The 124267-nt window shown below is 46.6% G+C and overlaps 9 protein-coding genes across 19 annotated transcripts in view; 4 read left to right on the top strand and 5 right to left on the bottom strand.

Annotated features, from left to right (window-relative positions):
• The first annotated feature begins 3524 nt into the window (after positions 1-3524).
• LOC120671450 (glutaminyl-peptide cyclotransferase-like) lies at positions 3525-14447 on the top strand. 2 transcript variants are annotated; one of them, XM_039951784.1, is made up of 12 exons: positions 3525-3952; positions 4152-4208; positions 4320-4355; positions 4467-4531; positions 11851-11914; positions 12526-12643; positions 12717-12814; positions 13534-13604; positions 13769-13796; positions 13881-13907; positions 13985-14039; positions 14143-14447. In XM_039951784.1, the coding sequence occupies exons 1-12, from the start codon at positions 3650-3652 to the stop codon at positions 14250-14252; spliced, it is 1032 nt and encodes a 343-aa protein (XP_039807718.1). In that variant the 5' UTR covers positions 3525-3649; the 3' UTR covers positions 14253-14447. The 2 variants fall into 2 exon arrangements, with proteins under 2 accessions (XP_039807718.1, XP_039807719.1); XM_039951785.1 differs by lacking the exon at positions 13881-13907 and having other exon boundaries at positions 3650-3952.
• Positions 14448-14516: 69 nt separating this feature from the next.
• On the bottom strand, positions 14517-46672 carry LOC120671446 (glycine--tRNA ligase, chloroplastic/mitochondrial 2-like). Of its 8 annotated transcripts, none has more exons than XM_039951774.1 (36): positions 46347-46672; positions 46193-46243; positions 46044-46111; positions 45651-45732; positions 45489-45552; positions 45255-45310; positions 45039-45116; positions 39287-39361; positions 38959-39029; positions 36231-36347; positions 36036-36137; positions 35464-35584; positions 35238-35324; positions 35001-35087; positions 34421-34522; positions 29027-29090; positions 28524-28579; positions 26168-26239; positions 25140-25222; positions 24987-25035; positions 23435-23497; positions 20122-20211; positions 19941-20027; positions 19724-19798; positions 19585-19643; positions 19294-19387; positions 18997-19215; positions 18812-18906; positions 18537-18627; positions 18367-18471; positions 18141-18179; positions 15905-15994; positions 15628-15729; positions 15384-15465; positions 15218-15303; positions 14517-15124 (listed from the first exon to the last, which is right to left on the bottom strand). In XM_039951774.1, the coding sequence occupies exons 1-36, from the start codon at positions 46611-46613 to the stop codon at positions 15026-15028; spliced, it is 3228 nt and encodes a 1075-aa protein (XP_039807708.1). In that variant the 5' UTR covers positions 46614-46672; the 3' UTR covers positions 14517-15025. The 8 variants fall into 8 exon arrangements, with proteins under 8 accessions (XP_039807708.1, XP_039807710.1, XP_039807709.1 ...); XM_039951776.1 differs by having other exon boundaries at positions 14517-15120; XM_039951775.1 differs by lacking the exon at positions 18141-18179.
• Positions 46673-50207: 3535 nt separating this feature from the next.
• On the top strand, positions 50208-51958 carry LOC120671451 (uncharacterized protein At4g28440-like). Its single transcript, XM_039951786.1, has 2 exons — positions 50208-50616; positions 51394-51958. The coding sequence occupies exons 1-2, from the start codon at positions 50328-50330 to the stop codon at positions 51588-51590; spliced, it is 486 nt and encodes a 161-aa protein (XP_039807720.1). The 5' UTR covers positions 50208-50327; the 3' UTR covers positions 51591-51958.
• A 611-nt stretch (positions 51959-52569) lies between these two features.
• Positions 52570-55764, bottom strand: LOC120671447 (GDSL esterase/lipase At5g45950-like). Its single transcript, XM_039951782.1, has 5 exons — positions 54394-55764; positions 53887-54017; positions 53346-53576; positions 53004-53256; positions 52570-52908 (listed from the first exon to the last, which is right to left on the bottom strand). The coding sequence occupies exons 1-5, from the start codon at positions 55226-55228 to the stop codon at positions 52721-52723; spliced, it is 1638 nt and encodes a 545-aa protein (XP_039807716.1). The 5' UTR covers positions 55229-55764; the 3' UTR covers positions 52570-52720.
• Positions 55765-56087: 323 nt separating this feature from the next.
• Positions 56088-58800, top strand: LOC120671449 (homogentisate 1,2-dioxygenase). Its single transcript, XM_039951783.1, has 8 exons — positions 56088-56407; positions 56481-56714; positions 56808-56887; positions 57197-57364; positions 57436-57611; positions 57730-57799; positions 57907-58061; positions 58158-58800. Exons 1-8 carry the CDS (start codon positions 56223-56225, stop codon positions 58452-58454), a joined length of 1365 nt encoding a protein of 454 aa, XP_039807717.1. The 5' UTR covers positions 56088-56222; the 3' UTR covers positions 58455-58800.
• Positions 58801-63681: 4881 nt separating this feature from the next.
• On the top strand, positions 63682-69046 carry LOC120669018 (protein MEI2-like 2). 3 transcript variants are annotated; one of them, XM_039948849.1, is made up of 13 exons: positions 63682-63902; positions 64405-64460; positions 64539-64691; positions 65006-65472; positions 65622-65780; positions 65909-66025; positions 66119-66270; positions 66714-66808; positions 66896-67796; positions 67888-67972; positions 68066-68134; positions 68274-68453; positions 68548-69046. In XM_039948849.1, the coding sequence occupies exons 2-13, from the start codon at positions 64436-64438 to the stop codon at positions 68674-68676; spliced, it is 2532 nt and encodes an 843-aa protein (XP_039804783.1). In that variant the 5' UTR covers positions 63682-63902; positions 64405-64435; the 3' UTR covers positions 68677-69046. The 3 variants fall into 3 exon arrangements, with proteins under 3 accessions (XP_039804783.1, XP_039804781.1, XP_039804782.1); XM_039948847.1 differs by having other exon boundaries at positions 63704-63902; positions 67888-68134; XM_039948848.1 differs by having other exon boundaries at positions 63705-63902; positions 64405-64691.
• Positions 69047-70878: 1832 nt separating this feature from the next.
• LOC120669019 (uncharacterized acetyltransferase At3g50280-like) lies at positions 70879-72523 on the bottom strand. Its single transcript, XM_039948850.1, has one exon. It carries the CDS (start codon positions 72419-72421, stop codon positions 70994-70996), a length of 1428 nt encoding a protein of 475 aa, XP_039804784.1. The 5' UTR covers positions 72422-72523; the 3' UTR covers positions 70879-70993.
• A 32409-nt stretch (positions 72524-104932) lies between these two features.
• LOC120670318 (zinc finger protein CONSTANS-LIKE 12-like) lies at positions 104933-105825 on the bottom strand. The gene is made up of 2 exons (XM_039950405.1): positions 105218-105825; positions 104933-105104 (listed from the first exon to the last, which is right to left on the bottom strand). The coding sequence occupies exons 1-2, from the start codon at positions 105823-105825 to the stop codon at positions 104933-104935; spliced, it is 780 nt and encodes a 259-aa protein (XP_039806339.1).
• Positions 105826-106168: 343 nt separating this feature from the next.
• The window catches only part of LOC120669770, a 20779-nt gene continuing 2680 nt past the window's right edge, over positions 106169-124267 (bottom strand). Inside the window, exons 6-21 of the mRNA XM_039949616.1 lie at positions 124110-124255; positions 123458-123627; positions 123228-123376; positions 122832-123119; positions 122300-122440; positions 121820-122071; positions 121520-121660; positions 121129-121446; positions 120789-120962; positions 119198-120194; positions 119035-119123; positions 110477-110581; positions 109293-110393; positions 107955-108518; positions 107673-107868; positions 106169-107326 (exon numbers count right to left, since the gene is read on the bottom strand). Coding sequence (XP_039805550.1) covers positions 106530-107326; positions 107673-107868; positions 107955-108518; positions 109293-110393; positions 110477-110581; positions 119035-119123; positions 119198-120194; positions 120789-120962; positions 121129-121446; positions 121520-121660; positions 121820-122071; positions 122300-122440; positions 122832-123119; positions 123228-123376; positions 123458-123627; positions 124110-124255 — 5628 coding nt within the window. The 3' untranslated portion in view covers positions 106169-106529. The remainder of the gene's footprint in view (positions 107327-107672; positions 107869-107954; positions 108519-109292; positions 110394-110476; positions 110582-119034; positions 119124-119197; positions 120195-120788; positions 120963-121128; positions 121447-121519; positions 121661-121819; positions 122072-122299; positions 122441-122831; positions 123120-123227; positions 123377-123457; positions 123628-124109; positions 124256-124267) is intronic.

Here is a 124267-nt window from a genome sequence, read left to right as displayed (position 1 = left end):
TCAAAATTAGACTTTGACCCGGGCGGCCTCTTTTTAATTAATTGTATAAATAATAAGGACGGATAGATGATGGGTATGTACAGAATGACAGCACCACGAGTACACATCAAAGACTATGATATCGCGCGCGTATATATCCTGCTATACACTTCTTCTTTTTTATTAAGAAAAAAAAAGGTTAAATTTAGAGGGACAGATCGACACCGTTGAACGAAGGCATGCTCCTCTGGCAGCACATAGGCATGCATGTTCTCATGTTGCAACATCATATATTATTAACAGTACAGCTAGCAGGCCTTATTAGTTGCAAGAAGCGAGGGTGGCATGCATGACCTCGAGCAAGGCAAGGCGACATTATCCATACGACTACTATTTCAAATAATAGTATCAAGAGCATCTCCAGCAGTCTCTATTTCCCAATAATATTTTACTATTGGGAAAAGAATGTGCTTCAGTAGTTCTCCAATACACCTCTCTTTCCCCAATAACTGTTGGGATGTCTTAATATTTCACCCCATCTCCCCTCAAATAAAGGGAGGATTCATGCTCTCCTAATATATTGTTGTATTGAGACAAGAGTATTGGGAGACTGTACAAATAACTCCTCTAATAATCCTAAAGATGCTATTGAAACATCTACCAATACCAGTTATTGGTAAACGATTATTGAGGAATTACAGGACGGGAGATGCTCTAACTAAGGCCCTGTTTGGTTCCAAACTTTTTTCAGAAGTCCCTATCACATCAAAAGGAATCTTACTATTTTATAGTATTAAATAAAATCTGTTAATAAATGTTTTTTGACAGCTGAGTGCTTTTTCGCGAGACGAATCTAATGAGCCTAATTAATTCATAATTTGCTACAGTGATGCTACAGTAACCATTCGCTAATCATGGATTAAGATACCTCATTAGATTCGTCTCACAGTTTAGCCCCAGGGTTCTGCAGTTAGTTTTATAATTAATATTTATTTAATACTTCTAAATACTAAAAAGTCTCTAGGACTTTTTTTAAGTCCCTATTCCAAAACACCCCCTAAAGTCGTGCTGATTATCTGTTTTTTCAACTTGCACGGATCTTGCATGTACCGCTATTATTAGTTAATACTAATAACGTACAATACAACAATGTCCATCTAATTAAAACCCATCGCTCAGCTGTACGTCATCACGACAGCGACCTTTGATTAATCTCTGACTAGCTTCATCACTGTGCTAAGGTATTAGCTTCCTTTCATTTATTAATTTCTGCGATGAGATATCAAATAGTAATATAATACTATGTATTATTAATTGCATCAGAGATCGAGAACGAACCAAGGATAGATAATGTTATGCACTGCTGGCAACAATAGTATATATACTCTATACTAGAATGCAACGCACCTGATTGTGAAAAGAAAGGGTGTCTATCTGTCATCTATGGTTTAAGGAATCGTTGCATGCAGGTCTCTGTGTCTGTGTGTGTATAAAAAAGATAAGTAAATTTCACCAACGATTCTTAAACTTATCCTAAGTTTCCATCTCGGTCCAGGTACTCTTAAAATGCACATAATAGTCCTTAAACTTGTTCCACGCTCTCATTTCAATCCTTAAACTTGTCCCTAATTCTCAACCCGATCCTCATACTCTCAAAATGCACATAATGGTTCATGAACTTGTCCCACATTCTTATTCTAGTCCTTAAAAAACTAATCCTACACGCTTATCCGGATCCATATGCTTCTAAAATGCTCTATTTATTTAGAAAAAAACTTTTGCGAATTATTTCAAATTTATTTTGGATTTCAAATCAAGTTCAATTCCAACTCCAAGTGATCCAAAATTTATGAATAAACTATCACAAATTGAATGTGAAATATCAAAATCTCTAAATAACCTATATTTGAATTACCTTTTATGATTTTCTCAAAAAAATAGAGCAAAAGATAAATGATTTCAATATTATTTTAATCTCTAAATGTAATAAACTATTAAATAATATATTAAAATAACAACTCTAGAAATCATTGAATATTGTATCCAAGATGATTGGCTTATGAATTTTTTTATCATTCTTGAGTGAGATTAGAACTTGATTCGAAATTCTAAAATTTTGAAATAATTCATATAATTTTTTTATAAATATTGTGGAAGTATATGGATTTGTTTGAGAACGTGGGATAAGTTTATGGACAAGATGTGCATTTTGAGAGTATGAGGATTAGGATGAGAGCTCGGAAGAAGTTTAAGGATCGGGATGGAAGCGTGGGATAAGTTTAAGATCTATTATGTGCATTTTTAGAGTACCAGAATAGAGATAAGAACTTGGGATAAGTCTAAGAACCGCCAGTGAAATTTACTAAAAAAATCTTTGAAGCTGCCGTTCGTTGTCGCAGCAGCTAGCATGCACGCAGTAGTTGATCGAGGCCATATTATTAGATTAGATATCCATGGTGTGAGTGGGGCTCATAATTAATATATAACAATGCTTGTTTATTAGATCCTGTATGATCTCGATCCATCTCGTTCAACTGACACGCATACGACTTGCTCGCCTCGTGTCATTACTATATATATATCATCGTTGAACCAAAAAGTCTAGTCCAAAGATATTAATTAATACTTTTGTTCATCCATATATTTTATTGCTTTGCTATTTTCTATGTTCTAAATTATAAATTATTTTAACATTTATAGAAACATAATTTTTAGATTTTTTGGTGTTTTTACCCTGCTTTGAAGTGCAATGGTAGTTTTGTCCTTATTTTTTGTGGTCTGACAGGTTGCCTGATTTGTTCTGCGTTAAAAGAGGTACATGGTAGGGCAAGTGCATGCATGCTTTATGTGTACATATGTCATCACTTATGGTACCCATGTTATATTTTCTGCATGCGTTTGTCGATACAAATTATGTTTTTTTTTTCTTTCCTCAAGTTAATGAGAGGTACGCATCGATCACTTTAAAACCTTTTGGGTTAATGTGCCGCATATAGTTCTTTGTTATTTCATGTGTTTTTCTATATTTCTTCCTAGCTTAGGTTAGTCGTGTTTTTATTTTTATTTTTTGTTTCTATAATAAGGTAGGTAGGGTGGTTGGTAGATGGGTAGATAGGCGGACACACCAGACCTGACCTGATGGATGGTTAGGCATATATATACCACTACATGATTTCTAAGAGAAGTGATTCTATACTGATTTTTATGAAATAAAATGAAAAACTAGAAGCTAAGAAAGAGTAACTTCTCCTATTCACTTATCATACTGTAACTACTTTTTTATAAAATTAATCTTAGAAAATCATAGAGAACCACTTTCAGCGAATCACATAATTAGAATTAGTTGGAGCTCTACCAAATACACCTTTAATTCTCTCCGCCAACTCCAGTTGCTGATTCCTCTGCTTTCTTTTTTCCAAAAATGGTTGTTGAATGGCGTAAAATTACAACTGTTACAATGTGAATTACCTTTAATTAATTATATATTATATACTCTTTCCTGTATGCACTCTTCTATCTTCCACCTGCGGCGGCTGCCAGCCCCTCGGCGAAAGGGAGACGACGACGAGGAGTATCCATATGCCCTCCCTCTCGTCTGACCTGCCACGGCAAAGAAGCCAGCCAGGCAGCCAGCCTAGCAGTTGACTTTTCTACTGCCCCGCCCACCCCGATGCCCTCCGCCTCCCGACGGAGGCCCCCGCCGCCGCACCGCCGTCGCGCCATGCTCCCCACCTCCTCCACCCTCTCCGTCTCCGCACCCACGCCCCCAAAGCCTCTCTACCTCCGCCGCTCGCTCATTGCCGCCGCCGCCGCCGCTCTGGCCGTGCTTCTCCTCCTCGCCGCCGCCTACGCCCCCTGGAGATCCGACCTCCCACCGCCCGCCCTCCTCAGCCGCCCAGCGGCGCCCACCGCCAGGTTCTACTCCTTCGACCTCGTCCGCGAGTACCCCCACGACCCGGACGCCTTCACCCAGGTATTATAATTATATATATTTCTTCTTCCTGAGATCTCACCTCGCCACTCACCACTGGGGAATTTTGCTTGTCTATCTTCATCTGAGAATGTCCCTTCTAGTCCAAAGGAACAGCATTTTCTCAATTCGGTGACCATCCAGCGTTCAGGACGATGCCTTCTTATACTCTGTTGCATTACCATCTGTGTGCTTCATGCAGGGTCTCTTGTACGGGGGAAATGACACTCTTTTCGAGTCCACTGGCCTTTACCACAGGGTAATTATGTCCATTCTTCCTACCTTGTCCAACAATCATCTACTCTACTCATCGTATGGTTATATCCACGGTATCACTAAATAAAAGTCTCTACTTTTGGTTTCTCAACAGTCTTCAGTCCGAAAGGTTGAGCTTCCAACTGGAAAAGTATGCTACTTACTCATATTGATCCTTTGCATATTATCTCATGCTTGCAGCACTCTCCCTAACTTTATTCATCACATGGTTAATGATGTTCATCACATCACAATTTGTTAGGTTCTGGTTCACCATGAAATGGACGGGTATATGTTTGGAGAAGGTCTAACTCTTCTAGGCGACAGGTGCATAATGTTATATTCTAGTCTTCCCTTTTTCTGTACAAGGATCACATCTAGTGTACGAATCGAGTCTAGGGGTACACATTCTGAGTAGATAATCAAGAGTTCATGGCCCTAGACTAATACAAAGGAAAAGAGGGAGAGAGGAGGACGCAGACCGTCGGTCGGCGTCGGGGCGGACGAGCTGTTGCCGGCGGGCGCCATCGCGTCGATGGAGTCGAGGATGGAGGCGAGGAAGTCCGGCTCGTCGAGGCACTGATCCGGCGGCGACGGTGGGGGGCGAGGGTACCGGTACCGGCGGCGACGGTGGGGGGCGAGGGTACCGGTACCCTTCGGGCCTGTACCGGCACTGGCCGGGAACGGCGGCGGCGGTGGGGAACGTCGTGGCGTCGCTGGGGTGCTTCCCGTCGGCCTCGCGCTCCCCCAGATCGGTAGGGTTTGTGGGAGAGGGGTTTGGCAGCGGTCAACTTGGGTATCCGTACCCCGGCCCCTCTCCTATTCTATATAGCGCAGGCGACGGGGGCCCACCAGCCATAATGATTGGGCGCCCCTAATCAAGGCGCGATCAAAGGGGATTTGGCCCGATCTTTGGATCGGGCCTGGAGATCACATCCAACATTCTCCCCCTTGACCTCTCATTTTCTTATTCTTGTTCTTTATCTGAGTTTGGTCCATCCCATCGCAGATCAGTGTATAGGGCGTGCCTCGTCATGACAGTTATTACCGTCAGATTAACAGCCACAATTATTTTTCGGGTCTGGAACAGAATCTTATTTTAGGGCCCTCTTTGTCCAGAAATCATAGACTTTCCCTTAAACCCATGCCGGCTAAGTGTTCTCTGAACACAGGTGGTAGGCTTTTTGAAAGCGGATCCGCTAATATCTTGTTCGTTCTGATATGTTCTAGACAAATAATTTGATCCTGGACTTGCTCCTTAACAACATAAAACTTGATGTCGATGTGTTTGGTAGCACCACTCGACTTGTTATGAACATAGAATACTGCTAGCTCGTTGTCGCAGTATAATTTCAGTGGTTTTTCTATGCTGTCGACCACTTTCAATCCGGGTACGAATTTCTTTAGCCATGTGACCTGCCCCGAGGCCTCATAACATGCTACAAATTCAGCATACATCGTGGAGGATGCTGTAACTGACTGTTTGGAGTTTTTCCACGATATTGCTCCTTTTGCAAGAGTGAAGATGTATCCAGATGTGGACTTTCTATCATCTGCATCTCCTGCAAAATCTGAATCTGAATACCCTTTTATTTCTAAAGTTTCTGATTTTCTATATGTTAGCATGAGGCCAGTTGTGCCCCTCACATAGCGCAAAGCTTTCTTTACCATTTTCCAGTGCTCTATGCCTGGATTACTCTGGTATCTGCCAAGTACCCCGGTAACAAAATTTAAGTCAGGGCGTGTGCACATTTGTGCATACTGTAAGCTTCCGACAGTTGAAGTATAAGGCACTGCTTTCATTTGCTCGAGCTCATACTGGTTCTAGGGACACTGGTGTTTTCCGAAACTGTCGCCCTTGACTATTGGAGCAGGTGTGGGCTTGTTCGCATGCATACCGTATTTCTTTAATATCTTTTCTAAGTATGCTTTCTGTGATAATCCTAAAACCCCTTTTTTTCTATCTCGGTGAATCTCAATTCCTAAAACGAACGAAGCTTCACCAAGATCTTTCATATCAAATTTCGAGGACAAGAATTTCTTTGTCTCCAGTAGTAGATTAACTTCACTGCTAGCTAGCAGAATGTCATCCACATACAGGATGAGGAAAATGAATTTCCTGTTCTTGAACTTCGCATAAATGCAATTGTCCTCTTCATTTTCTTTAAATCCAAACTTTCTAATCGTTTTATCAAATTTCAAGTACCACTGCCTCGAGGCTTGTTTCAAGCCATAAATCGATTTTCTCAAGCGGCATCCTAAATTTTCTTTGCCTTCTATGACAAAACCTTTGGGCTGTGCCATGTAGACATCTTCATACAAATCCCCATTTAGAAATGCCGTCTTCACATCCATCTGATGCAATTCTAAATCATAATGTGTCACTAATGCCATTATTATTCTGAAAGAGTCTTTACATGAGACCAGAGAGAAGGTCTCATTGTAATCTATTCCTTCTCTTTGCGTGAAGCCTTTTGCCACGAGCCGCACTTTATATCTTTCTATGTTCCCTTTGGAGTCACATTTCGTTTTGTAGACCCACTTGCAGCCTACTGTTTTGGCTTCTTTGGAAATTTCTTCTAAGTCCCAAACTTTATTGAATTAAGTGTTGCAGAAATGCGCATGTTGCGTTGGATTTGTGGGCATACAAGGATGGATCGAGTTCGAAATGATGATATACGGGATAGGCTAGGGATAGCACCAATTGAAGAAAAGCTTATCCAACACCGGCTGAGATGGTTTGGACATGTCCAACGGAGACCGCCAGAAACACCAGTGCATAGTGGTATCCTAAAGCACGATGGTAATATGAGGAGAGGCAGGGGCCGGTCGAAGTTGACATGGGAAGAAACAATTAGAAGAGACTTGAAAGACTGGAGTATACCTAGAGATTTGTCCTTGGATAGGAGTGCTTGGAAAGCCGCGATTCACGTGCCAGAACCATGAATAATGGTCTTTGTTGGGTTTCAACTCTAGCCTACCCCAACTTGCTTGGGATTAAAAGGCTTTGTTGATGTTGCTGTTGTTGATGGATCTCATTTCATCTTCCATGGCCGCAAACCATTTGGATGAATTAGCGCTTTTCATGGCTTCTTCAAAAGAGGTGGGATCACCCTCATTATGTATTTCTTCACTATGATAGACTTCATAGTCTTTAGAAATAGCTGGTTTTCTAGTTCTTTGTGACCTTCTCGGGGCCACTGCGACTGGTATTTTTTGCACAGGAGGCTGTTGTTGCTCTCCCTCATCCATGGCAACGGGTTCTATTTGGTTCTGAGGAACAGGGCTCTCATTTCCATTTGATGCCACACTAGAAGGACCAACAATAGGTGGTGGCACCGCAGTTTCCTGCACTGCAACGTCAGGTGAACTGACAACAGGTGTTGGCACTGCAGTTTCCTGCTCTATCGGTGCCACAACCACAGATAACGAGAAATAAGGCTCTTGAATCATCGGAGTGAGAACGTATACCTGCTTCTCCTCAAGGTCGATTTTTCTGGCTACCATGCTATCCCTGATCATCTGATCTTCTAAGAAGTCAGCGTGTCTTGTTTCTACAAACTTCGTGTGTCTGTTGGGACAATAAAAGCGATATCCCTTAGACTTTTCTGGATAGCCAATAAAATGGCAACTGACTGTCTTGGGATCTCGCTTCCCAATGTTCGGATTAAACACTTTGGCCTCAGCTGGACAGCCCCATACGCGAGAATGATTAAGCGAGGGTTCTCTTCCTGTCCATAGTTCATACGGTGTTTTCGACACCGATTTACTTGGCACCCGATTAAGAATGTAAATGGCGGTTTTTAACGCCTCCATCCACAAGTTAATCGGTAGCGTGGAGTAGCTCATCGTACTTCTGACCATATCCATCAGGGTACGGTTTCTTCTTTCTGCTACTCCGTTCTGCTGAGGCTCGCCCGGTGTAGAATACTGGGCAACTATGTCATTTTCCATAAGGAACCTTACAAAAGGTCCTGGAACTTGGCCATAGGGGGTGTGTCGACCGTAGTACTCTCCCCCACGGTCGGATCTGACTATCTTAATCTTTAAATCATGTTGGTTTTCTACTTCTGCTTTGAATATCTTGAATTTATCCAACGCTTCTGATCGTTCTTTGATTAGATAAATGTAGCCATAACGCGAGTAATCGTCTATAAACATTATGAAAGAAACATAACCGTCTACAGTAGTGACAGGGAATGGTCCACATATATCTGTGTGGATTATTTCTAGAATTCCCGCACTTCGTTTGGCACCTTTTTTATGTTCTTAACGAATTTTCCTTTAATGCAATCAATACATTGTTTTAAATTTGGAAATTCTAACGGTGGAAGAATTGATGCTTTGACTAAGCGCTCTATTCTCCCCCTCGAAATATGGCCTAAACGACAGTGCCATGATTTCGACGAGATTGCATCAATTCGTTTGCGTTTCTTAGTAATATTCTCATATGAGGAGGCATTCTTATTCTTAGAACATACAACATTCACATTCTCAGATAATGAAAGCAAATATAATTTGTCTTGTCGGAAGGCAAGACCAACGCATTCTGAATTAACTTGTATCTTACACTTGCCATCACCAAAATGACAAGCAATAGCATCATCATCTAATTTAGACACACTTATTAAGTTTCGTTGCAAAGACGGTACATAAAGAACATCTATCAGACAAAGTACAAAGCCACTATGTAATTCTAAGTGAAATTCTGCAATGGCTTCGACTTCAGCTTCTACACCGTTTGTAACTTTAATTTTTCTTGCGCCTCTTGGCAGGGTCCTCCTCATACTTGATCCCTGTAAATTATTAGCAACATGAGTAGTTGTACTAGAATCAATCCACCAAGTGAATTTGTCATAACTTAAATACAGGGATTCATCTACAAAAGTAATGGTGTCCTCACCCTTTCTTAACAACTCTTTCAGGAACTCGGGGCAGTCCCTCTTGTAGTGCCCTCTCTTTTTACACTTCAGGCACTGGTGTTGGTCAACTAGAAAATTTTTCTAGTTTTTATGGAGGTTCTGTGGAGGTGGTCTGGAAGGGCCACTCTCATGCTGATTCTTGCTTGGTGGGAAATGTCTCTTGTTATGCTGGAAGTTCTTATTCTGAAAGTTTTTTTTTCTTGTGCTGAACTTGAAAAGCAAGCTCACCACCATTGGAGTTCTTAAGCCGATCTTCTTCTTGAACGCACATGCCAATCAGTTTGTCAATACCCCAATCTTCTGGAAAAGCGTTATAGTTGGCATGAAATGCCTCAAACGCCTTTGGTAGGGACTTGAAGACCAGCTGAACAATGAACTTTTCTGGCAAAGGCATGTCTATTGTCTTGAGCTTGTTATCCTTGTGGCTCATTTCTAAGATATGTTCTCTGATGCCACCGCCAGTGTATTTCTTGGTGATAAGCTGCTCAGCAAGAATGGCAGCATAAGCCTTGGAAGAACCAGTAAACTGACTCTTCACCTTTGCTAAATATTCTGAAGCGGTGTCACAATCTAGGATCGCCATTTTGATGGTATCTGAAGTGGAACCCTTCATGACCATAAGACACTTGCGGTTGGATTCATTCCAACGTGTCTTGTCAGCATCATATCTGGTCATAGCAGAGTCATAATTCTTCTCTCGGATAGCCCAAAGCCCCAAACAACAGCTTCTTCATTCTGTGCCCTTACGGGCTTTTCTGGTTCTTGTGGAGCTGGCGTTGTGATGGCCAAATCTATATTGGCCATCGCCAGAGCTATCTCCAATTTCTGGTACCATTTTCCATAGTTGCCATCTAGTTCAGAAATGGCATTCACATAAGTCATAGCATTAGAGCCTGAAATTTGAATTCAAAATTTGTGAGGACAACAATAAATGCATGTATCAATTTAACGTTGGTCAAAATTTAAACATGCGATAATCTGTGCATTAATTCATAATCACCGTTGGGCAGAAGAAGAAATAATGCATAAAGATTTCTGGACAAAATTATAATATTGCAATAACAACTTTGGTTAGAAATTACAATATCATAATTCATAATATATAAAAATTTCCGAGAAATAAATTCTATAAGCCTCTATATTAATTATCTCGTTGGTTCAAATTAACATAGAGACAAAAATAATTCTATGCAGGAGAAACATGTAAAATTCTAAATATTCAGAAGCGAAGTTCTGCAATTTTCGGTTCTAAAAAATATACACGTTGGTGCATATTTACAGAGATTCTAATTCTAAACAAAATCATCTAAATACATATTCAAAAGGTGCTTCTGAATAAAAGGATAATGGAGATTCTAAATTTTCTTCGCGGCCCAAAACGGAAAACGGCCCGCGGCCCAGTCGGCGCGCAGCGCCCTTCCGCGCGCCCAGGCCGCAACCTGGGCCTGGGCCGCGCATTCGGCCTGGCGCGCGCACCGCCGAGCGCCCTCTTGGGCCTAATCTGGCCCGTTCAGCCTGCCGGCCGCTGCAGACCGTCGGATCGAATCCGACGGCTGCCCGGCGATGGCGGCGGATCAAAATCGCGCCCGGGCGGGATCACGGGAAAACCCTAGCCCATTCTTTCCTCCCCTCCCGGCTTTCACGCGTCGCCTCTGAGCGGCGGCGGCGGCGGCGCCGGCCGGCACCAGGGAAGGCGGCGGCGCTGCCGCGGCTGCCTCGCCGGCGCGCGCGCTCGCCTGAGGGTGAATGTGCAGCCGTCGAGGTAGCCGCGGGCGGCACCCCGTTCTGTGTGGCGGCCGCGGTCCCGCGCGCGAGGAGGCGCGACGGCGAGCGGCGGCGCCATTTTTGCGTCGCACGCCGGCGAGCCGACGGCGGCCGAGGAGGTAAGTCCCCCCCCCCTAGTCGGGTTCTTGGTTCTGCGGATGTTCTAGGGTTAGGGTTTTGTTTCTGATTTTTCTTTTCGATCCGAGATCGAGTCATGATTCTTTCACCTCCTTCTAAATTCTGAACATAGATCTGAGCAAAAACGACCCCAAGAACATCGATCTATATCTAGATCGGCGAATGATACCAATGTTATATTCTAGTCTTCCCTTTTTCTGTACAAGGATCACATCTAGTGTACGAATCGAGTCTAGGGGTACACATTCTGAGTAGATAATCAATAGTTCATGGCCCTAGACTAATACAAAGGAAAAGAGGGAGAGAGGAGGACGCAGACCGTCGGTCGGCGTCGGGGCGGACGAGCTGTTGCCGGCGGGCGCCATCGCGTCGATGGAGTCGAGGATGGAGGCGAGGAAGTCCGGCTCGTCGAGGCGCTGATCCGGCAGCGATGGTGGGGGCGAGGGTACCGGTACACTTCGGGCCTATACCGGCACTGGCCGGGAACGGCGGCGGCGGTGGGGAACGTCATGGCGGCGCTGGGGTGCTTCCCGTCGGCCTCGCGCTCCCCCAGATCGGTAGGGTTTGTGGGAGAGGGGTTTGGCAGCGGTCAACTTGGGTATCCGTGCCCCGGCCCCTCTCCTATTCTATACAGCGCAGGCGACGGGGGCCCACCAGCCATAATGACTGGGCGCCCCCGATCAGGGCGCGATCAAAGGGGATTTGGCCCGATCTTTGGATCGGGCCTGGAGATCACATCCAACAGATAAACCTCAAGCGCATCTTATATCCAGTTACTTCTCTGCCAGACCTCATTTCCTTTTCCTTTATTTCATCCTGTAGATTGTTTCAAGTCACCTGGTTGAAGAACGATGGATTTATATATGATCGACATAACTTCACCAAAGTATGTTACTGCCCCTCCTCCCGTATTTACCCCAGTTACAGATGACGCAGACCTTTTGCTTTTAAACCTTGGTCAATAATCCTAATATCCCACTTAATTTGGATATCAGCTTTTCTTTTCGTTTCTTTTGTTTTGAGACACTAATCATCTTGTTAATTCTGGACATACAATTTCTTTACGCTTTGCTCATATCTCTTGAGCTATTATTGGCCAGCTGATTTACTTTCAAACAGATTTACAGTTATTCTTTCTAGGTTTGTACCTAAGCCACTCTATAGGCTTCTCACAGCATACATGTCTTACTGCTATGGCATATACGAATGCACAAGTTGGACACATGTTATTTTGTTTTGTGTTATATCTTCAATCCTCCTCCTATCCACCCTTTATAGTATCATCAGAAGATATCCCTAATGCTTTTATTGTTCATTGTGCTTGGTTTCCAGTAAAAGATGATAATAGACACAAAGTTATTAATAAAGGCTTCCAGCATATATTATCAATGGTTTTGATTGCTGCAAATATTTAGCTATTTCATAATTACCTGTCTATCATATTTTCTGGATAATGCTTTAGGTGGCATGTTAATGTGCTATCTGCCGAATATGCAGCGCAAGAGTTTTACCCACAAAATGCGAGATGGTTGGGGTCTGGCGACTGATGGAAAAGTTCTTTTTGGTAGTGATGGTACTTCAAAGTTATATCAGATGGATCCAAAGTCATTTGAAGGTTATTATTCTTGTGCTTGATATTCTAATATCCTAGAGTCTTCTTTTTTGGTTTAATATGTATTTTCATACAGTCATGAAAATGGTGACTGTCAAGTATCAGGATAATGAAGTCCCCTTTATTAACGAGCTGGAATATATAGATGGTGAAGTATGGGCAAATGTCTGGCAGGTTAGCTGTCTACTTCCTCCTGACTGGCAATCTCTTATTATGAAGTATCTTATCTTAGTGTAACTATATAACGACATTAGCCAAAGACCACTGTATCTTCATTAATATCTTAGTGTGACCAGGTTGTTGCTTATTTCTCATCCATGAATGTCTAATCTAGACCAAATATAATGATATTTAAAAGTTTCACAGCCTATTATTTGTTCTGTGCACCTCAGCTTTCCTCAGAACAACCAAGTTTTATCGAGTTGGTCCTTGTCTGAACCATTGATACCAAATAGGTGTCTGAGTTGTGTGAGTGTAACACAGTGCACCCACTCAAATTGTTCACAATAACTAGCCATCTTAGGTGTTATATATGCATGATCAGTCTGGATTATCTCAGGCTTTCTTTTGTCAAGCGTCTCATCATCATCGGTGTAGTAGCTGATTAAATGGCTGACTAAAAGCTCTCGCAAGTCATAATGCAACACGATACTATCAAACCAGTTGCTTTCTTTGTACAAACTGTGTTAGCTGATCAATTTGAATTGCTTTCAAATTCAGCAGTAAGGATGGTGGAATTTCTTATCTTTCTGTCCACCTGTGGTTAAGTGGCTATTTCCATGTAATTTTGCTGCATCCTATTAATTTATAACCTATCAATGTATTGAGAGATACCTGTTAATTTTCTATAATGTTTTGAACTGGACCTCGGTTTTGAAAGCTATAATATGTAGACAGACTGCATAGCTAGAGTCTCCCCTGAAGATGGCCAAGTGCTGAGCTGGATCTTTCTTCATGAGCTGAGGTATTTTTTAAAAAGGAAATAATAATACTGATATTATTGACTCATGTTTGGTTTCTTCTCTATCCTATGCTAATTCACTTAGGCCTAAAAGGCCTTGTCGTCATCGTGTGCATGTAGCGTTCCCACTTAAGAGTAATGATGTTTACGTTGTTGTCATCTTGCAGGCGGAACTTGTGGAATTCTGGTAACACGGTAGGTAGTTTATAGTCTCTATACTCTCAGTTGTTGATGGTTGATTCTGGAATTAGCTTCATTTTTTTCAATACTACATGGTAGGTTTGTCAGGGTAACAGGATTGAACAAGTACGTAGTTGCATCAGTATATATATATATATATAAATGGCATGATGTCTTCAATGGAATCTGCTTTTATGTTCCAGAATATCGATGTCCTAAACGGAATAGCTTGGGATGAAGGAAATCACAGATTATTTGGTGAGTTCTATGCAGTTGTCCATTTTTGTCCTAGATGCACCTCATAATAAGTGGCCTTGGAATTTAAAAGATGTGATGAGCCTTTTTGGTGCTGAATTTGCAGTGACAGGAAAGTTGTGGCCAAAGCTTTATGAGATCAAGCTACGGCCAGTGGATGGTCCAGCTGATGGATCTGTAGAAAAGCTTTGCCCAAAAGCTAGCTTTTATCGCTGAGGGAGTGTCCACTCAAGTATGAGCAATTGCTAGAGGCTGGTATAGCTGTAGCTTTTATAGTAGTAAGATGTTGTAACCTGTATGGTTGTGTTACTCTTGTTCAGAAGAGTACCATGTTTTGCTGTGATATGATGCACCATCACGTATTTGAATTTGAAATGAAAGGAAATGAAATATTTTGTTGCCTAAAGCCTAGCGCACATTGCGTTATGTGTTGGTGTTATCTGAGAGGCTAACGCAAATTCCAAAAGCTTTGGCCATCCATTTGCTTTCCATTGCTAACATGCTGTATTAATTCCTTGCCTCATTTGATTGCTCCACAATATTGCTTGCCTTAGTATATCAGTTGTGTCACAGACATAATGAATAATCCTGCTTTCCTTTTACAAATCAAATCAACTCAAATCTCACTTCCTACCTACGTGTGGTCTCAACTCCTGTTTCTTCATTCAGTCCGAAAGGCCCAACTGAAAACAGGAAGAGTAGGTGCTCATCAACCGATCTCAACTATTGTTGCTGCTCTCCGTTGAGAAGCCAATTCTTTACCAAGCATTGCGGAGGTTTAAATAAACTTGCTTCTAAAACGTTGCTTTGCTGGACAATATTGTTACAAAATTAGTGAGCAGGCAGTGAATATAAGGAAAATCTGCTCGGGCAGAAATCCCAGCACCAGCAGAAGTTGCCCTTCTCTTTTAGACTGGCTCTGCAGTACGCTCATAACCGAGGAACAGCGGTGAAAGTGGTACCTACAGGCAACCATGCAGGCTCCCCGGCTAAAACCCAGGCAAAACTGACAGCTCTGCAATTCCCTTGGGCAAACTCTCAATCTTTCTCAGCAGCGCCAGACGGTTGTTGCGAATTCTCTCGTCTTCCTATGCATGACATGCACCATATCAGTAAGAAACCCAGCAAGGATCAGCAACAGCACCAGAAACAAAGGTTATTGAAGGGCATCTCAAACTCACCGCCATGACAAGAACATTATTGAAGAAATCTTCTAGAGGTTGTATCAGGAGCAGAGAAGCATCCACGAAGGTATTAATATCAACACCTACAGATACAGTACAGGTAAACGGAGAGAATGCAGAGAAGCAAACCATCATGATAATAGTGAAAATGAAAAATGTGTACCTGGATGGATCTTATCAGCAACCTCCAAGTACGTGCACCACAAAACTTTTTCTTCATCTTTCTCAAATACACTTGGGTCCACCTAAACATAAATTCAGTCAGGAAGAAAACTACTGCACCAATGACCGATTCAACTAGTTACTCAAGACTGGTTATGGCCTTATGGGCTGCTTGCCGAGTCAAAAACTTAAACCATAACTTGACATGTAATCGCATTTTATGATGGACATGTTTAAGCCAGTACCTCCAAAGCAGATTCAATTTCTTTTCCACGTATGATTCTTGTTGGCCTTGAATAGGCTTCAACAATTTTTGGAAAAGTTTCCGTCATTGAAAATGCTTCCATCTGCAAGTGTCCATATAACAAAAAGTCATAATTGGTTAACCACAAACCCAGAGCCCTTCATACAATTCATTAAAGTACTATACATTTGAAAGCCATATCCAGTTCAGGACTTCATAGAATACTTAGAACTTAAGAATCTTTGGGGAGGATGTCAGAGAGGAACATAACATCTTACATCAGTTGCTGTTTGTGCTGCAAGATAAGGGCAGTTTGCACGCTCCATAAGCACTGAGCGGACTATCTCGCAGTTAATTCCCTCATCCACCTGATAAAGGTGACAAGAATATATGCCATTTTCAAAAAGCTAATGGATTTCATCCCCCAAAGTTTTGATGAGATGGAGCAAGATGAGTTTTACGTGAAATGCAGATATATTAGTCAATGTTAATCCTAAATCAAAGAAAGGATCAGCACAGGACTAGAAGAAGCTGTATTAAAATTGTCACATGGTGGTATGCATACATATGAATTATTAAACTTTGAGAAGAAAAAACATAATGCTGAAACTAATCTGTACATCCAAAAAGAACTTCTAAATCCATGGTAGATATAACCATGTATCTCTATCCTTAGTAGACACCAACACCACCAACAACAACAACAGCAGCAAAGCCTTTTGTCCCAAGCGAGTTGGGGTAGGCACAGATGAAACCCAAAAGACACAAAGGTCATGGTTCAGGCACGTTGATAGCTAGTTTCCAAGCGCTCCTATCTAAAGCTAGCTCCTCAGAGATATCCCAATCTTTAAGGTCTCTCTTAACCGACTCGTCCCAAGTCAGCTTAGGTCTACCTCTACCCCTCTTTACCTTATCAACACGCTTTAGCACCCCACTACGCACCGGCGCTTCCGGAGGCCTCCGTTGGACATGTCCAAACCATCTCAACTGATGTTGGATAAGTTTCTCAATTGGTGCCACCTCCTACCCTTTCTCGAATAGCTTCGTTCCTGACTCTATCCCTCCTTGTGTGTCCGCAAAACCACCGTAACATCCGCATCTCTGCTACACTCAATTGCTGGACATGTCGCCTTTTTGTAGGCTAACATTCAGCACCGTATAACATCGCCGGGCGAATCGCTGTCCTATAGAACTTATTTTTTAGCTTTTGTGGCACCCTCCTGTCACAGAGGACACCAGAAGCTTGATGCCATTTCAACCAACCAACAGAGATTTTATGCCTAACATCTTCATCAATATCGCCATCCTTTTGTAGCATCGAACCTAAATACCGAAAAGTGTCCTTATGGGCCACCACTTGCCCATCGAGACTAACGTCACCACCCTCATGCCTAGATGCGCTGAAATCGCACATCATGTACTCGGTCTTGGTCCTACTAAGTCTGAACCCTTTTGACTCTAACGTGCGTCTCCACAGCTCTAACTTCCTATTTACCCATGCTCTACTCTCATCCACTAGCACCACATCATCAGCAAAGAGCATACACCAAGGGATATCACTTTGTATGTCCCTTGTGACCTCATCCATCACCAAAGCAAATAAATAAGGGCTCAATGCCGACCCCTGATGAAGGCCTATGTTAATAGAAAAGTCAGTGGTGTCGCCACCACACGTCCGGACAAACGTCATCGCATTCTTGTACATATCCTTGATAAGGGTAATGTATTTAGTTGGGACTTTGTGCTTCTCCAAGGCCCACCACATGACATTTCTCGGTACTTTGTCATACGACTTCTCGAGGTCAATAAAGACCATGTGCAAATCCTTCTTCTACTCCCTATATCTCTCCATCAATTGTCGTATTAGGAAAATCGCCTCCATGGTCGACGTTCCAGGCATGAACCCAAACTGATTTTGGGTCACACTTGTCACTCTTCTTAGGCGGTGCTCGATAACCCTTTCCCAGAGCTTTATCGTATGGCTCATCAGCTTAATCCCACGGTAGTTAGTACAACTCTGAACATCTCCCTTGTTTTTGAAGATCGGTACTAATATACTTCTTCTCCATTCTTCAGGCATCTTGTTTGACCGAAAAATAAGGTTAAAAAGCTTAGTTAACCATACTATCGCTCTGTCACCTAGGCATCTCCACACCTCAATGGGGATACCATCAGGGCCCATCGCTTTACCGCCCTTCATCCTCTTCAAAGCCTCTCTAATCTCTGCCTCCTGAAATCTCCTCACAAAACGTCTGTTGGTATCGTCAAAAGAGTCATCTAGCTCAAAGGTAGTGCCCTCATTCTCCCCATTAAACAGCTTGTCGAAATACTCTCTTCATCTGCCCTTGATCTCGTCATCCTTCACTAGAAATCGATCCGTCCCTTCCTTGATGCATTTGATTTGGTTGATGTGACGTGTCTTCCGCTCGCGGATCCTAGCCATCCTTAGTAGACACCCAAAATGAAAAATCATAATATGTGTATAACTATCATAAAGATCAAGATGATATGTACCAGAAGCTGTTCCAGTCTCCTCGTGATGAATTGTACTGCCTAAAAATGATTTTGACAATAAAAGCCATCAGGAATCATACAATAAATGCACATAGATCCTCTGCCGTGGTCACTGACTACAGGCCGACCACCTCTCAGTGACCATGTTACATGACGTTAAGTCAGAGGAACTGCTTTCATACTAAATGACAATAGTACATAAACATAAACTGAAATGCATTCTGACCTCATCTATAACATCACTCTGTATTTTTATGGGTTGCACCTCTGCCATTAAGGTGAGGGCCCGTCTGAGGTCAAAGCTCTTCTTGTTCTCAACCAATATTTGGACCTAGGTAAAATAAATATAAGGAAGTTTTATTTGATGACATTTGGACCTTTTTAAAATTCCCTTACCAGTCCATAAGAGACCCTTCGAAGTCCAAATGGATCGTTCGTCGAACTTGGCTGACATCCAGCTCCAAACAAACCAACTAGGCTATCCAATCTGTGAAACAAATGATTAAAGGGTGGCGACCTCTATAACTTGTATACATTCTTGGGCAAACGAAATGCAATAGTAGATCTAAAAAGTTCCCGCAAAATTTGTGTGTGCTAACAAAATTAGCAAATGCAGCATGCAAGTTATTGTCTCAACGTCAGGAATGGGATAATTCTGTATGCACAGGTACCTATCAGCAACCGCAAGGACTATGCCAGCATCTGTTCTTGGAAACATATCACCCGAAAACCGAGGAAGTGTTATCTCAAATAGTGCTTCTGCAATCTTTGACATGAGTATTTACTCAGCCAAAATGGAAAAACTTCTAAGACAAGTTGGTACCAAATTTACCACATTAAAAGAAGAACCAGCAACCTCTTCAGGAATGCCATCTCTCAAAGCATAATGCCGCGCCATAATTCCAGCAAGTGAAGTAAATTCTGTCACAATAGAAGTGGCAAGATCTGACATAGCCAATGCAGCCGCATCTTTGATAATTGGGATCCTTGCCTCATTTATTCCAAGAATAAGGGTCAATTCAGCAACGATATTCTCAATACGTGTCATTTTATCGAGCATTGTGCCAAGTTTTTCCTATTCAATAAGATGTAAATATTATATAAGGCAAGCATTATAGAGCAATAGTATAAGAATTCAGGACAGTATACTTACGTGAAAAAGAATGCCACTAAGCTGGCCACGGAATTCAGAAAATTTCTTTTGTGTATCCATCTTATAAAAGAATTTGGCATCCTCATACCTTGCCCTGCATTCTACACCCATTTAGAATCTGAAGTTGACTTAAGTCTCTCATGAAACGAAAATTTCAGAGGGCACGGAAAGAAAACTTCAAACATAATGCTGTTTAGTTGACTATGGTGATTTGTTGTTCATGCAAATAACTTGAAATTAAAATGCACGCCACAAATAGTTTATAAAATTATCATAGTGCCTTTGCACAACCTGAGAACAGCTTCATTCCCTCTGCGGACTTCTTCCTCTTTAATGGCACCATTGGCAACCTAAAAGAAAAGTGAGTTAAACTAAGGGGCAAAATGCATTACTCAATTGTCAAGTATAAGACAGGCAAAGATCCTCTCACAGCGATAAAATAGGGTAGCAGATTGCCTGTGGACTTGGCAGTTACAGCGAAATACTTCTGGTGTTTCTGCATAACCTGCACTTGCAAAAAATGAAGCACATTACAAATATTACCAAACAAGGTTACAGGTTAGCAAGCTTATCATTTTGGTCAGCAAATCGTCAGAATAAAAAAACTGGGCAGCTAATAGGCATCAACATTCAAAAGCTGAACATACCGTAATCAGTACATCTTTCGGAAGTTCTAAGAAGGAATCATCATATTGACCAAGGATGGGCACAGGCGCTTCCACAAGATTGACAACCTGCATCAGTGGTTTGCAATATTTGGGATAGGTCACACTTTCTGACAGTAGAAATTAAGATAAAAAGTCAAACATTGAAAAAAGGAATATCTACCTCCTTTAGCAAGCTGTCAGGTGCAATGAAATCTCCACCGACATCTTTAGCCAATATACTAGAGTCACGTAACACTTTTTCCTTGCGCTCCTGCAATGGAGTGTTTTAAGAAACTTAACTAAAGTAAGACCAGGAATGTTGAGCCATTGAAAATTATTAATGAGTCCATTTTATTAGATGTACATAGCTGTATTTGACTTGTATAAGTCTTGTAACTGACTTTACTTGTACTCCAAGCCTATACGACCTATATTACAAGAGGTCACCCCCCTTCCTAGGGTGTGTGGTCTTTACCCCAATCATACCTCTCTACATGGTATCACGAGTCCGGGCCTTTTCCTAGCCTGCCGTGCGCCCCCCTTCCCTCTGCTTCCGCTGCCCTAACCCTAGCCCGCACGTGGGACTTCCCCCACGCGCGGCCACCTCCTGCAGGCGCCGACCTTCCCCACCACCCCCGGCGCCACCTTCCCTGGGCTGCGCCTCCTCAACATATCCAATCTGTTGATGTCCTCTGAAGTCACCAGCGCCTCCTCCGCTGCTGCTTCTCCTGCCATGGGCGACGTCGTGATCAGCCCCTTCGCCACCATCAACGTGACGTCTCACGTCCCCATGACTCTGGAACTCCGTTCCTCCAACTACACCAAGTGGAGCTCCTTCCATGCCATGTGCGGCAAGTTTGGGCTGCTCAAGCACATCGACGGGACCCTGCTCCCAATCCTACTGATGCGGCTTGGGCCCAAAACGACTATTGCGTCCGCACATGGCTGTATGGCTCCGTCTCCGAGTTCATCCTCAACTTTGCCATGGCGCCCGATCAGACGGCACGCCAACTTTGGGTCGTCAACGAAAATCACTTTCAGGCGAACAAGGCTCCCCGCTCCATCTACCTGAGTCATGAATTCCACTCGATGACTTAGGGCGATCTGTCTGTTGAAGACTACAGCAAGAAGATGAAGATCGCCGCCGACGCGCTTCGCGACGTCGGTCATCCCGTTTCAGAGGCTAACCTCGTCGTCAACTTGCTACATGGCATCAACCCTCGGTTCAGCACCACTGCCGACTTGATCGCTAGCCAGAAGGACATGACATTCACCACAGCTCGCTGATCAAGAGCTACGCCTGGCGAGTGAAGATAAGGTCGTCGCTGCCACTGCCCTCGTCACCTCCTCTCCCTCCGCTGGCTGTGGCTCCGCCTGCCGCTCCTCGACGCCGTCCAATGCCCAGCAGTAGCCTCGGCGCTCCAAGAAGAAGAGGCGCAACGGCGGTGGCAACGACAGCAGCAGCAGCGTCCAACAGCAGGTCCGCCCTCCTTCCCTTGCGGGCCCATGGATCTGCTTCAACCCGTGGGCCGCTCAAGGAGGCTGGCCCGCCAGCAACCAGGGTGCTCCTTCACGCGCCGGGTCCTCTGGTATGGGTGGCTGGGGCGGACAAGGACTGCTCGGTCTTGCTCCGCAGGCCCACACCGCCTTTGCCCCTCTCCAGTACTCCTAGAACTCGGCGCCATCTTGGGATCAAGTAGGGCTGATTGCTGTGCTTCAATAAATGTCTGTCCTGGGCTCATCTCCATGGGTCTTGGACACTGGTGCCTCCACCCATATGCACTCCTCATAAGGTATACTGCTCTTCCATACCCCTTCAACGGATTCCTTTATTGTTGTAGGCAATGGCACTCATATTCCTGTCACGTCTCGTGGTCAGTCGTTTCTTCCTACCACAGCATCAAAATTTGTTTTGAACAATGTCCTTGTCGTTCCTTCTATAGTTCGCAATCTTCTATCCGTTCAACAATGCACTCGCGACAATAGTTGTTCCATAGAATTTGATGCCTTTGGTTTTTCTGTGAAGGACCTCAGGATGCGACGCATGATTCTTTGCTGCAATAGTGATGGCGATTGGTACACCATCACTGCTGCGGCGCCCGCCACTGCCCACGCCCTCCTTGCTGCCTCTACCTCCTTGTGGCATCAGCGTCTTGGTCATCCTGCTCCAGCCGTCATTGCCTCTCTTCACCAGAACCCAGAATAAACACTTCACTTGTACTAAAGCATGCCATACAAAACGGATCCTTGTGTCATGCCTGTCAGCTAGGTAAACACACGCGTCTCCCCTTTAGTACCTCTACCTCTCGGACATCTTCCCCTTTTGAGTTAGTGCACTGTGATGTTTGGACATCTCCTGTTCCTAGTGTTTCAGGCTACAGATATTATTTAGTAATGCTGGATGATTTTACTCATTATTGTTGGACCTTTCCTCTTATCATAAGCCTGATGTTTATGAGCATATCATTTAGTTTATTTCATATGCGCAAACTCAGTTCAGCCTTCCTGTTAAGTGCTTCCAGACTGATAACAACAAAGAATCTATTAATACTCCTACCACTACCTACCTAGCGTCTCGTGGTATTTTATTTCGTCATTCTTGACCTTATACGTCTCCTCAAAATGGCAAAGCTGAGCGTGTCCTTCGAACCCTTAATAACTCTGTGCACACCCTGCTGATGCATGCCTCCATGCCACCCTCCTATTGGGCCGAGGCATTATCTGCAGCTACTATCTTTTGAACAGGCACCCCTCCACCGCTGTCACTGGCGAGATCCCATACGTGCGCCTTCATGGCAGTCCTCCCACCTATGATCACTTGCGGGTTTTGGGGTGTCTTTGTTACCCCAACCTCCAGGTGACCTCCCCTCATACACTAGCTCCCCGGTCTACTGCATGTGTGTTTTTGGGCTACCCTTCGGCACATAAAGGCTATCGTTGTCTTGACCTTTCGACTCGTTGTGTTATCATCTCTTGCCATGTTGTTTTTGATGAGTTCTCATTTCCCTTTGCCCGCGACGACCCTGTCCCGTCTTCTTTTGATTTTCTACGAGACGACGATTTGGATATATCTGTGCCTTGCTCTACTAACAATGCAGCAGTTCAGGCGTAGGTCGCTCCATCTTCGGATGTTGAGCAGCTGCCTTCTCCATCGACTTCTGGTGTTGCTGGTGCTGGTAGGTGCGGTTCTGTACCCCCACCAGCCTCTTCTTCGGGCGCCACTGGTACTGGTGGGAGCGGTTCAGTATCCCCACCAGACTCTTACCCCAATCATACCTCTCTACACATTTAACCTTTTCCCTGCTTCATGCAGGCTACAAAAGCCAACCAACATTAAATGTTCAAATCAAAATTCTCACAACAAATATTACATGAAATTGCAATTTTCTGCAAGAAAACCTCCAAAATAAACATGACTTATCAACTAACAAGAATAAAAATGAGTTTGTGGGTCATATATGTGTGTATGAAGAACCTATATGTGCTCATCTCACCTGCATATCAATCAAGAGCCCAGCTTTCCCCACAGTAGATAAATATGATTCTGCAGTTTCCACCTGAAAATTGGAGAAAGTTTTAGATTACTTAATAGACATGATTAGCTGGATTTCAACAAGACAGTAACAAATGCCTCCGAGCCCTAGCATCACCATACTGGATGCAGAAAATTGAAGGGAGGTACTTCGCCAGAAGCTTTGTTCACAATCGTCTACTAGACAATAATAGGTTCTATTATGATGAGTCGCAACCTTCCCAGAATGAATTAGTGCAAGTACTAGTTATTAGCTGGATGTATCCATCATGTCTTTGTATAATCTATGTTACACGGATACTGGTACGGGTATCGGATACGATACGTATCGGATACGCGGATACGCACTTTCCCAAAAAAACACTGATACGGAGATACGGCTAGGATAATTAATAATTATATATAAATATCACATAGATATTCAGCAAGTGAGATTTTACTCTTGAGTAACTTCCCCTATACTCAGATGTGCAATACTTGCATGTCCATATAATATTACCTCTATAACTAGCCTTCTCTAAAGGCACAACTGAATCCACAAGGGGTTCTTCAGTTGCTGCTCATCTAGTTCTATTGCAGCAAGTTCATCATTTTGTATCATCTATTCATCTCTTACTACCAAAACAGTATTTGGGTGGACTGATTACTGCTTTGGGCTGTATCCCATCTGGCCCAAAAGTATCGGATATGCGTATCCAAGCAAATACGTATCCGTTTTTTCAGGATACGGCTAGAAACGTATCGGATACGGATACGCCACCTCCTAGGAGTATCCGCGTAACAGAGTGTATAATTGTATCATGCAGCAACTAGGCAACTTACATCAGATGGTACCAGGTAATGTGCATTAATTAATCTTTTAAAATAGAGAGGGATCAATTTTAGCAAGGACAGAAAAATTGGCAACTATTCTCCAGGCAAAGGCACATGAGCGTGTAGCTCAATGGTAGAGCGCCAAGAGAGGTGTCACTGGCCCAGGCGGTCTCGAACCCTGGGTGCTGCAACATTTGTGCCCACCTCCCTGCACAACGGATGCAGATGGGCCCCATAGTGCCAAAGCAACAACACAGGTGAGGTTCTTATTGGGGCCAGGCTTAGGTGGGGCCCTTCTAAAAGCTAAGTCACATCCTTTGCCCTGATCGAGTTTTTTTTTTAATTCACCAGGCAAAGGGGCATGTATGGCTGTCAGCCTGTCAATCGACAACAAGTGAAATACCTCTAAACTAATACGACCACAGTTTTTCTAATTGAGTCAGGATACAAGATAAGGTTGTATAACTGTAGTTCATTGAGCTACAGAAATTACATCAATAGAATTAGTTGGTAATATGCTGCTTTAGTTATTTTAAGTTTTGTATGATACAAGAGCAAGGGCAGATGTCAAAAAGAACTTAAATGATATAAATATCATAATTTTTAGTTTATGCAGCAAGATTCTTACTCAAGACTAACATCAAACAGAAGTAACGAAAGAAATAAGATAGATGAAATATACAAGGAAGCCCAATTAGCACCTTAAAATTAGCCACAGAAGAATTACGAAGGCCACATGATGAATTCCCACTGCCATTGCAACTCGTGTTAATTATAATTCATAGGAATAATAATGCTCAGAATTCATAACAAAAAATGGTCCAGAACTAATACAATTATACAAAATGTATTACCTTGAGATGCCAGCAAAAGAAAATGGCACAACAAAATCCCCATGAAGTGCCAAGATCCAGCGTATTGGACGACTAAAAACAATCTGTAAGTGAAATAATCCAGAGTAAGCTGCATGCAAATTTGCATTAAACTTGTAATGAGATATGTAAAGCTAATTGACATGATTGCAGATTATCTTCCAGGTTGGAAAGCTTCACTTATGAACCATGTTGGCAGATTGGTCATGGTTCGAGTAGCTCTCTCTGCTGCCCCTGTCTACCTATCTTATGATTGCTATGGATCTGCCTAAATGGGCTCTTGAGGGGATTGACAAAATTAAGCAGAATTTTCTTTGGAAGGAGCGTCAGAAAGCTAAAGGTGGTATTTGTCTAGTATCCTGGGCAAGAATAAGTCAACCAAAATCCAATATGAAGGCCTCGGTGTTCATGACCTTCAGAAGGCTCGGCTCTGCGGTTACTGTGGCTGTGGTTCCAGAAACCGATCTATAGCATCCTTGGCGCGGCCTAAATACACAGGTGCACCTAATCTTGGCTACAGCAGGGCGATGTTCCATGTAGCAGTAGAAACAATAATGGGTGATGAAACAACAACCAAGTTTTGGACAGATCGCTGGTTACATGGTCCAACAGATGAAGATCTTGCTCCTAATCTTGTCACACTGGTGCCTAAAGAAGTGCTAAATCATTGAACCACGCAAAAAACATTTAGTGATCGCAAGTGCGTTATGATATCTGAGGAGAACTGTCAGTCTAGGTCATCTAGGTGTGTCTCCAGGCCCTGATAAAGGGTTGCAAGCTGTGCACAACAAAGGATCACTGTGATGTGCAGAAGGGGCGAGGGACCTCCAGTCAGCGGTTTTAGGTTGTTGGATTGTCTCTCGATCAGTAAGTGACGTGCGTGGTAATCATAATGCAGTGAGGGCCTGTATCATAACAACTTTCTTCTTTCAATGAAATGATAAGCATATCTCCTGTGTGTTAGAGAAATAATAACATTGTAGCATCAATGGCTTTCAGGGTACACGTACATTGGAGTTCCACCGCATCGACTTGGGAAACAAAATACCAGAAACAATAGTAGGAATATCTTCAGTTAGGACCTGCAATTCACATGCTACAGTTAATGAACAGAGACAGAATATGCCCAATCACGCATGTTGAGCTAGGCACCGGAAGACCCATGATCCCGAACACAGAACCTATTAAATTATCAATGGCCCATTACAGGTTCTCATCTTATTAACTCTTAGTACAAAGAAACATAGCACCTAAGTCCAGTACAAATTGTGGAGGTTGACTAATCGCAAATAGGACGGAGCACCCAATCTGCTTAACGTGAAAAATTGCCATGCGGCACCAATAATTCCAAAATTTGAATCCAGTATACTAGTTTGTTGATCAGGATACAAGTAAAGTGCCACAAGAAAGCCTAGCCAATGCGCAAATGTTTATCACTCCCATTCCAGTGCCAAAAATTTCACTCTATAAACATTATTGTAGGAAAGTAGGATGCGTATAATGTGGTCGATTGTATTGCAATGAGTCCCTTGGGCGGTATATATAGGAGTACAAGGCTTGGAGGGTAAGGCACCTCCCCTAGAGATAAGGAAGGATATCACGGGATTACATCAATCCTAAACTACCATATCTGGAGTTGCCTAATATACTCTAACATCCCCCCGCAGTCGTAGCAGTAGCAACACGAATGGTCAGACCGGAGAACAATGGAGACATATCCCCCCTGCAGTCGGAACGCCGGTGCGAAAGCTTTGACTGGAGACTCATGCAGATGATAGCCCTTTAGTGCCGTAGTAGCCGAAGTCGAGGTGGACGTGGTCGAAGCCGTGGAGGGGGCGCGGGTCGAAGCGTCGTCGAGGTGCTCGAGTACGCAAACTCAGCAGCTTCTTGCCGAAGACAGCAGTAGGACGGTGCGGCGGATGACGATGGTAGACGGCGCGGTTTGCGACTTAGGTCACGCTCAGGACAGGGGTGGCGACGGCGCAGGTTGCAGCAAGTGTCGCGCTCAGATCAGGGGTGGCGACGACGTCTTCAGGAACATCGGCGGCGATGTCCGCCCGAGAACGGCTGGAGGCGCGAAGGCGGATCGAGCGCCTGCTTGACGAAGACCGGCGGCGAGTGGCGCCACCGCCTGAAAAGGCGACGACACCGGTAGGGTGGCTTGATCACGAACGTCGTTGCTGCAGCCTGGAGGGCGCAGCAACAACCTCGTCCTTCGGGAGTGTCGACGATGAACGGCGACGAACGGCAGGGCAACGCAAACCCGATAACGAATCGGGAAAAACCTAAGAAATCACAGCAGCAGGGGACCCGCGGGTACAATCTTGAGTGCACGTAGCAATTGCCCGCCAATCCTTCACCTTACCTCTTCCCGTCGGTCAAAACAGAGAGACAGGGGGAAACAGATCGGGGGCGGAGTGCGCCCAAGCAGCGCTCCACTCTGGCGCCCGCGACGGGCAGAGAGGAGAGCCGGTGGCGCTCCGACGGCGCGGCGGCCCGCCACACAAGGTGGAGAGATGGCGCGGCGAAGCAGGGCTAGGCGGGGCGCCGCAGCCCGACGATGACGACAGCAGTCAGCGAGCTCGGGCCGCCACCCAAGCAAGTACAGCAGCGGCCGCGGGCGGCGCAGCTGGACCGGCGAGGGAGGGGCGGTGTGCGGCCGCCGGACGTGCCCCAATGGTGCAGCGACATGGCGCCCCTTGATCTCCTCCGCAGCCGCGGGTTCGCGCGCAGGGGCAGCGACGACGCTGGAGGAGTAGATGGGGGCACATTGCCAGATGCGCTGGCAAGGGCGACGAGGACGGCGGTGCTTGCGGTGGATCCTGGCGACGACCGGCGAGGTGAGTCCCTTTGCTGCTGGTTGACGACGACGGCGGCGCGGATCAGAGCGATCCGCGGCGCATCCTAGGAGGGCGCTGCCCCCGGAAAAGATCAATCTCGATCTCCCCGAGGGCGTGCGGGTGCAGCGGAAGCAGCGGCGCGGCTAGGGTTAGGATCTCGTAATCTAGGCATCTGATGCCATGTAGGAAAGTAGGATGCGTATAATGTGGTCGATTGTATTGCAATGAGTCCCTTCCCCCCGCAGTCGTAGCGGTAGCAACACGAACAGTCAGACTGGAGAACAATGGAGACGTATATATTGCAATGAGTCCTTTGGGTGGTATATATAGGAGTATAAGGTTTGGAGGGCAAGGCACCTCCCCTAGAGATAAGGAAGGCTATCACGGGATTACATCAATCCTAAACTACCATATCTGGAGTTGCCTAATATACTCTACCAATTATAAATATACAAAGAACCAAACTTCCTACATCAGTTACCCAATACAATCATCTGTCGAGCAAATATAAAGGATAAGAAAGAACCTCATCAGCAAAACGAGCAGACTCTCTGACTCGAGCATAGATATATTCTGTTTTACCTGTAAAGTAAAAAAATTTCATGAAACTTAGGCTTCTTTGGACAACAAGAAGAAGGGATATTCAAGCTAAAAAGGGGAAAGTAGGATCGAACAATTGACATTTTACATATGTTCCTTGTATGAACCTTATCCATTAATTTGAGTATAAGGCCTCAACACGGCCATCGAGTAATCAGATATAGGAGGCAGATATTAATATGATTCTGTGAACTATATTGAGCTGCACAGATAATCAGTTCTACTATAAATTCCATGCAATCAATTCCATATGGCGATTCAGACAGCAAGCAGGAACAAGAAGTGGGGATAAAAGTAGGCAAGCAATCATAATGAGCAATATAAATGGTGCCATGATGAAGATAAAAACAAGCACTAGAAACATATATTGGCAACTCTGAAAGGAAGTGGAATTTCAATATTAAGGATGGAAGAGCTTGTTTTGCATACCATATGTTCTTCTATATAAACAATCTACAGAGATATTATTCTTTCGACAAAATCCCTCAGCAGCCTGGATAAGAATAAAGAAAATTATTCTGTAAGAAACCCTCAACAAAATAAAATATGAAACTATTCTAAGAGAAAACGCCCCTTAGTAGCAATGGTACAAAACACAGTGTTGGTGTATATTGAGCCCATGTATAGGAACTATATATCCCACCATTCTAGGGTTTGGAGGAATACAAGCCACTATTCTCTCCTATCCTCTCTCTTACATGGTATCAGCCTAGCTCCATGGCCGCCGCCGCCGCCACCTCCATGGCCGGCCGGCCGCCGGCCCCCTCCTTCCCTCCCATCTCCCTCCTTCCCCCCTGCTTCAGCCCCTGGCGTTGCGCCGGCCTGGCGCGGCCCGGCCGCTGCCCTAGCCATGCTTGAGCCAGTGGCCGCCGCCGCCTCGGGTCCCCTGCAGGGCGCCGCCGGCGCCGCCGCCGCGGGCCCCTTGCACTCCTCTGCTCTAGCCGCGGGTGCGTGGCCTCGCCCGGCACGATCTACCACCGCCGCGGGCGGATCCTCTGCTGCTGCCGCCCTAGGCGCGGCGGGATCCACCGCAGGGGGCGCGCAGCCGCCGCCATGGCCGCTCCCCCCTCGCCCGGCCCGACCTGGCGCTGCTGCGGGCGGATCCCCTGCTGCTGCCGTCCTGGGCGCCGCGGGATCCCCCGCAGGGGGCGCGCCGCTGCCGCCAAGGACGCCTCCTCCAGGGTTGGCCGCCCCGTGGGACTCCGCCCCCTGGGTCGCTGCTGCCGCCGTCCCTGCTACCGCCGCGCGCCGAGGACGCCGCGGACGCCGCCGCCGCCATGGGCGCGGGCGCCGCGGCCGTGGGCGCGCCCAGCGCTGCCGCCGCCGCTGCCTACGGCGCGGGGGCTGTGGGCGCGAGCGCACCAGCCGCCGCCGCCCGCCTCACGGCCGCCCTGGCCGACCTTGAGGCCAAGCTGCACGGGCTCACGCCGTACAGGCCGCCGTCGCGCCCCACACCGCGCTGGCCGTGCGGGCGCACTCCGCGCAGGTCATCGCGCCCGCCGTGCAGGCTGCAGTCCCGCCCGCCGCGCAGGCCGCGCGTGGGCCGCCACCTCCCTCGCCACCGCGCACGCCGCAGGCCGTCGCGCCCAGGGAGCCCGCGCGGGCCGTTGCCTCCCTCGCCGCCGCCCCGGCCGCCGGATCCGACACCCTCCTTGGTGCTCCTCTCACCGGCCAGACCGGGGGTGGGAGAGGCCGAGGGCATCGTCGGCGGAGGGGACGTGGTGGTGGTGCTCGGGGCACTCCGGACCCGACTCCGGCTCCCACTCCTGCTCCTGGCCCTGGTGGTACGCCCTAGACATCCTTCAGCGCCCTATGGCGAGGGCGCATCCCAATGTGGTCTTTTTAGGGTCAGGGGAGGCCATCGTCCTCAGCCCCAGCCGGCGGCCTTGCTCGCCGCTGCTGCTCCCCTGTTCGCGCCGTCCTGGACCCCGCCCCTTCCACCCAGCCAGCAACCGACCTGGCCTGGGGGGTGGGACCAGTCCGCACTGGCGCAGTCCTTCAGCGCCATGGGGCGGACACCGCCGGTCCGCACCGAGTGGATCGCCGACTCGGGTTCCTCCTTCCACACCACCCCAGATGCCAGTATCCTCTCTTCTGTTCGACCCCCACACCCCTCTTGTCCCTCTTCCATCATGGTTAGTGACGGGTCTTGCCTTCCTGTCACCGCCGTGGATTCTGCTCCTGGTTCTTTTCTTCTTCCCAATGTCCATGTTGCTTCTCAGATGGTTCATAACCTTCTTTCCATTCGTCAGCTTACAGCTGACAATTCTTGTTCCATCGAGTTTGATTCTTCTGGCCTGACTGTAAAGGATTCGGCCTCCCGGCGTCCGCTACTCCGGTGTGAAAGCACGGCGCCCCTTTACACCCTTCGCCTTCCTTCTTCCGGTGCACCACTTTCGCCTTCTTCTTCGTCTGCCGCTTTTGCCGCGACGCCGTCTTCCACCACCTGGCACTGCCGTCTTGGTCACCCCGGCCGCGACGTTTTGGCTCAGCTCAATCGTAGTACAGATGTTCCTTATACCACGGCTCCTGCTGAGCACCTCTGCCATGCGTGCCAGCTTGGTCGTCATGTTCGACTTCCCTTTTCTTCTTCTTCTTCGCATGCTGCGCATACATTTGATCTTGTTCACTGTGACCTGTGGACCTCTCCTGTTCTCAGCCTTTCTGGCTACAAATACTATCTGGTGGTGGTCGATGATTTCTCGCACTACTCTTGGACGTTTCCTTTGCATGCCAAGTCCGAGACCTTACCCACCTTCCACTTCTTCGCCTGGGTGTCCACTCAGTTCGGCCTCACCATTAAGGCCGTCCAGTGCGACAACGGGCGGGAGTTCGATAACTCCACCTCCCGTTCCTTCTTCCTCTCTCGGGGTGTTCAGCTGCGTATGTCTTGTCCGTATACCTCTCCTCAGAACGGCAAGGCTGAGCGGATGATTCGCACGACGAACGACCGTGCGCACCCTTCTGATCCAGGCCTCTCTCCTCCGCGCTTCTGGGCTGAGAGCCTCCACACTGCCACCTACTTGCTTAACCGCCTTCCATCCACTGCTTCTCCTGCTCCCACTCCACACCACGCTCTTTTCGGTACCCCTCCTCGCTACGACCACCTTCGGGTCTTCGGGTGTGCGTGTTACCCTAACACCTCCGCCACTGCTCCTCACAAGCTAGCGCCCCGCTCGACTCTGTGTGTTCCTTGGTTACTCCCCTGACCACAAGGGGTACCGATGCTTTGATCTCACCTCTCGCCGCGTCCTGATCTCCAGACACGTCTTTGACGAGTCGGACTTCCCCTACTCCACCTCCTCCACACCTTCTCCTGACCCCGAGCTGGGTTCCCTCTTTCCGACTGACCCGGTGGTTCAACCACTTTTTCCTGTCTGTCCTTTCCCTGCAGGTTTTCCTGGCACACCGGCACCGCTTCCGGTGATCCCTGCTGCGCCACGCGGGGCCCTGGTGCCCGCGGTCGCGCCATGCGCGGCCCCCGGACCTCCGGTCGTGCCGCGCGCGGACCCGGTGTCTCCTGCGGCGCCACGCGCGGCCCCGGTGCCTCCCCCTACACCTGCGCGGTACGCTCAGGCGGTGCAGGTGTACCGGCGTCGTCCGGCGCCGACTCCGGCGCCGCCGCGATACGCTCAGCCGGTGCAGGTGTACCGGCGTCGTTCGGCGCCGACTCTGGCTCCGGAGGCTCCTCCGACACCTACACTGAAGCCGTCGCCGCCTCCGCCGACTCGCTCTCGAGTCGAGCCGGAGGTGTACCACCCGCCAGTCGTCCACCGGGATCCTCGGCATATCCATCCCATGGTGACTCGGCAGATGGCGTCTCAAGCCGCGACTCTCTCCGCCACCGAGGGAGAGCCACGGGTCTCTCCGGTACCCTCCTCTGTCCGCGACGCCCTGGCGAATCCTCACTGGCGTCGCGCGATGGAAGAGGAGTACGCGGCTCTCCTTGCCAACCAGACGTGGGACCTCTTGCCGCGTCCGTCTGGTTGCAATGTGGTGACCGGCAAGTGGATCTGGACGCACAAGCGTCGGGCTGACGGCACACTGGAGCGCTACAAGGCTCGCTGGGTTCTCTGGGAGTTCACCCAGCGGCCTGGTGTGGACTACGATGAGACCTTCAGTCCAGTGGTTAAGCCCGCTACGGTGCGCACGGTCCTCTCGCTCGCACTCTCACTCCTGGCATGTGCACCATTTGGATGTGAATAATGCATTTCTTCACGGCACTCTGTCAGAGACAGTGTACTGCTCAGCCAGCGGGATTTGTAGACTCGAGTCGTCCGGACATGGTATGCCGGCTCAACAAGTCCCTCTATGGTTTGAAGCAGACTCCTCGGGCTTGGTACTATCGGTTCGCCGCGTTCTTGCTCACTTTGGGATTCACCGAGGCCAAAGCTGACACTTCTCTGTTCATCTACCGCCGTGGGGATGAGACTAGCTATCTGCTGCTCTATGTTGATGACATTGTGCTCACCGCCTCCAGTCAGCAGTTGCTTGAGCGCGTCATCTTCTCTCTGCAGCAGGAGTTTGCTATGAAGGATCTTGGTCAGCTCCACCACTTCTTGGGCGTTACTGTTGAGACTCGCCCATCTGGCTTGTTCCTTCACCAGCGGCAGTATGCACTCGACATTCTGGAGCGGGCTGGGATGACTAATTGCAAGCCATGCTCCACTCCTGTCGACACTCAGGCGAAGCTGTCTGCTGATCTGGGTGCTCCCGTGGCTGATCCTATCGCCTACCGGAGCCTTGCCGGTGCCTTGCAGTACCTGACCTTCACCCGGCCGGATCTCACCTATGCCGTTCAGCAGGTATGTCTTCACATGCATGATCCCCGAGAGTCTCACCTTGCTGCGCTGAAGCGTCTCCTCCGCTACGTTCGTGGCACTGTTGGCTTCGGCTTGGTTCTTCACCGCTCTCCCACCTCTGAGCTGGTGGTCTACACCGACGCTGACTAGGCTGGCTGCTCGGACACTCGCCGTTCCACTTCCGGCTATGCCGTCTTCCTGGGCGGCAACCTGGTCTCCTTGTCGTCCAAGCGGCAGCCGGTTGTCTCCCGCTCCAATACTGAGGCAGAGTACCGGGCTGTCGCTAACGGTGTGGCGGAGGCGTCCTGGCTCCGACAGCTCTTGGCGGAGCTCCACAGCCCGCTCGCCAAGAGCACGCTCATCTACTGCGACAACGTCAGCGCCGTGTATCTCTCCACCAACCCCGTTCAGCATCAGCGGACGAAACACGTAGAGATTGACTTGCACTTCGTGCGCGACAGGGTCGCAATCGGCGATGTTCGGGTACTCCATGTCCCGACCACCTCCCAGTTTGCTGACATCTTCACCAATGGACTACTCTCCTCGACCTTCTCGGAATTTCGCTCCAGCCTCAACGTAGCAGGTGGCTAGTTGTGGCTGCAGGGGTATTTGCTCTTTGTACTTTCTTCTTGTCCAGTCTTGAACACCGCTGCGTCGGTAGTTCAGACTGCGGGGGGTGTTAGCTTTCTTGTTATCCAGTCTTGAACACCGCTGCGCCGGTAGTTCAGACTGCGGGGGGGAGGGGGTGTTGGTGTATATTGAGCCCATGTATAGAGGCCCATGTATAGGAACTATATATCCCACTCTTCTAGGATTTGGAGGAATACAAGCCACTATTCTCTCCTATCCTCTCTCTTACACACAGCTTTTGTAAACAATTTCACTTCTAACTAAGAACCAAAATAAATTCCCTCAAAAGAAAACGAACCAAAATAATTTTTCCACGTGCAAATACTCATGCACCAGGCTACAGAAGAGACCCAAGAATAGTAACAAGAGTATAGCCAATTGGATAGCCAACCTTAGTGGTGTTTCCTTCTTGGTCAAATGCCTTCGCAACTGGTGGACCACGTACTTCAACCTCTACCTCTGTTTGCTTCATACTAAGATTTTCAACAACAATCTGCAAAGCAAAGCTGGACTTCTTATAGCTACAGATTGGAGAAGTAATAATGTGAAAAGAAAAACAATGGTCCAATATGTCGACGACTTCTCATAAAACAAACATAACTAAAAGATGCTACCATGAAATCACTTCTTTCAAAAAAATGTTCTCTTGTTCATCCACACCATTTTTTGTTGTTTCCATGTGATTAAAAACACAAAACATCCCTAACATGCAAATCAAATGCAGAGCAGCCTAATGAGTAGGAAAAAAAGTCTCCACCATAAAATTGGCCAAGTCATCAGGTTATCACATTCATTTCAACCTGAAATCACACCAAATTGACTGTCTTTACTCACAGAAAGAACACTTTGTATTAGATACTCAAGTGACTACAATTTCTGACAAAGCTTGTCAAGAGATGTGATGGTGTAAAAAATACATCAAGAGAGCTTGTCAGAAACTAAATGTAAGATAAGAATGGTCAACATGATACCGCTAATCTCCTTGGTGTCCCATAAGAGTGCACTTTTCCATGGCTCAATCTACGTTTCTCCAATGTGTTAACTAGAGATTTCTCAAGCTGAAGAAGATCAGCAGACAATAAATTGCAGGTCATTCACTATGAAATGAAGTCAGAAAATTCTATCTAGAAAAGAAAAATTTGTGACGGAAGGATCATCATGCGGATCAAAATTTGTCTTGTAAGGTGCAGGAAGAACTTTGGTTTTACTTGTTTGGTTGCTTCTACAACATCACGGGGTGGCAACTCTTCTGTTCCTATCTCAAGAACAAACGCCCGTGGCTTCCCTTGCACTTCCTAAAGGACAGAAAAAAAAGGCCTAAGTTAAACAGCGTTGTTTTGTTTTGTATAGTATGCAACATCGTACATGCACAATCTTGTATATCTTTCTTTCCTCAAAAACACTCAGTGGTTCAAAGTCATGTAAATGGAATACCTCTCTACTAGGCTTTTCAGAGACATGAGGATAGATAAGGTTAGCCTCTTCATAAGCACCCAATGGATGCCCAAGTTTTTCTCGAGTTTCCACCCAAAGCTGAGCACACTGACGAGCAAGGCTGCAAAACATTCAGGAAGATAGTAATTTTACTTTTGACTTCAATGCCTAAGCTGGAAGAAAGAAGAGTACTTGAACGAATATCAAATAATATAGCAAACTAATGGATGGTTAAACACCAAATCAGTTCATTGAAAAAATATAGTGTAACATGAGGCAGCCAACTAAGAATTCTATGCCCATAGCAATGAGGTAGGAAAACAATAAAAAAGTAGTGAGAAATATTAAAACTAAAAATAAAATGCAGGATGTTACACCTCTGCAAAGACATTTGTAATTTGTTAAATGGAAATAACTGAATCAGTTCAATACAGCTATATGGTATCCCCTAATTACTGGAAATGATAAGCACAGAAGTGCTCTTTCTCAACTAGGAACAAAGAGGCAACTGATAGTTTCCAGGATAACAAGTGAGGAAAAACACAGAGAAAACAAGGGTAATGGTTCCACACCTTCGCATGCGACCAAAATATCTTGCACGCTCAGTTACACCAACAAAACCTCTAGAGTCTAAAATATTGAAAGCGTGAGAGGCCTTCAGAACCTGATCGTACCTAGCTCATTGCAAATCAAGGTCCAACTTATCAATTTATCACTTAATTGCTTTCAGTCCAAAAGAATTTGGTACAAAAATCATTCAAACATACGCCGGAATTGGCAGACCCAATGATAATAAAGAGCGAGCCTCTTCTTCAAAATCATCGAAGTTCTTTCGAATGTGATTGACATCCGCATGCTCTAAATAATACGCACTCATCTCCTTCCTGAAGTCAAGAAACCAGAAACAAGGTATTAGAGTATATTTGGTAGTTGTAGATATACGTATCGTAGACTGCCATATGTATCCCAGGGAGCCTTGCCCCCCAAGTCTTGTACTCTTATATATACCGGCCGAGGCCTCAATGCAATACATCCACATCATTATACGCATCTCTATTCTCTCCTACATGGTATCACGAGATTAGGGTTACAACAACCTGACCTAAACCTTCCGCTGCCTCGCCCCTGCCTCTTGCGCCGTCGGCCGTCTCCCACGGCGCTCATCCAGGGCGTCCCCTCGACGGCCTCCTAGCGCGCCCCCGGGGAGGTCGTCCATGACCTCCGCCGGGGGCAGCGCCCTCCTCCGTGGCGGACCCATCTAGTCCGCCGCCGTACCGCGTCAAGCAGCAGCAGATCGAGCGTACCTCGCCATCGCCATGGAAGCCGTCGCCGACGGCCCCGTCCTGCGCTGCCGTGGTGGCAGTCGCGGTCTCCCTGCGTTCTTCCCTGTGCTGCCATGGTGGTAGCGGGGACTCCCGCATGGTGCTTCGCCCATCGATGATTCGCTCCTTGGCGGAACCTCTGCTTCACCTCGTCGACCTCATCACTTGGATCCCGCGTCGCGCAGCCCACCACGGCGGGATTCGTCGCCGGCGGGTTGCGTGGCGGCGTCACCGCTCCGCTCTCCCCTCCATCGCCGCCCGCCCTGGCGGGATCCGCCGTTGGCCGCCGCCTCCTCTGGGCGGGATCCGCCGCCGCTCCATGGATCCAGGCGGGGATCCGCCCGATCCGGTAGGATCCGCGTCTGGCTGGGGGATCCGCTTGTGGCAGCCCTCCACCATCGCCGGTCCGAGCTCGCCGCTCGATCCGGTGGGATCTGCGGCTCCGCCCCCCTCCCATCCACGCCGCCGCCGGATTGCTCCCTCGCCCCTCTGTTTTTTCTCTCGCTTGTGCTCTGCTACGGGTTGCGGGCAGAGGACAGAGAGATAAGGGTGAGGGCGCCCCTTCCTTCTACAGGCACCCCAGAGGTCCTACCAGAGAAGCTGTTGCACTGTTTTTCTTTTGCTCGATCACTGATCGAGATTGCATCGCCCACCGCCCGTCGACCTCGCGCCTTTACTTCGACGTCGGCGTCGACTTCACCGGCCTCTTCTTCCTCTCCGACCCTGCGGCATGGCGAGATGGCCGGCACCCTAGGGGGCACTCGTTTGCGCCGCCTACATCGCCGCCTCGTCCGCACGTCGACCTTCGCCGGCTCGTCGTCGCCTTCACCGATCGGGACGCCTTCACCGACTTCGCCCACCGTCGTCTCGCCTCACGCTACTTGGTTTGATCAGCCGATGTGCGTGATCCACCCGGCTCCCGTGACGTCCGTCCTCGTCGAGCACGCCCTTCACCGAGCACGGAGGGCTGTCGCTGCGTCGCCTCTTCGGACAGCAGTGGCGTCACCCCGTGGTCTTCTCCGCCGTTGCTTCCTCACCGCCGTCGACCACGTCTCCGACCTCATCGTCGACTCGTCGCTGCGCGCCCCGCGCATGGTCTTAGTCAAGCTGTACGAGTTCTTCGCCGTCTCTTTCGAGCGCAGCCGCCACGTCATCCAGATCATTCGGCCTTGTGCTAAAAAACTCTGGGTTCCCCTCCTCGCTTCGTCTAGCACAACCACGCCGCCAGCGTCGCCATCTCGTCCCCGACTACTTCGTCTACTCCAGCAACAGCAGGCGTTGGCATCTTCTACCTCGCCTTCTTATGCGCCTATGACCGCCATGGAGGCCTTCTCTGCTGGTCCCCCTCGGCGACAGCGTCTGGTTGTGCATCCTCCCTTGCACGTTCGGTATTGGCAACACCGGTACGTGCCTATCGTCCCCGATGCGTTCCCGAGCCTGTCAAACTCGGGCATGTGTCGCACGATGGCCTGACTGCATCGACTTCGGCATCGCTCCCTCTACGACTGCCTCGACGCATCGCTATCTTCGTCTCCGGCGTCTTCTCCATTACGCCACCACCATGGCGCCTCCTCGTGCGCCCACGGCTTCATGTGCGGCTACCTTGTCTTCGGCAACCTCGACAGCTCTACGTCGACCACGGCTATCCTATGCACAACATCTTCGACCATGGCTCCTCGCCCTCCAGCTCGGCTACCTCGACATCGGCACAAAGGGCTACCATCCGCATGAGTTACTCGCCGGTTCTCTCCAGTCGCAGCATCCGCACCACACCGACGTTATGACTGCGGGGGGGGGGGGGGGGGGTCAGTCAGTTGGCTACTGCTTTGGCTTCTTCTCCAGTCTCACCGTTTGCGGTGCTCCCGCTGTGACTGCGGGGGAGTATTAGAGTATATTTGGTAGTTGTAGATATACGTATCGTAGACTGTCATATGTATCCCAGGGAGCCTTGCCCCCCAAGTCTTGTACTCTCATATATACAGGCCGAGGCCTCAATGTAATACATCCACATCATTATACGCATCTCTATTCTCTCCTACACAAGGTCCTAAGCTTAAGCACAGTTAAAATTGCTATGCATGATATATAGTAGGAGGAGGAGGAAATGCAGGGATAATGCTAAAGAAAAAGAAAATATAAGCATATCATCCAAAACAGTCAAGAAGAAACATACTCATTCTCAAGAAATAGCTCTCCATATGTAATTCCTTCGGTGTATTGTATATTCTTGAAATGGTCAACTCCCTGTCACAACATCTAAACTAAAGTAAGGTCAGCTCTTTCAAAGGTCATACTACCGAGCACAGAAAGGTGGAAATAATCTCAACGGAAAAGTTAGTACCACAATTGTTATGCTACAAACAAACAGGAGTCAAGGATCAATAATCAACAAAACCAAGAGGAGTAATGTTTATCATTCTATACAGGAAAAAAATAGAAATAAAGAACACTGTATATGCATGATTCGTACAAGGGAAGTATACGAACATTACTGGACTGACCTGAAGTGACATGAGGATACGCTCAAGTCCATATGTTATTTCAACAGAAACTGGCTGCAATGGAAGGCTTCCTGACTACAATAATTGATATACAAAAAAAGTACAGAGTTTAGACAGGAATAGCAAATGAAAAGTTCTGAATAAACGATTTGATGATGCAAAATCACCCAGTTCCTCCTAGGATATCTAGTTTTGAATAAATAAAGTCTCTACTTTGGGCGCTATTTTATTCCTGATGCAAACTGATAGTGCGAATGTGGATTGTATTCAACTGAATCACAGGAATTACAATATATAGAGACCTCTACCTAGGATCACCCCCTACCTGATTTATAGGAGTAGGATCAGGGAGGAGATCAGGGAGACCTGGCGCACAAGGAAAGGTCACGGGAAACACTCAACCGTGGCCTCCTAAATCAGGGGAAGGGATAGACTCTAATAGAGGAGATAAACTTTCTAACACCCCTCCGCGGTCGGAACGTCGATGGAGCAGATGTTCAGACTGGAGCAAAACTCAGAAAAAACTGAAGTCGGAAGCCCTTTGGTGAAGATGTCTGCGAACTGGGATGTCGTCGGGACATGAAGAACACAGACATCTCCAATAGCAACACGCTCGCGGACAAAGTGGAGATCGATCTCGACATGCTTCGTGCGCTGGTGTTGGACTGGATTGGTTGACAGGTAGACGGCACTGACATTATCACAGTAGACCAATGTGCTGGTCGTCAGGGGATTGTGTAGCTCCTGCAACAACTGACGAAGCCAGCAAGCCTCGGCCACGCCATTGGCCACAGCACGGTACTCTGCCTCTGCACTGGACCGACTGACAGTGGGTTGCCGCTTGGAGGACCAGGACACTAGGTTGTCGCCAAGGAACACAGCGTAGCAGGGAGTAGACTTGCGAGTGTCCGGGAAACTAGCCCAATCAGCATCCGTGTAGACAACGAGAGCCGAGGTCGAAGACGGGCGCAGAAGAAGACCATGACCCAGCGTCCCTCGCAGGTAGTGCAGGATGCGCTTAACCGCGGAGAGATGGCCATCCCAAGGATCATGCATGTAGAGGCACACCTGCTGAACTGCATACGATATGTCGGGTCTGGTGAAGGTGAGATACTGCAGAGCACCAACCAGACTGCGGTACTGAGTCGGGTCGCTGACAGGTGCACCATCCGTGGAGGAGACCTTAGCATGAGTGTCGACAGGGGTGCTGCACGGCTTGCAGCCAGTCATACCAGCTCGCTCAAGCACATCCAGGGTGTACTGCCGCTGCGAAAGAACGAGGCCCTCAGAACACTGCTGTACTGCCACACCCAGGAAGTGATGGAGGACACCAAGATCCTTCATGGAGAATTCCTTCTAGAGAGCAGAGATGATGCGACGAAGAAAGTCCAGACTGGAGGCAGTGAGAACAATATCATCGACATACAGCAGTAAGTAGGCTGTGTCATTCCCGCGGCGATACACGAACAGAGAGGTGTCTGACTTGGCCTTAGTGAATCCCAAAGACAGCAAATGTGCAGCGAAACGACTGTACCATGCACGGGGTGCCTGCTTCAGAGCATATAATGATTTGTTGAGACGACAGACAGCATGAGGCTGGGTGGGATCAACAAAACCTGTGGGCTGGGAGCAGTAGACTGTCTCGCTGAGGGTGCCATTCAAGAAAGCATTCTTGACGTCGAGCTGATGCACCGGCCAGTTCTAAGAGAGGGCTAGAGACAGAACAGTGCGAACAGTTGCAGGCTTGACGACTGGGCTGAAGGTCTCATCATAATCAACACCAGGGCGCTGTGTGAAGCCACGTAGTACCCAGCGAGCCTTGTATCTGTCGAGAGAGCCGTCAGCATGAAACTTGTGACGAAAAATCCACTTGCCGGTGACGACGTTGGCGCCGAGGGGACGTGGAACAAGGTCCCACGTGTTGTTGGAGAGCAGGGCACCATACTCCTCTTCCATCGCAGCGCGCCAATTGGGATCGGCGAGGGCGCTGCGATAGGACTTCGGAACCGGCGAGAGGACTGTGGCGGTGTACGCGGCCGGCTGACGGAAGCCGGACTTGCCACGGGTAGCCATCCCATGCTGGTTAACCACCGGTGCAATGGGGACAGCACCAGGTAGTAACCGAGCTGGGACAGTGGCGGCAGGTGGTGAAGAAGGCGCCGGCGGTGCTGGCACAGCGGCCGGACGAGGTCAGCGGCTGTACACCAGTAGAGGCAGAGCCGCGCATGGCGCGGGCGCTGACGACGACGACGACACCGCGCGTGGCGCGGGCGCTAGTGACGAGGCCGCACAAGGCGCTGGCGACGGGGCCGCGCGTGGCGCGGGCGATGACGAAGGAGCCGAGGCCGCGCGTGGCGCGGAGTGTAGGAGCGGCACCAGGAGCTGCGGGCCTGGTGCGGGCCTGGGGCGTCAGCGGCCGGAGCGGGTGCGACGTTGGTCGCAGCGACCGCAGCGGGCGAGGCGCCAACGAGGCGTGGTGAGGAGCACCTGCAGGGGAGGGCCCGATCGGGAAGACCGAGACCTCAAACTTAGACAAAAAATCAAGATCAGTGGATGATGTTCGAGAGCCAGCGAGTGGAAAGGAGGCCTCATCGAACACCACATGGCGAGAAGTGAGGATTCTGTTGGATGAGAGATCCAAACAGCGGTAACCCTTGTGATTGCTAGAGTAGCCAAGAAAAACACAGAGGGTTGACCGAGGCGCGAGCTTGTTCGGTGCTGTTGCGGACATGTTAGGGTAACATGCGCAGCCAAACACGCGAAGGTGGGCATAGGTGGGGTGCGAACCGAACAAGGAGAAGTGGGGAGTACCGAAAGCCAAGGGTTTGGTAGGGAGGCGGTTCAGGAGGTATGTGGCGGTGTGGAGGCCCTCGACCCAATACGAGGGTGGGAGGGAGGCCTGAAAAAGCATGGAGCGAATAATGTTATTAATGGAACGAATCATACGCTCGGCTTTACCATTTTGAGAAGACGTGTACGGGCACGACATCCGGAGCAGGACGCCAGTGGTGAGGAAAAAGGTGCGTGTCGAGGAGTTATCGAACTCGCGACCATTGTCACATTGAATGCTCTTGATGGTGCAACCAAACGTGTCTTCACATAAGAGAAAAAGTTAGCCAATGTGGGAAAGGTTTCGGATTTAAGCCGAAGTGGGAACGTCCATAGAAAGTGCGAGCAGTCATCAAGAATAATAGGATAATATTTGTAACCGGACACACTAGTGATAGGCGAGGTCCACAGGTCACAATGAACTAAATCGGAGTTCTTAAGAGCCCGCGACGAGGAGGTTCCAAACGGCAATCTAATATGGCGGCCAACTTGGCATGCATGACAGAGAGAATCACTAGCAATTTTATTACAACTGATGGCAGAGGTGCTAGCTAATTTGGACAGAGCCTCGTGCCCAGGATGCCCAAGACGACGATGCCAGGTGACGGAGGGAGCTGCAGCAACAAGAGAGCAGGGCACCGAGGTAGGGGCGGCGAAGGTGTAGAGAGGCCCGGAGCTATTGCACCTGGCGATCACGCTCCAGGAATTGAGATCCTTCACAGAGAGGCCAAAAGGGTCAAATTCGACAGAACAATTATTATCAATTGTAAACTGACGAACTGAAATGAGATTCTTAATTATATCAGGAGCAACTAGGATATCATTAAGAATAAAAAAGGTCCCGGTAGAACAGATTGGCCTGATGCTGTGATAGGTAAGGTGGATCCATTGCCGACAACAATGGATGAGGAGCGTGGGGGCGGAACAAAGAGATGTTACCAGAATCTGGAGTCATGTGACTGGAGGCACCAGAGTCCATGACCCAATCAGTGACGGCGGGAGGGTTGAAGCTCACTGTGATGAAGTTGCTAACAAGGGACTGCTGATCCCAGGAGCTAGTCCACGGCGTCCATGGTTGCGCCTGCTGAACAGGTTGCTGAGGCGCACCAGGTTGTTGCTGCAGTGCCGGCACGTACGGGAGAAACGGCCCAGGAGCAGCCTGCACGAAGTGGGCCGGAGGAGGCGTGAAGTGGGCCGGTGGGGCGGCCACCATGGCCTGCTGCGGAGACGTGGCCTGGGGCGACGGCGCGCGCGGCGCTGGGCCGCCATGGTGCTGCGGCCCACCTGTGGGACCGGGCCACAAGGTGATCTGCCCGGTCCACGGGTTATAGAACGAAGGCCACGGGGCGGACTGGGTCTTGCCGCCGCCACCGTTGCCGTAGCCTGTGCCTCCTCCGTTGCCGCGGCGGCGCCGGCGTCCCCCGCCGGAGTTGCCGTCGGTGCTGGTGGAGGGCGGACGGCCAGAGCCGCCCTGGGGCGCCGCGGAGCTACCAGAGGGAGCGCTGGAGGGAGCAGGCCGCGGTGGAGCTGCGACGAGGGCGGTCGGCGGTCGCCGGCGACCGTGTGGGCGCGCTGGAGTCGATCTCCTCGAGGATGAGGTCGTTGCGGACCTCGTCGAAGGAGGGGAACGGCTTGGTGCACTTGAAGTGGGCCTTCATGTGGGCGAACTTCTCGTTCAGGCCGCGCAGCACATTGAGGACGAGGGTGCGGTCGTGGATGGCCTCGCCAAGGTCGCCGAGAGCGTCGGCCATCCCCTTCATCTTGCGGCAGTAGTCTCTGATGGAAAGATCGCCCTGCACGAAGACACGGAACTCGGCGTCGAGGCGGAGGGCGCGGGCTTCACGATTGACGAGGAATTGCTCCTCGACGGTGATCCAAGCGCGGCGAGCCGTGCCCTGGCGGTTGCGGACGGACTCCATCAGCACGGGGGAGAGGGTGCCCAGCACCCATGAGAGGACGACGGCGTCCATGCGCCGCCACGACGGCACGGCGGGAAGGGCGGTGTCTGAGAGGACGTGGTCGGCGAGGGCATACCGCTCGAGGGTGAGGACGACGAGGTCGCGCCAGCGGTTGTAGTGGGAGGAGAGGGTGTCCAGAACCACGGGCACGAGGGCGCGGATGTTCTGGACGCCCGCCGCTTGCGCGTGGAGATTGGCGATGACGGCGGCCTCGTAGTCGGTGGTGTCGAGGTCGTCGGCGGCGCCGTCGTCGTCGCCACCAGCAGAAGGAGGGAAGGCGGCATCGCGGGCGGCGGCGGCGGCCTGGCGCTCCTGGGCAAGGGCGTCCTGGGCGGCGCGGACCCGCTCCTGAGAGGCAGCGGTGGCCTTGGCAGCCTCGGCGGCGGCGTCGATGAGGACCTTGCGAGCCTTCTCCTGAGCGGCGGCGTCCTCAGCGGGGTCCGGCGGAGACTCGCCAGCCATGGCGGCGCAAGCACCAGGGAGGCGGCGCCGGCGGGCAGGGAGAGTTAGCGGAAGCGATTTGGCACAGGATCGTGATGATCTCTTGATACCTCATGTGCGAATGTGGATTGTATTCAACTGAATCACAGGAATTACAATATATAGAGACCTCTACCTAGGATCACCCTCTACCTGATTTATAGGAGTAGGATCAGGGAGGAGATCAGGGAGACCTGGCGCACAAGGAAAGGTCACGGGAAACACTCAACCGTGACCTCCTAAATCAGGGGAAGGGATAGACTCCAATAGAGGAGATAAACTCTCTAACACAAACAACCTAGTTCCACCTGGATGGTCTAGTTTTCTTTTTCTGTTTCTGAAAGAAAAAGTTTAACGAATGAGTGTGTATTGGTCTAGTTTGCATTCTTGGCACATCCAAGATATGTACACCAAACAGCCGTGTGGTCCCCGTGTGATTTGGAGCGGAAATCATGAAATAATGCATACTCTTTTGTTAGATCTACCTGCTGAAAATATGTGAACTGTGTGATTTCCATGCCATCCATCCAAACCTCCCAGCCCAGTCCCCAAGCACCAAGAACCTGTCATCAATAAGAAGAAACATCAACATGATAATATACGAGACTAATCAAGTGCAAAAACAGTTATACTTCAACCAGGACAAGGGCCGGCATTAAACAAAAAACAAAAAAAAACACCCGAAGGAGGTAGAAATTCACCGGACTCTCCCAGTTGTCTTCAACAAAACGAATGTCATGTTCACGAACATTGATACCTGTGAGACAAACAATTAAACCAATCACTGAATTCATTTATGTTCATAAAAATGTGCAAGAGGGAACATTAGAACATTGTCATGCATCCTTTGAGCCTTCCATTAATAAAAAAAACTATTCTTCCTTCTTGTTGCAAAGTTTGTAATAGAACTGAAGCTAGATCATATTTAGTAATACCTATCGCTGAAAGGCTATACAGAAAGAGATCTTGTGAATTTCCAGGATCAGGCTTCAAAATTACCTATTGGCATGAATGATTAAATACCTGAAATCAGCTAACGGATATGGTTTGGTCAATTCAAAAAAAGAAGATATGGAGTATCTGAAACTTGAGTCAACCTGAAACTGAGTATGGCGTTGAAGCCTATTGGGATTGTCCCCGTAGCGACTATCGTCTGGTCTTATACTTGGCTCCACGTACCTTGAAGAAAACATTTGCGATAGAAATTGGAGCAGGATGTGACCAGATAATAACTGATATGAAGTGCATCTATATCAGTTTCATTAGGGCCTAGTATTAGCCTTATATATAATACTGTCATAGAGAGAGTACGTGGTCTGAATACTTTGAGATTGCGAGAATTAGTTATAGGGAGATTATTTTGAGCCAGTCATGTATATCCATTGATAATTTATAGAGCGCAATGAGGAGGAATTTAAACAAAAAAAGGGGGGGTGAGTTGAGTTGCTTTACACATTTTAATATGATGAGGGATGGGAAGGCGAACTTACGCAACGTTCCATGGCTCAGGACCTAAGACCCTAAGAAATGTCAAAGGATTCATTGTGCCCGCTCCAACCTGGAGTTTAGTGGTCGATGAAAGCAATGCAATCCAATCCAAGGGGGTGACAATGCGGAAGAATAGAACAAGGTAGGTTACCTCGGTGTTGCTGCACTGCATGACAGCGCATCCTACGGAGGCCCAATAGTCCTGGGGGCAGAGAAGATGAGTAGGTGTGGTGTGGTGTAGTGTGGTTTGTCAAGTTAATTAATTAGCGGGAAGGGGGAGCGTTGATCAAGGACTTGAACTGAACCTGGAGGCGCTGGATGGCCTGCTGGAAGGTGAGGACGGAGGAAGCGGGAGGTCCCCGTTGGTTGGCGGAGGACACGGCGGAGGAGGAGGCGTCACCGTCTGCGGCGGCAGGAGCAGAAGAGAGGGGGAGGCGAGGGCGTCGGCGGTGGCGGTGGCAGTGGCGGTGGCGAGGAGAGAAGAGGGCGGGGCTTGGAGGAGGAAAAGCGGCGGAGGGAGTCAGTAGCGCCTGGGGCCGGCAAGCGGCGATGGGGGAAGGCGGAGGAGCCATGGTGAAGGAATGAGCATGCAAGGAGGATAAGGGAGGGAGGGGGGAGATAGATAATTGAGGATAGAGAGCGAGCAAGCAGGAAGAGGAAGACGATGACAGGCAAGCAGGCAGGCGGAGGCGGCCGCAGGACTCACTACGTGTTCCTGCACTGAAGACGTACTTCCGCTTCATCTTTCCCAGGTGCGCGTTCAGCTGGAGGTTACATATACATACGGTAATAAACAAACAACAGGCAATAGTTTCGACAGATACAAAGTTCTTTGATTCTATTGCTTTTATGCACTTGAGCAATGAACGTAGTCATATATGACTTGCGTACCTAAACATAAGGCAATGAATTATCACTAGTTCACAACAACACGCATACAGAATGCCTCTTTCCTGGCTTATTTCACTCATTCACTTCAGCGCAATATATGTAGATCTATATCGCTGGAAGTTTTCCAAAACTGCGTCGATCTTGCATCCGGCACCTGTCATGTCATGCCTTGTGTCGATATTGCGGTTTTTTTTTGACGCGGTGTGAAACTGACATTACCCAGGGTCATCCTTAATGTGTGTGTCTGACGCGGTGAAAAATATAAACGATGGCAGCTGTCGTCCTTCACTCCCAAAAAAAATGGAGCGCTGCTCAGTGCTCGCCGCGTGCCCACACTCACAACATCCGCCGGCCGGCACCAACTCCTTGTGCGCTTCTCTCGGCAGCCAGCCAGCCACTCTGCTCCATTGCGGTTGCAGCCAGTTTACCGGCTAGTGCGCCTATTCGTGCATGGGCAAAAGGCACCTGCAATAGCTTCCCAAATGGTACATTCGTCAAGCTGCCATTCCGAAGCTCGCATACTAGTGCGACTGTGCCACCGTGGGGATGGCCTTCTATGCGCCCTCCGGCGCTTCCTCTGTGTCGACCCCCACGCTTGCCAGGCCAAGTACAAGGACATGATACTACTCTACCAGTAAGAATTTGCTTGTACACACTAATACAGCACAGGAGTGCGTATGGATGCAAAAATCAATTAGTCCTAAATCTAAATACTCCCTCATTCCCCATTTGTAGGGCGCACGAGCAAATAACACAGGTGCCAAAGATTTGCATTGATACTGTGAAGAGCAAACGGCATCGCTTTGATCTTAGAGTTGTTGCATGGAAATGGAATTCTGCATGGCGGCATGTAAATGTTCTCCCGTCGCGCGAAATTCTGCAAGCGCTTATTTTTTCCCTCGCCAAATCTAAATCCCTTTCCTTCAAGCGCTTATTTTTTTCCCGTCGCCAAAAACTTTCCCGTTCTCGCGCTCATCCCTCTCAGGAGACGTCAGTTCCCACCGAAATTTTGAATTGCATCTAAAATTTTCAATCCGCGCCAAAGCAAATGGAATTCATGTGCACAGATAGGCCTGCCCAGCTATCCTGTTCCCATCGCCACTCCTTTCCTTCAGCTCCACTTAGCCATGTCAGATCCACACCCTGTTCATGGAATTGATCTCAATGTTCCAGCGTCAGAACGGACGATCTCGCTGCCGTCGTCGGAAAGGACCTCGTTGCCGTTGGAGCGGACGATCTCGCAGCCGTCGTCGGTGAGGACGACCTCTTTGCCGTCGGAGAGGACGACCTCGCCGTCGTCGTCGGAGAGGACGACCAAGTTGCCGTCAGCGCGGGCGATCTCGCCGCCACCATTGGAGCGGACGACCTCGTTGCCGTCAGCGCGGGCGCCATCACCATCGGAGCGGACGACCTCGCCGCAGCCGTCGTCAGAGAGGACGACCTTGTTGCCGGCGGCGGGAGCGCTAGCCATGGGAAGAAAACAGAAAGGATCAGGATGGAATGGATGGAGAAAATACAGAGATCGGTCCATTTTTATTCCCGTCGCTGGGCTGCTCAGCTTCTGTGAGTTAATTGCTTCCGTGAGTTAATTCATAGTAACAAATACTAAGGCTGCACGTCTTATATTGGGAGAAAACCTGAAAATGATCATGCGCCCTACAAATACTAAGGCTGCACGTCTTATAGAAGCAAATATGATCATTTTATCTTTTTATTAATTTGTTCTAAAATTTCTAAGATGGCTTATTAATTTGTTCCATAGATTCTAAGATGATTTGTTTTTTAAGACAGAAGGAGTATATATATACTAGCAACTATATATGTATACTGCTATGAAAAGCTATATAAATATATTGATTAGCGTATTTTCAGAATGTCTGTCGCACAATATAGCTACGATCCAAACAAATAGGATAGATAGACAAAATAATAGAGGCATTCATCTATACTTTTGAGCCAAGCAAAGAAAGCGATTTAGAGCATCTCTAAGAGTGCCCAAAAAATACTCCTAATAATAACTTTTGGGTAAAAAACTGAAAATCAAAACTCCAACAGTGGCCCAATCCTCTACCCAATATTTTGGCTCGCCCAAAACAAGCACTCTCCGGACCCAAATATTCAATGGCGCTCGGTCGCTCCCAATCCCGAAATTCATCGCCGATGCCCGCCGTTTCTCGCTTCCCGCACGCCTCCCCCGCGCGTTTTCCCTCCTAGTCGCGCCATTTTCCTTCGTCATCCTACCAGTTTAGCCGCCGCCGCGCTCCATCCCACCTTCCAGAGCCGCCTGCCATCCTTCGACACCGCCCCACCCGTGCCCTTCCTTCCCTGCCGCACCTCAGCCTGCCACCTTGCTCCCAATTCCCTTCCGCGTCCCCCGTCCGTGCGATGAGGACCAGCCGCGATGGTGCGCCCCACACGGTCCCATCCTGTCCATCCGCCGCCAGATCCACTCCTATGAATCACCGATACTTCACTAACCCAGCCGTACCCGTATCCGATACTTGCGTATCCGATACTTCGATACTCCGATACTCTCTCTATACTACCACTATGTCGTTTTTTAAACTCACGTATCGCCGTATCGCCGTACCCGTATTGCGTATCGGTGATACATAGATCCACTCCATCGACGGCGGCGGCTCCTCTCCGCCAAGAAGAGTGCCGGATGTACGCAGGAGCGGAGCCAGGAATTTGTTTTTTTTCATTATTATGGGAGTCCAACCATGCTAATTTATATAAAAATTTAATCAAAATTCAAGTTTTCAATGTAAATTTAGGACCCAGGGACCCCTGTCTACGCCCCTGGATGTACGGGCAGGAGCTTGCTGCAGGCCAAGAAAAGTACGTTCCCATGCGTTTCTCGCTCATTTTCCATCCCTCAACGCGTGATTGATTCGAGTCAAGGTGCCTGGGGGTGAGGTAGGAGGGGCTCGATCTTTTTTTTGGGAAAGTAATTTTGGAAACTGTTGGAGGAGTTGCTTTTTTTTACTCCCAATATTTTTTGACAAGATTTCATAACCAGAATTTTTGGACTCTAATTTTTTAGCACTCTTGGAGATGCATGTGTTCTTTTCTGGTGGAGCGAATTGACTGTCACCTTGGCCCGTGTGGTGTGAATTCATCAACAAATAATGGAGACGGACGGGCGGCCCACGCTTCAGATGCAGCCCAACTAGTCTCTGGTTTCGGCCCAGCCCACCATGCCACGCATGTCAGGCGTCGAATCGCCTTCCGCTGCTGGTGGCGTGGCGTCTTGTAGTACCCCCACCCCATCCCACCCCACCTGGCAGTTGCCGAGACCCCCGACAGCAGCAAGTTGTCTTCTCGTATCCGCCGCCACCAACTGCAACCCCGCCGCCGCCGCCGCTAGGGTTTAGGAGGGAGGATCACCGCCGATGTCGACGCCTGCGAGGCGCGGCTCCTTCCGCCGCGGGCCCCCACCCCCCGGCACCGGCTACGTGCGCCGCGGCCCCCCCGCCGCGCCGGTGCCCCTGCGCAAGCCCGTCTTCACCACCATCGACCAGCTGCGCCCCCAGACGCACGGCCACACCCTCACCGCCCGCGTCCTCTCCGCCCGCACCGTCCTCGAGAAGCACTCCCCGCACCTCGGACGCACCCGCGTCGCCGAGTGCCTCGTCGGAGACCACACCGGCACCATCCTCGTCACAGCGCGCAACGACCAGAGTACGTACCGCCCCCGCACCTCCTCCTCGTCTATTACTATTCCTTGGCCCTTGATCACCAGTCGTGCCGTCGACCCATCTGCAACCGGATCCGTTAACTGCTTTGTCTTGGCTCTACTGGGATTCGATCTGGTACCATTGCAGATCTGTGCACCACTGCATTGCATAGATCTCTGTGTGTGTGTGTGTGTGTGTGCGCGCGCGCGCGCGCGCTTCTTATCACGCCGTTGTAATATGCCGCTCCTGTTACATGACCCGTTAGGTGTAGTTCGCACTCCAAGCTTTTAAGTACTCTATAATAGGCTATGTAGCCTATATATAGCCTCTGCTACTTGTTCACCCATACATAGCCCCCGCTACTTGTTCACTCTATATATTTGCATAGGACTGGCGTTTCACACACAGCAATTTTTGTTATGTTGATTGATCTCGTACATGCTTTAGGCTTCATTGTGTTCAATTGTGGATGACTACTAACACATGTCGGCGCTAATGACATAGGTGTACGCTTTAGTGGCCATGCAGAAACAACCGGCCCACCAAACATGCTATTTGGCTTTTTTTTTATATACCAACATTATCCGTTATACCTTGCTAGCTGAAGTCCGCGTAATACTTGCGTCATTTCAATTCATTAGTTTGGTATATACCATGATGAAACCTTATGTAAATGTGTTACGCAAGTAGTTTTGTGATATTCATCACTGTTGGTGTAATGTGCACAATGTGACTTGCGACTGACCTAGCCTTGCTTTATTTCCTTTTCTTGGGGGGACAGTTGACCTTCTGAAGCCGGATACGACAGTGATCTTCCGCAATGCCAAGATTGACATGTTCAAGGGGACCATGCGGCTGGCAGTGGACAAGTGGGGGAGGATTGATGTGACTGATGCTGCTGACTTCAAGGTGAAGGAAGACAACAACATGTCTCTGGTGGAGTACGAACTGGTGGACGTGGCGGAGGAAGATGATTGAGTAGAGTCATATGACCCTCTGTTGAATGAATTCAGGCTGTGGACATAGATTTCAGTAAGGCGACCGTAGCAGTAGGCTCCTTTTAGTTATCCTGGCGATCGGAACTTGTTAGCTTTAAGATATGTTGAAGAAGCAGGATAATTATGTACAGCAGCAGCGGCAAGCACAGCTGCAGCAAGTGGTCTGTCTGGCTGTTGCTTTCCGAGGCGAGGCCTGGTCTATCTTAATGCTATTCTCTCATTGGGTGTTTATGAATCAGTTTCTGTTTTGACGTCTGCTTCAAAGCCTTTGTAACATGGTGATGGTGATGGGTGATGATAATGGATATTGTGATGTTTTGATATGTTGAGGTGTTGATCTTACTAGCATCGATAAACTGCATGTGCGTTGCAAAGCTAATTTGCCTTGTTTTCCGGCTTGTTTGTTATTGTTTGGTTGCCCTAATGTTGTCCTTGCAGAGAGGACTGTAGGGAGCATTGATTGCATGATCCTGATGAACACCTGCCTGTGTGATGCCAACACGAGCAGAGGGAATGATCTGCAATCCATGCATCATCTTATAGCACTACTACATCTACTTGGCTTGGTTTGCTTAGACTGATCTCTCTACACAGATTCTTTGGAGTGACAAGGAAGGAACTGCCAGAGGCTGCCAAGACGTGTCCTGCCTGCCCACTTCCAGCTGGCCGCCTCAGCAAACCATCTCTCTGTTCCGGACTCCGGCAGATCCCGTACCTCTCCCTGGCGGAAACCAAAGGATATAGCCATGGTAACTGCCCTCGCCTTAATCGCTATTCCTCTCGCCTACTACACTGGGGAGCTCGTTTCAGGGCCTACTACAGTGGGGAGCTAGTTTCAGGAAAACAAGATATGGCTTTCTGGTGTGATTCCATACATAGCGATGCACATTTCTAATAAGATATCACTAATCCTATCTATTCCATCATCATCAGCATCACAATACGGTTTGTCACTTTGTGATACAAATGGCCATAAGGGCCATTCAAATTCAGCTATATATTAACTCTAGTACATTTGGATACACATGACTCCGATAAAAACTAGCCGCCCCTTCATGTCTGAGTCTGGTGAAGCTGTGACTCCAAATCACGGCCCTCTCTTCACTCAGTCTAGCTATAGAGTTCTCTAATAGAATCCATCATCACGTTCGCGAAATGCTGGTTTGTCCTCTCTGTTGGATGGACAGCATCCCAGTATAAGTACCTGCTGGGGTCTCCACATGTTCTTCGCCCTCGGCATGTTTGCCCTACTTCAATTACCCCTGATCCGCAGCACCCTCTTGATACTTCTGTTAGGTCTACCATTCCAAAAACACAAGCAATCAGATAGCTAGGTCATAAAAAGATTACTTCGATCTTGTGCCTGCTAGAAATTAAGGGAAATGATGCGTACCGAAGGTCTTAGGATCCACTGTTGCGGCATGTATGGTTGTATACGTATCTATGTATGAGGTTCTAATTTGGCGCTGATAATTTATGAAACTCAACAGTTGAACTAGCTTCGAGTTGAATGAAGCTGCAAGCTGATTTAATGTCTCATCACATCTGTCCGATCCTGTGCCGACCAAAGTTCGGGCAATTGGCAAGCAACCCATTGGGGGCAGTCCAACAAAAACAAATCTCCTTCCTCCAAGCATTATCATAGCCTGAGATATATGGTAAATATGCGCTACAAATTATAACGGAGAAGGAGAACATATATACCAGATGCTTGTTCGAAAAGGGAGATGCGTACCTGGGTGTAATTTGCAACACGTGTTATCAGGTGATTCTCGTACATTTCCATACTAATCGCATTCGATCGATTTGATGCAAGATAGACAGAAAGCATATCATTTGTACCAGAGCTTATCACAAAGGTAGCCCTGTTAATAAGTCGCTCTGCTCTTCTTGGTCCAAGCAATGTTCGGATGAGTAGCTTGTAACGGAAAAGATTGCGCAGTTGTGCAGAGAATGACACCACATTCTGTAAGTAGGAAGCTTAGCTGGTTAGTAGTTCAGAACCTCAAAGTAACCTTGCTCACAGCACTATGTATAACATGAAGATCAAAGAAAATCTGCTCTATTGCCTCATCTACTGTATCTATGGTACTGTAATAAGTAATAACATTTGAATAATCTGATTTGATTTTGATCTTCATCAAGTCTATCATAGCTTTATCAGTGAAAAGAATGAATCAATAATTTTTGTTTTAATCATGTGACACACTTGGTTGGAATTTACAAATCTGTTAAGGTGGATCTTACTGCATTTGCATTGTATTATGATCACTTACTATTCTGTTGGCAGTGCTGTCGTCGTATCCAGAGCCTCCCGATGCAAAGCTTACACCCCTCCTGAGCTGGGCCAGCCTCAGGCTTGGGTCAAAGAAGCCTGGAATAGTTCTCCCTATACCTAGCTTCTCCGCTGCATGACATCAAAGCTCTCAGTTAAGTATTCTTAAAAGTAGGCGCCATGGAACTAGGACAATACGTTTCTTTTCCTGTATTCTTCTTTGTTCAGGCAGAACATATATATCCCCTGAGCATCGTATATCAACTATCCAGAGGAGGGATATGTTTGCATGATTTTGTAGAATTACTGTTCATAGTTTGCTTCCTTTATCCTAGAGGTTGTAGCTAGCTGTTTCCTTGCTGCATATATTTACTGATGAAAAGAGCCTACTGCATGCGCTTAATTTTGTTGTACCGCTATGCATATCTACTCCAGTCCATGTTGTGAATCAAAGAAATAGTACGTATCATAGGCAAGAGCAGATGCAGAGAATATGCATTTTTTTTACCTAACATATCTGTGGCTAACCGGCCATTGGTGAATCGGCCAGTGGGCCTGCGCCCGTAGAAGTTCAAGCCGTAGGGCAAGAAATTTGCCCTGGCTGTGGTGGGCAGGTGGTTGTTGTTTCCAGGGTCCACGGTTGAGTCCCCAAGTACAAGGAGAGTGGTGCAACCCGTAGTGTGGTTGATCATTCCGGGTGTTGCCGGCGCAGGAGAGTCCTCTGGTGGCACAACCAGCCGCGGCGGTGCTGGTTCCGGTTCCGGTTCCGGTTCCGGTTCCTGCTTCGGTGGTGCTGGATCCTGCGTAGGTGGTGCTGTTGGTCGTCGATGTGGGGATCCCCGTTGGCGTGGCGACGGAGGCGATGGCCCCGGCGCCTGTGGTGGGGTTTGCTGATCTGCTGGTGGTGGCTCGGGAGATTGTGGTGATGTTGCTGGGGCGTCTGCTGGTGGTGCTGATGCTGTTCTTGCGCAGTGCAACTCCCCAATAAGCAAGGCCACTAGGACCAGAAGTTGAAAACCCCTCATGGCTTGCATTGGATTTTGTGGGAGGGAGGTGAATCCAGCAGGCTTGTGCAGCAGTAGCTCTAAGCAAAATCCCATGTATATATGCAAAGCGAACGAGAAAAATGCGGTGCCCTGTGAAAGCCATGAGGTGTGACAACTAAAGGTGATTTGGTGCCTGTTAGGTGGGAGCTGGTTGCTCTGGGCTACTTTGTGTGAGCTTGCATTGGCTGCTAGCTTAGCTGTGTTCCTTGGCCTTGAGGCTTGAGCTGAAAAGGAAAAATAGAAATGCAAATCTTCTGGACGGAGAAACTGTGAAGTAAATAGGCTAAATTTGTCCATCTGTATATATACTAGTGACGAACGAGTCAGCTTTGTGGTGGGAGTTGGTCTTGCAAGTTTTTGGTTCTCAGACTGAAGTTCAAATCAAGTTGCCAACGAAGCCACTGCACTTTGGAGTGTACAGACTAGCCATGGGGATGGGGCTAGCTAGTAGCTTGAGCCTAGCTCATTAGGTTGGTATCTTGTTATGTTTGCTGTAAATGTAGCGAGTGTTTTCAGTATGGTATTTCAACTGCGATAGATGTAACTGTACCTAACTGGTGAATGGGAATGCTGTTTGTTTTGGAAGGAACATAATGCTAAGGTTTTTCTGATAAGTCTGTATCTTCTCGCAAAATTCCAAACCATTTAATAATAATGATAATCTAATTTAATGTGGTGAAAATGGAAGGAATACTGGAGAAGCAACAGCCCAATCGATCTATGAGGATGAGGATAGACATGTACTTCCAGCAAGCAAGCAGTCAAGACTGAACTGAAGACTGAGGCTCTGTTTAGTCCCCACCCCGTAAACACAAAAAACGCAAAATTTTGCGAATGAATTTTATTAATTTGAAGTACTAAATTAAGTCTATTTACAAATTTTTTTTGCATGGATGGGCCGTAAATCACTAGACGAATCCAATGAACCTACTTAATCTATGATTTGGAACAGTGATGCTACAGTAACCATCCGCTAATTATTGCTTAATCATGGATTAATTAGCATCATTAGATTCGTCTCGCGATTTACAATCCATCTGTGCAAAAAGTTTTGTAAATAGATTTTATTTAGTACTTCAAATTGGTAAGATTTCTTCGAAAAAAATTTGTGCATGAAAAAGAACTAAACAGGGCCTGAAGAGAGTCCATGTATGTATTACAGTACAGGAAGGAAGCTGCTGCTGCTGCTGGTGGCTTGGCCGTGGCTGCGTGGCAGTTGCAGCAGCCAGCACAGACAGCAGTCAGCAGGACAGGAGCCTTGCCCCGCTCGTCTCCTCCTCCGCAATCTGCCATGGCCGCGCAGGAGGAGGAGCAGCTGCGCTACCTCTCCGGACTGGGCAACACCTTCTCGTCGGAGGCGGTGCCGGGGTCGCTCCCCGTCGGCCAGAACAGCCCGCTGGTGTGCCCGCGGGGCCTCTACGCCGAGCAGCTCTCCGGCACCTCCTTCACCACCCCACGGGCCCAGAACCTGCGCACGTACGCCCTCTGCTGCTTCTGCAACCGCTCCATCATCCATCAGATTCAGATTCAGCTTCTTCTTCCGCTGCAGGTGGCTGTACCGGATCAAGCCATCGGTGACCCACGAGCCCTTCCACCCCCGCCCAACCGCCCACGGCCGCCTCGTCGGGGAGTTCGACCGCTCCACAGCCGCCGCCACGCCCACGCAGCTGCGCTGGAGGCCGCCCGAGGTGCCCCTGGACCCGCCCCTCGACTTCATCGACGGCCTCTACACCGTCTGCGGCGCCGGGAGCTCCTTCCTCCGACATGGATACGCCATCCACATGTTTGTTTTGTTCTACTACACTGGCGAATTGCCCCCACACTTAATTTTGAGAGATTTCACTCCTCATATCATGTAGTACTTGCTCTAATCTAGGTACGCTGCTAACAAGTCCATGGACGGATGCGCCTTCTGCAATGCGGATGGTGATTTCCTCATTGTTCCCCAGCAAGGAAGTAAGTCATCGTCTCTGATTACCTTCCTTCAGAATCTCTTCTCTGCTCTCTCTGATAGGCTCACCTATAACAGCTTAATAACTTTGTTGTTTTCAAAATTCATTCGCATATTCTTTTGTCATCATCAGACCCAACAGCACCATAGCAGTAACCATCACATGCTTCTGTTGTTCCCTCAAATTGAAACAAACCAAAACAAATGATGTTTGTATTTTCGGTGCAATCTCTATTGATGACGCACACGCATGCCTTCTCTTTGGAATGGATACACAACACATGCTCACTCTCTTCTTTTGCTATCAAGCCCAGGGTTGTTGATCACAACCGAATGTGGAAAGGTGCTAGTTTCACCTGGCGAAATTGTTGTGATTCCTCAAGGCTTCCGCTTTGCCATTGACTTGCCTGATGGCCCCTCACGTGGCTACGCTTCTGAGATTTTCGGCACCCACTTTCAGCTCCCTGATCTTGGCCCAATCGGTAGTACTACCTCATGCGGCTTCCCTTTTCCAATTGTTTTGGAATCAGAATCTAATTATGTCTGTCTGCAGGTGCCAATGGTTTGGCTTCACCAAGGGATTTCCTTTCCCCCACAGCATGGTTTGAGCAGGTCCACCGCCCTGGGTACACAATAGTGCACAAGTACGGTGGTGAACTATTCACTGCCACGCAGGATTTTTCTCCGTTCAATGTGGTTGCATGGCATGGGAATTATGTCCCATATAAGGTAGCCAATTGTAGCAGTGCTGGTGCCTCTTAAGTCCTTTTTCTTTCACTTGTTATATATAATAAACTGTCTCTTTTTTTTTACAGCGACTTTTTCTTTTCTTTTCTGTTCCTTTCAGTATGATTTGAGTAGGTTCTGCCCATTTAATACGGTCCTATTTGATCATGGTGACCCTTCAGTAAACACAGGTAACTGAATTTCTTCCCTAAGTTAAATTGCATAATTCATTCCTGGCTGCATCTTGAGGCCTACTACTAACCATGTGTGAGGGTCTGCTTGTTCATTTGATTTGCAGTCCTTACTGCGCCAACTGATAAGCCTGGTGTCGCATTACTTGATTTTGTAATATTCCCACCTAGGTGGTTGGTTGCTGAAAATACATTCCGCCCTCCATACTACCATCGCAACTGCATGAGTGAGTTCATGGGCCTGATTTATGGGATATACGAGGTAACATGCATCTGGATCAATATTGGACTCTCAACCAGCTGTTATGTTATGCTCAAGGATGATACACAATGCAATGAGCTGGTCTTATATATGCAGGCTAAGGCTGATGGTTTTCTCCCCGGAGGTGCTAGCCTGCACAGCTGCATGACACCACATGGACCAGACACCAAGACATACGAGGCAACGATCAGCCGTGCTGATGCCAATGAGCCATTCAGGCTCAGTGGTACGCTGGCGTTCATGTTCGAGTCTTCGCTCATCCCTCGTGTGTGCCGGTGGGCTCTTGATTCGCCGTATCGAGATCTTGATTACTACCAATGTTGGATTGGATTGAAGTCCCACTTCTCACATGACAGTGGAGCCACAGCCAGCGAGCCTGCTGCAAGTCCATAGCCGTCGTGTTGTGTAAAAGCAAGGCAGAATAATAGAGACCCCAGCTAGGGGGGTGGTCATAATCTGTATGTAATAATAAGCTGCAGTCTGTAGTATAGAATATAACAGATGCAAGCAAGCAAGCAGTTAGCATCTGCGGGTAGATAGATTGCACATATGAAGGATCCGATGTTTTATGTCTGAAACAAGCAAGCAAGCATTGGCTGGCTCCTGAGGTGTTTTAATTTGTGGTGCCATGTTGATCGAGAAAAGGGGGTTCCGAGGCAACGTAGAGTGCGACTTGCATTGTGAGAGGAAAAGTTGTGGCATGGATGGAATATATGTGATATTTTAGCTGTCGGTTTCACAAGCTTTGTGCAGGCAATGCTAGTAGCTTATCTAGGAGTAGTAGGGAGGGTAGGTGTATTGATTGATTGATTATCTGCTGATTGCTGATTGACAACCTCTGCTAAGCTCTGCTCTAACAAACCTTTCAAGTGTATATACTACAGTATATATTGCTGTAAGCAACACGCACGATCCTATATTGTGTTGACTCGTTAGTGTTGCAAGTTGTGAAGCAAGATAAGAGTTTACGATTTCAACAGGCTGACCATGTTTAGCGTTCTGCATCAGGGACTGATTGGGTTGGATATGATTGGACTGCAGTGCATTGAACTGCGTCAGAGTTACGTTGGTGAGTCAGCTAAGCAATCTATCTTACCATATATCGTCCTTGAAATGCAACCCGACTATAGATAGCATAGCAACGGGTACAAAATATCCTCGTACCTGCGTATACCAAACCCGATGGACGCGAATATGGGTCTGAGTTTGTACCTGCGGGTATAAGCGCGGTACAACTCTAAACCTAATAGATATTTTCTAATGTGTTTCAAAAATTGATACCGGATCCGTAAACCTGCGAACAATAACTTTGTGATGTATCATATATGAGATTAGTTCATTTATTTGCTCAGATTTATTTGTTTCCTTAAATAAATAGTGTTGATATGTTGTTTGTTGGGCTATAATTTCTTAGTGCGTAGATATAGAGCCGCATTCATTGATATATTAATATTTACATACTATTAAAATTTGTTTACGTACTTGATTTTCTAAAACTTGCTGGTACACGGCATTCCAGCAGTGGATATCTGTAGATAGCGGGTACGAGCGTCGTTTCCTATCCGTAGCGGGTTTCGGATGCGGGTGCGGTACATATTTTAGCATGAGGGTACAGATTTATGAAGTTTATATCCACTCGAATTTTACCCGTTGTCATCATTAAATGCAACTAGGTACAAGCTGTGGCATCTTTTGCTGCTGATACATGTATAAATGAATGGATACCTGATGAAGAGATAGATCTGGAGACATAGCATTGGCATGGAATCCAACCACCTGATCTGAATTTGTCGAAGGGAGTTTTTTTTAAAATAAAATAATCCAACAGCATAATTTTTTTTGCATATCTAACATTTTTTGGTCTCGCCGGTTGGCCTGGCCACGTACATTGGCGTGATATGGAGCCGCCTTTTTGCTTTTTGGCCTTTTTTGTGAAAGATTTTTTACATTCAGACCTCTTGAGAAATGTTTTGCATTTTTTAACCTACGGGGTCGGCGCCACGAGTCGCGGCACCGAGATAACACGTCTTGGCACCATGAGTCATGGCACCAAGGTAATACGTCTCGGCGCCATGAGTCATGACACCGATGTCATGGCCTTGCGTCACGTGGCAATCCGAGGTGGCGCTGATGTGGCGCGGCTCGGCGCTGTGGATCTTGGCACCAAGCTCGGCATCATGTATCTTGGCACCGAAATTGGCGTCATAGAGGCCACGCCACCCCTTCTCGCTTAGTCCCTCGTCGTTCGACCCGCTTCGTCTAACATGTCCCTGACCTCGCGCCGCCACCTCCGCTCGCCTTCCCCAGCAGTGCGCCGGCTGTCGACCCTGCCTCTTGCTCCCCCGCTTCGCCCTGGTGGGTCATACTCGTAGTTCTCAAACATGAAGAATCTCATGCCGAAATAATCGCCTAATACCTTCGACTCCACAAGCTTGCGCAACGCAGAAGCACACTGGGACATGGATTCCTTGAGGTATGGTGGCTTTCATCTTACTCCATGGGATGTATGTCAGATCCTGAGGGAAGACATGGTGGCTTGTGCGGTACGCCTAATTACATACATACGCAGCAATAATACACATAATATAGACCAAATAGTGCATAAAAATTGAGGAGGGGAGAGAGGATACCTTGCTTTTGAAGATCTATGGATTGATTCAAACTTGCCAAGATCAAATTTTTGGTTAGATGAGTTTGGGCGAGCGGGGGAGAGACGAAAAGTGACGAGGGGTAGAACAGATGGATGGAGCCTTGGTCAAGAAGAAAAAGGGGGCGCTAGGATATGGCAGCCACCTCGGCGCCAAGATTTGTGGCGCCGACATCTAGCCACGTCGTGCCACGCAGTCACCAGTTCTGTTGCGGGCCTCGGCGCCATGATCGATGGCGTCGAGATGTGTTACCTCGGCGTCACGCGTCATGGTGCCGATCTCCTAGGTCCAAGAATGCAAAACATTTGTCTAGGGGTCTACATGTGAAAATCTTTCAGAAAAATCCAAAGAGCAAAAAAGGTGGAAGCCAAGTATCAAGCTTGTCACACCATCCCCGGCAGCGTGACAATTCTAACCTTAGAAACTTTATAGCTTTTTCATATGAACTCTTGATTTTTTGTATGAAACTTTTTAGTTTCCAATTTTTTCACTTGAAGTCACTAAAATATTTAAATAATTGATTTAAGCTTTTGATAGTATACTTAGCACTTGTGCCTCTATCGTTCGTCTCCAACTTGCCATGTTTACCATGGTTCCACCAATTAAGTTCTATATAATAAACATTTGATATATGAAACAGCATTGACTAAATAAAATAATTTGATAAAAATAATACTCTCAGACCCAGGGCAGCGGGATCGCTCAAAGACGTCGAGAATAAGAGATAGCACATGACATGTATCTTATCTTATTGTAACTATCCGTATAGGAGTAGAACTAGTTGAATAATGAAACTACCCGATAGACATTGGGTATGACTTCTCAAGTAGTGTTCGGCTAGGATTTTCATGTAACCATGTCCCTCTAGACTATATAAGGACGTACATGGACCCTCTCATAACATAAACTCATTTACTTAAAAACATAGCCTTATCTAAGAAAATACAAACAACCATACAAATAACCAACAGGACCTAGGGTATTACGCATATCGCAGTCTGAACATGTTTAAAGTTTTGTGTTCCTTGCACTATCGGTTCAAGACTTCAGCGAAACTCTACCTATAAACCTACCACCTTGGTGTATCTCTAGGTGAGCTTGGCGGCTAAATACCGACATATACATAGAGAAATCAAACTATATAATAGCTTATGGAATATAATGTTTAGTCTTTCTGATCGACTCGAATATTACAAGACTTATATTTTAAACTCTTGGAATCTAAATAGCCCTCAAGAGCATCTGCAAGAGCTTTTCTAAAATCTACTCTTTAAATCATCATTTTGAGAGTCATTCGAGTAAAAATCGTTTTCCACATCTTTGTATTTTCCAACAGCTTTTCTATAACTTTTGTGTAGTCTAGAGAGCCATTCTTGCTCTTCATATTTGGCTAGCATGAAATACCGAATAGAGGATATCTATATTTGAATATTCAATTGAAGAGGCTGTTGAGCATAAATTTTCATCAGAATCTCTATTTCTATAAATTAGAGAAGATATAAATAGTCTCTTGGAGATACTCTAAGAGTGTCTCAAAAGACTAGGTAAACTGAGTTGGTTCTGTAAAAATAGAAAAATTAGGTTCAAATTCAGATCCAATAGCCTCTCCAAACTTCTTGGATTGGTATCTGGTTAGCAATCCAACCCCCTCTGCTATCTTTCTCTTGAGAGGCACTCGGCTCGGTATTGATCTCCTTCCATGCGTTCGCCGTCCCCTCTGCGCGTCCTTCGTCCCCTCCGCCATGCCGCCCTCTACCCCCCTGCCACCCCCTCCACCGGCTCCTTCGCTGCGTCGCCACTAGAGAAAGGTTTTAGCTTCGAGCGCCTTCACTCCGTCACGATTGGAGAGAACTCAGAGCTCCGAGGAGATTCGCCACCCCGTGCTGCCCGTGCTCTATCGCTTGCCGGCGACCGTTGTCGTTGGGAGGCCAGCTCCGGCTAGACCTCCAGTGTACAACCTGGTTTCTTCCTAGAGGATCCTAGAAAGCAATTTGACCGCTAATTAGGAGCATTAAACAAAGTCAGTTTATAAAACCAACTCCAGAACTCATACGCCATGAACCCTGAAGAATCTAATGAGTCATTTGACCACATGATTAGAGGATAGTTACTGTAGCATCATTGTAGCCAATCATCAATTAATTACCGTCATTAGATTCGTAAGTTACTTTTATTTATGAAAAAATTTGCAAATAGACTTCATTTAGTAATCCATGCATGCAAGATTTCCTCATAAAAATTCTAAACCAAACAGAGCCAGAGCCGCCGCTGCATGGAAAAGAGTGGGCCTGGATCTACGTGTATCTCATTTGAAATATATATACCAAAGATTTGTCTATTTTCTCTAGTATCTTGAAAGTTCTCTATTTATTATAGGGCTGGTAAAATTTCAAAGCTAGTTATAATTTTTTAAAATATTTTTAGCTAGAAAAATAGCTATTCATCTAAAAGAGGGCAGAGCGCTAATCACCACTGATGCAGGCTAGTAATAACCAAGTAAGCCTCCAGTGGGTAGGGGACCCACATGTCATCGGGGGAAGAGATGAGGACGGATGATGGACCCGCCCCCCAATCATCATGGCTGTCGCTGTCCCTCCCCCCTCACCAAAAATATTTTATATATTTATTTATTATAAATGATGATGACAGGGATAATAAATAAATCAACAGATTTAATAATCTATAGGATTTCTTCTCAACTCAAATACCAAGGCCCTGTTTAGTTGCGTCTAAAATTCCAAAACTTTACAAGATTCTCCGTCACATCAAATTTTTTAACACATGCATAAAGTATTAAATCTACGCGAAATAAAAAACTAATTGCATAGTTTGCTTGTAAATCACGAGACGAATCTAATGAGCTTAATTAATCTATAACAGAATAATAATTACCAAATACAAACAAAAGTACTACGGTATTTTACACCGTAAAATTTTTGCAACTAAACACGGCGCAACTCAATGGATGGATGGATGGATGGCTTGTTGATTGAGGAGTAACTTGCGCCGCCGCCGCCTCCTCTTCTTCTAAAAATATATAAATCTATATAAATAAAAAGGGGAAGGAGGAGCAGGAAGACGAGGGAGGAGAGAAGAGACTGCAAGATTTCGCCCGCCTCTCCAAGTCCAAGTCTCCCAGCCCCCCACAGCATCCGAGGAGGAGGCCCCGTTAGGGTTTCCAACCGCACCGGAGGTGAGTTGCTCTCCCTTCTCCTTGTGTTTTGATTTGATTTCATCTACCATGCCACCGTGATCGTACCGTACGACTGGGGCCGGGGGTGGGTGGGCACGGGCGGCGCGAGCGACTGTTCAGTGACTCATGGGAACAAGAGGACTAGTGGAGGGACCCGCCCGATTCGCCGCGCAGCCCGCCGGAGAAGCGAGGATCATGGGCCTGGAGGCCAAGCGCCGCCGCTCCATGCGTGCCACGGCGCCCGGGGACGAGGTCGCCTTCCTGCTCACGCGGCTCACGGAGGAGCAACATGGGGAACGGGGATTTGACGATCGCTGTGGTTGGATAGTCAAAGCCGCCTTGTTTCGCCAAGCCAGTTGTTCGGATAAGATGCCTCCTCACTCCACCGGACCAACTTCTCCGTCCTATTAGATTGCAAAAAACTGTGGTTTCTACTCACTGCTCAACTTCGTGGTCATAACTCAATTGCTGCTTATTACCTCCCTCTGTTTTTTCTCTGCAGGTACCCTTCCGATCCGCACAATGCTGCTGTGATGGACCATCCTTTCAACACGCCAGGTCGTTGCATTCCGCAAAATATCATATCCTTCCCGCGCCTGTCTTCTGCTAATCGACCACATATTTTTTTTCTATCAGGTCCTGCCGTGCCCCCTGCCTCCAAGCCGAGGCAGATGGCAGCAAGTAACAACCCTTGGAGGATCCCTCAACCACAGCTGCTCAACACACGCGCTGGCTTGGGCGATGCAAGCCTCTTCTCATCCTCGCTGCCGCTTCTTCCTCATGAGAAATGTATGTGTGCCGTTTCCCATCTTCTTAATGCACTTGCACACTACATGCTCATATGCTTTACTTTCTGATGGCTGTTGAAATTTAGTAGCCTTCCTGTCTGAACATATGTGTCGGGATGTCCTAGACATAATAATAACACAAAGGGGTAAGAGGGTCCAAATGATTGTTGCAGAGTACAAATGTCAAATATGCAGGCTCATGCTGCCCCCATTTGTTGTGATGCGTCAGAAACCTAATAAATCTAACCTTTTAATTAATGCCTATATGTTTTTTCCCCATGTCCTGACCATGTCTCCTGCCCTTTTTCCTTTCAGTGAACTTTCCTGATTCTGCACATGGTACCCCGTCAATAGATGACACTTCTGCCAAAATCAAAGTGCTTGATGATGACCCAGAAGAGAAGGACTACCCGTTTGATTTTGATCTTCGCCAGATAGATGACTTGCTGCCTGACGAAGATGAGTTTTTCGCTGGGATAACAGATGAGATCGAACCAGTTGGGAAGACAAATAACACGGAAGAATTGGAAGAGTTTGATGTATTTGGCAGCGGAGGGGGCATGGAGCTGGACTTGGATCCTCTGGAGAGCGTCACAGCTAGTTTCGCGAATTCAAGTATTGCTGATGGGGCTAGAGGCAATGGGGTCAGCCCTTTTGGTGTCCCAAGCGCTGTCGGGACTGTGGCTGGGGAGCATCCATATGGAGAACACCCTTCCAGAACATTGTTTGTAAGGAACATCAATAGCAATGTCGAGGACTCTGAACTGCGCACTTTGTTTGAGGTATTAAAATACCTCAATGGTTCTAGATGCTCCATGATTTATGTTGTATATGCTAACCCCGTGGCCTTTCTCATTCATGCCATGTCTCCCATACTGAATCTTCACAATTATGTTGTATGGGCCTGATGATGTTTATATTGCCATTTCAGCAATATGGGGATATCAGAACCCTCTACACTGCAACAAAGCACAGGGGTTTTGTAATGATATCTTATTTTGATATCCGGTCGGCACGCAACGCAATGCGTGCGTTGCAGAACAAGCCTCTGAGGAGGAGAAAGCTGGACATCCATTTTTCCATCCCAAAGGTACTTCTTGGAATGATTGTTTTTTATTTTGCAAAACCACCATCAAAAGGACCTGTTGGCATGATTGTTTTTGTTTTGCAATACCACTAACAAAAGTACTTGGAATGATTGTTGTGTTGATTTTGCAGGAGAATCCATCTGACAAAGATTTAAACCAGGGAACTCTTGTTATATTTAACTTGGACCCGTCAGTTTCTAATGAAGAGGTTCGCCAGATTTTCGGGGCATATGGGGAAGTAAAAGAGGTTAGGATGACATTCAAAGTGTTATTTCCCTTCATTCTGCTTCCAATCTTCTTTCTGTATTCAAGTCAATGGTGTTCTGGTTTCTGTTTGCAGATAAGAGAGACACCAAACAAAAAGCATCATAAGTTTATAGAGTTCTATGATGTAAGAGCAGCAGAGGCTGCTCTTCGGTCACTTAATAAAAGTGAGATAGCTGGAAAGAGAATCAAGTTGGAACCAAGTCGTCCTGGTGGAACACGTAGAAAGTATGATTTTGAGTTACTTTTCCATTTGTTTATATGTCTCTTCAGTTATTGCCCATATTTCTGAATAATATTGTTTTTTTTAGAATTGTCTATTGTCTTAATTTTCTGTGTTTCTTGAAACCACATACTCGTGATGATACTTTGGAGGTTTACAATTACTTCCGATAATTTTATGACTCAGGTCTCATGTTCAATTTATTTGAGTAATTCACTTTCAATTTGACAGTTTCTGCAATTCTTTCCACTGAGTCATTTTTATACCGAATGGTACATTCTGTAAACTGCAGATATACATGTCTCTCTCAAAGAGACCTTCGTTGAGTTTTAGGCAGCCTATGTTTGTACTTATTTTTCATACATGTGGTACTCATTACTTAATTCACGGAATGTTTCTGGTGTACTCTACTGATCCAATGAGATTTTCTTGTTATCTTCTGATTTAGCTTGATGCAGCAGCTTGGTCATGATTTGGACCAAGAGGAGCCCAGAAGCTATAGACATCCTCATGTTGGTTCACCAATTGCTAACTCTCCTCCAGGTACCTCTGTTGGAGCTTGCCATTTCATGTATTTTGCAATCACTCGCTTGTTTATAAAAGTTAATTTTCTTTATCCTTGTGTGGCAGGGGTATGGGCTCACTATAGTAGTCCAACAGACAACAATATGTTGCAGGCTTTCAACAGGTCTCCAACTGGAAATGGAATGAGTCCCATCGGAATGCCTTCGCTAATGTCAAATGCTGTAAAGATTGCACCTATTGGGAAGGATAGCAATCGGTCTAAATATGATCAAGTATTCTCAAATGGTAACCAGTCCCTGGGAACTGCATTCCAGCACTCCCACTCATACCAGGATCGCAACAGTGAACATTTGAATTCTAGTCCTGGGACTTTATCTGGCCCCCAATTTCTCTGGGGTAGTCCGAAGCCCTATTCAGAAACCTCTCAATCCCCTGTTTGGCGTCCACCAGCAATTGGGTCTGCATTGCCATCCAGTAGCCGCTCTCAGGGGCAAGGCTTCTTGCACAGCAGCCGTCAGGCTTCGTTATTTGGGTCTTCAGATCAGCACCACCACCATCATGTTGGTTCTGCCCCTTCAGGTGCTCGATTTGAGAGCCATTTTGGCTTCTTACCTGAATCGCCAGAGACATCTTTTATGAAACAAGTCAGGTTCGGGAACATGGGAAATATTGGTACTGGCAGAAACGGGGCTGGCCTGATGCTGAACTTGGCTGGCCGTCCTTCTTTGAGTCCTGTTTCTTCTCTGAGTGGAAGTCTGACAGATAATAGTTCTAGTAACTTCAGACCGATGCTGTCACCGAGATTGGGACATGCATTCTACAGTAACCCCACATACCAAGGTCCTGGCTCTTTCGGACTTGACAGCTCGATTGACCGGCGTAACCGCCGAGTTGACAGCAGTGCGCTCCAAGTCGATAGCAAGAGGCAGTACCAGCTTGATTTGGAGAAGATTAGCAAAGGCGATGATACTAGGACGACATTGATGATTAAAAACATTCCAAACAAGTATGCAGTTTCGAATCACATTTTCATTTGGAATATGTGCTAGTTGGTTGTGTTATTCAGGGTTTTTTTTTTTAACTCCTGAATCCAACAGATATACATCTAAGATGCTTTTGGCTGCGATTGATGAACTTCACAAAGGGACTTATGACTTCTTCTACCTGCCGATTGATTTTAAGGTACTGGACTTCATGTTCATTTGCGCTGCTGTTTTTCACGGGTATATTTTGATAGCCAGCAACTATTTTTTAAATTATGTGTTGCCTATGCAGAACAAATGCAATGTTGGATATGCATTCATTAACATGATATCACCAACACACATTATATCATTCTACCAGGTGTGCCTTGTTTCTCGGCCCTTCTCCTCTGTTTATGAATGTTAATACCAGAGTTAAGATATTGTTCCATTTTGTAGCTTAGTGAATCCAGATTACCAGTAGAGTGGATCTTGAAAGATATCTTGCCTTTAATCTGCAGGCATTTAATGGGAAGAAATGGGAGAAGTTCAACAGTGAGAAAGTAGCCTCCTTGGCTTATGCTAGAATCCAAGGACGGACCGCGCTGATATCACATTTTCAGAATTCAAGCTTGATGAATGAGGATAAGAGGTGCCGGCCGATTCTTTTCCATCCCAATGGTCTGGAATCTGGAAATCAGGTAAACAGCCAGCTCCTGGCATGCTGTTGTTGAAGATAATTTGCATGATGCTGAGAGTAGATCTAGTGTTATTAATACCACGAATGAAACCCAGGAAGCGTTTCCTATCAATGGCATATGCATCCACATGCCTGTGGAAGATGGGACAGGTGATTCACTTGACGATGAAGACGACGTGAAGGCAGGAGGAGAGAGCTCCATGCATATGGCCGGGAGCTTGTGATGATGACGACCATAAATATAAATCTAACTGTCTAGAGTGAAGGTATCGACCCCCAAATTGTATAAAGAAAGAGGTGGATTTTGTGCCGTGGTGTGGCATGGGATATCTAGTGGTTTTTGTGGCAACTGATGTCGAAAGCCTGGAAGCGAGCTTGCAGTTGGAGCTGGGAGCTTGCTAGTGCTTATTAGGCCGGCCCGCCCGCACCCCTGTGTACAGATAGATGTGATTGGATCCATGCTTGCTCGCTTGCTTTTGGTTGTCATGCTGTAAGGAGACATTTGGACAAACTGTACAGTGAAAACTTTGTGTTGATCGATTCTGCAAGAATTCTTTCTGATCCAGCAACTACTGCTATGTATGCAGTAGTATTTATGTTGGCACCTCGTATGCGACCGACCATGCTTTGTTGGTGCATTTGATGATCAGAGAGGAATTTGAGTGCATTTCGGAATCCGGAGAGTGCTACTTTCCTTCTTTGCTGGGATGGTTCACGATACATCATCGTACAACATTGCTAAATTCTAAATAGAGAGACCTCTCCATTTAGTCTTGGAGAGAGTTCTTGAACTTCTTAAAATGGAAATTCTGATCCCACCATATTTTTCAAAAAGAAAAGTTATCATATTCTTAAAAATATTTTTACAGACAAGTGTTTATGTACTCCGTGAAAATTTTAAAAAATCAACTTGCATTAATATTAGAAAAAGTAACATTTTGTCGATCTGTGTCTTTATCTACTTAGTGAAAGTTAAGAAAAAAAACAATTTAGTATATAACTTGCCATAATATATGGTATGAAGTAACTTGTGACTAATTTGTATGGTAGCAGAAGTAGGATTTGTGTTTGAAAAGGTAACTCCACCACTTTGATGAGAACATACTAAAGTAAAGTTAGATCTTGTGTTTGATAGTGAACCTAATGGCAAATTTTGATTCGATGGTATATTGTAGAATTATGGGTCCTCTTCCTCTAGCCAGCCAGGTCTCACTACATTTGACCGATGTTTCCTTCTGTTTATTTATTTATATTCCTTTAATTAAGGAAACGAAACACTATTATATATGGCAACAAATAAAAATGGGTTTTTTTATCCACACCATTACAATTTTCGAAGTTTGGAGAAACACCATTACTATTCGTCTATTTCGAAACATACTATTACAATTTTTCGCTCCTCACAAAAATGCCACAGAATACGTATGGAGACAACATACGCATAGTTGCAAGTGTATACGAATACCTATATTGCATTGAAGGCCCTCTCTCCTACCACTGACTCGCGGGCCCCACATGTCATCTTCTTCCTCCTCCTCTCGCAATCTTCCCATTGCTGAGCCGCATCCGCCATCGTCGATGGGGAGCAACAGCAGTAGCACGTGGCCAGGCGGGCGAGCAGCAGCACGTCGAGCTCCGCGCCAGCCACGTCCGCCGCCGGCCCCTTGCTCCGTGTTGCGCGCTCCGCCCGCGCGCTCCGCGTCGCGAGCTCCGCCCGCTGCCACATCCGCCGCCGGCCCCTTACTCCGCGTCGTGAGCTCCGCCCGCTCGCTCAGCCTGGAGGAGCAGGGGAAGCTGACGGCCGACGAGGTGGACATCGCGAACTTGGACCCGCGCGAGGGCCGGGAGCTCATAGAGCGCATGTTCAAGGCTGTCGAGGTCTCGAGGACGACAACGAGCGCCTGCTCCACCGCTTCCGGGACCGCCTCGACCTTCGAGTTGCCCCAAATTGCAGCCGTGCCCTGCTGCTGCAGTGTTTTGGAATTGGAATTCGATCGCTCGGTCGAGATAGAAGCTAATTGAATCGGTGTGCTTGCAGGGTGGGCATCGAGCTCCCCCAGATCGAGGTGCGCTGCAGCACCTGTCCGCCCGCTCGCTCAGCCTCCCTCTCCCTCCCTGGCTTGGCCTCACGCAGATCCGGTGGTTGGCGGCAGCGCGCTCCCGGCGGCGGGCGGGGGACCCGGCGCAGGCTCATCGCGTCGACCACTCGCCGCCGCCGCCGAGCCACCCGAGCTCCGTGCCTTCGCATTGACAGCCATGGATGGTGCTCACCAAGAAGAGAGAAGAGGAGGAAGAAGATGACACGTAGGACCCGCGAGTCAGTGATAGGAGAGGGCTTTCAATGCAATATACGTATTTGTGTACACCTGCAGCTGGGTCCAGATTGTCTTCATACGTATTCAGTGGTATTTTTGTGAGAAACGAAAAATTATAATGGTATATTTCGAAATAGACAAATAGTAATGCGTTTTTCCAAACTTCGAAAATTGTAATGGTGTGGATAAAAAAAACCCAATAAAAATCCAAGCCAGCAGACGTCGGTCAATCAATTCTTCCCCTTGCATTGGCCGCCGCCGCCGCCGCCGCCGGAGGAGGACACGGCTTGTCCGGCGTCACGGCCGCCCAGAACTCTTTGTCCTGCTCCAGCCGCGCCATGTTCTCCGGCGTCAGCACGAGCTCCGCGTCGATGCTGCCGCCGCCCTCCCTCCCCGGGTACAGCGACGCCTTGCCGTCGGACTTGTTGGCCCTGCCACTGCGCGCCGCCAGCGCCATCCCCCACCCGAAGTCGCAGCCGTACATGTCGAACCGCGGCGAGCTCCCCATCATCACGCCGCTGGGGTCGAAGTAGCGCAGCGTGTAGAGGACGGGCTTGGCCGTCCACGCCGCCACGCGCGCCCGGATGTCCGCGTCCGTGTGCGCCGCCACCGCGCGCCCCACGGCCGCCGCCGCCCACCCGTGGCCGCGCTCCAGCAGCTCCCCCGCGCGCACCGCCTCCGTCGAGATGGCGTAGATGGTGTTGCCGAAGTACTCGGGCGGCAGCTGCGGTCGGAGCCGCGCGCGGTTGTTGATGGCGGCGCGGCACACGGTGGGCTGCTCCGGCGCCAGGCGCCGCGCCCGGGTCACGCAGCGCCACACCAGCGAGCTCAGCGCCTGGAACCTGGTGACGGCGGCCGCGCCGGCCGCGTCCCCGGCCGCCAGGAGCTCCTGCCGCGCCCGCTCCTTGAGCGCCGCCAGGGACTCGGCGGAGAAGTGGAGCATGCGCTCGCGCAGCGGCGGCGGGGACAGCCTCTCGATGAGCCCCGTGAGGTCGGGGTACGGGAGCACGACGGCTCGGGAGGACGGCAGGCCGTCGGGCGACCAGCGCTCCAGCAGCGGGGGCGGAAGCTGGCTCTGCTTCTCGCCGGTCAGGCGGGCGCGCGAGATCCCCGCCCAGACGTTGAGGAAGTCCCAGAAGGCGGTGCCGTCGGAGAGCGCGTGGTTGTAGGCGAAGGCGACGAAGACGCCGTCGGCGAGGTCGGTGACCTGGACGACGAAGAGGGGCAGGTGGTGGCCGTCGTGGTTGACGGCGCCGTCGAGGGGGAACAAGGACTGGACGAGGCGCAGGACGTCGGCGTCGGGAGGGATGACGTCGGCGACGGCGACGCCGTCGGCTACTGCGTGGATGATGTCCACGCCCTGGCCGTGGCAATCGATGTAGACGGAGCAGGCGCCGCCGCTGGGGTGCTGCTCCGTGGCGAAGCGGCCGGCGACGGGGTAGTAGGCGACGAGCGCGTCGGCGAGCGCGGCCTGGAGGTGGTCGACGAGGCGGGCGGTGGAGAAGGGCGGCGGCGCGTAGAGGAGGCCCTTCTGGATGTAGTCGGCGGAGAGCATGGAGATGTCCCAGGTGGTGAGGGGGATGCGCTCGCGCGGGCCGGCCGGTGGCTTGACGGTGCGACGGGACACCACGCGCACCAAGGTTGCCGACGCCATTGCTTGCTTGCTTTCTTGTTGCCTTGGTTGCCGCCTGATTTATAGCAGGAGGAGGAGACGACGACGAGTCGACGACGAGGGTGGTGGTGGCGGTTGGTGGTGGCGGCCTTGTCTATCTAGGAGAGTAGTCAGTCAGTCAGTTACTCAGTCGCCGGCGACTAGTCAGATCTGAGATAATTTTTTTGTACCAGCAGTAAATAATTCACCGCCTAATCCTCCATCATCCTTACCTCAAAAAAAAAATTCCTCCATCATCCTTGAGACAGGAAATCAATATATTTGAAATTGGGACCAAATTAATATAATACTCCAGCTAGCTAAGAATTCGGTAAGCAGCAGTCAAAAGGTGGTGGTAATAATCTTTACTACCTTCCCAAACTACAATTCGATTACAATTCATTTTGACTTTTTTAGATACCTATATTTTACTATACATCTAGATATACAATATGTTTAGATATATCAAAAACTATATATTATTTTAAAACGAATTGTAATTTGGGATAGGGAAGTAGAAAGCAAAGTTACAATCTCAACTTGATCAATTCAAAACATAGAATTCAATGGTAGAAAAAAATTAAAAATGAGAGGAAAAAAGTATGGATTGACTAAGTTTAGCACAAACTTTAGAACCAGGCGAGCGCTCAACCCAATTTCATTGAGAGTTTTCAATTTTTTAATTAAATAAAGGGCATCATACATATCAGATTTTTTTATCTAGTTAAATGAAAAGAGAGGAGATATTGCTTGAGAAAATTATATTTGAGATTATCAATTTACATGATATTTTTTACTTATTGGTTTTCAAAACTAGAAAGGTTTGTTTGGTGACTATTGAATCTTCATTTTTGACTCTTTATTTGATTCTCATTTTGCCCCTCCACAAAGATTTCACTCCGTATTGCCCATCTCATTTCAACATAGTCTCCTTTCTCACACTCCAAATTCTAACAACTACATTCAGGCCGCGTTTAGTTGGCAAGAAAGTTTGCGCAGTATCCATCACATTGAATTTTCGGACACATGTATGAAGCATTAAATGCAGTTGAAAAAAATAACTAATTACACAGTTCAACTAATTAGAATGAGATGAATCTTTTAAATCTAATTAATTCATGATTGAATATTAATTATTAAATAACAACGAAAAACATGCTATAATATTCAAATCCAAACTTTTTCACCAACTAAACACCCCCATAATACTCTCCATCTGCGTGTGGGCTCCATACTTGGCTAGCCAATTAGACTAGCTGGACTGGGTAACCAAGTTTGGCTAGCGACTGGGTCAATTTTGGAGAGCCCGCTGAGTTGGATAGCTAGTCTGTTAGAGAGTTATTATGGTGTTTGAGTAGCTAAAATTTAGCTAGCTGAGCCATTCAACCTTACATGTTCAAATTTTGACTCGTCAATTCGATTGCCCCCCTCCCCGCCTCTTTATGTCCATCCACACACGCGACATCATGCCTAAAGTACGGTATAGAATATGTCAGTTTAGACACATCACGTAACAAAAAAATAAACCTGAGGCAAAAAGGAAGGAGTAGAAACCTTCAGAAGCCATTTCCTACCGGACTCATCACATCAAATTTTCGGACACATGCATGAATCATTAAATACAGTTGAAAAAATAACAAATTACATAGTCTAACTGATTAGCATGAAATAAATCTTTTAAATTAAATTAGTCTATAATTAAATATTATTTATTAAATAACAATAAAATATGCTACGGTAACAAACAATTTTTTCAACAACTAAACGCACCCTAACTTATAACGAACAAAATACCACCCAAAACACTTGCACTCCATATACATGGATCCCTTCCTAGAATGCTCCGACTTCAAGAAATTCTAGGCAGCTTCACGCGCCTACAATAGGACAAACGTTTTGCACACAACATATTTACGCAGAAGAAGGTATAAAACTTTTTGTAGTGTACCCAAAAGCTCATAATCCATGATAAGGAGTTAGTCATATCATCACTCATTCTATACATATACCTTTTGGGCATGTGGTATATTTTTTTTTGGTATGTATCTTTTTTTTATTTTCGACATGCCTTTTGAGTACGTGGCATATCTTCTTTGGATATGCATTTTTTCTATTTTGGACATACCTTTCGATAACTTTCTATTATCAAAAGTTATGAGTATACATATTTACGCTCAGATTCTGATGAGGACATCACTCCTTTGGATACAAACAACATTCAAGGTCCAATCACTAGAGCTCGAGCACGACAATTGAATCTAGAGGTGAGCTCGTTCCTAAACACCTCTTTGTATGCTTATAAGGATAGATTGCTACCTAATGATTATATCGTGATTAGGAACCATGGAGAAGGTGAAGGAATGATTGGAGATGGGCTTGGAGGCGTGCAGGACCAGCTAGGGTGACCAAGTCAAGAGGGAGGCCCAAAACAAGTTGGCCTCGGGCCTGTTTCGAGGTCCAGGAGCAGTCTGCACTAAAATGGCCGCCCAGGTCACATATGGACTCAGATTGGGGAGATCTTTATATGGATGGAAAGCTAAGAAGATAACCTTTCAAATGGCACTGGTGCCAGGTCCAAACTCCTCCGGAGTCGACGGGAAAATGGTCTACAATTTGGCGTCCAGAATCTGTCTCAGTGCTATGCCACTGCCTTTTGGTCTTCTGGACCGTGTATTTTGCTTAGGCCCATTAGGGTTGCGCTCAGGGGGTCTTGGCCGCCCCTGAGACTACTTATCCAGCCGCCACCCCCTCCTCTAGGGTTTGGGTTTTGCTTAGTTCATTTCTGTCAAGAACAGGACGTCGTTCTTCGGTTGTGGAACCCCAATCGTGAGTTGAATCATTTGTTTTCTGTGAATTGGTTGCTTCTCCGTGCACTTGCTTGTGTTCTTCGATTCGCAGGCAAGAGTAAGCCTTCTTGGCAAGGTCAATCGAGCAGTAGCTAGGTTGATAACCAGAGGATTCGTGGTGCTAAGGTTGCGGGATCCATTTCTTTGGATTTGAAGCCGGATCGGTGTGTCTCGAATCCGCCAAATTGATAGTTATCTTGAACCTTTCGGAAGATCGGGAACCCAAGTCATATTATGTGGTAATCAGAGCAAAGGTATACCGTTAGGTTCATATTTATCCCCTTTATTGAGTGTTTGTCTTCGTCCTATAATCCACAGCCATATTTCGTTTTCCCCTTCCTAGAACCTTACCGCGCTCCATAGCCTTTGCATATTTCAGTTTTAGAGTTCGTAGTGTTGAGTTTGTGTCTAGGTGAAGGTCTTGTTGCTGGTTTAGATCGTGTTTTTGTCTCACTTGTGTTGATCCCCCACCCGCTGCCATATCAAATCTCCATTGTTTGTATCCTGTGTCAAAAAAAAAACAAAAACAAATCCTGATTTGGGCTGTTCGTCTTGAAACAGTCATAACTTTTGCATCCAAACTCAGAACTGGGCAAATTTTATATCTACGGAGAACACCAGAAAATTTTAGATCTATTTCATCCTAGCAAGCCTAGGTTTGTAGAAATTAGTTTTATGAAATTCGACCAGGAAAATCGAGTTTCAGGGCCCACAAGTTTGGGTATGCTTTTCAATGCACAATCCTAATTTTTGCATAGGCCACATCTTTTATCCTTTTGAGCCAAATCTTGTGGTTTTGTTCTCGTGTGTTCCTTGCTGATAAAAAGAAGTATCAAAAAAAGGAAAAAGCAAAAAAAAAAAAAGAAGGAAGAAAGAAGAAAAGAAAAGAGGAGCACATAAGAAACTTTCAGCTACTCTGTTTTGTGGTGTCTTTTGCCTTATTCAAGTTTGTTGCTCCCTATCATACTTGTTTCCTTCCACACCTGTGTCACTCACTTGTTTATCACAATTGGTGTTAGGAACACGTATAGGCCAGCAACGAGAACAAGTACATTGGGTTATTATTCAACATTGCTGTCTATTACTGATTTATGTACCACATATAATTATCTCCTTGTTTGCCTTCCCAAGATACACATGTTCTGCACTGGATGAAGGGGAATTCAATGAGGACAGAGGCAGTAGCAACCGACGAAGAAGGTGATGACGATGTCAAAGGATGATTGGAAGGCTGTGTATGCAAAAGATGATGATTTGAAGTTGACCAAAGCTGGAAGCAACAAGATTAGAAGAACCACAACAACACCTATCTTCTCAAGTGGGATGCTCGATATACTTCTAATTGAGTGATGCTATCAAGGAAGGAGACCGTTCAGATCATCAACACGAAGCACAAGAGCATCTTCCAATCCCGACACCTTGGGTAGAGCAGGAACAATGGAGAAGACACATCATTGAAGCCGTGATATGCTGGTAATCAATGATGATGACCTTGAAGCCTAGGGACGCACGACACTATGCTCCAAAGACCACATGATCGAGATCATTGATATCTGCGGATGAATTCACAAGAAGATATTGTTCTCATCAATGTCCAGCTCGACCTCAGAAGCAAATAGCAGCATATTTTTGGATATTCAAAAGTTCCACGAAGTTCCCATTCCAACGAATCAAGAACCAAGTCAATCAGAGATTCCTACAAGCGGGTATGGCCAAAACATTGAAGGTTGTGCACTCTGAAAATTTCTGGACAGCACGCAGCGCCAAAAGTGAAACGGGCATAACTCCCTCGTTTGGACGCGGTTTAAGATGAATGACCAATCGTTGGAAAGGTAATTTCATAAACATTTCAATATATCTATATTTTGGTATATGTTCTGTTGAGTATACATGAGAGATTCCACAAAGAAGAGGCAGGAGCAACGCGATGAGAACAAGATAGAGAAGATGACAATGACAACAATGAAGGGGAGCCTGGGCGATGCTTTCATCAAGCGTAAATGATAAAATTCAAAGGCTTGGAGCAGAGTAAGAACCCCAATGACATTGGCAAATGAAGGCACAAGCGGCCGACCTTCGACAAACGAAGATGTTGCAAACAAACCACGACGGATTACAAGAGCGCAACATTCAATATATAGAGACGTGAGAAGCAAACCACGATGGACCACGAAGAATGCATCAAGATGACATCTCGCACAAAGCACCACGACTCCAATGAGTATGAAAAAGCTCCGAGGCTAAGGTATAAATTGAATTCTCAAGCTTCTATTGGTTTTGTTGATAATCTTTAAAAATCTCATGCTCGAACTGATAGTCGGAATGAAAGTTTAAATTCTATGCCTTGTTCTTTTCATGATGATAGGCTAGAGTTTCTTGAGAATGTTGATTTCATTCTTAAAGAACCTCTGCCTAATAATGAGCTCCGCGCTATGCAAGAAACACATGCTGCATTTAATTACACCATGCCTTGTTGATGAAATTTAATTGAGGATGTGATTATGTTGCATATGTTTACAAATAATTGCAAATCTAGATCTTGCTTTGCGCTTGGTCAAGCTCATGACCCTAAAAGAGCACATGTCGGGAGAAGCCCCGAATTTCACTAACCATGCAGGACATGAAACTCAAATGATGAGGAGGAAAACCGTGCCCAAAATTTTGAACACCATCATCAACATCTTCAAGTTTCAAGAACGGACGTCGCTAAACCTCATCAATTTTGTGCACAAGTCCAGAGATTTACAATGCAAGAAAGTTGAATATTCAGGATCTCCATCAAGTTCTCAGTTCAACGCATCCATGATCGATACAATTGATGACCCACGGGAGGAGCTATGTCTCAAACATCGGAGATGCACGTGCTGAAATCAGCACGGGGCAGATTGCAGTGACGGGAAAAAGGGGCATAACTCCCTCAATTGGAATGCGTTTTGGGCAAATGAAGACTTGTTGGAAAGAAGATTTCGTGCACCTTGCATTGGATCAATTGGTTGGCGTAACTCCCATTCTGGACAGAGAGGAAAATCCGTGAAAAGAAAGGTAGCGACGAAGGACAACAAAGAAGGAGGTGACGATGATGTGAGAGACGATTGGACAAGTTTTCCATTAAGCGTGATTGATCATGTCCAACATGGGAAGTGGAATAAGAGCTGCATGGAACACCTTCACCTCTTGCATGAAGGACCATGGCTTCGCATCAATTTGAAGGTAAGAAAGTCGAGCTCTATGACTTTAAATGAAGCGTTTTGCGGGAGGCAACCCGATCTTTTATTTTATATATATTAATATGACCGTCTACATTGTACTCTTTAATCGGAATATCAAGTAACATCGTACCTTTGCTCTAACAAAAACCACAACTTCATGTTGTTCATTCTAAATGTTATTGAGGGAGCACTTTGTTATTTGATCTTGGGAAACTTGTAGACCTTTTTGTGTGCCTATTAGTGTTTAGAGTCTTTTTATTTGTGTCCTTTTAGAGGGAAATATGAAGTGTTGCACCACCCTTTGATTCTAAACTTGTGGCTAGTTAACTTAGGCTAACTTTTTATTTTGTTTTAGACCACCTCATCATGTCATATCATTTTGTTCACCCACCTCGTGTTGCATTACATACCATGTTGTTCGTCTCACCCTTGCTTTGCATTTAAAAAAAAACTTTTTCTAAAAATATTGACTAGCCTCGCTTTTGAGGTCCTAAAACCCTTAGGAAAACCACTCATAGAGCAATCCTAAAACCATAGGTTATGTTTTTCATTCAAAAAAAATCTAACTTTTGTTTCTCTCTAGTTTTTTAAAAAACCACCTTAGATAGAATTTCTATACCCAACACTCTCTCTTCAAAATTTTTGTTTTAAACCAAAAAAATATAGGAAACCCATAAACCTACTTCTAAAACCTTGTTAGCTCGGTTGCTTGGTCCTTTTCGATAAATAACCTTTTCATTGACAAAAGCCTCACTTCTTATGAAGTGTCGCGAAGGCTTTTTGTCACTCTTAGCAATTGTTTTTGAATAAGCTAGTTGCGGAACAACATCGAAAGGTCCTTTCAACCTTGCTAACACTTGTTTTTGCTAACTTTGCATTTGCACTTTGCATCTATTCCATTGTTCATGCCACAAGTTGAGTCTAGGGATGCCATTTTGTGGACAAGGAAGAAAGATCTCATGGAGTAAGATAATCACAGTTGCCACAAGATGCTCATGATTCTTCTTCCATGCTTAGCACAATGCTTAAGTATGGGGGAGGCCACGCTACACTTCATTACGAGCATCGAGAAGGACGGTAATTCTTCCTCAACTCTCTCTTTTTCTAAATGCTTGTATATATATGCCTTCAACCATAGATGCAACCTTTGTATATCTCTCCCTATAATAACATGGCTACTAGGAGTACAACCTAGATTTGTTTTTATTTTCAATGAATGATAACCACCATCACTTTGTGCTCACCACATTGATATATTTTGGCAATGCCTTATGCTTATGGAAAAATGATGAAAGTTGCTACTTTGTTTTACCTACGCTATGTTGTATATGACTTGACCATTTACTCTCAATTAAATGGAATTAAAATAATTAAATACCGGCTCTTTTATTTGTGGAGGTTAAATGACTAAATTCTAGACCCACATATTCTATGTTGCTCTTGGATTTAAGTCTACCGATGACCTTACACCTTGTGTTGTTTAATTTGAAAACTTAATTCCTATGCTATCTACATTTGTGAATCTCTTGCAAAGTTCTACCTACCAAAACCTATACATACATATTCTTTCATGATGAAACCTTTAGATTGCAAACTTATATTTTGATGAGTTGGATTAAGATTGATTTCTTTGGTATGAGACTAAGAAGCTGGTCATTCCATTTTTTTTGTGTGTAACATTCTTTCTGCTAGCCTATTTATCCATGCATTGTGAGTTTCTACTTCGGGAATTTTACAAACCTCGCTGGATATCCACCCTAAACCAAAAATATATTTTTGTGATTACCTCCTTGACCACAACCCAATTTGAGTATGGATTATCATTTCGACGGAATCAAAGAATCAAGGGCACCATATAAAGAAAAATTTTGGGAGACAAGGCTCCCCGGAGATTCAAGAGGTTCTATGAAGAAGAAGGTGAATTTGAGATACTTACCCTAGCTAGTTGGTTTTCCCACTATTCATACTCGAGGACGAGCATTCGTTCAAGCATGGGGGGATGGCTGGGTAAGTATTCTATGTTATCAAAAGTTCTAAGGAGCAAAAAGAAAGAAAAAAAAGAAAGAAAGAGAAAAATGAAAAAAAGGAGAAAAGAAAAGAAAAATGAAAGAAAAAACGAGAAGTATAAAATGCTCCTTAGCTCTTTTTGGCTTCATTAATTTTCCAAGTTACTTTGAAGAATTATTCCATACTCAAATCTTCCAACCATGTGCAATCCGATAACGAGAACTTCATTTGTGTCTCGGGATCATCCATTTGCCACTTGCACATGTCCACCTATCTAAATGTGTGTGTTTCATCTTTCTCCCTCTCCAACATTATTCTCCAATGGCCTTTTTGACTAGTCTCGGTAATTCCATTAGATCTCTCTCTTAGTTTGATAATATTTCAAGTATAATGTTTTGCTAGAATTGTTTTTACCTACCAAGCTCCACATAAGCCTTCCACTTTTATATATGAGTAGAATAGGTTGAAGACAATCTAATGTAGGCTTGAGCGACTTGATGAGATGAGTGTTTCCATGATCTTTTGCAAGAGAACCTCACTTACGTTTGATATGCATTCTTTTGAAAACTCTTCATGATAAAACAAGGTAAAGGTTTGAAGTTCGCTTAAGTTTGAGAGCATTGCATTTATTTATTATTGTGGCTTGCTCTTTAATTGCTAGTCTATCTTCTATAATGAAAAAGTAGCCGGTCACAACATGAACTTAAATGCTAAATACTTGAGAGAGCAATATGTCTTGTTATGTATGACTATGTGCAAAGAGGACATTGAGGGGCAACGCTGATTTCTTTATAAGCAAATCTCATGGACTTACTCGAGGACGAGCAAGGTTTAAACATGGGGGGAATGTTGGCGCTCCTTGAGTACCCCTTTTATCCCTTTATTATCCTTGATAATGGCATTAATTTAATATCAAAATCACTAACCATCCTAACCCCAGCCTAATTATTGGTCATTTTCACACTTGCACATATATTTTGGAGGAACTTCGTTTTTGCAGGTTTTTGGCCTATTTTGGAGCATGAAATGATGAGGCCCGTGATCGAGCGCTAACACGGAGAAAGACGAAGGCCAAAGCCCAAAGGAAGGACCAAAGCCCATGTTGATTCGAAACCCATTCATGCACATCCATCCTACAAGAGAGCCCAAAGGACCAAGCCCACGAAGATGAGATCAAGATACTTCGGGATTAAGCAAAGCAAATGAAGATTTAAGGAAGGATTATCTATCCTGTCCTTTTCTCAAAGATATCTCCAAGATAACGATGTCCAAAGGGGTGCAATCGTGAAGGACATAAACTCTAGAAGATGCGAGGAGTCTACACGCGAAAGATGAGACCGAGGCGAGCCCGAAAGAGGGTAGGCCGGCCGGCCTAGGCCCATGGGGCCGGCGGGCCTAGCCTGTTTCCGAGGCGGTTCGGCCTCCCCTTCGACCGGTGGCTTCCTTGGCTTATAAATAGCTCACATCTTATTCAACTCGCAGCATCCATCCACCCAGAACTCGACGAAAACCTAGGGCCAAGACCGGAGGGAGACGACGGCCGCCTCAAGTCTTCGAAGTTGTCTAGGAGATGGCTTAGGCCGCCCCTAGCCGCCATGGCCTCCCTGCGTGGTTGTGCCATGGTGGAGTTCATGAGCTAGTTGGAGTCGTCAATGGTATGTACTCAGTGGTGACGATCCAAACGAATCTATTATGTGAGTAATGATAATCATGTCTTCCGAATCTTTTAGCGACCATGTTCTCTCTTTCGATTTCGTTCTTTTCTTTGTGTTTGCTTCATCCTAGATCTATTATCGAGATAGATCGCTTAGCATGATCTTGTAGTCATGGTGGCTAGAGGTTCATGGCGGAACTACCAAAGGGGGTTCGACTTGCTTCAGGGTGCTTTCGTCCAAAGGGGGGCGTCGTGACAGGGCGTTGCTTTAAGTAGATGGGGTATCGAAGGATCGGATTGGAGATTTTGGGTTTAAAGATGCCATTGATTGAGATGCATGATTTATTTGCTCGTTAGCTTGAACTACAATTAGATGACAATAGGCCTAGTCATGTCTTTGGTTTTGCTATGGTTACGCCTATGTTCATGGATGAGATCAACCTTTACACAACACTCATATCTATTAAATGTTACTCTATATGTGCAATTCATGCTTCATGTTAGGATAGATCTGTTAGATTAGATGGAAAACCTTGGGTAGTTCTTTGTCGATCCACGGATTGATAAACCTTGGGGGAATACTCTAAGGGAAAAGCTACACGATCCCGTGCGCTTGCGGTATATAAATTGGGGCGCTAAGGTGCGTCATCAGGAAGATATGGGAGGAAACAACATTGATGAAGATGCTATTTTTGATGAGGATGGAAACATAGTTGCTGCCGCCACCCGAGAAGAGAGGCTACGACGTCGTCTACGCGAGAATATAAGAGGTATGGGAGGTCCTCGACATCAAGGTAATAACCATCATGTTTCTGATGATCCTTATGCTAAGGTCAAGTTTACAATTCCACCTTTTTCGGGTCATTATGATGCTGAGGGGTATCTTGATTGGGAGATGACAGTAGAACAAAAATTTAGTGCCCACCTTGTTCATGAAAGGCATAGAGTTCGACAAGCCTCTAGTGAGTTCAAGGATTTTGCAATCATTTGGTGGAGTGGATTAGTTGCAGAGAATGCTTTACCGACCACATAGAAACAACTTAAGGTAGCTATGCGTGATCGTTTTGTTCCCCCTTCCTACCATAGAGATTTGCATAAGAAATTGATGTGCTTAGAGCAAGGAGAGAAATCTATCCAAGATTACTATGGGGAGCTCCAAAAGGGCTTGATGCGTTGTGGTGTTGGAGGGACCTGAGGATTCTATTTGTCGTTTTTATTCGGGTCTAAGGCGTGAGATTCAGGACATTGTTGATTATAAGGAATTTAACACTGTCAACCAATTGTTTTATTTTGCTATGCTTGTAGAGAAGGAATTGCAGGGACGTGAGCAGCAAGGCAAGGGCAAGTCCACCACCTCCTACACGCCACGTACAACGACATCAACGGGGCTGAACAAGTCCGCAACTTTCCGGATGCCACCACCACCAGCTAGCAAGCGACCAGCAGCTTCGGGAGTTGCTGCAGTGCCTACACGGTCCTCCGATTCAGGTAAAAATTCTGCGCAGGTACCCGCAAAGAGTTCATCATCCGTTGCATCAACGGGGCGCACCTCTGGTATCCAATGCCACCGTTGCCATGGGATTGGCCATGTGCAGAAGGACTGCCCAAGTCAGCGGGCATATATTGCTACAGAGGATGGCTACATCAGCACCTCTGACATTGAAGATGAAGAAGAGAAAGAAAATGATGACGGTGAAGAAGAGATCCTTGGCGGAGAGGATACAGTGACCTATAGGAGCGCCATTGTTCAGCGGGTGCTCAACACACAAGTGCAACAACCCGACCAGCTGCAACGTCACAATCTATTTCAGATTTTCTTCATCATTAACAACCGACATGTGCGAGTCATTATTGATGGAGGTATGAAAGACCAGATCGGGTGCTCTAGCCTAAGAGGGGGAGGGGGTGAATTAGGCAAGTTAAAATCTAGACCTATGGCTCCAACTTAATTGCACAATATTAAACTAAAACATGCTATCTATATGTGCAACTAAGATTGTTCTAGTTTGAAACTCCTATCCCAAAAGAGTTTAGCAACCTATAGCCTTTCCTAACAAGAGACTACTCTATGAAAGTAAAGGCACACAAGAATTGCTAGTATGAAATGCGGAAATGTAAACAGCGAGATAGGAGGAAGTAAACTCTTGACGTGGGTGTTTATCTCATGGTTCGGTTAGCCACAAAGGCACACTTACATCCATGTTGTTGATGCACTCACTAAGAGTATTGCTTCTCGGTAATCAAGTCTCTTCCGCGGACTCAACCACGGTCACCTTGATCCCGATTTCCACTAAGGAGCATCTCCACAAAGGATGGGGGTCTCCATGTCTCCCGCACAAGATCGTCCATGCCGCTCCACACCAAGTCGGAGGGTCGTTGACGTTGCCGGCGAGCCACAAAGCTCCAAGGGGCCGGTGCTCCAAAATATCTTCTTTGGTTCACAAGAGAACCATAGCACAAAGGCACAAAGCCTTGCTTGTTCACTCTCTAAAGAGCTAACCTAGCACTAACACTCTCAAATGTGTGCTAAGGACTAAAGATATGATCAATAAGCACTTGGATGGCTTGGAGATGTTCTTGGGTGTGTTTGAGGCTTGTAGCAACTCCAGCAAATTTCAAATGACCGGGGGAACCCATATATATAGGCCTCCAAGACCATAGAGCCATTAAGAGCCGTTGGGCCTTTTCTGCGTAGGGCACCGGATAGACCGGTGAGGGGGCACCGGTGTATACAGTCACTCACGGCTTCTGTACTAGCCGTTGGCCTTCTGTCAGCTGACGTGACTATCACCGGTTAGATCGGTGCCTTGTCTCCGGTTTAACCGGTGTTGCTTCTCTTCCTTGCAGCTGACGTGGTATTGCACCAGTGCGTGCTCCGGTGCACCGTTGGTTTAACCGGTGTTGAAGATTTTCGTCCTGGCCACTTAACATGCTCTCTGGTGCATGGCATGGTGCTTGCACCAGTGCTTCAGCTTTGCACCACTGGTGCATCCGGTGCCACTTGACTTTCTAGCACCAGCACTGCTCATTGCTCCGGTGATATATCACCGGTGCATCCGATGACAATCGGTTAGACCAGTGCAGCATCACCAGTGTATCCAGTGCAACTAAAATCTGTAGAACTCATCCATTTCTTCGTTTCTTTGAGTTCTTTCTTCGTGTTTTGCTTTGCTTGGCCTTTTGCTTCATACCTGGGATCTATAATTGTTCACTTGATAAACTCATTAGTCCCATTGATTGCGTTGTTACTCAATCACCAAAATCACAAAACAATGGCCTAATGGGACCATTTTCCTTACAAGGTAGCTGCAACAATTTGGTAAGTTCTAAGTTGGTCAAGAAGCTTGGCTTGACCACACGGCCACACCAACATCCATACCATATTCAGTGGCTAAATGATTCGGGAAAGGCTAAGGTAACACAAACTTGCAGAGTTCTTTTTCCATTGGGTCATATTCAGATTCGGTTGATTGTGATGTGGTACCAATGCAAGCTTGTTCACTTTTGTTGGGTAGACCTTGGGAACATGATAATGATGCAACACACCATGGTAGAAGTAACAAATACACCTTTGTGCATAAAGGAAAGAAATATACTTTGCTACCTTTGACCCCTGCTGAAATTGTACAAGCTGAGAAAGAACGAGCTGCAAGTTTCAATGACACACAATATGAAAATCAGCAAGTAGCAAAATCTGTTTTTCCACCAAAAAAGGGTAAACCTGCACCTAATTCTAAGGCCGAGGGCATTAAATTGAAGTGTGGAGTCATGCTTGCAACAAAATGTGACCTTCCTGAAATTTCTGAAGAAGAAATCTGCTATGCCTTGCTTTGCAAACAAGCCTTGTTTTCACTTGATGATATTGCTAGCTCGATACCTCCTGTTGTCACTAACATTTTGCAAGAGTACGTGGATGTTTTTCCAGCTGAGATACCACCGGGGCTGCCACATGTGAGAGGGATAGAGCATCAAATCGACTTGATTCCAGGAGCAACTTTGCCCAACCGAGCAGCCTACCGAACCAACCCCGATGAGACTAAGGAAATTCAGCGACAAGTCCAAGAACTTTTGGACTGCGGGTATGTACGTGAGAGCCTTAATCCTTGTGCTGTACCTATGCTTTTGGTTCCAAAGAAAGATGGTACTTGGCGTATGTGTGTTGATTGTAGAGCCATCAATAACATTACCATTCGATACTGTCATCCTATTCCTAGGCTTGATGATATGCTTGATGAGTTGTGTGGTTCTATAATTTTCACAAAGATTGACTTGTGAAGTGGCTACCACCAGATTAGAATGCAACTTGGAGATGAATGGAAAACAACTTTTAAAACAAAATTTGGGTTGTATGAGTGGTTAGTAATGCTTTTTGGTCTGACTAATGCACCTAGCACTTTCATGCGCTTGATGAATGAGGTTTTGAGGGTTTTCATTGGACGATTTGCGGTAGTTTACTTTGATGATATCTTGATTTATAGCAAGTCTTTGGAAGAACATATGGATCATTTGCGTGCTGTTTTTGATGCTTTACGTGATGCACGTTTGTTTGGTAACCTTGAGAAGTGCATCTTTTGCACGGATCGAGTATCTTTTCTTGGCTATGTTGTTACTTCACAGGGAATTGAGGTGGATGAAACAAAGATTGATGCCATAAAGAGCTGGCCGGTTCCCCAAACAATCACACAGGTGAGGAGTTTTCTTGGTCTTGCAGGTTTCTACCGTCGCTTTGTCAAAGATTTCAGCACCATTGCGGCCCCATTGCATGAGTCAACAAAGAAGGGGGTGGTGTTACTTTGATGCCTTGAAGGACAAGCTTACACATGCACCATTGCTGCAACTTCCGAACTTTGGTAAGACTTTTGAGCTTGAATGTGATGCTAGTGGAGTTGACATTGGGGTTGTTCTAATGCAAGATGGTAAACCCGTTGCATACTTTTGCGAAAAACTGCATGGCCCTATTTTAAATTACTCCATGTATGATAAGGAATTGTATGCTCTTGTACGTTCTTTAGAGATGTGGCGTCATTATTTGTGGCCTAAGGAGTTTGTTATCCATTCTGATCATGAATCGCTTAAGTATCTTCCCTCTCAAAATAATCTGAACCGTCGACATGCTAAGTGGGTAGAGTTGATTGAATCTTTTCCTTATGTTATCAAGCACAAGAAAGAGAAGGATAATGTGATTGCGGATGCTTTGTCTAGGCGATATACCTTGCTGTCCCAACTTGATTGTCGCATTTTTGGACTTGAATCTATTAAAGAACAATATGTGCTTGATCCTGATTTTAAAGATGTGTTGCTGAATTGTAGAGAGGGATGTACATGGAACAAGTTTGTGGTCAATGATGGGTTATTGTTTAGAGCTAACCGCCTATGCATTCTAGTTGGTTCAGTTCGTCTCTTGTTGTTGTAGGAAGTGCATGGAGGAGGGTTGATGGGACATTTTGGTGCTAAGAAGATGGAGGATGTTTTGGCCTCACATTTCTTTTGGCCAAAGATGAGAAGATATGTTGAGTGTTTCATGGCGCGTTGCACCACATGTCAAAAGCTAAGTCACGCTTGAATCCACATGGTTTATACATGTGTTGGCGCTCCTTAAGTATCCATTTTATCCCCTATTTATCTTTAATAATGGCATGGATTTAATATCAAAATCACTAACCATTCTAACCTCGGCCCAATTATTGGTCGTTTTCACATTTGCACATATATTTTGGAGGTACTTCATTTTTGCAGGTTTTTGGCTAATTTTGGAGCATGAAATGACGAGGCCCATGATCATGCGGTAACACGAAGAAAGACGAAGGCCAAAGCCCAAACAAAGGACTAAAGGCCATGATGACTAGAAGCCCGTTCATGCACATCCACCCTCCAATGAAGCCCAAAGGACAAAGCCCACAAGATGAGATCAAGATACTTCGAGGCTAAGCAAAGAAAATAGAGATTTAAGGAAGGATTCTCCGTCCTATCCTTTCCCACAAAGATATCTCGAAGATAACGACGTCCAACGGGTGCAATCGTGAAAGGGATAAACTCCAGAAGACTCGAGAAGACTTGGGGAGAAAGGAGAACGCGAGGCGGTGAAAGAATGGGCTAGGCCGGCCTAGGGCCTTTCCAGGGCGCCTCGGCCTCCCCTTCGACCTAGGGTTTCTTGGGGCGATTTAAAGCCTCCTCCCCGAGGCTCATGCATCAAGTCATTCGGGAGACGACGCCAAGGAGCCGAGAAGATAGAGAAACACCTTTCGGAGAGCCGAGGGTCGTGCTAGTTGTCTAGGGGCTTCCCTAGCCGATGTGGGAACCTTGCAAGGAAGACCACGTCGGAGTTCTGGAGCTAGGATCATCAAGATCAAGGAAAGGCCCCGGTTGTGATCTTGTGATGTACAATCATTCATGGTGAAGTTACCTGTGATTTCGAATCTTTAGCGACCATGTTCTCTCTTTCGATTTCGTTCTTTTCTTTGGGTTTGCTTCATCCTAGATCTATTATCGAGATAGATCGCTTCGCACGATCTTGTAGTCGTGGTGGCTAGAGGTTCATGGCGGAACTACCAAAGGGTTTCGACTTGTTTATCATGCTTCGGGGTAGCTTAGTCCAAAAGGGGGCGTCGTGACAGGGCGTTGCTTCAGTAAGACGGGTTATCGAAGGATTGGATTGGAGATTTTGGTTTAAAGATGATTTTCATTGAGATTCACATCTATCTTGCTTCACTACATTTAGCTTTGAACTACAACATATGCATGATCTAGGTGATCTAGATTGGTTATCTCTAACTTTCTCTTGCTACCTTCGGTGTTTGCCAATTTTAGTAGATTAGATTCGTTTTACACCATCTCAACACAAAGGATTCTCTATGTTAGTAGATTGTTTCTAGTATCTTTGGTTCCGTGGATTGATAAACCTTGGGGGAATACTCTAAGGGAAAAGCTACACGATCTATGTGCTTGCGGTATACAAATTGGGGCGCTAAGGAGCGTCAACAACATGCCTCTTCCCATTCCTTCTATTCCTTGGACAGACATTTCGATGGACTTTGTTTTGGGGTTGCCTCGGACTAAGAGAGGGAGGGATAGCATTTTTGTGGTGGTGGATCGTTTTTCTAAGATGGCACACTTCATACCATATCATAAGAGTGATGATATTGTTCATATTGCTGACTTCTTTTTCAAAGAGATTGTTCGTTTGCATGGTATGCCTTCAACTATTGTTTCAGATCGCGATGCTAAATTCTTGAGTCACTTTTGGTGCACTCTGTGGAACAAGTTGGGGGCAAAGCTGTTGTTCTCTACAACATGTCACCCACAAACCGATGGACAAACAGAGGTAGTGAACCGCACCTTGGGCACCATGTTGAGGGCTGTTTTGAAGAAAAATTTGAAGGCGTGGGAAGAATGTTTGCCTCATGTGGAGTTTGCATACAATCGGGCAACACATTCCACCACCAACGTAAGTCCTTTTCAGGTAGTGTATGGTTTCAACCCCCTTGCTTCAATTGATATATTGCCTTTACCTACAAGTGAGATGATTCATAGTGATGCAAAGAAACGTGCTGATTTTATTTTGCAAATGCATGAGACAACTAAGCACAACATTGAGAAGATGAATGAAAAGTATAGTCATTGGTAGTAGAGGCAAACAAGATATTAAACTTCAACCAGGAGATTTAGTTTGGCTACACCTTAGAAAGGATAGATTCCCAGAATTGAGAAAGTCTAAGTTGATGCCTAGGGCTGATGGACCTTTCAAAATAATTGAGAAAATAAATGACAATGTATATAAGCTTGAGTTGCCTCCCGAGTTGGGGGTTAGTCCCACCTTTAACATTTCAGATTTGAAGCCATACTTGGGGGAAGAAGATGAGCTTGATTCAAGAATAACTCCAATTCAAGAAGGGGAGGATGATGTGGACATCACTCCTTTGGATACAAACAACATTCAAGGTCCAATCACTAGAGCTCGAGCACGACAATTGAATCTAGAGGTGAGCTCGTTCCTAAACACCTCTTTGTATGATTATAAGGATAGATTGCTACCTAATGATTATATTGTGATTAGGAACCATGGAGGAGGTGAAGGAATGCTTGGAGATGGGCTTGGAGGCGTGCAGGACCAGCTAGGGTGACCAAGTCAAGAGGGAGGCCCAAAACAAGTTGGCCTCTGGTCTGTTTCGAGGTCCAGGAGCAGTCTGCACTAAAATGGCCGCCCAGGTCACATATGGACTCGGATTGGGGAGATCTTTATATGGATGGAAAGCTAAGAAGGTAACCTTTCAAATGGAGCTGGTTCCAGGCCCAAACTCTTCCGGAGTCGACGGGAAAATGGTCTACAATTTGGCATCCAGAATCTGTCTCAGTGCTGAGCCACTACCTTTTGGTCTTCTAGACCGTGTATCTTGCTTAGGCCCATTAGGGTTGCGCCCAGGGGGTCTTGGCCACCCCTGAGACTACTTGTCCAGCCGCCACCCCCTCCTCTAGGGTTTGGGTTTTGCTTAGTTCATTTCTGTCAAGAACAGGACGCCGTTCTTCGGTTGTGGAACCCCAATCGTGAGTTGAATCAATTGTTTTCTGTGATTTGGTTGCTTCTCCGTGCACTTGCTTGTGTTCTTTGATTCGCAGGCAAGAGTAAGCCTTCTTGGCAAGGTCAATCGAGCAGTAGCTAGATTGATAACCAGAGGATTCGTGGTGCTAAGGTTGCGGGATTCATTTCTTTGGATTTGAAGCTGGATCGGTGTGTCTCGAATCTACCAAATCGATAGTTATCTTGAACCTTTTGGAAGATCGGGAACCCAAGTCATATCAGATTCAACTACGGTGGCCTGATGAGATCGTTGCTGTGTCTGCGCTGGTGCGGTAGCCGAGCGCTCCGGCCATGGCGTTCTTCCAGACTGACTGCACTGGGTCCATTAAACCATACGGTACGCCATTTTCCAGTGCCAATTTAGAGGAAAATCCTCTGCAGCGGGTATTGCATCATGGTCCGCTATTGTTGCGAACGAGCAGCTATCCGGGATTCCCAGGGGAGAAGCGAGGCGTCCGGTATCGTCTCCCAAGGCCGGTAGCCCCAACCAACCCAGCTCTCCCGCCATCCTCGGAACCGCCTCCGCGCCACCGTTGCTGGACCACCGCCTCCCCTCCGCCCAGCCGTGGCACCACCTGGAGCTCGAGCATAGCAAGGACGCCGCCGCAGGAGGAGCCGCCGGAGCTGTTACTGCCGCGCGTGTGCCCCACCCAGGCCAGATCCAACCGAGGTCGGCGCGACGGAGCTCGAGGTCGGCGAGCTCGACGCCGCCGAGCTCGCAGCGGAGGCGGAGGCGTACACAAGCCGGCCGGCCGAGCGAGGAGGCGTGGCAAGGAGGCGGCAGAGAGGGAGGTAGGAGGTGGGGGGGGGGGAGGGAGGAAAGACAGGCGCCGGCTTACCGAGCTCGAGGTCCCTGGCGCGCCATGGCCTCCACCGCCGCCGCCGTCCAACCCAACCCCGCGGAGGAGGAGCCGCTCGGGCAGATCAAGGCCGGGGTCATGCAGATCGAGGCGCCTCTACCCGGCCGCCTCTGAAGAGGAGGGAGGCGAGGCGGATCGGGGAGGGGAGGAGCAGCGGCGAGGAAGCGCAGGGCACGCGCGTGGACTCGCCGGCGGCGAGGGGTGCGGAGGTAGCGTGGGGACTCGCCGGCGGCGAGGAGGCACGGAGGCGGAGGTGTGGTACAGGGACTCGCCATGCAGGCCAGGAAAAGGGAGGACGGGCCACAACCACCGCCCGCCATGACCGCCGCCATGGCCGCACCCCATGGTGGCCCGCCTCGCCATGGTGTGGGGAGCTCAGGCACCGTGGAGTCCCGGCGCGAGGCAGGAGGCCTGCCGTCTGGGAGGAGGAAGGCCCGCGCGGGAAGGTTGCCGGGGAGGGAGGCCGGAGGTGGCCCGCCGCCGGATTGGAGCGAGAGAGGAGGGAGACAAAGGGAGGAGGCAACGGAGTGGGTGGGTGGATGGATGGATGGGGGTAAAATTTAAAATATGTGTATGACATGTGGGTCCCGCATATAGGTTGTTGCTATAGAGGATGAATTATAGAGTATGATGAGTGCGGAAGAACTGAATATAGAGTAGAGAATATCGATAATTAGGACAGAATATTCCTTTTAAAAGATGAGTTTAGAGTATGATGAGTGCGGATAGCCTTACCGCGGTCTCGAGGCTGCGATCCTAAACGTGACATCATGCCTGCCTGCTCGCAGCTTCCCTTGGAAAATTTCATGCGCCTTTGTTAGCCTAGTACGTCTTACTTTCGTTTCTCCTATCAAGGAATGATACATTATTCACGTCTTCCTGGTGTCTGGTGACAAGTTAAATTGTATTTTTATCTGCTATTATCTGCGCCTTTAGATCTCCATCATCAAGGGACATAGTATACTATTATCTGCTCTGCTTCAGAAATTAATTAACTTCCTAATTTTATCTCTTCACTCCAAATCAATCGCTAAGCCTCTCTTTGCTTTATTTACATCTCCATCTTCTCTAGAATGTAAACTATTTTCATTTTGTTGCAGCGAAACTTTTTAAATTTGACTATAAGTTCACATAAAAGTGCACAGACATCTAAAAATTAAATTAGATTCTTTGAAGCCACCATGCATACAATAAGTTTTGGTAGCCCATTTATTTGTTATTGTACTCATTTAGTCCTAAAATGTTAATATAATTAATTACTTTTCAGACAAATTATTCTATAAACATGGACTGCCATAGCGATAATATTTTTTGCTGTTACTGGCTCTCGGCTCCTCATTATCAGTTGGTTGCCAGTGAAGAATTGAACTGCTTGAGATATGTAACAGTATCCATTTGGGTTTGTGGGATAGTGGAAACTGGCAATGCATTTAAACATTTCATCCGTGATATTTTCCACTTGTGAATGAAGGGTGGTCATTTATGTATGCTTTTTTACAATTTCAAACAAGGAGCAAGAGTTCCAATGTAGAAGAAGAAACTAATCATTATTGGTCTCAAACCTGCAAATATTATTTATAGACAAGGACCTTGCCTTTATTTGTTAACATAAATTCGGCAAGAAAGATGCCGCTGACATTTATTTGTCTAGATCTTTTTCGTAGCGCACTACTAGAAAACGGGCCAAAGGACCTGGCCAAAGGTACCAGTTGCTTTTGCAACCGGTACTGATGCCACGCATCAGTACCGGTTGCAAAAGCAACTGGTACCTTTGGCCAGCGGCGATCAAAGTTAAGGGGTTTGGTACCGGGTTAAAGCATTACCCGGTACCAAAACCCCAGTATAGGCACCGGTTAGTGCCACCAACCGGTACCAAAAGAACAAGAAGGTATAGGTACCGGTTGGTGGCACCAACCGGTGCCTAAAGGGCGGACAATGGCACCGGGTTTTGCCATGACCCGGTGCCGCCACGTGCCCACAACAAAGGCACCGGTTGGTAACTTCAACCGGTGCCTATGCCTATTATTTGGCACCGGTTGTTGAGCACCAACCGGTGCCTTTGAGCCACGCCTATAAATACCCCAACCCCTCCCCCCTCCAAGCTACCGTGAACTCACTGTTCATGGCAGCTGAGTGAGGGAAGGGGAGGCAAATTTTTGTTTTTTTAAAAAAAAGGTTAGTTATTTTTCTCCATAACTTAGCAATTGGTTTTTAGAAGCAGTTATCACTTAATTTAGTTTATACATGTGATAATTATTTTTAGTTGTAGCATTTTATTGTAGTTATATGCGTTATCAATTTATTTGATATGTGAATACTATCAAATTATTGTATTTATATGTTGTATCAATTTATTTGATAAGTGAATAGTATCTATTTATTATAGTTATATGCATTATCAATTATATATTTGAATTCAAATTTTGTATGGAAATATTATCAATTACATATGCAAGGGTGCTTTATTTAGTTCCCTTCAAAATTCCAAAACTTTACAAGATTCCACATTCGAGATGCATGCTGCGCCAATTCGAGACCCGCAGCTCAGCTAGGCCAGAAGGCCACATGCGTCGTTTCTTGTAGAGAAACAAAGTTTTTACACAGTCATGCAGTCAGAAGGCCATATGCATCGTTATAATTTTGTAGTTCAGTTTTATTAATAGCGTATTCAATATTAGTTATAAATTGGTAGTATGAATGAACTATTTGTACACTACAATGATGTATATAAATGTATTGTGGACCCAGATGAGTCGGCAATGGATGTACATGGCCGACCGGCGTTCAAAGGAGTTCATTGATGGCGTGCATGAATTCACAAAAGCGGCCGAGAAACACAAGTATGGCGGTTTCGTTCGTTGTCCATGCAAATTCTGTAAGAATGAGAAGGATTACTCATCATCAAGAACTATCCATAATCACTTGTTCAATAGTGGTTTCATGCCGAACTACTATGTTTGGACCAAGCATGGCGAAAGAGGAATTATGCTGGATAATAATGTAGAAGAAGAGGACAGGATTTCTGACTTTGCAGCCAATTATAATGCCTTTTTCAATGACACTGCAATGGGTGAGCCTGAAGAAGATACTGAAGGATACGTTATAGAAGATGATCTTGGTCAGATGCTGCACGAAGCTGAGGAAGGTTGCGAAACATAAAAGGAATCGAGAGATCTGAAGCGTATGTGGAGGACTACAGAACATTGTTGTACCCTAATTGCAAACAAGACCAAAAGATGTTGGGTACGACATTGGAATTGTTGCAATGGAAGGCATCAAATGATTTGTCTGATAAGGGATACGAGGAGTTGCTGAAACTTATAAAAAACTTACTCCCTGAGGGTAACACCTTGCCGGCGACAACATACGAGGCAAAAAAAGTTGTTTGTCCTTTAGGATTAGAGGCACAGAAGATACACGCTTGTCCTAATGACTGCATCCTATATCGAGGTGAGTATGAAAATTTGGATTTATACCCTGTATGCAACGCTCGAGGTGATCCAGGTGACGTTGAGGGGATGTGTGTCAAGAAGAGGGTGCCTGCCAAGGTGATGTGGTATTTCCCTCTAATACCACGTCTGAAACATTTGTTCATGAACAAAATAAATGCTAAATTGATGCGATGGCACAAAGAAGAATGTAAGCAAGACAATATGTTGAGACACCCCGCTGATGGGTCGCAGTGGAGAAAAGTGGACAGAACATTCCCAACATTTGTAAATGATGCGAGGAATATAAGGTTCGGCTTAAGTACGGATGGCATGAATCCTTTCGGTGAGCAGAGCAGTGGCCATAGTACCTGGCCTATGACACTTTGTATATACAACCTTCATCCCTGGTTGTGTATGAAGCGGAAATTCATTATGATGCCAGTGCTTATCCCCGGCCCGAAGCAACCCGGTAACGATATAGATGTGTATCTGAAACCACTGATTGAGGATCTTCTATTATTGTGGAAAGAGGAGGGTGTTCATATGTGGGATGCACACGCAGAGGATCATTTTAATCTTCGTGCATTACTTTTCGTAACCACCAACGATTGGCCAGCACTAAGTAACCTCTCCGGACAATCCAATAAGGGTTATAGGGCATGGACCCATTGTTTAGAAGAAACCGACAGCACGTACCTCAAGCACTGTAGGAAGATCGTGTATATGGGTCATCGTCGATTTCTTCCGATCAAGCACCCATTAAGGAGGAGGCATGCTCACTACAATGGAAAGGCAGATCATCGTACCAAGCCTAGACATCGTTGTGGGAAAATAGTGTTTGAAATGGTCAAAGATATAAAAGTAGTATTCAAAAAAGGACCCGGCAGCAGATCAGTGCAGAGTGATGATGGACGTGCACCTATGTGGAAGAAGAAGAGTATTTTTGGGAGTTACCTTATTGGGAAGTTTTAGACGTCCGCCACGCAATTGATGTGATGCACCTAACAAAAAATCTTTGTGTGAACCTTCTAGGCTTCCTTGGTGTCTACGGTAAGCCAAAGGATACATTGGAAGTGCAGCAAGATCTTCAACGTATGAAACAACGGGCCGCCCTACATCCAGAAAAAAGAGATAAAGGACATCATTATCTAGGTCCTGCGTGCTACACTCTTAGTAAGGAAGAGAAGGAAAGTATGTTCGACTATTTGAACAGTATCAAGGTCCCATCAGGCTAGTCTTCGAATATAAAGAGGCTACTGAACTTTAAAGAGAAGAAATTCGCACACGTAAAGTCCCATGACTGTCACGTGTTGATGACGCAATTGATTCTAGTTGCACTTAGAGGTATTCTACCAGCTAATGTTCGAGCAACAATTATAAAGCTATGCGCCTTTCTCAACACAATTTCTCAGAAGGCAATCGATCCATTGAGTTTAAGCAGGCTACAAGAGGATGTTGTCCAAAGTTTAGTCAGTCTTGAAATGATATTTCCTCCATCATTCTTCAATATTATGACGCATCTTCTAGTTCACCTGGTCAAAGAGATTGGTATTCTCGGTCCTGTTTTCCTTCATAATATGTTCCCTTTTGAATGATACTTTGCAGTCCTAAAGAAATACGTTCGTAATCGGGCTCGTCCAGAAGGAAGCATTGTGAAGGGTTACGTCACAGAGGAGGTCATTGATTTTTGTGTTGACTATGTGGAAGAACTCTGCCCAATTGGGATTCCAGTATCACGTCATGAGGGGTGGCTGATCGGAAAGGGCACACTTGGAAGAAAATCAGTAAATGCCACAGATCATGCCACGATGAGCAAAGCACATCTCACAGTTCTGCAACAATTAGTCTTGGTGGCTCCATACATGGAGGAGCACATGCAAATTGTGCGAAGCATATACCCTTTGAAGTCTGAGACATGGATTACAAAACATCATAACGAAACATTCGCCACCTGGTTGCAGAAGGAAGTCATGGCCAACGATCAAATTCATGAGCAGCTAGCTTGGCTGGCCAGGGGTCCGGCAAATTCAATCCTGATGTACCAAGGATATGAAATTAATGGTTACACATTTTATACAAGAGCCCAAGATAACAAGCGCACCAATCAAAATAGTGGTGTCCGTATAGATGCCACCGACTCTAGTGGCCAAACGAACTCATATTTTGGTTACATTGAAGAGATCTGGGAACTCGACTATGGGCCGTTGAAGATACCTCTATTTCATTGTCAATGGGTTAAACTCACAGAAAAAGGTGTCGATATCGACGAGTACGGAATGTCAACGGTAGACCTCAAAGAGCTTGGCTATCGAGACGAACCATTCGTCCAAGCTAAAGATGTCACTCAAGTTTTCTATGTGCAGGACATGTCTAGCAAACCGAGAAAGGACAAGTCCAGGAATAAATCAAGTTTTGTAGGTGCCGGAGATGAGCCAAAGCGCCATATTGTTCTGGCAGGAAAAAGAAAAATTGTGGGAGTCGACGATGTCACAGATGAAGAAGAATACAATAAGGTTGAAGATATGACAACGTTCGCAGTGGAGGTTGACACAAGTATTCTTTTAGCCGAAGAGGAGGCTCCGTACGCACGTCATGATCATAATGAAGGGACGATTGTAAAGCGAACCATCGTTAATATTCCCATAGTTGAATGATTATGTCTTGTAATATTTTCTGTGAACATTATCAGATTTCTTATGCAATGAATTGATTTATTGGGCAACTAAATGATTTATTATGCAATTATTTGATTTATTATGATTTATGCAATTAAAATGATTAGTTACGCACCTAAATGATTTATCATGTAGTAATTAGAATTATTGTGCATTTAAATGATTTAAATGATTTATTTGGCAATTATTTGATTTATTATGATTTATTATGCAATTAAAATGATTAGTTATGCTCCTAAATGATTTATCATGTAGTAATTAGAATTATTGTGCATTTAAATAATTTATTATGCAATTATTTGATTTATTATGCAATTAAAATAATTAGTTATGCACATAAATGATTTATCATGTAGTGATTAGAATTATTGTGCATTTAAATGATTTATTATGTAATTATTTGATTTATTATGCAATTAAAATAATTAGTTATGCACCTAAATGAATTATCATGTAGTAATTAGAATTATTGTGCATTTAAATGATTTATTATGCAATTATTTAATTTATTATGCAATTAAAATAATTAGTTATGCACCTAAATGATTTATCATGTAGTAATTAGAATTATTGTGCATTTAAATAATTTATTATGCAATTATTTGATTTATTATGCCATTAAAATAATTAGTTATGCACCTAAATGATTTATTATGTAGTAATTAAAAGAAAGCCTTAGGTACCGGTTAGAATTGTCAACCGGTACCTAAGGCTGGCAATTCGAAAAAAAAGGGTTGGGCGGGGGTTCGAACAGTGGCCGCGGCGCACAAATTACACAGAGTTACCATTGAGCTATCGAGGGATTTCAAATCTCATCCCGCCAGAAATCTACAAAAGTAAATTTCAAAGACCCTAAGGCACCGGTTTTCGTTACCCACCCGGTGCCAAAGGGGAATTTCAGTTCCCGCCCGTTGGGCACCTAAGGCACCGGGTGGGAGGTCACCCGGTACCTAAGCATTCCTTAGGCACCGGTTGGATACCCAACCGGTACCTAAGGCTGCCTTAGGTACCGGGTGACTTTATCACCCGGTGCCAAAGGCTTCCACCATATAAGCGCCGTGCCTCCACTCCCTACCGCCCTCCGATCCGCCGCCTCGACCTCAGCCGCCGCCGCCCCACGTTGACGCTCCTCGCTCTGCAGCTCTGCGCCACCGAGCACCGCTCCCGTGCGCCGCCGCCGTCGACTCTCCTTGCTCTGCAGCTCTGCGCCGCCGCCACCGAGCACCGCCGCCGTCGATCCGCCGCCCCGCCGTGCCTCTTCGGCGCCTGTTCGTCACCGGAGCTAGGTGAGGTGGTGAGGAAGCCCCATACCCCCTTTCCCCTCTCTCTCTGTCGCTCTATCTCGTCGGCGATTCCTCGCCGAAGCCGCGGCTCCGGCCCCTCGCCGCAGAGCGGCCACCTCCGGCCACCGCCGCATCTCCTGGACCCCTTAGCCGCGTTCCCCGTCACCCCCTCTCCCTCCCCGGCCTAACCCCGCCACGAACCGAGCCCCGGAGCACCGTTTTCGGTGTACTCCGGCGGTCTGCCGCCGCCCGCCCGAGCCGCCCGCTCCGCCTAGCGCCAAGCCGCGCCGTCGCCAGAGCCACTAGCCAAGCCGCCGTCCGCCTGAGCCGTCGCCCGAGCAGAGCCGAGCCGCAGCTGAGCCAGCAGTCGCGTCTCAAGCCGCCCCCACCCTGTTTCAGCCATTAGATCGAGATCCAACGGATCGGATCTGTTAGATCCGAGCCGAACCAGAGCCGCCCCGACGCTTTTGCTAAAGAGACCCTGAGTTTCTTACAAATTAACCCGCAGTCCTTCCTAGTTCAAAAGAAATTCCAGAGAGGCCCTTTCTAGATTTTTCTTGCAAATAAGCCCCTAGAATCTTGTTTTAGCCATATCTTTCACATTTTGACTCCGATTTTAGCGATTCTTGCGCTCATGCGATCCTTGCATCGTGCTCTACATGTTTTTAAACTTTTCCAATACATCTTTGTACCGTGCCTCTATTATTATTCTTATGTATAGTTTACAATGTTTTCATTATATATAGTGTATAATTTAGTTATAGAATTTAGTTATTAGAGAGACTTTATTTAATCATGTATTTAAATAGAGAGTGAATAATGCTTGTATTTATGTATTTATCATGTATTTCTGTAACTCATGTATTTATCATGTAACTCATGTATTTATCATGTAACTCGTGTATTTCTGTAACTCATGCATGTATTTATGTATTATGAATTCTTCATTCTTAATTATGAAATCAAACACGACGCTCTCTCCTTAACGACTTGTTAACGGCGATCGGTCTCTCGCTAACTCTCGTTGTCTCCTTGTCCCCGACGCTCTCTCGCTGTCTCCCCACCGACGCTCTCTCGCTGTCTCCTCACCGATGCTCGGTCTCTCTCTCTCTCTCTCTCTCTCTCTCACACACACACACACACACACTCACTCACACACACTCACACTGACTCACTCACACACTAACTCTCTCTCTCTTTCTCTGTCCCACTAACACACAAACACACACACACATACACTGACTCACACACACACACTCACTAACTCTCTCTCTTTCTCTGTCCCACTAACACACAAACACACACACACACACACACACACACACTCTCCCTCTAACATACATACACTCTCTCTCTCTCTTTCAAACACGCATATTCATTCAAAGAATTGAATTCTCCTGCTTCATTTAAGGATGGACACATACTCTAACACATTTTTACGATTTCAGTTAAGGATGGACCCCTTCGGTGATGACGAGGTCGCCAAGCAATACATGTTGGATGCAATAAACGAAGATACGAGGGCCAACACCACCCATCCAATTGCTGAAGAAGAAGCTCGGACAGCTGATTCGTTCTTGAATATGTCTGGAGATGCCAATGAAGAAGATGATGACTTTGCGCCGCCGCCCAATCAACAGCAGCATGTTCCAGTACGAATCTTAAAACTATATGCATGGTGACTTCAGTAGATTAGTTTTGCGATTAACATATCTTTTTTGTAATTTAGTCGACCTCCGCATCGACTTCGTTGAGCCAGTCAAAAGGGAGATGCCGGCCAACCAAGAAAATGGAGGGAAGACAGGTCGTCACAGAAGTGGACGCAGAGGGCTGTCCAAGTGCTCCAGAGGTTGCTAGCACAAAATTTGCCAACCAATGTGGGGTTATTGTTCGGGCAAGAATTCCGATCACCACAAGACTATGGAAAACGAGCAAACTTGAAGAACAACAACACGCCGTGCCTGCACATCAGAAGGAAATGCTATGGGCAGAACACAAGGATATGTTCACTCTTCCTGAAGGAGTTGACCAAGAACTTGTGAAGAAATGTGCCTTGAAAAAGATGGCCCTTGCCTTTGCAACTTTCAAGAAGAATTTGTATATCAATTACATCAAGAAGAATAAGGAGCCGAACTGGGACGATCTTCCTCAGGTTAAACCATACTGGGAGGAGTTCAAACAACACAAACTATCAGAGGAAGCCCAAGAAAAATCCTAACAGGCCAAGGTGAATGCAGCAAATAAGAAGTCCAACCACCACCTTGGGGCTGCCGAGTACAAGAAGTCAATAAAAAAATGGCAGAAGATGGAGCAGGACCTTATGGATAGAGGCATCAGGCTGACGACTTGGGATTGGCCGGATAGATCCAAGTGGTGGTTATTTGCTAATGGCGTGACACTAAACCAGTTGGATGAAAATTTGGTCGTGCCCGAGCATATGCAAGAAGTGTCCCGCGATCTAGTCGCTGCAATAGATGAGACCCAACAAGGAACATTCCAGCCTCAAAGGGAGAATGATGAGCTGACAAGGGCATTAAAGAATCCGGAACACCCTGGACGAGCCCGCGGCATCGGCGTGGTCCCATGGAAAGTTGCTTGGGCCGGAGATTCCTCTTACAAGACTCACCGAAAGAGCAAAGCCGAATAGGAAGATAAACTTCGTGCCATGCAAGAAGAGATGATAAGGAAGGTTGCGTCCTTGGAATCTCAGATGGACGCTAGGGTCAATAAGGCAGTGCAGCTAGCTCTGAGCCAAAGGGGCACTGCTGGGTCGCACCTGGATGTTGTGATAAGTCAGGTCTCTCAGTGACACAGCAGCTGTGCATCCATAGCCGCGCCCGACGTACAAGCGGAACAGCAACCCCAGATTGAGCCAACGACGGTAGATGACCAGAGGTATCCAGTGGACGATGTCACCATGCCAACACCGTGCGAGCTTCATGTGCGAGCAAGAAATATATCCATTCATGTCGCATACGGGTCAGCCCCTGCCCCTGAATCCTTCTACTACAATTCATGGAAGGCCGATACCCTCTGGCTGCACCTCCGTCACAGTCGAGCAGATAGTTGGAAACAATGAGGATCTTGAGCTCGACTTCGTTGGAGGGGATGGAGAGAAGACATTGGGAGACGCACTGCACGGGGTCGTTCTATGGCGTAAGGCCGACATCAAACTTACTGCAAGCACAACGGCTCCCGTGCAGACCGATCGCCCATCTCCGCGGTCTCCCTCACTGCCGTCCCCACAACCACCTCCTTCACCACCGTCTCCGCCGGCCCAAAGGGCCACGAGTACTCCAACTCCTCCTGACCCAGAAAAAGGAAAGAAAAAGACAACATCCCTCCCAGCGGCTGGACCCTCAAAGAAGAAGCAGAAAATGGTCGAAAGAAAATTAACCTATGAGAAAAACGCTGAGGAGTGGGAAGAAGAGACTACTCGATATATAAAAGAACAATTGAAGCCTAAAGTCCCCCCGCCGAGGGAAAAGGTACCTCTAGAACTAGGGAAAAAGCTTCTCGCAAATCTAGACAACCCACCAAAACCGAAAAGCTTACCCTCGGACTATGATCGTACTCTGACAAAAGCACACAAGGTGAGAAATCTGAAGAAAAAATGTGGCAAGACCATTCCTCAGCTTGGCACACAACAAAAAGGACTCGAGCCCCTCCGGGTACCAGGGTTGCCACTCCTACACCCGATGGACGTACAACTCCAGACGGACCTACATACCGCGATATTTCTTTCTGAAACTGGATTAACGCTAGAGGAGGCAACGGGGCAAGTGGAGGCGGAAATTCCTATCGCTCCCGTTCTTACTCCATTCCAGCATGGAAAAATTTTTGTCACTGAGGAAGAGGAGAAAAGTCTAGGCACGCAGATGTTCAATTTGCATAGATGGTACCTGCGAATGTCGAACGACGAAGGGAAAATGTTTGGAGTCAAGTATCATGACCATGATTTCTTCCGCGGGGAGGGCGACTTCTGGGTGTACTTCGAAAATTTATATCACATTTACCATCGACAAGCCGTCGACGCCTCTATCATCACCATTTAGGTTTTGTAAGTATCACTTACCTCTACATTAATACTTTTTGTTAACAAGAACATAATTATATGTGTGCATTATAAAATTTCTATTGTATCATTTAGACAGGAGACCCAAAGAAGCCGAAAACATGGATGGCACCATCAGATCGGCTTCATGTCTCCTTTGCTAGTCAACCAGAAAGTGCTCAACGAAAATTACAAGGAAACGTGCCAAAACATGTACGATTCGTTGACTAGGCAAAATTACAAATCCTATATATTCATACCATACAACTTTGGGTAAGTCTTGGTCGACTCAATCCTCTGATATATTACTAAATAAATACTAAGTCGTCTAATGCATATATGTATATATCCTATCTATATCCGCAGTTATCATTGGATTTTACTCATACTTTCCGTAGAGACCGGCAATCTTATAGTCTTTGACTCAATGAGAAATCCAAAGTCCGCAATCCAACATATCCTAGACCCCTTGAACAGGTAAGTTCAGTTTGCATAATCAAATCTTTTTTCTGTTAATAATAATTCCTGAATATCAAACTTAACTTTGAGCGCAGGGTTTGGAAAAAAAATGTGAAAAATAACAAAGGACGTGGTCAATGGAGACCCGAACTGAACGTTAACATGGATTATCCGGTATGTTGATTCATAAAGATTTGTCTAGTTAAGTATATAATTCCAAATTATTCTAAATTGAGTAATTTATTTATTTCTCCTTAAGTGTGCGAGACAACAACAAGGAACTGATTGGTGCGGGTACTACGTATGCGACTACTTGCACATCATGACTCCATGCGGGAAGGCTACTGATGAAGACACGAGAGTACATCCAAACCGTTCACTAGTATATTTTCATAATTATACTAACGCACATGATTTTAATCCTTTTTTTTCTCCAAATGATAGATGTCTCAAATGGGGGATGAATGTTACTCTACTGATCGGATCAACACTGTGTGCGAGCAGCTCGCCGGATTCATTTTGAACGAGATCTTGGATCCTAGATGCGAGTTCTACCACGACGGTCACATCCATAGAGGACTTCCATTGATCTCCTGAGGGGACCAGTAGTTGGACTACAAACAGGACTTGTACATTTGTAAATATTTTTAAATATTATGTCTTGATGTTTGTAAATTTGTAAATATATTAGTTCATCTAATCACCTTAATTATATACTCGCATTTCACTTTTAGTTAGTTTCAAATATTCTCTGAAAACGAACACGAACGACCAATGAACGTATAGTACTGTAGAGTTTGAGTACGTTTAGCAATTATAAAAAAATAAACAGTAATAAATATAACAAATAAAACTGGATTTGGAAAAAAAGGGAAAAGGCCATTGGCTTACCAACCGGTACCAAAGGGGCTGCCACCTTGCGTCAGTGTGACAGCCTCTTTGGTACCGGTTGGACTTTCCAACCGGTACCAATGAGTGCCTAAGGCACCGGATTAAATATCCTGTGTCCTAAGGCGAGGCCATTGGTCTCGGTTGGCAGGAACCGGTTGGAAAACCGATGCCTAAGGCCATTTCCAACCGGTTCCCACGGCCTGTTTTCTAGTAGTGGCGGTAGGGATTGAAGCCACATCTCATCCTGTTCACATTTTTTTTTCTTTCTCCCTTAATGAGCAAACCGTAGCACTGCAAGATGACAACACAAAGGAAAATTGTCAGCAGGTTAAGAGACAAATAAATAACCTAGCTAGATAAGGTGCATGCAGCTGTGAGCCGTGGAGAATGTGTAGTGCACACCTAAAGCTAGATACGATTAAGCAGTGAAAATCACAAGTTGAAAGTTGCAGTCAAGCGCACCATATATGGAGATGGAGGGAGCTTTGATTCATGTGTTCTTTTTTTTTTCATCTTCTTTTTCCGGCCTGTCTCTCTGTTTATGAAAGCCAGCCGTGTGCGTCATCTGCATCAACTTCTTGTCTCTCCCTTGTCTGTATTAGATGGATCGTCATGGACGGCAGTTTCCTCAAAAAAATTATGGGGATCATGAGAAGTTGAAGCCTTTGCAAATCGGCCTTTGACTCTCTGCCTTGTGTCGGCTCTGGCCTTGCGGGAAGCATACATGATCTGCTTGCAGAATCTGCGAGAAATAAGAAGCATGATGGATCATCGAGTAACGTGTATATATATTTGGCATCAAATAATGATTGATAAGTGCAGCCAGCAAATTAAACTAGGGAACATGCAACTGACCTTCTCTTCTTTTTCTTCTCGGTGTATCGGAGCTTGGCTCTCTCCCTCTCCTGCCGTTTCTTCACTATGGCGCTGTCAGCATCCTGCTGCGGCGTTTGTGGTGGTCGGACACTTTCCGGCGGCGGCATGGTATGGAATGCATCATTGCTTTGCCATGGTGAGGAGAGGTCATTCAGCATCTTCTCAAGCTTGGCAGTTTCCTCAGCGACATCCCATCCTTCCATCAGTTGAGCATCATCCTCCCCATCGTCCAAAAGGTGCGGTAACTTATCGGCGAGCCAGACCTCCATCGCATCCTGCTGCTGCGGCGTTTCGGTGGAGAGGATGCGCACCAGATCTGTAGGCGCGGGGCAGCCGGTGTACTGGGTGACGAGGGCGCCGGCCGGAGGCGGAGGGCCGCGACCGCCGCACCCGGCGCAGAGCGTGACGTCGTCGCAGCGCAGCGCGGCCGGCGCGACGTTGCATTTGTCGCAGAGCCGGGCGCGCGGGTGGAGCCCCGCGGCGGCGTGCAGGGCGGCGTCGCAGGGCAGGCAAAGCCTGGCGCCGCAGAGCAGGCAAAACACGATGGCGTCATGCGTGGCGCAGGACTGGCAGGCGGACAGCGGCATGGCCGGCGGCCGGCGGCGAGGATGATGACGATATGATCAAATGGAGGAATGAAATGGCCGGCGGCGAGGATGATGATGAACCAACGAAATGGCGGTTAAGTTAGTTGTTGGTTGTGGGATCGCTGGTGCTGGACTGGATCGCTCGCGCGGCAGCCGATCCCGACGATGCCGGCCGTGTGCATAATTTGCATTGGCTACCTTAGTTTAATTTCCTTCCTCTTGAACCAAAAAACGCCAGCTTCTGCCGGATTCTGTGTAAGAATTTGATTTGATTTACGCGAGCGATGAATTTGTGCCGAATCTCTTTCGCATATGCTACACCCAATTGTACAGGTAAAAAAAGAACATGAAATGCAAGGCCCTCATCATGTAATACGTGTGAAATACAACCAACACCTCAGCATACAAATACAATACAACCAACACCTCATCAAGTTATTATGGATGGATACGTGTGACATGTACAGCATGCTCACTCACACAGTGCTAGGCTACAACAGTGGACCAGAAAAGAAGCCCACCACGCACGGGCATGCCACACCCTAGGTTAGGTTAATCTTGGAGACAGACGTGTTTCTATTCTCAGTCGGCGGTTTACAGCACAGTTGGTTGACATTGGTGACGGTACCAATTTACAGTGAATCTAGAATGAATCACTACCCCTATTTGCTTCAAGCAGTCAACTCTAACTGTGCATTTTGCTACTATGATTCATCATCAGACAAGCATACCACATCTGCACCAGAACCATTTGTAGCAGGAGCCGTCGCCCTAGGCGCATCGCCGCTCAACCCAAGACTGGCTGTAAGCCATGCATCCAGTGATAATGACGGCTGCCCAACTGCTGTGATGGAAGGTGCTGCTGTATTCGAGCCTGGCGGTGCTGCTACTTGTAAAGCTGGGTTTGGAGCTGGTGGCACACGTTGTGCCTGGTGATGACTAGGATGCGAGCTTGAGGGCAATGATGTTGCTGGGAGGACTGAGTGTAAACCTGACATGCCTGAGGTCGCCACGGGGCCAAGGTGTGAATCTGATGGGGATGAATTTGCTCCCAGCACTGGTTGTGTCCTTGGGGACGTCGCCTCCACCCTAGTTGGCAGAAGCTGCTGCTGATTTCCAGGTGGCATGGAATTTGCTTTTGGTGATCTGAACTGGAGGTGAGGAGCAGGTGCACGAGGAGCCAATTCACTCTGAACTCCATAGCTCCCACGTGGTGGAGGCATGTGACTAAGAGGCGCTGACGATGTTCTGTAGAGATTGTCTGGTATCAACGGGGGAGGTTGGACCACTTGTGAGGACGGCAATGACGAACGAGACAAGTGCGACAGTGACGATGATGGTTGTTCCACCTGTGGTGCTTGGACTCTAAGCCTAGGCACTGGTGGTCGACAGGCTGATGGCAAGGCAAATGATGACGCTGAGGATCCCATCCCTGAAGGCCTCATCGGTGCTTGCTGAGAAGCCTGAGGTGTCTGACGAACTGTAGGAGCATGGGCTCTTGCTGCAGCTCAAAGAAATAAATGGATGTTAATGACAATTCTGAGAAACAGCTATATTAACAAGTTTTGGAGCCCGCCTTTCCACTTATTCAGTATGTCCACATTCAGAATAATTAGCAAGGTGTAAAACATTGCATACAACTTGGTTCTTGTGCATTTTATCTCGTTTAGAAGATCTACTGCTGCAAGTTTTTTTTTAAAAAAAAAGATCTACTGCACCTTTGGATGTAAATTGTACGAAAGGTGAAATTTAATGAAATGGAAATTTATCGGTGTTTCATACCAAATACTAATCATGTCGAGAAACTTAACTTCAAAGGCACAAGTATGAATGAGTATGCTCCATACCTTGTGCTGCAGATTGTGATATGAATTTGACCCGAAAATTCTCAGCCATTGATTGGTTGAGCAGAACTTTCTCGTAAAAATCATCAAGTGTCTTCTTTTGCTGAAGATGGGTGGAGTCATGTTCTTTAATTAACAAATCATATTTTTGCTTTATCTTCTCTATTTCTTGGCTGCATTCCATCCGAAGTTGTGTTTTCTGTCCAAAGTGGAACTGATAAGACATGGTGACATGGGAACTACCATAAAAAAATAAGGGTAGATAAATGGGACGAAGATAAGAACCTTCAGTTCGTGAGTTTTATTGACTGTGTCCATGTATAATCTTAATCTGTGCAACTCATTTTTCAGTGGTTCAGCATCGATAGGTGGGTGATTAAACATCATTGATGCCACTGGAAAGAGTTCTGTGGACTGCACAGAACCAGATGCCACCTCTGTCTGATGATTTCGTTGACTACGATCAGGTTGTGCTCTTTCAAGCAGGTTATTGGACACAGGGATTGATTGCTGCCTCTCAGATTGCAACAGTTGAGATGACGCTACACCAGACAAGTCTGCTTGTTCTGATTCTCCTTGCGAAAGTTGTGAACTCTGTTGTGCACACTGAGTCACAAGATTGTCCTGTATCTCGACTTCTTCAGAAACTGGCAATGTGGCCTGTCTGGAAGGAGCAGTGAAAGCTGGTGTGTCCAAGTGAGGTGAATCGGCAAAATCAGTGTTCCTATTTTCAGTGTCAACTTCCACTTCAGAATTACCTAAACGTTCACTTGTACCACCCCGTACTGGCACGCAAACAGCACCCTCCTCAACATGTTCAGTACTTCTATGGTCACCACCTGAAGGTTCCTGATATAATGGTGCAGGTACATAATGAGTTATTCTGTATCATAAGCTTATGCAATAACAATGAAAATATTAAAATAAGGATCCTATACAATAATGTTATGTGTAAACACAAAACATCACAAGAAAACAAGCACGAGGAAGTAGTGAAATACAATTAGTTCACAATGGAACACTAACCCTCATGCAAAGAAAAAGCAGGACATCCACTTGTATAGTATATTTAAGCAAATTGTACATAAAAAGAAGGATAGTGATATCCGCTAATAAAGTACGTTCAAGTAAATGAGTTAGAATACTCAGGACTGTCCTATGTGAAACGTAACATAATACATAAAGTTGTAGCTGTTCATGCCTTGGGGAAACAGACTAACAGGACTACGTGGTAAATATATTTAAGATTTGCATAGTTAACATGGAAAGAGTAAGGGAAAAACCACAATCCATAGATTAGGATACTACTTACTAGAAGCTGTACAAATATTTCTTACACCTTTTACTATATCACAACAGAGATAAACTTAACTGAGAAACTACCAAAGGATAAAACAGCGTAGCTGATGAAAACTATAGATCTCACATTTCTTTATCATGATATTATATACGTGTGATATTGTTCAGGAAATAGGTTATAATTCACAGGCTGAAAGTGATGAATTTGTATGCTAAAAAAATTATCATTGTCGCTGTGAAACTACTAAGAACTATCAGCATTTTGCATGTGAAAAAACATGCATTACATGTGTTAACTGTATTTCCAGCTAAAGGATTACTAACCAATGAGTGAACAGCCAGAGAAGCATCTCCTTGTGAGTTAATGCCATCAGAAACATTGCAGATCCCATTCACTGACAGACTGGCAAATGCTGGACCTTGAATAAGAACTTCAGGTGTATTCTGTGTTTCTTCTTCAACAACTTCAGATGCATTTACACTTCGAACCAATGTAATTTCCATTGTTGAATTGTCATCCAAAGACGGTGTTGTCGGAGCAGGTGCATGGACATGGCAGCTACCAATAACTTCCCTAAAGTGACTAAATTCGTCCATAGCAAATTCTGAATCTGGTAAGGGAATGTCTTGATCAAAAGTATGGTCCAATTGGCCAGACTTTGCTGCCTGAAGGATTTCCTCCTTCAACTGAGACTCCTTTGTCCAGGTTGCTGATTGCTGCATATCAAGCCTGTTGTGTTGGCATTTCATGTGATTCAAAAATGCACATAGAAGCATAGTAAACCATCCAATTACTAGCTTTATGTTCCCATCCCTGTCCTCTTGAGCAATGTGATTTTGACTTCTACGAAGATGTTCCACAACTAAACTGCATGCTTCTCTGAGTTTTACAACTTCCTTTTGCCTGTGCCTATCCAAAAACGAGACCTGATTTGAATGCTTATCCTGGATACTCTTTCCTCTTAAGGAGAACACTTTATCAACTAATTTAATTCTTTTTTCCATTATTCTACCAAGAAGTTCATCCCTCGATATACATTCCTCTCTATGGGGTCCTGGGTCAGATAGCAGCGCTTTCTCTCCTGAAGCTATGTCCTCAGTCCAAAAATCACCTGCAGCCTCTCGATGCGATCCAGCCTCAGAGTTACCATGAACTGAAGTTACCTGACTAGGGATTAACTCATCATTTCTCAGTTTAACTGAATTCTCCAGTTCACAAGTTGATATGTTGCTTACTGAAGCCGTATGATTTTGTTTGCTCATTTCGCCTGCTCTACGTGCAAACTTCTTCTTTAGTATCCTTAGCTTCCCGTACACATACTCAGCTAGTTCTTCAGTGCACTCATAGTTTAAGTTTTTTACAGCAAGGGTGAGCGATTCTGTACGATTGATCTTATGCTTTAAGAGAGAAGCAGCACGCCAACACTGTAGCATAGCATTAAACAAATAACAGCATTTAGCAGCAACCGTGTATAAAGTCAAACAAATAAAGTTTTTTCTTCTCTAACCAGAGCTATATTGAATGCATGCAGAATGCCCTTATCCTCCGGGCTGATTTGGTGATTCTTCAAAATATACTCCAGGGATTCCTCACATAAGGATTTCACATTCTCCTGCAAAATTAGTTATGACCCATCCATGAAAGCAATCAACTTGGACTGAAAAATGAGTACACAAAATGAAGTTATTTTAAGATTTTCACGATTTAACATAATTTTTTGGAAAAAAAATTTCATCTGGTTGCATTTTTGCTAAAAATAATGCCTTGTATACTTTCATGTGTTATGCAATAGAACACAAATACCATTTGCAATAACTTCAGTTAAACTCATTTTAGGTTCGGTGACCCAAGTACCAACACAACAACTGAATGCATCAAAGACGATAAATTAAGAATATAACCACATATGGTTAATGTAGGAGAGAATAATAGATTGTATTCTTCCAAACCCTAGAAGGGTGGCATATATAGATCCTATACATGGGCCCCTATACATGGGCTCACATATACACAACACCCCCCGCAGTCTGAACTACCGGCGCAGCGGTGTTCAAGACTGGACAAGAAAAGAGTACAAAGGGCAAATACCCCCCCCCCCCCCCCCCCCGCAGCCACAACTAGCCACCTGCTACGTTGAGGCTGAAGCGAAACTCCGAAAAGGTCGAGGAGGGTAGTCCCTTGGTAAAGATGTCGGCAAACTGGGAGGTGGTCGGGACATATAGTACCCGAACATCGCCGATGGCGACTCTGTCGCGCACGAAGTGTAGGTCGATCTCCACGTGCTTCGTCCGCTGGTGGTGGACGGGGTTGGTATAGAGATACACGGCGCTGACGTCGCAGTAGACGAGCGTGCTCTTGGCGAGCTGTCGTAGCCTGGATGCCTCCGCCACGCCGTTAGCGACAGCACGGTACTCCGCCTCGGCAATGGAGCGGGAAACAACCGGCTGCCGCTTGGACGACCAGGAGACCAGGTTGCCGCCCAGGAACATGGCGTAGCCGGAAGTGGAGCGGCGAGTGTCCGGACAGCCAACCCAGTCAGCGTCGGTGTAGACCACCAGCTCAACAGAGGACGAGCGGTGAAGCACCAGGCCGAGATCCACAGTGCCACGGACGTAGCGGAGGAGACGCTTCAACGCAGCAAGGTGTGACTCCCTGGGATCATGCATATGGAGATAGACCTGCTGAACAGCGTAGGTGAGGTCCGGCATGGTGAAGGTGAGGTACTGCAAAGTGCCGGCCAGACTCCGGTAGGCAGTAGGATCAGCCACCGGATCACCCAGATCAGCAGACAGCTTCGCCTGAGTGTCGACAGGAGTGGAGCAGGGCTTGCAATCAATCATCCCAGCCCGCTCCAGAATATCAAGTGCGTACTACCGCTGGCGAAGGAGAAGACCAGACGGGCGAGGCTCAACAGTGATGCCCAAGAAGTGGTGGAGCTGATCCAGATTCTTCATAGCAAACTCCTGCTACAAAGAAGAGATGACACTCTAAAGCAACTGGTGACTGGAGGCTGTGAGCACAATGTCATCGACATAAAGTAGCAGATAAGCAGTCTCATCCCCACGACGGTAGATGAAGAGAGACGTGTCAGACTTGGCCTCGGTGAACCCCAATGTCAGCAAGAACGTGGCGAACCGAGTACCAAGCCCGAGGAGCCTGCTTCAGACCATAGAGAGACTTGTTGAGCCGGCAGACCATATCCGGACTACTCGAGTCCACAAATCCCGCTGGCTGAGAGCAGTAGACAGTCTCTGACAAAGTGCCATGAAGAAACGCATTCTTCACGTCCAGCTGGTGCACAGTCACCATGGGATGAATATGCCGAGGATCCCGATAGATGACTGGCGGGTGGTACACCGCCGGCTCAGCTCGAGAGGGAGCCGGGGAAGGCGGTGGCGGCGATGGCTCCGGTGTAGGCATCGCAGGAGCCTCCAGCGCCGAAGTCGGTGCCGAACGACGCCGGTACACCTGCACCGCCTGAGCGTACCGCGCAGGTGTAGGGGAGGGCACCGGGGCCACACGTGACGCAGCAGGAGACACCGGTCCGCGCGCGGCACGACAGGAGGTCCGGGGACCTCGGGTGGCGCGACCGCGGGCACCGGGGCCGCACTCGGCGCAGCAGGGATCACCGGAAACGGTGCCGGTGTACCAGGAAAGCCTACAGGGAAATGACAGACAGGTAACGGTGGTTGAACCACCGGGTCAGTCGAAAACAATGAATCCAGCTCGGGGTCAGGAGAAGGTGTGGAGGTGGAGTAGGGAAAATCCGACTCGTCAAAGACGACGTGTCAGGAGATCAGTACGCAGCGAGAGGTGAGGTCAAAGCATCGGTACCCCTTGTGGTCAGGGGAGTAACCAAGGAACACACAACGAGTCGAGCGGGGCGCCAGCTTGTGAGAAGCGGTGGCGGAGGTGTTAGGGTAACACGCACACCCGAAGACCCGAAGATGGTCGTAGCGAGGAGGGGTACCGAAAATAGCGTGGTGTGGAGTGGGAGCAGGAGAAGCAGTGGACGGAAGACGGTTGAGCAAGTAGGTGGCAGTGTGGAGGCTCTCAGCCCAGAAGCGCGGGGGCAGAGGCCTGGATCAGAAGGGTGCGCACGACGTCGTTCGTCGTGCAAATCATCCGCTCAGCCTTGCCGTTCTGAGGAGAGGTATACGGACAAAACATACGCAGCTGAACACCCCGAGAGAGGAAGAAGGAACGGGAGGTGAAGTTATCGAACTCATGCCCGTTATCACACTGGACGGCCTTAACGGTGAGGCCGAACTGAGTGGACACCCAGGCAAAGAAGTGGAGGGTAGGGAAAGTCTTAGACTTGGCGCGCAAAGGAAAAGTCCAAGAGTAGTGTGAGAAACCATCGACCACGACCAGATAGTATTTGTAGCTAGACATGCTGAGTACAGGCGATGTCCACAGGTCGCAGTGAACAAGATCAAAGGCATGCGTCGCATGCGAAGAAGAAGAAAAGGGAAGTCGAACATGACGACCAAGCTAGCACGCATGGCAGAGGTGTTCAACAGAAGCCCTAGTACAAGGAACATCAGTACTACGACTGAGCTGAGCCAGAACGTCGCGGCCAGGGTGACCAAGACGGCAGTGCCAGGTGGTGGAAGACGGCATCGCGGCAAAAACGGCAGACGAAGAAGAAGGCGAAAGTGGTGCAGCGGAAGACGGAAGGCGAAGGGTGTAAAAGAGCCCCGTGCTATCACACCGGAGGAGCGGGCGCCGGGAGGCCGAATCCTTTACAGTGAGGCCAGAAGAGCTATGTTACCCGGATACGCGGATACGGATACCGGTACGCAATACGGCGATACGCGGATACGCCATTTCTCCCAAAATACGGATACGGGGATACGTCAATATATATAAAAAATAAAAAAAATCCACCAAAATTAGAAATTAGCACACAGACCATAAATATTACATAACATAATAATAACATTGTTCAGGACATAACATTCAACGGTTCAAGGCATAACGTTCAGGCCATTAAGCTAACTTAGGTTCGACAGACACATAATATAGCAACTAGATTAAGGACATGATATGATGAAATGATAAAACGATAACAGATAAAGTGATGAACTGATGATGCATGAACGGCAGCTGGCGATGGCAATCATCCATCAATCCATCATCCCTGATGAGAGAGTTTTTCCTTTGATCAGATTCCTGATGAGGGAGTTGATCAAGCATCTTCAGTCAGACCCATTGCCCCAAGATCTTCAAGAACTCTCTCAAGTTCTGGCTCATCAAGTGACAGATCAGCATGCTCAAGGAAATCAGCACCGCCCTCAAAATCAGATTCAAAAGTATCAGCTCCAATGTCCCACATTACAGATGGACCACGATTGTATTCCTCAGTTTTCCTTGAAAGAAGACGCAAGTTCTGGTGTGTGAAAACTAGATCCTCAGCACGTGCAGGATTCAGCCTACAAAGGCAAATTTGCAATCAGGAATCGTTGAACCGAACTACAGGTGGCAAACAATTAAGATTTAAGAAAACAGCAATAAGAAATAAGAGATTAAGAGGTAGAGTAGAACAAGAACCTGTTTCTCAAAGAACTATGGATCAGCCCATAGGTACTCCAATTTCTCTCATCACAAGAAGATGATGTTGGGTGCCCAAGTAGTCTAAGTGCCAACTTCTTCAGTTCTGGAGTAGAATGACCATGAATTCCCCACCATTGCTTTGGATCCATATAAGTTCTATCCTCAAGTGAATCAAATGAATTGAATCCAGGTCCAAACAAAGAGAAATTAGCATACTGTTGCTTGACCCTTTTTAATTCCTCACCAGAAAAATACCTCCTGAAACAAGCATTTCTCATTTCTGAAATCTCCTCATCATTGTGGGGGGCTTGTCGGTTTGGAATCTCATTGATCCATGCTTCAGTGTAGTACTTGGGATTTAATGAGTGTGCCAAGCAGTGCAAGGGGGTGTTGCTTTTTGTCCAACGGCTCACCAAGATGTCTTGCACAGCAGAGTAAAAGGTGGATTCTTCATGTGCCTCTTTCCCTTCATAACGATAGATCACATTCTTCACCTTCTCTATCATTGTGTCCCACATTTCATATATCAAGTGGAGGCATGGCTTGTCAGTATCAGCTGCCCGCACCATAGAATAGATAGGATCAATGAAACTGAGGAAATAGCGCACCTTATCCCACCACACATCATTTACAATCTTGTCCTTCACAAATTGGGCCGGACCAGGATTATCCTCCCTGTAGGCAGTCCACTTTTCACTCACTACCATCACTGAAAGAGCATCTTTTATAGCAACAAACCTCTTCAACATCACAACAGCAGAGGCAAATCTTGTCTCAGCAATGGCAAGGAACTTCAGCTTGCTATGCTCATTGAACATAGATAGCCTCATGGAGTGATTCATGATGAAATTCTTTATACAACTAGCATCTCCAATGATCTCACTGATCCACTGGAATTCATCATAAAGCTCATCATCAATGTCCCTAGGAGCACATATGTTCTTCAAGGCAAGGTTCAGAGTATGCACAACACATGGGGTCCAGAAAATCTGAGGGTGCTTCTGCTCAACAATTATACCAGCAGCTCTGCAATTGGCAGCATTATCAGTGATCACTTGCACAACATTTTGTGCCCTAACCTCATCAATTACAGCTAGCATCTTCTCTGAAATGTATTCCTTGGTCTTGGATATTCCTTCAGTGTTGATTGCTTTAAGAAACATTGGACCATCTTCTGTCACAGCCAAGAAATTCAGGAGTGGGCGCCTTTGAGCATCAGACCATCCATCTGATACAATACTCAGACCTTTAGAATTCCATGTTGCCTTGATGGGCTGCATCAATCTCTCAACATTTGTCTTTTCTTGCACAAGAAGGGTTGTCCTCAGCTTGTTGTAGCTTGGAGGGACATATCCTCCAATTGGATGATTGGCAGCAAATATGAAAGCCTTTCTGAAATATGGGTTACGTGCAAGATTAAAAGGCAGGCCTGCTGTGTAGAACATCCTAGCTATCAGTTCATCAAGTTGGCTACGGACTTCTAGATTGAAGCTAGACTCAATAGCCGAAACACCCTTCCCTCTTCCTCATCTTCTCATTACGCTCAGTTGGAAGTGGAATATCTCTAGGCATGGCCCTCCCAGCAGCAACATTGGCAGCAGAAATTTCAGCTTGCAGTTGTTCAAGAACATGAACAATCACCACTCGACAAAATGAAACCCCAAAACCAGAAATCTTTAATAGATGTGCTTTAACTCTAGAGTAACTTCCTTGGAAACCCTTATCACAAAGTCTACACTGCATCTTTGCGTTGCCACCCTGACCCTTTCCACACCTCTCAATGATCCGAACATACCTCCACAGGGGCTTCTTGTCATCATCGTCTGGAGGAATCACACGAGCAGAAGCCAAGACTTGTTTTGCAAGAGCAGGATTGTTGGCAACAAGAAATCCTTCACTTTCACCACCATCAGTAGATGCAGAAGCATTTGTACTACTACTAGTCGCCATTAGATCTAACATGAGGGGAAATAGCCACAGAGCAGATGAATCAGCACATGGGGAGATAGATTTGAGAAGGGAAGGACAAGGAGGAGGCACGGAGTTGGACTCACCAGTCACCACGGAAGGGGAAGGAGGCACGGATGGGTGGACGGGCGGCCGGGCGGCTAGACGGCGGTGATGGCAAAGAGTGATGAGCAGCAGAGGGAATGAGTGGGAGGACGGAGGAGGCACGTCCGGGTGGCCGGGCGGCGGTGACGGCACGGGAGCGCCAACGCCGACGAGCGGCGCTGCTCCGCGAATCGACGAACCTGCCGTGCAGGAGGCCGCTGCAGGCTTGTGGCTGCGCGAGGGGGGTGAGAGGTGCGCACAGCTGAACGCAGACTTTATACGAAGCGATTGAGTGGTGTTAGGGTTTGAAGTATCCCACAGGTATCCCACGGTATCCCATAAGTATCCGATTTATTTTTATTAATTGGAAATGCCTAAATCCCCCGATACGTATCCGGACGTATCCGAGGGGTATCCGTATCCGATACGATATCCGATACCGGTACGTGAGTTTTACGAAGTATCCGCGTATCGTAGCAGAAGAGTCAAATTCGATGGAACAAAAATTGTCAGCTGTAAACTGACGAATGGAAAGAAGGTTATGAACCATCTGAGGAGCAACAAGGACATTAGGAAGACGAAAAGAAATAGGAGCAGAACCGACGGCGGTGACAGGAAGGCAAGACCCATCACCAACCATGATGGAAGAAGGACAAAAGGGGTTTGGGGGCCGGACAGAAGAGAGGATACCGGCATCTGGGGTGGTGTGGAAGGAGGCACCCGAGTCGGCGATCCACTCGGTACTGACCGGCGGCGTCAGCCCCATGACGCTGAAGGACTGCGCCAGTGCAGCCTGGTCCCAACACCCAGGCCAGGACAGCTGCGGGCTGGGCTGAGCGGGCGGGGTCCAGAACGGAGCGATCGCGGGCGGCATACAGAACGCAGGCCACGCCATGGCCAGCGCGGCCGTCGCGGGCACAGGCAGGGGCGGCACAGCACGAAAGGCGGATCTGGCGGCGAGGGCGGCGGCGGCGCCCTGGGGGCAGCCACGCGCCGGAGGCGGCAGCCAGCGCGGCGCGCGCGGCGACGAGGGAGGCAGCGGCTTGCGCGGGGTCCCTGGGCGCAACGACCTGCGCGGCGTGCGCGGCGGCGAGGGAGGCGGTGGCCCGCGCGGCCTGCGCGACGGCCTGCACGGCGTGCGCGGCGGCGAGGGAGACGGCGGCCCGTGCGGCGTGCGCTCGCGCAGCCTCTACGAGCTTGGCCTCGAGGTCCCGCAGCATCTCCTGCACGCGCTCATGTGCGGTAGCAAGGGCGGCGCCGGGGGCCGCGAGAGGCGCCAGGGCGGCGGCGGCACACCAGCCCTAGAGGGTTCGCGCGGCGCGTGCACGAGCGCCGCTCCAGGGTGTGCGGCGGCGGGCGGCCTCGGCGGCCAGGGCGCCAGGGGCGCGGCAGGGGCCAGGGGCGCGGTGGCGGGCGGCTTGGGAAGGGCCGCGGCCACGGGCGGCGCTCTAGGGGGCGCGGCGGCGGACGGCCTCGGTGGCCAAGGCGCCAGGGCGGGGCCACCGGCGGCGGTGCCCGAAGCAGAGGAAATCCGCTGCAGATCGCGTCCGGGTCGGCCATGGGGTCGAGCAGCGGCCGCACGGCAGCAGCGGCGGTGGCAGGCGCGCCCGCGCCAGGGCCGGCCTGGGTGACGGCGGCGGTCTGGGTGGCGGCGGCCGCGCCCTGGGCCTGGGCGGCGGCAGCTGCAGGGCGGCGACGGCGGCTGCATCCGCGCCGGCAGCAGCAACGGCGGCGACGGCCCCGCCTTGGAGCAAGGAAGGCGGCAGCGCGCCCTGGAGCAGAGGGGGCGGCAGCGCCCTACACGGCGCGGCAGGGGCAGTCCCGCCCGATCTAGCGCCCGCAATGACATGGGCGGCTCCGCCCGATCCAGAAGCAGGGGAGAGTGGAGGGAAGGAGGAGAGGGGAGGGAAGGAGAAAGAGGAGAACACCGGCGGCGGCGGCGGCCGGCCGGCCATGGTGGCGGCGGCGGCGGCGCACAGGGACCCGGCGGCTGGAGAGAGGGAGCTAGGCTATTGATACCATGTAGGAGAGAATAATAGATTGTATTCCTCCAAACCCTAGAAGAGTGGGATATATAGATCCTATACATGGGCCTCTATACATGGGCTCACATATACACCAACACTTAAGAGTTAAGATAAACTAATTAGTAGCAACTGTCAAACATGAATGGATTCCATATGATACATTAAGAATATGATGAACAATGAGTCAACTTGTTCCATCAAAAAGAGTAAGATTTATCAAGAGCCAACTCGAAAATTGACTCTTGCCAAAGTAGTATGCATGGTTCAGAACTGATAAATGTTAACAACCAAACTCCAACAGCCTAAAATAGCTAAATTCTCTCTTACAAGTTTTCTGTGAATCTAAATGATTTTACATAGGATATAACAATTAAAAAGAGAAAGCATAAAGTCATAGAGGGAGTAATGAAGTTAACATTTTTAGCAATACCGGCAGTTGCAGCAACTTGTATAACTTTGACAGTTCTGGCTTGAGTTGCACGTGTAGGCCTTTTTGTGTGCCATGAAGATTGTTTCTCTCTACATAATGAAACTGTATTAGCAAAATGCAGTATCCACATATAAAGACAGTAATTCGGTTACAGTTGTAATACCTAGTTCCTGCCACGTATCTTCAACTGATATTTGATGAGAACTTGATGGGGTATTGTTTTCAGACAATATAGTGTCGTTTTTGCCAGGTGGGACTTTTGGAGATGAATCCATGACTTCACCAATTCTTCTACGTTTTATTCTAGCTTCATCAGTTTCTTCAGTAGTTACTTCCAACTGCTCTGTGTTTTTCAATTGTTCTTCTACGTTTTGTATCTTTCTACGGCTTCTTTGTGCTGGCTCAGATATATGTTGCCAGCGAGGAGACCTTCCATTAAGTAAACTTGACCAGTAGACCCAGAACTTTGGCAGATCACCATCAACTGATGCAATTCCCTCCCTCTCACCTACTACGACAGTGTCTCTGAAATAGAAAGATCCACGCAGATAAGCTTGTGATATGGCTGCATTGTCCATTTCATTGCTGAGTTCAACCTTGTTGGGTAATTTTGTTGAAAACTCCGAAGCTACATTATTCACTAAAAGCTCATCAGCATCAGAGCCTTTGCATGAGTGGCTAGGGTTCTGAAACTCCTCAAGTCTATTAAAGAGACATGATGCACCCCAACTGAGCAGACAATGGCTAAGGCTAGGGGTTATATTCAGAATATTGCTATCCAGAATATGACCATGCTTTGCAAGAATAAGAGCCTTTTCCTCCACTGTACAAGATGAATATAAACGAAAAATAGGCACACGTTCAGACTGTGACTCCATGCTGACCCTCTGAAGAGCTCTCAAGTCATTCACGGGATTCCAATCGCTACCATATATAATTATGGCATCAACTGATGATAGCTTAATGCTTGGACCACATGCACGACTATCAATCAAAAAAATAAATCGCCCCTTACTTTTGTCATTGAACATATTCATTGCTGTCTGTTTCTTTTGAAGTAGCAAACCACGTTCAACACGTTCGTATGACTCAAAACCAAATCTCTGACGAACAAAGTCATCCAAAATGTCACCGATAGGGTTGCCAGACCCACCACCAGACTGCCATGTGAAATAAAGTAGAATAAGATTAAATCAAAAGCTTTGTTAATACAATAGCTGGAGATTACAAAGGCATCATAAGCATACTTAATCGATCGTCACAATACCAATAAAGAGCATATCAAAACGAATGACCATATTAATCATTATAGACATATATACTATAAGACGACCAGATGTGTGTAGTGTGTTAGAGATTATTCAGTTCTCTTGGACTGCAAAGAACTCAACATAACATTGTCAATAACCTCCATGCTGCGTTACATCACCAATGCCTTTTTGTGATTCTTAATTTTGTAACTGACACAAGTCAGATAAATAATTGGTATCACCCACCTACTCGAGACAATAAACTTAAGTGCTAAAATGTGAGTAAGCTATGAACCTTCTCAGAAGATTAACTAACCTGGAAAATGAAAGAAACCGTATGGGCATAAGATAGGTAAAAAGTTTAGAATTGCTAAAGGCTGCTAAAATTTCAGGCTTAAGTAGAAGTGAATTGCTCTTTACTCGAATCAACATGTATAAACTGTACCAAAAGTAAATAATGCAAGTAAAAAAAATAATGGAAGCATAATACCATGGATGTCTCACCTGGGTAAGAATAAGAACCCTTAGACCTTCAGTCCTAATCATCTGGAGCATTTTGTCAAGCAGCAGCAACTTGCCACATGAACGCACTCCAATATCAAGGATATCAGTTACAGGGTGACCCTTCGTAAGAGAGTTTTGCAACATTTGATCAACGAGATAAGGGTGGTCACAACACTGTTGCATAAGATTAGCTCAAGATCAGTAGGTTTGTCTGCAGCTATATGTAATAAATAATTTTACATGCAGATTCCACCAAGTCCAGCAAAATAGCTAATTTAAAACAAGTTGTACCATGCGTGCAGCACTATCAAGAATGTTGTAACAAGTTTTAACAGCAAACCTTCCGGAGGGATACAAGAATGTTGCGAAGCGCACCAACACTATCAGTTTTTGAATGTGATCGAAGTGCTGGGGAGTTTGATAGTAACGTGTAACAGTACATCTCTAATTGCACCGGTGAAAGGTGAGCAGGAACCCAATACTCCAAAAGCTTTGAAGAATCTGCCTTCCGCTCCAATGCAACATAACGTGCAAGTTTTGCTTTCAGCACTGCTAGGGTGCCAGCTGTATCAAAAGAAACACCATTTGAAACACTAAATGTACCATTTTCTTCAGGGTTTAGGAAAGATAGCAGATTGATGTACTCAGGAATATTTTCCTGCAAGACAAAACAAGACAATATGACCCACTTGTGGTACAAAAGAAGTTCAATATAAGGTTGTTGGCAGCACCTTCAGTGAGGAACTCAATAAAACCATCCTAAAATTGGTCGGAAGTTCCTTAAGTTGTTCAAGGCATTTTGAAACTCTTGAGTTTTGACAATCATCAACCATAACTGCCTCCCAACTAATTTGCCCAATGGCTTCAATGTCCTGTATAATAATGGAGCAGAAAAATAAAACTACATGGTATAATTACTTGCAAGGAAGCTTCATGGTTGCATAACATTGATGTTAAATGCATCAAAAGATAGAACTGGTATTCTTTTAATTGGTAAGCTAGACGAGCTTAGACTAGGAGAATAATATTACCTCTAAGATGGCATCAGGATGGGACAAGAGAACCTGCAATATCACAGAACCATCCTCATAAAACTCCAGATCTCGAATTGATTTGCGTACATCTTTCTCCCCATTGTATACAACAACATTGATGGATGCTGCCAAGCGACTGAACTTAGTCTCCCACAAGGAGAGAGAAGCAGAAGTGGAGACAATGAGGAGTGGTCGGCAGATGTGAGGCAGTATGGACATCACAAAAAGAATGGTCTTAATTACTCGCTCCTGTAAAATAGACAAGTATAATTAGTTAAACCATGAAATCAGTGGAGGCATCCACCATACTGAATTAAAAACAGCCATCATACAAGGGCGCCAACAGAATTAGTCACGCTTGTAACCAAGCACAAATAAATTCAGAGAGAATCCAAGAACTCAAGTGGAAGGTACCAATAAAACACCTTCCAAATATTTTTTTCATGCATAGTGGCTAAAATATTTAGATAGTTCTACCTGATCATCGATGAAAACAGCACCACGAGAATTGTGCCAAAACTCAAGAAGCTGATTGAGCGAACTCAAAAGATCATCATCTAAACCAGGGGGGCAACCATCTGGCAGTCTCTGGAGTTTCTGAAACATGCCTCCCTTAACCTGTATAAACCAGGGATAGTTTGTAGTTACTCAAAACTGTGAAATCTTTAAACGATCTAGGGACTGTTTGGAATATAAGACTGCGACAGGCATTTAACAAGTCTGAACCCATATTTCAAATGGTTTAATGTCCAGACAACTGCAGAAGAAACAAACTTGCTTGGAAGTATGAGAGCTCATTATTTGTGTGAGGTGGCCTACCAAAGCAATGTCCAGACAACTGCAGAAAAACAGACTTGCTTGGAACTAATAGAGTTCATTACTTGTGGTAGACTAGCAAAGCGATGCGCATATAGCCCAATAGCTCAAAATCATAGATTACAATAAGTTTCCTTGCCAAGTGAAGTTGCAGTGTGCCAGTTAATATGAATAAATGTTTTCTGTGGCATACCTTGTCTACTTTTGCTGGATCAGACACTCTTCTTGCAGCTTCAACACGGTTCTCATAACTCCTTTTGAGCTCCTCAGCCTCAGGGGTACATAAAAAAGATGAAGTCTCAAGTTCCCATGTAGCATGTTCATAGCCCAGACCTTTCCATTTCACTAGCCATTCGACATTACAATATGCAATTTTGTCACCTAGTGAATTAAAAAAACCCTCAGCTTCTTTTGGTGGCATAAGTGATCTCCTCTTCAACAGACGGTGTGGTTCAGCCCATTCCTGCTTCCACCTTATTGTCTAAGAATCAAAGAAAGAAATGAATCAGCAGACATACTTTTGAAGAGTCTATCAGTCTCTGAAGAAAAAAAAAAGATGAACAAGGGGATTCATTGCGCAAGTGATTACCTTTTCTTTATGAATCCTCTTACTAAATTTGGAGATAAGATCACAACCTTGCAAGGTGCTATCGACTATATCACTTTCTGAAACCCATCGATTATGTACATGAGCTAGATTCTTGTACTTCACAAAATATTGTTTGCTGTTGTCGGCTCCTACAATGGACAAGAAATACAATTGATAAATGAATGACAGCAATCGAAAACAAACTGTCATACATTTAATTTGATAATTACCCTCCTTAACATCCAACAGAGACTCAATTCCCTCACTGATTGAATATATACCGAACTGGATCCTCTTTTTTGTACACATTGTGCAGAGCCATATTCCTAGGGACACATCCAAGGGGGGATCCATACAAGAAAGATGGTAATGTCGTTTACATCCTTTTCCATCACAAGACCTGTTACCAAACAAGAAAAATGGAGTTTAGTTTTTATCAATATCCCAGCACATCAAGTATGAATTCGAGAACAAAATTTTCACATTTGCAGTATGGTATTAGAGATTAATTGCTCCACAAAGCATATGTTTGAAAGATGCATTAACTACAAGGACTATAAGGTGTCAAGTTCTACGATCTAACACAGGCGAGTAGAGAGATACTAAACCACTAGCTATCAATCACCTGAAATTGCATCTTTTAGTCACCTAAAAAGGCTCAGTCACCTTGGAAAAACGTTCACTGACGAATCCTACCATCCGTCTAAAAATAAGGCCAATTGTGGTAGAAAGTAGCAAGAAATTTAGGAAAGCTTTACTGGATTTCATTTAGCATGATCATATTCCGTTTTCAATTCTGGGTCGATATTTCCATACTTTCAGTATTAAGAAAATAACATAGAAGCAAAAAAGACAACTTGAATAAATTACAGAGTAACTTACTTGAGAATAACTGAGGTTTCCCTACTTCTGCAACCAACACACATGTCATTGTAATCTGTTTCATCACATCGGATAGCTTCATTATGCCTTGAAATGCATGCCCCTTGAATCCCCGTGGAATCACCATCTTCGATTGCCTTGCTGGCCTAGACCACAAT

Source organism: Panicum virgatum, chromosome 4N (genome assembly GCF_016808335.1).
Source record: "Panicum virgatum strain AP13 chromosome 4N, P.virgatum_v5, whole genome shotgun sequence".
Taxonomy (NCBI): Eukaryota; Viridiplantae; Streptophyta; class Magnoliopsida; order Poales; family Poaceae; genus Panicum; species Panicum virgatum.
This window is presented reverse-complemented; position numbering and strand designations above follow the sequence as displayed.

Excerpts from the sequence above, each read along its gene's own strand:
- LOC120671450 (XM_039951784.1), top strand. The coding sequence starts at position 3,650 with ATGCCCTCCGCCTCCCGACGGAGGCCCCCGCCGCCGCACCGCCGTCGC. Across the intron at positions 12,815-13,533 it reads TATGGGCAAATGTCTGGCAG|ACAGACTGCATAGCTAGAGT; the intron begins GTTAGCTGTCTA and ends TATAATATGTAG. Across the intron at positions 13,908-13,984 it reads AGGGTAACAGGATTGAACAA|AATATCGATGTCCTAAACGG; the intron begins GTACGTAGTTGC and ends TTTATGTTCCAG.
- LOC120671446 (XM_039951774.1), bottom strand. The coding sequence starts at position 46,613 with ATGGCTCCTCCGCCTTCCCCCATCGCCGCTTGCCGGCCCCAGGCGCTA. Across the intron at positions 36,348-38,958 it reads GAGCTATTTCTTGAGAATGA|GAAGGAGATGAGTGCGTATT; the intron begins GTATGTTTCTTC and ends TCTTGACTTCAG. Across the intron at positions 15,466-15,627 it reads AAATTGAATCTGCTTTGGAG|GTGGACCCAAGTGTATTTGA; the intron begins GTACTGGCTTAA and ends ATTTATGTTTAG.
- LOC120671451 (XM_039951786.1), top strand. The coding sequence starts at position 50,328 with ATGTCGACGCCTGCGAGGCGCGGCTCCTTCCGCCGCGGGCCCCCACCC. Across the intron at positions 50,617-51,393 it reads CACAGCGCGCAACGACCAGA|TTGACCTTCTGAAGCCGGAT; the intron begins GTACGTACCGCC and ends TTGGGGGGACAG.
- LOC120671447 (XM_039951782.1), bottom strand. The coding sequence starts at position 55,228 with ATGGACAAATTTAGCCTATTTACTTCACAGTTTCTCCGTCCAGAAGAT. Across the intron at positions 54,018-54,393 it reads GTTAGCCACAGATATGTTAG|CGGAGAAGCTAGGTATAGGG; the intron begins GTAAAAAAAATG and ends GATGTCATGCAG. Across the intron at positions 53,257-53,345 it reads GTGTTGCAAATTACACCCAG|GCTATGATAATGCTTGGAGG; the intron begins GTACGCATCTCC and ends CATATATCTCAG.
- LOC120671449 (XM_039951783.1), top strand. The coding sequence starts at position 56,223 with ATGGCCGCGCAGGAGGAGGAGCAGCTGCGCTACCTCTCCGGACTGGGC. Across the intron at positions 56,408-56,480 it reads CGGGCCCAGAACCTGCGCAC|GTGGCTGTACCGGATCAAGC; the intron begins GTACGCCCTCTG and ends CTTCCGCTGCAG. Across the intron at positions 58,062-58,157 it reads TGATTTATGGGATATACGAG|GCTAAGGCTGATGGTTTTCT; the intron begins GTAACATGCATC and ends TTATATATGCAG.
- LOC120669018 (XM_039948847.1), top strand. The coding sequence starts at position 64,436 with ATGGACCATCCTTTCAACACGCCAG. Across the intron at positions 65,473-65,621 it reads AACTGCGCACTTTGTTTGAG|CAATATGGGGATATCAGAAC; the intron begins GTATTAAAATAC and ends TTGCCATTTCAG. Across the intron at positions 66,026-66,118 it reads CATATGGGGAAGTAAAAGAG|ATAAGAGAGACACCAAACAA; the intron begins GTTAGGATGACA and ends TTCTGTTTGCAG.
- LOC120669019 (XM_039948850.1), bottom strand. The coding sequence starts at position 72,421 with ATGGCGTCGGCAACCTTGGTGCGCGTGGTGTCCCGTCGCACCGTCAAG.
- LOC120670318 (XM_039950405.1), bottom strand. The coding sequence starts at position 105,825 with ATGCCGCTGTCCGCCTGCCAGTCCTGCGCCACGCATGACGCCATCGTG. Across the intron at positions 105,105-105,217 it reads GAGAAGAAAAAGAAGAGAAG|ATTCTGCAAGCAGATCATGT; the intron begins GTCAGTTGCATG and ends TATTTCTCGCAG.